Here is a 144179-nt window from a genome sequence, read left to right as displayed (position 1 = left end):
GGCAGCTATATCTAAATATGGTTCGATCTAAACCATATTTGGGTCAGATATCGGGAGGCTTAAAATAACCCACTGTTTTAAATTTCAGCGAAATCGAGGAATAAATAAAGCTTTTATGGGCTTCAGACCCTTTATCGGCAGATCGGTCTATATGACAGCTATATCTAAATATAGTCCGATCTGAACCATATTTAGGTCGGATATTGGGAGGTCTTAACCTACTTACTGTTTCAAATTTCAACGAAATCGGGTAATAAATAAAGCTTTTATGGGCCTCAGACCCCTTATCGGCAGATCGGTCTATATCGCAGCTATATTTAAATATAATCCGATATGTACCACATTCGGGTCGGATGTTGGGAGGCGTAAAACTGCGCACTATTCCAAATTTCAGCAAAATCGTATAAAAAATAAAGCTTTTATGGCCTTCAGACCCTTTATCGGGAGATCGGTCTATATGGCAGCTATATCTAAATATAGTCCGATCTGAACCATATTTGAGTCAGATGTCGGGAGGCTTAAAATAACCAACTGTTTAAAATTTCAGCGAAATCGGGTAATAAATAATGTTTTTATGGGCATTAGACCCTTTATCGGTAAATCGGTCTATATAGCAGCTATATCCCAATATAGTCCGATTTGCCCCGTTCAAGAACTTAACCAGCGTGCATCAAAAAGACGTATCTGTGCCAAATTTCAGCTAAATATCTCAATTTTTGAAGGCTCTAGAGTGATTACAACAGACGGACGGACAGACGCACGGGCACCGTACGACGATCCGAAATATATATACTTTGTAGGATCGGAAATTGATATTTCGATGTGTTGCAAACGGAATGACTAAATGAATAAACGCCCTATCCTACGGTGGTGGGTATAAAAAATTGTGGCTTTCAGGGGCTCAAGAAGTCAAATCGGGATATCGGTTTATATGGGACCTACAGGGTGGCTGATGAATATTGCTACAATGATGAATATTGCTACATTTTTTTTTCGGTGTATGGAATACATTTTTCTTTTATTCATGTTAAATTAAATTATTAAATTATTTATTAAATTATTATTAATTAAATTAATTAATTAATTAATTAAATTAATTATTAAATTATTATTATTAAATAGAAAAAAAGTTATTACATTTTTTTTTGGTAGCGGCTTTCATCAGCCACCCTGTATATCGGTTTATATGGGACCTATATCAGGTTTTTGACCGATTTGGACCATACTCAATACCGTTGTTGGAAGTCACAACAGAATACTGCATGCAAAATTTCAGCCAAATCAGAAAAAAACTTGCGGCTTTCACCTCTCTCAAGTTCTTGACTTGGCACCTCTATCAAGTCCTTTACCGATTTGGACCGTACTCATCACAGTTGTTGAATGTCATACCAGAACAACTCATGTAAAATGTCAGCCAAATCGGATGAAAATTTAGGCTTGCATGGGCTCAAAAAGTCAAATCGGGAGATCGGTTTATAGGGGAGCTATATCAGGTTATAGACCGATATCAGGTTATTGACCGTACTTAAGACAGTTGTTAAACGTCATACATGAATACTATGTACAAAATTTCAGCCAAATCGGATAAAAATTGAGGCTTCCAGGGGCTCAAGAATTCAAATCGAGAGATCGTTTTATATAAGAGCTATACCTGGTTTTTACCGGGAGCTACACCAGGTTTGGCACAATTGTTGGACGTCATAACAGAATACTACGTTCAAAATTTCAGCCAAATCAGAGGCTCACGAAGTCAAATCGGGAGGTCGGTTTATATGGGAGCTATACCAGGTTCTTGACCGATTCGGAACGAAATTTTCACAGTTCTTGGACCTCATAACAGAACACTTCGTGCAAAATGTCAGCCAAATCGGACAAAAATTACGGCAACCAGGAGCCAGGAGGTTAGTATATCCCCATTATATGGTGATGGGTTTAAAAATTATCTGTAGCACGAGTTTTATCCGACTAAGATTGGGCGGCCACCTTGGCGCAGAGGTTAGCATGTCCGCCTATGACACTGAACGCCTGGGTTCGAATCCTGGCGAGACCATCAGAAAAAATGTTCAGCGGTGGCTTTCCCCTCCTAATGCTGGCAACATTTGTGAGGTGCTATGCCATGTTAAACTTCTCTCCAAAGAGGTGTAGCACTGCGGCACACCGTTCGGACTCGGCTATTAAAAGGAGGCCTCTTATCATTATACTTGGATGGGACTGCACTCATTGATAGGTGAGAAGTTCGTCTCTGTTCCTTAGAGTTCATGTTCATGGGCAAAATTTGCATTTGCAGATGCAAAGATTTATGTTTAACCACCACAACAAATATCGCACCCACAAAAATCGACTTCCCCATATAACTTCCTGAGACTCTAGAATATGGAAAAAAAACCCGCTTTGATTTCTTCACTTATCCAGATATAAGCTATGATGGTTTGTAAAATTTTTGCAGAATCCATGGTGCTGGGTGCCCTTAATTTCATATGTCATAGTTTAGTTTTTTATTTCATTTTATGGCAATTAATGGAATCTGTTCTATCTCTTTCAGCGAATTCGTTATAATTTTCCCCCCTAAAACATAGATTTTTCACCTTTATTCTCTTATGCTTATTTTGTATATAATTACCACAAATGTGATTAGAGTTATTGTTAAGATTTGCATGATGCCTGCGGGTGTTTGAGTTCTTTTCTTTTTTTTAACCGCTCACTTTAGTTGTTAGCCTCAGCCCTATTTTAAAAATACTGACAGTATACCGTTTACACTCTGCGGTGCTTGGCTTCGCAATTTTTTCTTTTAAATTATCAAATTAGCACAAGATAAGATATCTTAGATTACACCAGGGTCCAGCATCACCAGTATTATTTTGTAGGAAATATTTACGGCTTTCTTATATTTATTTTATGTGTGTGTTTTGTATTTTTCCCAAAAATCAACAAAAATAATAGAAGTGTAAGATATGGCACATTTGAAATTGCCCTCATCTAATTTTGTTTTAATAACTCATATAAAGGCAAGTGCCAAATTATTTTATTTAGTTGGAGATAACAAATGTAGCGACGTCAATTTTTTGTTAGAAAAAATGGTTTATTTGAAATTGGAGTACCAATCTTATAGATAAAGTTTGTCCCAGGTGTTTGGGGGCCGCCCTACCCCCAAAAGCACTAACCTTTTATCCAAATTCGGGAATAAGTAATTGAATGGAGGCCCCAACCATAAAACAGGTAAAATGCATTAAGTACGGCCGAATCAAACTTTAGATACCCGGAAAAAAAGACGACGTAGATGTATTGGGTTGCCCAAAAAGTAATTGCGGATTTTTCATATAGTCGGCGTTGACAAATTTTTTCACAGCTTGTGACTCAGTAATTGCATTCTTTCTTCTGTCAGTTATCAGCTGTTACTTTTAGCTTTGTCATGAACAAATTCGTCAACATCATCCTTGTTTGTCCCCATGAGCCGACGGAAGACAAGAACGAGCAGGCAAGGGACATTTTCTACGAGAGCTTACAGAAAGAATAGGACCGCTGCCCTTTCCATGATAATAAAATCGTTCTGGGAGATTTTAGTGCGAATATAGAAAAAGGAAAAAATCTTTGGGCCAAAAGTTGGAAAATTTACACTACACGAGATAATCCATTACCCACTCCATGGAAAATATCGTTAAATCCGTACTTGAGTATCAGAAGCCTACTACCAAATACTACTGAAACCAAGAATGCGACATACAGAACCACCCTGCAAACATGTTTTCCGATTAGAAAGTGACCTGTAATGACGGACACAATGACTGGGATGTCTGTTCTAGCCAATCACAGCAAAGCAGTAGAACTCTTCAAGTCTAGATGGGGCCACATAGTTTTGGAATGCTCACAGACCCCCTTTTTGTGACCATCTATCATTCGATGCCCTTCGGTCCTGAAAACTTAGCTTACATGTCGCTAGAGGCATACCCACAGATTCCAGTGTCCCCGGAATGTGTATGGTTGCTCCTAGTCTCGCAAGCTCGTCTGTTTTAGAATTCCCTGGGATATCCCTGTGGCCCGGCACCCAGAACAGGTGAATTTTGAACTGTTCAGCCATCTCATTGAGAGATCTGCGGCAGTCGAGGGCGGTTTTTGTGTTCAGAAATACATTCTCCAGGGATTTAGTGGCTGCCTGGCTGTCTGAGAAGATATTTATGCCAATCGTCGTAATGATATTATATGGGTTGCCCAAAAAGTAATTGGGGATTTTTCATATAGTCGGCGTTAACAAATTTTTTCACAGCTGTGACTCTGTAATTGCATTCTTTCTTCTGTCAGTTATCAGCTGTTACTTTTAGCTTGCTTTAGAAAAAAAGTGTAAAAAAAGTATATTTGATTAAAGTTCATTCTAAGTTTTATTAAAAATGCATTTACTTTCTTTTAAAAAATCCGCAATTACTTTTTGGGCAACCAATATCTTAGCCATACCACCACTTCCTTAATTGCAAGGATCTCTGCTTGATACACACTGCAGTGGGCGCGTAACCTTTTCGATATGACCAGTTCTAGATCTTTAGGTTATACCCCAAAGACCATCTGGTCGTTTAGTTTGGAACCATCCGTATAGAAGTCTATGTAACTTCTGTTACCAGGGACATAGTAGTTCCAATCGGTTCTATCAGGAAAAGTGGTACAGTATTTTTTTTTATCAAAAAGCGGCACAGGAGGGGTGTAGTCCACACTGCCTGGAACATTGGATATTGTATTAAGGATAACGCGGTGAACGTAGCCGCCACATAACCAATGAGAAAGCTCCCTTAACCTCACGGCAGTGGTCGCTACAATTTGGGTAGCCACAATGTCTAGAGGCATAGGATGTAGCACTAAATTCTGTACATCAGATGGTGTCGTCCTCAGAGCGTCTGTGATGCAAAAACAAGCCGTCCTTTGGATCCGGTTAAGTATTGAGCAGTAGTTGGATTTTTGAAGCGCCGTCCACCAGACCACAACACCATATAGCATAATAGGCCTGACAGCTGCAGTATATACCCAATGCATGACACGCGGTCTAAATCCCCAACTTTTCTTTTTTGCCCTTTCCAAAAATTTTGGATTTGAAGTTCAATTTCCTGTCCAGCGCTTTCTGAAAATGGAACATTCTCTCCACCCAAGGAGACAGGTTCTACTGTAGGCAACTTGTATATTCCTTGAAAGCGAGAGAATCATCTATGTAGCCGACTAGGTCGTAAAGGGCTGTTTCAGTGGATTTGCCTTTACTATATGCATGCTACTACCGCGACAGGCAATCTCCAGGGACCTTTGCCCACACAGTGGGAGAAAATCGAAAAAAAACCAGTGAAAAATATGCCATGTGAGAACGGGTATGGATATTTCTTTGAAATTTGGAAAGGGTAGAGCTGAGATTAAGATGTACAGGAGTCAGAATGAAGTCCCGACATTTTACCAAAGAATCAAACATCAAACCGATGGCTTTGATGTATACACATCCTCCTGTAGAGACAAAGAATGACATCTGGTATCAGATAGTGTGCTTGGGGAATGGAAAGAACATTTTTCCCAGACCACTAGCAGGCCGACAATGGCGGCGAATAGGTTACCACAGGACCAATCACTGATCACTGATGATGGTGTAGAATGTTTACCTCCCAGTCAGAAAGAGCTCCTAGGAGCAGTAACCCGACTGAAGAATAACAAGGTAAAAGGAGCCGATAGGTTGACCGCTGAACTATTTAAGGCTGGAGGTGAACCTCAGCAAACTATGCCCGTGCACAAGAAAGAGACATAACAGAATGTGCACACTACAGAGGAATAACTATCCTCGCCATCGAATAAAAGGTACTTTCGATTTACTGTGTGAAAGATTAAAATCTAAAGTCAATTAGATTATAGGGCTCCATTAATTCGACTTCAGACCTGGTAAATCCACCATAGACCAGATATTCACACTGCGCCAAATCCTGTCAAAGACCCGAGAAGGACAGGTCAACACTTACCATCTCTTCATTGACTACCAAGCCACTTTCGACAGCCCCTTAGGTTCAAAGGTATTTCAAGCCATATCTGAGTTTGCATTTGCGGATGGTATCAACTCTCGAAACACCCTGGCAAACAAAGAAAGCTGCAAAATACCACTTTGGAATGGTTTTGGAATGAAACGAAGAAGCAGTTTACGAATAAAATGACCTCTGAACAGACGAAAATTACACAACACAAATCACTGCTACTACCCATCTAACTATATGTTACCGAAGCATGGGTACCTGTGAAAGCAGACGAGGGAGTACTTGGAGTGTTTGAGAGAAATATTCCCTATAGAATGTATGGACCCGTCTGCGCTGATGGATATTATCCGCGCGGTACGACTACTTAAGCATAATTGAACGTATCAATATACAACGATTGTATGAGAAGGTTTTTGAAGGTAAACATTGGGATAGGCCGGTTATGGGTGAAAGATCGGGGTAAAATTGGAAATTTTGCCCATGAACATTCCACTAAAGAACAGGGACAAACTTCTCACATATCAATGAGTGCAGTCCGATTCAAGTTTAAGCTCAATGATAAGGGGCCTCCTTTTAATAGCCGAGTCCGAACGGCGAGCCGCAGTGCGACACCTCTTTGGAGAGAAGTTTTACATGGCATAGAACCTCACAAATGTCGCCAGCATTAGGAGGGGAAGACCACCGGTGAAAATTTTTTCTGGTGGTCTCGCCAGGATTCGAACCCAGGCGTTCAGCGTCATAGGCTCTACGGTGGCCTGTATATAACAGTTAAATCCAAATATGATCAGCAATATCGATCAGTATTGTATGCGGGAAGGATGTGTACGCAAGAACGACGAAGCGTCTAACACATCTCACAGTGCCAAATGTTAGCAAAATCGGGTAGTAAAATCGACTTCTATGGGCCTTAGACCTTAAATCGGTAGATCGATGTATACGCGAGCTATATGAGGGAGGACGGTCTTTATGGAGACTATATCAAAATATTTTCCAATCTAGAGCATTTTCAATACGGTTGTCGAAGGTCCCAAGATCGGGTAATAAATTCGACTAATATGGGCCTTATGCCTTAAATTAGAGCTAGCAACCTAATGATAATCGCAACATTAAATTTTCTAACAATAAACATCGATAGTAGTGATGCACGAATGTCGAGTTTTTACGCAGATACCTGCCATCACGGCCCAAACCTGCGAGGCCCAAGGGTGAATACAATGCGTCTACTAACGCCCCCACATGTGGTAATCCACACATGAGTACCAATTTAATCCCACGTATTTGGACGTGTTCACCTCCTTGGTTAGAAGCGGAGCACTACCTAAAACTCCTACCGATCTATGGGTCACGGCACCCGGTTGAAAACGCAACTCCACGCCGAGCTTATGCTCTACCCGCGATTTGGGTACAAACCACAGCCACCACGTTGCTCCCCACTGGGGCCTCAACATTGTCAGGCTGGCACCAAAGTTCCAGGGGCTCCTGACACCCGTGGTACCAGATTAAAGTCTTCGGTCAGACTTCGTAGCCTTAAAAGACTACTACCAGTTGAACCCCAAACTGTTTCGGACTGGTCACCTGAATGGGAGAAAATCACCTTACGCCGACCTCAGCCAGCATACAAAAGTATGCATCAAACATACAGCCAGACAATATACACAAAACACAAACAGGACACGGCAGCCTTCACGGGCTACGCCACATAAATCAGCAACAACATGGGACTTTACAATCAACGCTGCCACCCTCACGGGTGACCGAACTTAACCACAACAGCTAAGGGAATCAACAATGGGCAAACACCGCTGCATCCACATGGTCAAGGCAGGTGCCAGGCCATGCCATGCGCAGCACCAAATCACACAGTCGCGCCAGCACAGCAACACCTCGTTATGGATAACTAGCGTGCATTCATACCTCGACTAAGTCTAGTCCGCCTCCTAAGAAATACTTCCCGGGAAAAGGTGGCCAGCCTTGCAACAGTCGTCTCGTCCTCAAGGGCCCTAGTGAAATCCCACACCGCCTTGAAAATCCCCATCGCGACTAAATCTCTAATGTCTGCATAGTACGGGCATTCTGTCAGTACATGCCTCCAGTCCTCAGGTCTCCCACAGTCGCACAAATCAGTCGCGGACAGGTTCCTCTGATGCAAAAATGCATTAAAGGAACCATGTCCCGTCAGTATGAAGCCCAGACTTAGGCCGAAGCCAAGTCGGGTGACTTACGAATAAATTCGTAAGTCACCCGACCATTGTCACTGTTCGTCCATCTAGTCCTCCACCTATCATCAAGACGCTCCAAAAGGCTGAGACGCGGCCAAAGGCTGAAAATCATTGCACAAAATATTAGCCCAATCGGATGAAATTGACGCCCTCTATAGACGCAAGATACATTGCGCCTATAGAGGACACTACCCATTGTCGGGTCGCTTATTTTTTTTTCATTTTGCACAAAATTGGACTTTGCCAATAGTATTGATAGGAAACATATCAATCGGCATCCAGACAAAAAATAGAATCGATAGCGCCATCGATATTTTGCCATCTCTACTTTAAATCGTGAGATCGGTCTATATGTGACCTATATAAAGTAATTGTCCGATCTAGACCATTTTCGATACGAATGTCGATGGTTTCAAGACAACTCACTGTACCAAGTTTCAGTGGGTAATAAATACGGCTTCAAAGATGTTATATCAAGACAAGAAATAACTGTGCAAAGTTTCAGTTAAATATCTTAGTTTTTAAAAGCACGATATATATTTTCAAATATATCGTGTTTTCCAATAAGGCATAACTTTTTTTGTAATGAGTCATCTAAATATATCGTTTGAAGTGCAATCAAAATATTTAAGAATGGAACTCGACTAGGCCCTTTCTTGAGATAATACACTCATCAAACTTAGTCATCAGTAAATCGATTGTAACGCTTGTGGTCTGATTTGTGGCACCGTCCTGGTCCATATCTTCCAATTCAGGCCAAAAGTAATCAGTGAGCGTGGTGCGGTATCCATTCACGCTAACCTGGCTATTGGCTTTGTTGACGAAGAAGTATGACCCAATGACGCAGCTGGCATTCAAACCTCACCAAACAGTTATTTTTTGTGGATGAAGTGCTGATTCGTGAATTGACGAACTCATAAAGCCGAAATAAGCTCTTGAAGTAGAGGTCACCGACTCCCAATTTTGGTAGTAAATTTTTATGATTGGCAAACGTTCGTTCAAGTACTTTAACATGATGAAAACGTTTAGTTAACTGAATAAATTGTCAGTGACAGTTCGATGATTAGTTAAGGAGTGCGTTCACAATTTTTTTTTATTCCCTTGTCCGATTTTGATGAAATTTCATATATTCGTTATTTATTTGACGTAATAATCTTTTTAAATTTTTTTAACAATACATTTTTTGAAAATTTTCAAGAAAATAAAAAAGTTTTCTTTTGCATTATTTTGTTTCGTAAGCCATTATGTTTTTATACCCATCACCAAAGGATGGGGGTATATTCATTTTGTCATTCCGTTTGCAACACATCGAAATATCCATTTCCGACCCTATAAAGTATATATATTCTTGTTCAGCGTTAAAATCTAAGACGATCTAGCCATGTCCGTCCGTCTGGCCCTCTGTCTGTTGAAATCAAGCTACAGTCCCATAAAACTAGAGATATTGGGCTGAAACTTTGCACAGATTCTTTTTTTGTTCATAAGTAAGTTCAATTCGAAGATGGGCTATATCGGACTATATCTTGATATAGCCCCCATATAGAACGATCCGCCGATTTAGGGTCTTAGGCCCATAACAGCCACATTTATTATCCGATTTTGCTGAAATTTGGGACAATGAGTTGTGTTAGGCTCTTCGACGCCCTTCTACAATTTGGCCCAGATTGGTTCAGATTTGGATATAGCTGTCATATAGACTGATCCTCCGATTTAGGGTCTTAGGCCCATAAAAGGCGCATTCATAGTCCAATTTTGCCAAAATTTGGGACAGTGAGTTGTGTTAGGTCCTTCGACATTCTTCTTTAATTTGGCTCAGATCGGTTCAGATTTAGATATATCTGCCATATAAACCGATCTCTCGATTAAAGGTTTTTGGCCCATAAGAGGCACATTTATTGTCCGATGTTGCCGAAATTTGGGACAGTGAGTTGTGATAGGCCCTTTAACTTCCCTTTTCAATTTTGACCAGATCGGTCCAGATTTAGATATATCTGCCATATAGACCGATCTCTCGATTTCAGGTCTTGGGCCCATAAAAGGCGCATATTTTTGTGCAATTTTGCCGAAATTTGGGACAGTGAGTTGTGATGGGCTCTTTGACATCCCCCTTTAATTTGGCTCAGATCGGTCCAGATATGGATATAGCTGCCACATAGACCGATCTCTCGATTTAAAGACTTGCCGGCATTTACAATTCGATTTCGCTGAAATTTGACACAGTAACTCATGTTAGGCTTTTCCAAATCCGTGTCGTATATGGTTTAGATCGGTCTATATTTGGATATACAGCGGTCAAAAAAAGTATTCATCATTCAATGTTTTTTTTTTAATAAGTCTACAAAAGACAATTGGAATAAAAACATATTAAACTAATGATGCAGTAGTGCTTGTGTGATATATATGTACACAATTTCATTGTTTTTAAAGAAAAAAATAGTATTTATTGGAACAAAAAGGGCCATTTTACAGCTGAACACAAAAAATTAAACAAAAAAAGTATTCATCATTGCAAAAAAACAAAAAAAATAAATAACATAATTAAAAAAAATTAATACTTTGTTATTCGACCACCGCGTCTTATAACTTCTTTTAAACGGTTTGACATCGATTGGACTAATTTAGCGGTTATATTTTGGTCTATATTAGTCCATTCCTCCATTATCACCTGTTGCATTTGACTCTTGCTCGAAAAATTGCGCGTTCTCAATTTGCGTTCGAGATGTTCCCAAAGATGTTCAATTGGGTTCAAGTCGGGACTTTGAGGAGGAGTTTTAATGACTTTGGGGCAGTTATACAGCATCCACATCTTGGTATTTAAAGCAGAATGTTTGGGGTCATTATCTTGATAATATTGAAAGTTATTACCAAGCCCAAGTTTTACAGCACTATCTTTTAAATTCCTCTTTAAAATGTCAATGTAATACTTATGATCCATTACTCCATTAATAATTTCAAGATTTCCCGCTCCTGAAGCCGCCATACACCCCCAAACCATTAAACCACCTCCACCATGCTTTACAGTAGCAACTGTGTTTCGTTCTTCAAGCTCTGTATTTGGTTTTCTGTACACTATGACCTTTCCATCGCACCCAAAAAGATTAAACTTGCTCTCGTCTGCAAAAATGACTGTTTTCCAAAATGATTCGGGCTGTTTTACATACATTTTTGCGAAGTTTAGCCTTTTCACTCGGTTTATTTTATTTATAAAGGGCTTCTTAGGTGCAGTTCTTCCTCTGTAACTATGCCTTTTGAGTGTATTTCGAATTGTTTGTGTAGTAACTTCCTTCCCTAAATATTCCATAGTGTTTTTACGAAGAATGGTCGCATTTGTCTTCGGAGTTTTCTGAACTTGCCGCACTAGCCAACGCACATCTCCAACTGAAAGTGCTTTTGGTCGACCAGATCTTGGTTTATTGTCAACAGTTTTCGTTTCTGTCCACTTTCTGATGATGGATTGTATAGTAGATCGTGGTCTATTTAATATTTCACTGATAGTTTTTTGAGTTAAACCATTCCTGTGGTGTTTTATTATCAAAACTTTTACCTCATCAGAAACCTCGTTTTGCTTACGACCCATTTTGACAAAAACTATATTTTCAATGAAATTAAATATTTGCTGTCAAGGGCAAAGCCTCCTTTACTAAATAAAACAGAAAACGGGGATTCCCAAATAATATTTGAATTTGAATTTGATGATAGCACATCAATGATGAATACTTTTTTTGTTCTGTTTTTGGTGTTATTATATAAAATTGCATTTTTTGCGCTAATTAAATTTATTTTTTGAATTTATTTTAAAACATATTACGAAAAATAAACTATTGCATAAAACTGCATTATTTGTTTACTTTAAATTTTCTTCAATTACCCAAAATAAGTGAATTTATTATCAATTTTGCTAATGATGAATACTTTTTTTGACCGCTGTAGCTACCAAAAAGACTATTGGTCTTTTTTGTTCTACAAAATTGAACAATGACTTGTACTTATTAGACAATGCAATGTCTGTGCCGGATTTTGGTCCAAATCGGACCATATTTCGATATGCCTGCTATGTGGGTATAAATTATGCACTTTTCACCGAATTATGACGAAAGGTGGTTTACATAGATGCCCGAGGTGGTGGGTATCCAAAGTTCGGCCAGGCCTAACTTAACGCCTTTTTATTTGTTTTAATATCGGAACCATCAAATTCAATAAAACAGAAAACCGTTTCCAGAAATTTCATTCCTAAAAATTTTGAGAACATTTTTTGTTTAATTTTTTTGGTTTTAGAAAATTACCGACCTTTGACAAGTATATTTTCCCTCAACCTTATATGATGGGAAAATTGTCTAACAAGTTGCATTCATCAACTTTACGCTAATCCAAATCTCATTAGGATACATATTTCCTAACTCGAGCTAGAATTTTTCTAAGGTAGGCCTACTTTGGGTATTTTTTACTCATTCGTTGTTAATGGTTAAATTCAAGGTGGTCAAGGCCCTATTGGAAAACCCTTTACTTTGTAGGGTCGGAAACGGATATTTCGATATGCTACAAACGGAATCCTTCGATAGTGGGTATAGCAATAAATAACTAAGGTAGAACGTTGTACTTGTCTCGAGGTCAATTTCCAAACCTTCTATGATGTTTTGACCTTCATTAAAAGAATCGTGTCAAGTCACAAAATAAGGATTAATAAAACTACCATTTAAGAGAAAACTTGTTTGATACGAAGAAAAAAAGTTCCTTTAAAAGATTGGAATCTTTAATTTAAGTTAGTTATCTTTGGCTCAAAATTTCTTCAGTGTCTCCGAAAGGTAAAAGAAATGAAAAGTGATTAACTTTTGCAACCTGTATCTAATGCTGTTTCTCAGATACTGCTCAACAAAACCATTTTGCTTGCATTTGCTTCTTTTGAAGATGTCAATAGATCAACAATTTTTGACTTCTTTCCACTTTTATGCACAGTGGTCTGGGCCGATTCTTACTTCTTCTTACGCCTTTAAGAAGTTTCTACAAAATTTATTGTAACAGCCAATCACAAATGACATCTCTTCTTGGATTCTTATATGGAACAGATATAAATTTGCTAATATCTAACTTATAAATCCTACATCAATAATATTCCACTAGTATCTAACCAAACCATCTTAGAAGAGTTATTGTGATTACAACACTGGATGTCACCACGGCTATGTTAACTGGGTACAACGATATGCTTGAGGCCGATGACGTAGGACGAGGTGTAGTAGTCGAATATTTTATTTTGAGACCACCTAAAGCAGAATTGGCATACATTCGCAAAGAATTGGCACATTCATTGTACAGCGAAAGATTAGTAGGAACTGTAATTAGACCTTCACAATTGGTAAGACCGATTTTAATTTGATCGAAAATAACTGTGGCCTCTGCATTGGCTTCTGGCGGCAATTGACCTTGAATTAATTCTTCGATCTCGACTATAATCGAATTTGAGAATTGATAAGCCTCGTCGACATTGGCTGCTTCGGTGATGAAAAAGTTGTTAAAGTTCTGGAAAAAGAAGGGTACATATTTTTTAGCTAATATTTTTTTGAAAATTTATAAAGAGGACATACAAAAATATCCTTAAATAGACTGTTTTTATTATCTGTTTAAATTCGACATTTAATGGTAGAAAGGCCAAAATTCTGTCTGTCACTTTTATAATTGGTTTTCTAAGTTTTTGCAAATTCCAATATTATATCAATTGATTAGGCCTTACTAAACTTTATTTGTTTCTATTTACCACAAAAATGAACAGCAATAGTATGGAAAATTTCATCCTATGGTTCATTGTGATTCTCTTCAACCGTCAACCTTAGATGTGAGACTTTGCTAGAATTTAAACAAACTGACAGAAAAGTTTGCACTTTGTGACTGTCACCGGGGGCGTTCCTGATTACCTTAAAAAAAGATAAGATATTTAAGATGATACTAACTGGCATTGTCATCAGCATCAGTTTATATAATCAAAAAGTAAAAAAATGTGATCAACAATATGATTTAAAAGTTTTACAGCGTTAAAAGTTTTACATGAATAACAATTGCTTGGTTTTTGTTAAAAATAAAGGTTAAATATATTTTATTATCTTAGATTTTGAAAAGTAATTTTCTTTCAACCGATTCGAAGTTTCAAAATTTTTTCGATTTCGGATAAAACCAGTAAAAACGTATTAAGTTTGTCAGAGCGGCAGATAGGTCTATATATCCAAATATGTCCCGATCTGGACCATTTTTGGTTCGGATATCGACGAGCCTAATAGAACTCAAAAAAATTTTCCGAAAACCGGTAATAAATGCGCTTTTATCGGTCTAAGAACCTAAATGGGCATATCGGTCTGTATGGCAGCTATATGTAAATATGGTCCAATATACACCATATTCGAGTCAGATGTCGAGGCCGCTAGTGCAAATCACTGTTTCAAATTTCAGCAATAGCTTATATATAAAAATCAATTTGTGTTTGTTTGTAGGTTTGTTTGTATGTTTGTGTGTTCCTTATAGACTCAGAAACGGCTGAACCGATTTTCTTCAAATTTTCACAGATGGTGCATAATGATCCCGTGGTGAAAATAGGGTACTACATTTTTTGATATCTGAGGGGGGGCGGACCCTCCCCCTTACCCTAATTTTCAGAAACGCCAGATCTCGGAGATGGGTGGTGCGATTTAAGCTCTCATATAGTACCCTAAAAATAAAAATTTGGTATCCAAATTTCGGATGGGGTACCTAGGGGGGCCGCCCCACCCTAAAACCTACCAAACATAGATATACACCAATCACGACAATATGGGACTCAAATGAAAGGTATTTAGGATAAGAAAACGGATCTGACATCCAATTGTCTGACCAAATGTTAGGGGGACCATCCCAACCCCCAAAACACCCCTAAATCGGGCATATTTACCGACCATGGTAATATGGGACTCAAATGAAAGGTATTTGCGAATAAAATACGAATCTGATATCCACTTATTTACTGACCATGGGAATATGGGGCTTAAATAAAAGGTATTTAAGTGTAGCATTAGAATCTGATATCCAAATATGAGACCAAGTTTTTGGGGGGCCTCCTCTCCCCAAAAACCTCCCCCAAAGGGGACACATTTACGACCATAGCCACATGGGGCTCAAATGAAAGGTCTTTGGGAGTAAAGCACAAATCTGATATCAATATTCGGGAAAAGTGTCTATGGGGCCACCCCACCCCCACAACACCACCCAACCCCCAAAAAACCCCTAAATCGGGCATATTTACCGATCATGGCAATATGAAAGGTATTTGCGAGTAGAAAACGAATCTGATATCCAAATGTGGGACCCCGTTTCTGGGGGTCCACCCCTTCCCCAAAACACCCCCCAAACAGGACTTATTTACTGACCATGGAAATATGGGGCTTAAATAAAAGGTATTTGAGTGTAGAATTAGAATCTGATATCCATATATGAGACCAAGTGTTAGGGGTGCTGCCTCTCACCAAAAACATCCCCCAAAGGGGACAAATTTACGACCATAGCCATATGGGGCTCAAATAAAAGGTCTTTAGGAGTAAAGCACAAATCTGATATCAATATTTGGGAAAAGTGTCTACGGGGCCACCCCACCCCCACAACACCACCCAAATAGTAAGTATTTGCTGACTTTTGGAATATGAGGCTCAAATAACAGGGTTTTTAGAGTGGAACTCGAATCCGATATATATTTTCAAGGCCAACACACTGAGTGGCCGCCCACCGAATTTGATATCCAATTTTGAGGCAAATGGCCATATGGGGTTCAAATAAATGATATATATATATATATGAGAATAGACCACTTTGCTGATATATTATGCGGGCTTAGTGTTTGGGCGACCACCCTAATCTGCAAAACACCCCTTAATCGGGCATACATACCGACCATGTCAATGTTGAACTTAAATGAAAGGTATTGGGGGGTAGAGCAAGAATTGATACCCACTTTCGGGACCAATTTTCTGGGGGTCAACCTCTTTCCCAAAATATGGGGTTAAAATAAATGATATATAGATATATGAGAATAGAGCATGTTGCTGCCATATTTTCCGGGCTTAGTGTTTAGGGACCACCCCAATCCTAAAAACAACCCCTAAATCGGCCATATTTACCGACCATATCAATGTGGAGATTAAATGAAAGGTATTGGGGGGTAGAGCAAGAATTGATACCCACTTTCGGATCAATTTTCTGGGGGTGAACCCCTTTCCCAAAATACACCACAAGCAGCCATTTTTTAGTGACCATCGTAAAATGAGGCTCAAATAAAGGTATTTGGGAGTAGAATACGAATTTCATATCCAAATTTAGGACCATGTACTTAGGGAATTACCCCTTCCCCAAAACACCCCGCAAAGGGTAAGAAATTTTGGACATTCCCAATATGTTGTATTTGAGATTAGAAAACGAATTTGATAACCTATTTTGGGGCCATGTGTTGGGGGGACGCCTCATCCTGTAGACTCCTCTTAAGCCAATGGCAATATGGGGTTTAAATAAATGGTATTTGAGAGAAGAGCACGATGCTGATATTTTTTCAGGGCCAAGTATCTGGGGGACCACCTCTCCCCCGAAAACACCCCTAAATCAGATATCATGAGAGTAGCGAGCTGAAATAAAGTATTTTAAGAATGGAGTACACCTTACATCCAAACTTAAATTCGTAGACCAATAAAGATCATATGGGATTCGGACAGAGGCACTTATATTGTTAAACAATTAGTCAAGCGATATACTTTTTTCCTAGCACGGTATTTCACTAAAAGCTCTTTAATTGTCGAAAATAGATATTCCAAGGAAACTTTTGTTCCATATAAAGTAAAAGAAGGCGCAGCGGAGCGGGCCCGGATCAGCTAGTCGGACAATAAATACTCCTTTTATGGTCTTTAGACCGTAAATCTGAAGATCGGTCTCTATGGCATCAATATCTAAATATAGCCCGATCTGGACCATAATCGGGACAAATGTTGGGAGTCTTAATACAACTTACTATTCCAAATTTCAGTTGTAGTCCGGTAATAAATGCGCCTGTTATAGGCCTAAGACCCAAAATCAGCAGGTCGGTCTATATGATAGCTATATCCAAGTATGTTCCGATCTGGACCATTTTTGGATATCGGTGGGGCTAATGAAACTATAATACACTATGCCAAATTTCAGCGAGGTCGGGTAATAAATGCGCCTTTTACAGCCTTAAGACCCTAAATCGCCAGATCGGTCTATATGGTAGCTACATCCAACTATAGTGCGATGTGACCCCTTTAAGAACTTAACCTGCGTATAGAAGAATACGAGCAAAATTGTGCAAATTTCAACTCAATTTTTAAAGACTGTAGTCTGATTACAACAGACAGACACACGGACATCGTTAAATCGTTTAAGAATTTTACAACGATCCGAAATATATATACTTTGAAGGGTCGGAAATGGATATTTCGATGTGTTACAAATGGAATCACTAAATGAATATACCCCCTATCTTATAGTGATGGGTATAAAAACACAATAAATTTGAGAAAAGTTTTCTTAATTTTTATACCCACCACCATATATACAAATCTAGTCATTCCGTTTGTAACACCTCGAAATATTGATCTGCGACCCCATAAAGTATATATATTCTGGATCGTCTCGACATTTTGAGTCTATCTAGCCTTGTCCGTCCGTCCGTCTGTCGAAATCACGATAGCGGTCAAGCACATAAAGCTAGTTGCTTAAAATTGTGCACAGATACTTCTTATTGATGTAGGTTGTTGGGGATTATGGGCCTTATCGGTTCAGATTTGGATATAGCCCCCATATAAGCCGATCAGCCGATTTGATTTCTTGAGCCCTTATAAGACTCAATTTTCACCCGATTTGCCTAAAATTTGGAGCAAAGACTTGTGTTATGATTTCAACATCAATGCCAAGTATGATCGGTCTATAAACGGATATAGCCCCCATATAAACCCGGATTTGACTTCTTGAGCCCCTAAAAGCCTCAATTTTCATCCGATTTGGGTAAAATTTGAAACAAAGACTTGAATTATGACTTTCAATATCCATAAACGGTCTATAAACAGATATAGCCGATCCCCGGATTTGACTTCTTGAGCCCTTAGAAGCCTCAATTTTCATCCGGTTAATATGGTTATACGTATGTATGATCCAATTCGGTCTACATTTCTATTTGGCAAAAATTTTGAACAAAAACTTTTGTCATGTCTTCCAGTATCCATGCCAAGTATGATCCGAATCGCTATATAAACAAATATAGCCCCCATGTAAACCGATCCACGGATTTGACTTCTTGAGCCCTAAGAAGCCTCAATTTTCATCCGACTTGGCTGAAATTTGATACAAAGACTTAAATGAATTATTAATTGGTCCCCCAATTTGACTTCTTCAGCCCCTAGTATCCTAAATTTTAATCCGATTTGGCTAAACTTTGGAACAACGACTGACTTCCAACATCCATGGCAAATATGATTCGAATCGGTCTGTAAACAGATATAGCCCCCATATAAAGCGATTCCCCGATTTGATTTCTAGAGCCCTTAGAAGCCTCAATTTTCATCCGTTTTGACTGAAGTTAAGAACAAAAACTTGTGTCTTGACTTTCAACATTCAATCCACCAACATGCCAACCAGGATTTGACTTCTTGAACCCCTAAAAGCCTCAATTTTTCATCAAATTTGGCTAAAATTTGAAACAAGGACTTCAGTTATGACTTCCAACGTCCATGCCAAGTATGACCCCAATCGGTCTATAAACAAATATAGCCCCCTTATAAACCGATTCCCCAATTTGACTTCTTCAGCCCCTAAAATCCTAAATTTTCATCCGATTTGGCTAAAATTTGGAACAAAAACTTGCGTTATGACTTCCAACATCCATGCCAGGTATGATCCGAATAGGTCTATAAATAGATATAGCCCACATATACACCGATCCCTGGATTTGACTTCTGCAGCCCTTAGGTGCCTCAATTTTCATCCGATTTGGCTGAAGTTTGGAACAAGGACTTGTGTTATGACTTTCAATATTAATGCCAAGTATGATCCGAATCGGTCTATAAACAGATATTGCCCCCATATAAACCGATCCCCGTATTTGACTTCTTCAGCCCTTAAAAACGTCAATTTTCACCTGATTTGGCAGAAATTTGGCCCAAACCCCTATATTATGACTTACAACGTCAGTGCCAAGATTTTCCGAATAGGTCAATATGGTGATATTGACAACCCTAAATACCGATATCCTCATATGACTTCTTGAGACCAAAATAATTCAAATACAAATTCGGCTAATAAGGGTAAATTTTTTGCGGAATCCATGATGGTGGGTACCCAAGATTCGACCCGGCCGAACTTAGCACGCTTTTACTTGTTGGGGGCCCTGAACGCGCTTTTGGGTAATGACGTTGTAATGGCCTGAATTCCCGTGCACAGCGATGTTCTGACGAATGAGAGATCGAATGGATATGCCAGTAAGGGTTGCACCACGCCAGGCAGACCTGTGGCCAGTCTTGCACACGTGCCTTTTATCGAACTACCGAACATAGTAGATAGGATGGCCAGCGCGGAGGTGGTGGCGAGGTGAGAGTCTATGGATAGATGTTGCATTTCCAAAACATTCTGGTCAGCTGTTGACCTGAAAAGGACAAGGGAATTACTGTGCTATAGGACATATGGCCACGCGCAAGGGGGTAGCTCACAACGACTACTGCAAACGCTGTCTTGATGGGGATGAACAGGAAACGACCGAACTCCCGGTCTACCCATTCCCGGTTCTACAGGGTTACAGACTTTCCCTCCAAGGGAGGCGGTTTTTCTCCAATCTCAGAGAACTCGCCGGTGTATATCTGCGCAGTCTCCTCAGATGCGTGGATAATGGATAAGACTGATCTGGGCATTCTCCTCAGATGCGTGGATAAGACTGGTTTGTTTCGATGAGGGACGTGATGAGATCTTAATGACGCTGCTATGCGTTGACGCGGACTACCAATGCTTGGCCCGGCACGGGATAGCTGTGAGCACCACACAGCCCGTAACATTGAGGTTCGGTCTGCGTAGAATTCATTGCACTCCCGAGAAGCTTAACTGCGAGCTACTGGGCACGTCCCGGGTTGCGGATAGTGGAATGCTCCATGCGGAGTAGATGCAAAGGCAGTCGCGGACAATCACCGGTATCGAGCGGAGAGTCTCAGTGCGAGTCGGGGCGGCAGCAGCTCTTGCACTAATACTGAGTGCCCATGATGCTTGATCTTGTTCCCGTGGCGATTGGTCATTTGGACCGGAACGAGCTTTCTCATATACAGGAGCTTGTCGAGGATAGCCAACTCCACATGAAAATGTGGCTACAACAACAACCAATCTTTGGCACTCGGGTAGTGAAATCTTGAGTGAGTATGGGCCGACACTACGGGGAAGCACTCGTGAGTGTGGGCCGACACTTCAGGGAAGCACTCGTGTGGTGGCGCCATGGAAAGACGCATGCAACCTATTTTATTCCCATATTTCCTATATTTTCTTTTCATATCTTGTCATCTCCCTGTCTCCAACAAATTGTATACGGTTTTTACTCATTTAACAAATTACAAACTTTTATTTAAGAAATAAAGTGCATTGGGAAAGTAACAAGCCACACAATATCATATACTAGGTACTTTTATTTTATTTTACACACTTAAGTAAGAAATTAACTTATTGTGGAATATAAAATGAACCAACTTCTTCTGTAAAGATAGAATTTTTGCAAAAACCATACACAAGATTATACAGTAGGGTGGGGTGAAAAAAAATCATTAACATTTTGAACTATTTCTACAAATTCCAAACAATTTTCAAAAAGTAATAATTTTATAAAATCATTCTAACATTTTTTGATCTCTTGAAGGCTTTATGATGACTTTCTATCCTATATTTTCTATCTCTCTTGTTAAAATGTAGCTTTCATAAACAAACCTTTGATTTTTGATTCGTTTTTTTTTAACAGTTTGAAAAACATTTTAAATTAATTATCTCTTAGATCAACTCAAATATTTATGCAGCCGTTTTCAGCATTTCCGCATTCCACTTCAACCCAGTGCAGTCATACAAGTTAAGATTGCATGCGTTGCATGCATGACTGCCATCTCAGTTGAAAGCGGAAGAAAACAACATTACCAACTTTTATTCTGCGTAATAATTTATAAATTCTGCGAGTTACAGAGAAATACTGATGCAAGAAATATAAGGGGAAAAGTTTTTGGTTTTTTTCATTATTTCTCATGTTCAATTAAAGATATGCTTTTAATCATCACAGCATTTAAACGCTCATTTGGCACTTTTCTGGTTCTTTAAGTGAGGTATTCTCAAAAAGAAAAACAGTTCCTGAGTAATTAGAGTCCAACTGTCCTGATAATGAAGTCTAGCGAAGAGTACTTAAATGGTGTCAGGAATTCATCAGAATTTCTATTCCAACCTGTTTGTAATAGGTCATAAAGTGTTGGCTGCGTTTTAGGGACATACATACCGGCAGCGATTTAAAAAAAAACCAATTGGAAAGTTAAGTGCATGCTATTTATTTCTACAAAATTTCGGAAAAATAGGGTTCGTAATGTGGGCTTAAGAGCGTAAACATCTGTTATGAGTACATAGTACACTCACTTTATAGGAAAGCTGTAATCTTTATCTTTATCTTTATCTTTATCTTTATCTTTATCTTTATCTTTATCTTTATCTTTATCTTTATCTTTATCTTTATCTTTATCTTTATCTTTATCTTTATCTTTATCTTTATCTTTATCTTTATCTTTATCTTTATCTTTATCTTTATCTTTATCTTTATCTTTATCTTTATCTTTATCTTTATCTTTATCTTTATCTTTATCTTTATCTTTATCTTTATCTTTATCTTTATCTTTATCTTTATCTTTATCTTTATCTTTATCTTTATCTTTATCTTTATCTTTATCTTTATCTTAATCTTTATCTTTATCTTTATCTTTATCTTTATCTTTATCTTTATCTTTATCTTTATCTTTATCTTTATCTTTATCTTTATCTATATCTATATCTTTATCTTTATCTTTATCTTTATCTTTATCTTTATCTTTATCTTTATCTTTATCTTTATCTTTATCTTTATCTTTATCTTTATCTTTATCTTTATCTTTATCTTTATCTTTATCTTTATCTTTATCTTTATCTTTATCTTTATCTTTATCTTTATCTTTATCTTTATCTTTATCTTTATCTTTATCTTTATCTTTATCTTTATCTTTATCTTTATCTTTATCTTTATCTTTATCTTTATCTTTATCTTTATCTTTATCTTTATCTTTATCTTTATCTTTATCTTTATCTTTATCTTTATCTTTATCTTTATCTTTATCTTTATCTTTATCTTTATCTTTATCTTTATCTTTATCTTTATCTTTATCTTTATCTTTATCTTTATCTTTATCTTTATCTTTATCTTTATCTTTATCTTTATCTTTATCTTTATCTTTATCTTTATCTTTATCTTTATCTTTATCTTTATCTTTATCTTTATCTTTATCTTTATCTTTATCTTTATCTTTATCTTTATCTTTATCTTTATCTTTATCTTTATCTTTATCTTTATCTTTATCTTTATCTTTATCTTTATCTTTATCTTTATCTTTATCTTTATCTTTATCTTTATCTTTATCTTTATCTTTATCTTTATCTTTATCTTTATCTTTATCTTTATCTTTATCTTTATCTTTATCTTTATCTTTATCTTTATCTAACCAAACCTTACCTAAACCTACCTATACCTAACCCTAAAATTTCCTTAACCAAACCAAAATCTAACCAAAACATAACCGTACCCTAAACCTAACCTAAACTAACCTAAATCCAACCTAAACCTTACCTAACCCTTACCTAAACTTACGCTTAATATAAGCTTAACTGAACCTGAACCCGTCCCTAACCTAATCATTACCTAACCTAACCTAAACCTAACTTAAATCTAACCTCGCCTAAACCTAACCTAAAATAAGCCTTACCTATCCTAACCCTTAGCTTAACCCAAACTTCACCTAACCTAAACTAAACCTTACCCAATCTAAACCTTAACCTAAATCTATACCTTAACCTTAACCTAAACCTTAAACCTAAACCTTAAACCTAAACCTAAACCTAAGCCTAAACCCAAACCTAAACCTTAAACCTAAACCTAAACCTAAACCTAAACCTAAACCTAAACCTAAACCTAAACCTAAACCTAAACCTAAACCTAAACCTAAACCTAAACCTAAACCTAAACCTAAACCTAAACCTAAACCTAAACCTAAACCTAAACCTAAACCTAAACCTAAACCTAAACCTAAACCTAAACCTAAACCTAAACCTAAACCTAAACCTAAACCTAAACCTAAACCTAAACCTAAACCTAAACCTAAACCTAAACCTAAACCTAAACCTAAACCTAAACCTAAACCTAAACCTAAACCTAAACCTAAACCTAAACCTAAACCTAAACCTAAACCTAAACCTAAACCTAAACCTAAACCTAAACCTAAACCTAAACCTAAACCTAAACCTAAACCTAAACCTAAACCTAAACCTAAACCTAAACCTAAACCTAAACCTAAACCTAAACCTAAACCTAAACCTAAACCTAAACCTAAACCTAAACCTAAACCTAAACCTAAACCTAAACCTAAACCTAAACCTAAACCTAAACCTAAACCTAAACCTAAACCTAAACCTAAACCTAAACCTAAACCTAAACCTAAACCTAAACCTAAACCTTAACCTTAACCTTCCCATGCGTATGTGAATATTCGGTAAGAAGTGGGGGTTCCCCCCACGATACTTACGGATACTTTATAAGCACAATTCTAAACCGTCAAAAAAGTAAGAAGAAGATCAAAGACTGAAATGTGTGGAATCACAAGAGCCCTAAGTCCTTCAGTGTAGATTCCACACGATATTAAGCCTATTAAGGTACACCTTTGGAAGGCCGCAGAAGGTTTCAAACTACTTGCACTGAAAACACTACAGGAAAAATTCTTTAGGATACATTACCAACAGGAAAATCAGATAACGGATTCTGGGTTTGCGGCCGATGAAACCTCGATCTTCAAAGTTGGTATAAGAGACTGGCCGAAGTTGGGATCACAGGATCGCCGTGGTCGTTGCAACCTAAAATCTAGAGTACATTCGAAATTATTGCTTACATGCGAAGGGAACTTGGCATGCCAAAGGAAGACAGATACGGCTCTTTTACAGATGTCTAAGGAAGGCGACGGTGAAAGCGGGGAACGACGAGTTGCCCAAAAAACGGATCGCTGGTAAATTCAGAACAAGCTTCTTAGTAGAATGGATGATTTCTGCGATGACTGCCGGAATGAGGCGTGAACTGATGCTGTGGTTTATAGGGAAGCGAAGGCCCTGTGGCCGAGTATTTTGTGAAACAGGACATTGCTTATCCTGGGGATAACAATACATGACTAAAGACTGATGTAAGTGGCCAGGTCTTTAACGTCGAAATGGACACAGGGGGTGGCAGTCTTCCGCAGGATGTATAAGGAGGAGCAGGAGTTAGGGATGATCGAACAGCTTTTGTGCCATTGTACGAGTATCATTACCATACTCTTATCAATGAGAGTTACTTCCCAATCCACTTGGTTCCCTACTTTTTATACCCACCACTGAAAGACGGAGTACTGTCTGTTGAAATAAAGCTTCTGTCTCCAACAGGTAAAAAGGCATTATGTTCGGCCAGGCCGAACTTACGATAACCACCACCTCAGGTATATATACATTATTAACATTTGGACAAAATCCTTTGGAAATGCCCCATTTATGAACCCTTAGCAGCTATATCGATGCATGGTCCAATTTTTGCCAATCGTAACACGGACGTCAAGGGAATTATATGGGCTTGCAATCTTAAATATGGAGATCGGTATATATGGCAGTTACATCTAAATATGATTCGATCAGCATAATATTCGGGAAGGTGTGAAAGGGTCTACTAAATTTCAGCAAAAGCAGGTAATAAATACGGAATTTATGGGTAAAAGATCTTAAACCGGGAGATCAGATCAGCATCATATTCGGGAAGATGTGAAGAGGGCTAAAATATTTCACCTACTAATATGACAGCTATCTGCAACATATTTGCACTTATGCAGAATAGTTGCGGCAAGTGATAGCATGTGTTGGACATGTGGAGCATTTCCTATGTCATTGTCCGGCTTTTGCGGCTAACAGACACTGGCGCTTAGGTGGCGGCACAATACCAGATTTGAACCTACTTAAGGGCGTTGAATGGAGAATAATTAGGTTCATCCAGGTTACTTTTTAGTATGCAGAGACACAACAAACCGAGTACTGGCTTAGGTGTATTGTCCATAGTGGCATGGGGCGAATAATTATTCGCACTCTCTTTTCAACCAAACCTGACCCCACCTAGTCCTTCTTTGAGATTAGTGTACCTATGGTAATGTTGCAAACAGAATGATAAAATAACAAGTAAGCGTGCTAAGTTCGGCCGGGCCGAATCTTATATACCCCCCTACCCATGGATCGCATTAGTTGAGTTCCCTGCGCTGTATCTCTTTTTAGCCAAACAAAGAATAATGAATAAGAACTGTTATGCTATTGGAGCTATATCAAGCTGTAGTCCGATTCGGACCATAAATGAATTGAATGCTGAACATTGTAGAAGCCATTGTGTAATATTTCTGCCCATTCGAACAATAATTGCGTCTTGTAGGGGCTCAGGAAGCAAAAAAGGTCATTTCAGACCATTTTGTACACGGGAGAAGACGTGGTACAAAATTTCTGCCAAGTCGGATAAGAATTGCGCCCTATAGTGGCTCAAGAAGTCAAGATCCCAGATCGGTTTATATGGCAGCTATACCAGTTTGTAGACCGATTTCAACCATACTCAGCACTTGTGTTGGAAGTGAAACCAAAACACCATGTGCAAAATTTCAGCCAAATCGAACGATAATTGCGCCCTCTAGAAGCTCAAGCCAAAACTTAGCACTTTTGTTGAAAGTGATACCAAAACACCATGTGCAAAATTTCAGCCAAATCGGACGATAATTGCGCCCTCTAGAAGCTCAAGAAGTCAAGATCCCAGATCGGTTTGTATGACAGCTATATCAAATGATGTACCGATTTGCGCCATACTTAGCACAGTGGCTGGATGTCATAACAAAACACCTCGCGCAATTCAGCCAAATCGGATAAGAATTGTGCCCCCTAGCGGCTGAAGAATTCAAGATCAAAGACAAAGACACTTTTGTTGGAAGTTATACCAAAACACCATGTGCAAAATTTCATCCAAATCGAACGATAATTGCGCCCTCTAGAAGCTCAAGCCAAAACTTAGCACTTTTGTTGAAAGTGATACCAAAACACCATGTGCAAAATTTCAGCCAAATCGGATAATAATTGCGCCCTCTAGAGGCTCAAGAAGTCCAAAACCCAAGATTGGTTTATATGGCAGCTATATCAGGTTATGAACCGACTAGGACCATACTTCGCACAGTTATTGGAAGTGATACCAAAACACTACGTACAAATTTACACCCCTCCCCATGGATCGCATTTGTCGAATTCTCCCCGCGGCATCTCTTTTTAGGCAAATAAAGAATAATGAATAAGAACTGTTACGTTGTTGGAGCTATATCAAGCTGTAGTCAGATTCGGACCATAAAGGAATTGAATGCTGAACATTGTAGAAGCCATTGTGTAATATTTCTGCCCATTCGAACAATAATTGCGTCTTGTAGGGGCTCAGGAAGCAAAAAAGGTCGTTTCAGACCATTTTGTACACGGGAGAAGACGTGGTACAAAATTTCTGCCAAGTCGGATAAGAATTGCGCCCTATAGTGGCTCAAGAAGTCAAGATCGAAGATCCGTTTATATAGCAGCTATATCAGGTTGTAGACCAATTTCAACCATACTTAGCACTTCTGTTGAAAGTGATACCAAAACACCATGTGCAAAATTTCAACCAAATCGGACAATAATTGCGCCCTCTAGAAGCTCAAGAAGTCAAAACCCAAGATCGGTTTATATGGCAGCTATATCAGGTTATGAACCGATTTGAACCATGCTTAGCACAGTTGTTGGAAGTCATAACAAAACACCTCGCGCAAAATTTCAGACAAATCGGAAAAGAATTGCGCCCTTTAGCGGCTCAAGAAGTCAAGATCCAAGGTCCGTTTATGTGGCAGCTATACCAGGTTGTAAACTAATTTCAACCATACTTAGCACTTTTATTGAAAGTGATACCAAAACACCATGTGCAAAATTTCAGCCAAATCGGACGATAATTGCGCCCTCTAGAAGCTCAAGAAGTCAAAACCCAAGATTGGTTTATATGACAGCTATATCAGGTTATGAACCAATTAGGACCATACTTCGCACAGTTGTTGGAAGTGATACCAAAACACTACATACAAATTTACAGCCAAATAGCATAAGAATTGCGCCCTCTAGCGGCTCAAGAAGTCAAGACCCAAGATCGGTTTATATGGCAGCTATATCAGGTTACAGACCGATTTGAACCAAACTTAACACAGTTGTTGGAAGTGATATCAAAACACTACTTGCTAGGTTTAAGTCAAATCGAACGATAATTGCGCCCTCTAGGGGCTCCCAAAGTCAAGACCCAAGATCGGTTTATATTGCTATATCGAAACATGGACCGATATGCTCATTTACAATCCCAATCGACCTAAACTAATAAAAAGTAGTTGTGCAAAATTTTAAGCGCCTAGCTTAACTCTTTCGAAAGTTTGCATGCTTTCGACATACCGACGGACAGACGGACGGACATGGCTATGGTTGCCCAAAAAGTAATTGCGGATAGTCGGCGTTGACCAATTTTTTCACAGCTTGTGAATCTGTAATTGCATTCTTTCTTCTGTCAGTTATCAGCTGTTACTTTTAGCTTGCTTTAGAAAAAAAGTGCAAAAAAAGTATATTTGATTAAAGTTCATTCTAAGTTCTTTTAAAAATGCATTTACTTTCTTTTGAAAAATCCGCAATTACTTTTTGGGCAACACAATAGTTCGACCTAAAATGTCTGACGATCAAGAATATATATACTTTATGGGGTCTTAGACGCATACTTCGAGGTGTTACAAACAGAATGACGAAATTAGTATACCCCCATCCTATGGTTGAGGGTATAATAACACCCCCATCTTTGGTGAATTCAAATTCTATTTTGAGACATTCGACCAACAACGTTTGGAGCATGTTTGTTACTTCTTCAAACTTTATTTATATTTCATTAAAAATTCTTACAAATATGGTGTGTTCAAATAATATTTAATTTTGTTTTTATCAGCATTCAGTGCGGTGAAATAATTGTCCATAAGAAATTCCTCTATCCCTTGTCCTGTGTTTCCCAAATTAAACAACAGCAGTGGATGCTGCTGCTGCTGCAGCATTAGCAGCAGCTTGAGCTCTGGCAGTGGCTTCATTCTCAATGGCTTTCAATTCGGTTTTTGATTTTTGCAGTTGTAATGCTGAACAACGTATTTGCATCCAGGGCAAGGTTCCGGTGGTGCCGCAATTATTAAATCCCTCTTCGGCATTGCTCATGGAATCGAGAACACGTTGGCGTAAATCTTCGGGCAGATCTGGATTAACAAGTAGTTTTTCAGCTTCTGATTGCAGGACAATAGTTTGAAAGAATTGTCCTGGTGGTATGCCACCAAAAGCGCTCTTCATGCCAAAATTCATACCAAAGTTTAATTGGCCCTAGGAAAAAAGAATGAAAATAAAAGAACCGCGTAATCCAAAATCCAAATTTTTTGGATTTTTTTTCTGCCCATTTTACCTGTGAAAGTCCCAAGGCACATGCTAAAACAACAACACAAATAAATTTCATTTTTTTTTTCGTTTAATTCAATCAAACTCTTAACAAAAATAAGTACTAATGGGGTTCGTTGAAGATTCGTTACTAATGTCTTGTGAGCCTTTCAAACATTACTTTTATAGACGGAGCATTCTAACGCATCTTCTATTCGTCATTGGCCAAAAAGGCACAATGCACACAGCATCTTATCTTTCTATGTTATCCGAGGTTATGAACCACATAACCACATGCTGATTGTCGAAGTTTTGGCCCAGAATGCACATTTTTTATGATGTTGTTTTGTGTTCTTTGCTGCAAATAATTATTTTTATCAAAAGTAGGGGATTAACTCCCTATCTGGAGAATATTTATGATTTTGCTATCTCCCGCCTCACGCATTATTTGCCCTGACTTAGCAACATGACGTCAATTGTATGACAAATTTGTGTCAAATGAATGAATATAGAGGAGAACAAGTAAAAAGACATTAAATTCGGCCCGGCCGAAAATGGGATACCCACCACCTCAGGTGTATGTATATAAGCCACATTTCAACACAATACGAAAACAAATAAAAGCGTGGTAAGTTCGGCCAGGCCGAATCATATATACTCTCCACCATGGATCGCATTTGTCGAGTTCTTTTCCCGGCATATCTTCTTAGGCAAAACAAGTAAAAGCGTGCTAAGTTCGGCCGGGCCGAATCTTACATACCCTCCACCATGGATCGCATTTGCCGAGTTCTTTTCCCGGCATCTCTTCTTAGGCAAAAAAGGATATAACAAAAGATTTGCTCTGCTATTATTATATTATAACATGTTGGAGACCTGTGTAAAATGTCGGCCAATTCCAATAAGAATTGCGCCCTATGGGGGGCTCAAGAAGTAAAATAGAGAGATCGATTTATATGGTGGCTGTATGAGGCTATAGACCGATTCAGACCATAATAAACACGTATGTTGGTGGTCATGAGAGGATCAGTCGAACAAAATTTCAAGCAAATCGGATAATAATTGCGACCTCTAGAGGCTCAAGAAGTCAAGATCCCAGATCGGTTTATATGGCCACTATATCAGGTTATGAACCGATTTGAGCCTTATTTGGCACAGTTGTTGAAAGTCATAATAAAATACATCATGCAAAATTTCAGCCAAATCGGATAAGAATTGCGCCCTCTAGAAGCTCAAGAAGTCAAATCCCCAGATCCGTTTATATGACAGCTATATCAGGTTATGGACCGATTTGAACCAGACACAGTTATTGGATATCATAACAAAAGACGTCGTGCAAAATTTCATCCCAATCGGATTAGAATTGCACACTCTAGAGGCTCAAGAAATCAAGACCCAAAATCGGTTTATATGGCAGCTATATCAAAACATGGACTGATATGGCCCATTTACAATACCAACCGACCTACACTACTTAGAAGTATTTGTGCAAAATTTCAAGCGGCTAGCTTTACTCCTTCGGAAGTTATCGGGTAATAAATAAAGCTTTCATGGGCTTCAGACCCTTCATCGGCAGATCAGTCAATATGACGGCTATATCTAAATATATTCCGATCTTAGCCATAATTGAGTCATACGTCGGGAAGCTTTAAACTACACACTGTTTCAAATTTCAGCGAAATCGGATAAAAAATTATGCATTTATGCATTAGACCCTTTATCGGCAGATCTGTATATATAGCAGCTATATCCAAATATGGACCGATTTGGCCCGTTCAAAAACTTAACCAGCGTGCATCAAAAAGACGAAGGCTGTAGAGCGATTACAACAGACGAAGGACAGACGGACAGACACACTGACATCGTTAAATCGTCTTAGAATTTTACGACGATCCGAAATATATATACTTTGTAGGATCGGAAATTGATATTTCGATGTGTTGCAAATGGAATGCAAATTGCAAATTTTACCCATGAACATTCCACTAAGGAACAGGGGCAAACTTCTCACATATCAATTCGTGCAGTTTGATTCAAATTTAAGCTCAATGATAAGGGGCCTCCTTTTTATTTGGAGAGAAGTTTTACACGACATAGTACCTCACTAATGTTGCCAGCATTAGGAGGGCAAAACCACCGCTGAAAATGTTTTCTGATGGTCTCGCCAGGATTCGAACCCAGGCTTTCAGCTTCATAGGCGGACATGTTAACTTCTGCGCTATGGTGGCCTCCAAAATGGAATGCAAATGGAATGACTAAATGAATATACTCCCTATCCTACGGTGGTGGGTATAAAAAGTAACCTCGAACAAGTAAAAGTGTGCTAAGTTCGGCCGGGCGAATCTTGGGAACCCACCACCATGGAATCTGCTAAAATATGGGAGCTATAGACCGATTCGTACCGTACTTGTCACAGTTGTTGAGAGTTATAACAGAACACTATGTGCAAAATTTCGGACAAATCGAACAAAAATGGCGGGGCTCAAGGAGCTCAAGAAGTCCGATAGGGAGGTCTTTTTATATGGGAGCTACATCAGGTTATAGACCGATTTAGAACGTATTTGTGCACAGTTGTTAAAAGTTGTAACAGAACACTTTGTGCAAAATTTCAGCCAAATCGGATGAATATGCGGCTTCTAGGAGCTCAAGAAGTCAAATCGGGAGATCGGTTTATATGGGAGCTATGTCAGGTTCTTAACCGATTTAGATGGTACTCGGCACAGTTAACAGAACACTATTTGCAAAATTTCAGCCAAATCGGAAAAAAATTGTGGCTTCCAGGGGCTCAAGGAATCAAATCGGGAGATCGGTATTTATGGGAGCTATATCCAAATCTGAACCGATATGGCCCATTTGCAATCCCCAACGACCTAAATCAATATTAAGTATCTGTTAAAAAATTTATGCTGCTAGCTTAACGCGTACGACCGCTATCGTGATTTCGACAGATGGACGGACATGGCTAGATCAACTCAGGATGTGGTGACGATCAAGAATATATATACTTTATGGGGTCCTAGATCAATATTTCTAGGTGTGACTAACGGAATGACTAGATTAGTATAACCCCAACCTATGGTGTTGGGTATAAAAAGAAAATCTAAGTTTGGAATTCCGTGCTACTTACAAAATCCTTGATTGTTTTTCATGTCACGCCCCTGAGTTGCCGGTACCTGTTAGACGCGAAAACCGGACAATAACAGGAAATGCTCAAACGTCTCATCATCTTCCCCGCATGCCCTACATATGCTATCACTTGCCGCACCGATTTTGCATAATAGATCTCGTAGTCCTGTGTCCCGTTATGATACCGAAAGCTATACTGACCACCTTCTTGCTTTCTTTCTGTAATAGGCTCGTCTTCTCACGATCTGGATCTCCCCAAAGGGACAGTAAACAGGCTATAAGCGCAATAACAACAACGACGGTAAGATTACGAACAGTTTTGGAAAGTAAGAAGAAGATTAACGCCTTCTTTGAGGATGACACGATCCACATCGTTTGGATGCCGGCATTCGTTTAGTGTCATTGGCGGATAAGCTAACCTCTGCGCTACGGTGGCCTCCCATGTTAGTAGGTGTAAAAATTGAAGGCGCCCATGTTTGTAGGGCATTTCTGCCAAGTTAACTATAGTACTTTTTCATGGATTTAAACCCAGGCGTTTAACGTCATTAGTAGACATTTCGAAAAGGATGAGTATTCTTTCCTAGTATGTTTATGTAATATTACTACATGACTACACATTTCCCCTAGGGAATTTACTTCGTTATCTTTGGCTAAAAGTTCTACACTGGTGACATCTGGCGGTGAGTTTTAAGAACTAAGCTATAAGTGAAGACACTTTTTATGTATTGTTGCCACAAACCAATTGTAATACAAATACCACAAATACGATACAAGACGAAATGCACTAATTTGCCATTTCAGCTTTGCATTGTGAACAAACTTAACAAAAACAAGAAAATTAAATTCCTGAAAATTCAGTAAAGACGAGTATGCACCTCTGGCGAAATTTTCGTTACCATTTGAAATACATTGACATAGCCTAAACGAAATTTCCATTACCGATGCCGTTAACAAAAATTTCCTTTGCAGGTACGCAGATCAAATGAAATTTCCTTTGCGTTACAGGGTGACATAATAGGCATTGCAGAATTTTTTCTCGCAAATAAGCCTAGACTTGGAGGTTTCACCCGAACAAATGTCAAAACGCACTATAAAAAATAGTGACGAAGACTGTAGCTAACGTTAGGTCTAGATGGAGAGCTAGAGAGCTTGTTGATGCCCTACACTGAACTGAACTTTTTACCATTGGTCTAATTTTGTTGTAATATACTCCAATTGTAAATAAAGGCCATGTGTTAATTGACCTTCCTTAATTGCATACAATATGTAAATATAGTGTATATCAATTGAGCCTTTTGGATGCCATTGGTAATTAAATATGAACCCCATCGTTTGGTTATATTATTGTTACAAGTTGTGGTCAACAGGTGTCGTTGGTCAAAAGGATCCTAATATTGCTTTTATCAATTTTCCTTAAAATGGATATTTAAAGCGTAATCTTGCATTAGTGTCCCTTAAATAAATATATTTATCGATTAAATTAATCAGCACATGTGCTGGATTTGTATATTTATCCTTTTTATAGAATATGGGATAGTGGATTCATCCCAGTGAATACAATGAATACAATTTAAATTCCTTATCTTTACGTATTACTTATATTGTCTTAAGCTACTATTAGACAATAAGATATGAGCTGTTACTTTCTGTATTCGTAAGACATGTCTTATGTACGTCGAATACGAATGGAGCGTGCTGTAATCGGCATGTATTCCCATATGTATTGCACTTTTTTTCTTCTTTATTTTTTATTCTCTCCAAAGAGGTGTCGTACTGCCGCACGCCGTTCGAACTCGGCTTTAAAAAGAAGGAACCTCATCATTGAGCTCAAACTTGAATCGGACTGCACTCATTGATATGTGAAGAGCAATGTGCCATAACGATAGACACAAAAGAAATTCTGGGAAGTGATTTGCAGTTTTCAAAATTAGTTATTGTTGATGATGTTGTAGCCACATTTGTATGTGGAGGTATGATTCTCTTCAAGCTCGTTCCGGTCACCGATCGCCGCGGGAACGTTATTGCCATTTGTTATTTAAAGACGTCAATAGATCGCCTTGTCACACCGACTATCACAGGCACTCAGTATTTAAGCAAGAGCTGTTGCCGCCCGACCTCCCACTTAGGGAGAGTCCCTTCGATGCCGCTGATTGTCCGCGACTTCATTTGCAGCTACTCCATATACAAAGCCTTTCACTAATCGCAACCTGTGGACTCGCCCGGTAGCTCACAGCTGAGCTTCTCGTATTGACGATGAACACCAAACAAATTGGAGCTCAGAGTTTCAACTGATGTGGTGCTTATAATTATCGTGTGCCGCGTCGAAATCAGTATGTGTATATGGCGGCCCTCATGGGCTCTAGTACAGTGACGTTTAAGTGCATGGAGGAGTTGTGTGAAATCCCTGAATAGACCTCAGTTTCACGACTAAGTGATAACATGGATTAGCGGATACGACAGCGCCGTACTGGCGCTTACTCCTACTCTCTTCTTGCAATTACGTGTTATCACATATGTCTCACTTTTTTCACAACATTTACTTTCTGACGGCCACCTTTTCATGGTGGGCTACCCAATTAAGCTTCATTATTTACAATAAATTGTAATAAATGCCACAGAGAAGGATAACTTGAGAATATCAGTTTGCTAAACGTTAATTTTTGGTTTTGAAATTTCTTCAAACTTTTATCACCTGACACGAAACGTAAAATTTATTTTTTACATCGTTTGTATGCGTTTTCATAAAGCAAAACAAAACAGCTGACAAGTTTTCCTAAAGTAACGGTATGTTTACGAGAGCATAACCAGGCCTTTAAGCACATATCGTGTGATAACAGCTTTAAGTGTATATATTTGTAATTGATATGGCAACTCTTTCCTTATCCGTTATCTGACTACGGTTATTTCGATTAGTAATTAATGATAAATACATAATTAATTTTTTCTTGGGGTTATGTTTCAATGTTAAAAATCTCAAATAATAGTATTTTCAAGTTGTACCCTCATCTCTATCGACTTTGCAAACAAATAGATACAATTTCATAATCCCCACAGCTTCCGCACAATATTTGTGCAAAAACAAAAAATTTCTTTACACACTCATCATGACCATGGCCACGTAATCCATGTTGCTGCCACCGTTATGACGACATTCATGCGTTGCTGCAGTTGTTATAGTATATATTTGCCCCCACCAATTTCAATTGATATTCTAAGCATCATCAGTTAGACATCCCTCACCCTCCAAATTGTTAGCACTGCTCTGATATCTTCCCTATCGCCTGTATGTCTGGTGGTCTATTTTTTTTTTTTATTACATAGTACATTCTATGATTTTTGTTTTTTTTTTTTATTACTCATTATTGTTGTATTTGTTTTGTCGTTGGCCCCAATCATCATCGTCGGTAGCCGTTGACCAAAAACCACCCCCACAATAGCCTTCAACTTGACATTTTGACATTTGCAAGTACTCGGTAAAATCAAGAGAGAGAGAGAGTAAGAGTAGTCATTATTCGCACTAACATAACGGCGTTAAGAATTTAACTTCAATTCAAAATTGTCTATTGTCTTTTGTTCTATGAATTATAAATAATTATTCAACAGCAAAAAATTAATTTCATAAATTATTTGCAAACATTACCCAGATTTGTAATAACTGAAACAGTTTTTTTCCCGCCGATGTCTTTGGCCTGCTTAAAGTCCAATTCCGCCTTGCCTTGTTATAGCTTACGCCGTTGTTATTGTCTGGCATTGGCTATGTGGTCACAAGCAGCGAATTATCGACCGAGTTGCGAGAAAAATTAAATTGTGTAAACGTCGTTTGAGAGAGCTTGCAAAAAAGCAGCCCCCTAAAAGAAAAACCACTAAACGAAGCAAGAAAAAATTAACAATTAGCAATAAAAACCTCATACGAACAAGAATATCGATGAAAAATTTGCACAATAATTAAAATTTAAGATATTTGAAATCAAAAAACTGTGAAACAAAACCAAGCCACTCTACATCAAAGTCAATTTTTTTCGTCTTCGTCCTCTTCTATCTAAGCAGCAAGGCAAGTAAGCAGTAGCAACCAACCCACAAGAAAATCCAGAAAAGCTGAAGGTGATTGATTTTTTTTTCTCGTCGTCCGTGCAGTGAGTGTGTATATATTGGCAGCAGCCGTTGTAGTTAGTTGTTGGGGAGAAAGCAGCACTTAGAGAGGAGAAAGGCAAACCAGCAAGTAGCCCAAGTTGTCGTGTGAAGTGAAAAAAACTCTTCATTCAGTAAGCAGCCACAGCTCGCTCAACTCTCCCCCAAAGGCCAGTTTCCTTTAATTAAAAAAGATAATACTACAACTACGACGAGGTTGAGCCACTAAAATAGTAAAATGGCTTTTGCCGGATTTAAGAAACAGATTAATAAGGCCAATCAGTATGTGACGGAAAAGATGGGTGGTGCCGAGGGCACCAAGCTAGATTTGGATTTCATGGAGATGGAGCGGAAAACAGACGTAACCGTCGAACTGGTCGAGGAATTGCAGATTAAGACGAAGGAGTTCTTGCAGCCAAATCCCACGGCCAGAGCCAAGATGGCAGCCGTCAAGGGCATCTCAAAACTATCGGGACAGGCCAAATCGAATACGTATCCTCAGCCTGAAGGTCTTTTGGCTGATTGTATGTTGACTTATGGCAAAAAGTTGGGTGAAGAGAGTAGTGTTTTTGCGCAGGCGCTAGTTGAGTTTGGCGAAGCGCTGCGCCAAATGGCCGATGTCAAGTATTCACTGGATGACAATATAAAGCAGAACTTTTTGGAGCCACTGCATCATATGCAAATGAAAGATTTGAAAGAGGTAATGCACCATCGAAAGAAGCTGCAGGGACGGCGACTGGACTTCGATTGCAAACGTCGCCGGCAGGCCAAAGATGATGAAATTCGTAGTTCCGAGGAAAAGTTCGCCGAGTCGTTGCACCTTGCCCAAATGGGTATGTTTAATTTGCTCGAAAACGATACCGAGCAAGTATCGCAACTGGTGACTTTTGCTGAGGCTCTCTACGAATTTCACTCGCAATGCGCAGATATTTTGCGCGGTCTGCAGGAGACCTTGCAAGAAAAGCGTGAAGAAGCCGAGGCACGTCCCAAACCGGAGTTTGTGCCCAAAACTTTGCTCGATTTAAATTTGGACGGCACGGGCAATGACACGGAGAGCTCGGGCACACCAGCCCACCATAGGGCGGCTGGTGCTTCTCCGCTGCCATCGCCCATGCGTTCGCCTGCAAAATCGATGGCAACCACACCGTCGCGACAACAGATGCAGCCCTATTGCCAGGCTTTGTATGATTTCGATCCACAAAATCCCGGTGAATTGGGCTTTAAAGAACATGAGATAATCACGCTTCTGAGTCGCGTCGACGATAATTGGTTTGAAGGTTCACTCAACGGTCGCACAGGCTACTTTCCACAATCCTATGTGCAGGTGGTGGTGCCACTGCCAAATGGCAATTAAAGGACCTCCCCACCCTTTTACCAAATACCATCACAACCACCACCACCACCTCCAACCCATACACCAATGATTAGAATGACAATGACAATGTCTACAAAGATACCAACACAACAACCCAATAAGGAGGCTGCATGCACATGTCCTGTTGTGTGTATGTAGGAACCACGACGACGACAATGATGATGATAAAGATGATGACAATGAAGTAAAGGCGGCGTGCGTTTAGAAAATATTTAACCATGATTATGAAATGAAAAAAAGAACATCTCGAAGAAGTAAGTTTTATATAAGAGCCTACTACTACTCTACTATATTGTATTGTATTATGATGATGTGTATGAATGAATGAATGAATTTTTTGGTGTCTATGAAATGAAACAAAACCGTAACAGTAACAGAATTGGCAAACAATAACTAATTTATTAAAGAATTAATTACAATTAATTATATATACATATATATATTATAAACAGCATTAATTACAATTAAATTTTACAATTTAAATGTTAATTATAAAAATTTATCAGCAAAACAAGAACATGGCGAAAGCAAAAACTAAAACAAATAACCGAAAAAACAACAATGCTAACAAATGCAAATTTAAAAGAAAAAAATCTGAAAAAAATGCAAAACACAAAACAAATAACAAAATTTAGTCAAAACATTTTTAAAATGAAATGCTTCAATTTTTTCAAAAACAAAAACCCAAGGAAAACAAACAAAAGTGAAATTTTTTAAATTTTTGTTTTCGTTTTTCTTTCCCTATCACGTATTTTTTATGTTTTGCTATAATCTCAGAAATTTGTTTTGTTTTCTTTAATAAGCCATATGCATATATGCTAAAGAAAAGCATTTGTTTTTCATGAAATTCTTTTCACCTAATTTTTTTTCGTCTCTCTACTTGTTTACAAAAATAAATAATCAGTCTTTAAATTCTCCTAAGAGGTATTTGTTAATTTTTTTGATATTTTTGTTCTTGTTATTTAATTTTTTTTTATTCATAATTTAAAAACTATTGTTCATAGTATTTTTTTAAATTTTATTCATTCATACATATTTTATAAATTAATCATTTTTACCATTTTATTGAATAGCCTACATTCGTGTGAAGGAATATCTAAGTAATTTCATAAAAAAAATTTTATATGTATTTGAAATATTTGATTTGGTAAAAACAATCCATTTATTAAGGACAATGCACCCAAAGCGAAGATTGCAATGTGACATATGTATGTGCTGTTGTATTTCGGACGTGTTGTGATATCGATAACTGCAATATCGTGATATCGATAACTACAATTTTGCTCTGAATATCCACGGCGCTATTGTGATTTGCACTCGAATAAAACAGCGCTATTTATAAATGTTCTCTTTTTTCCCTTGCAGATCATAGGCTTACATATAGCGATCGTAGGTTATCCAGTCTTCCACTTCGTGAGGTTTCGGGACTTCATGGTAGAGTTGGCAAAACTCTCGATAATAACAACATTCTTTATTTTCGATAGTTTAACTATAAATATGGATAGTCTCGATACTATCGTTAATTTCCCATCACCTATATTTCAAACGAAAATAAGAAGGAAAAATTAGGAGATTGATTTAATAGAAGCAATATCAATGCACAGACCAAATAAAACCAAGCTAAATAAAGTCAGTGGAAAGTCATAAGAGAAATGATTGTACAAAATGTTAGCCCAATTGGATGAAAATTGCGCCCTCTATAGGCGCAATGTATCTTAAAGGATACATTCAGCTTCGGATTGCTTCTTTTTATTTAGTTTTGCAAAAAATTAACTTTTGCGATAGTATTCATATCAATCGATATTGCCAAAAATTAAATATCGATAGTGACATCTATACTCTGTCAGCTCTACTTCATGGATATGTAAGGCATGTTTCGCATAAGTTTGTCGAACTTGTTTATATTGAAGAAAAGCTTCGTTGGCCATACCAAGTTTCAGCAATGGGTTAATTTTAAATGAGTAACTAATTTACCATTCTGTTGAGGCCAACGTTTAACGCTGACAGGTAGAGAGTAGCCGTTGTTTCTGGGTTTTAAAGCAGGAAAATATCAATTACTTGATTCAAATATCGCTGAGATGAAGAACCTTGAATTATTTCCATCTTAGTCAGGATTATTGGTGGTGGGGTTATCTATCAACCTTAACTGGGCCATTCTATAAATTCTCAGTAGTCAGATCAATAAATCTTTAAGGTTATTGGAAGTGTTGGGTACGTGCAACAACACACCGATAGAATAATGTCTCGATGGTGCCTTGTTTAATGTAGGACAGATGTGAAATTTATATGGCATGAGTGCCCGGATATCACTTTGCCTTTGTGTGGTACTCAGTTTGAGGGGACCAACGCTTGAACATCTCGCTCTAGATCATGTAGATCGAACCTAATGTCCAACCAATTGCTACGTATGTAGTCAACAAGTGTCTTTGTCAGCAACCCAAGTGCTGCCGGCAAGCGACTTGAGGACCCTGTCTCTACTTCTGACCTTATCATTAATTGCATTAGCACAGGCTGTAGATTTATAAAGGCTGTCAAATGAGACAGTAAGTTGTTGTTGTAGCAGTGTGGTGTACACTGAGGCGGCAGCCCTTGCCGATGAAGGATTTTATCGGCTCAGTCCGGTACGTTCAAACGGCTGTCATGGCGGCAAGTATTTTGGGATAGTTGGTGGTCGGGTTCGTGACGCTATCGATATTCACATCCTACTGCCGTCGTATTTCCACTGAAGTCCCTGAAGTGAACTATGGCTAAAGATTTAGTGGCGGATTTCTTCAAACTTCTTGTAGCGAAATAAACGGCAAGATTGGATATGTAGACGTTCATGCCTTCACAGATATCATGATATCATGGGGGGGGACCTGAAGTCATGATCGAACAATCGTCCACATGTGATATGTTCTCGATGCCCCCGAGAGAGGGTGAATAGATGGCATGTAGAGCTTAAGCAGTGCCGAAGATATCACCACGCCCTAACGAGATCGACTTCTTGTCACAAAACTCTACAAACGACTGGCGACTACATAGATTTAGGCCCAGCTGGAGGAACGTGCTGTTGATTTTCTCAGAGAAGAGAGATCGGTCTGTACGTCTCTCTTTTACTCGGATTCTTTCCAGACTTAAAAAGCGGGATCATTCTGCCCATTTTCCAGACATAGGTAACTATGAGATTGTTTGGAGACTGGTTGACCTGTGTCATGTACTCGACTCTTAATATGTCAAGGTTCTTCATCATAGATGGGCAGCATACACACCGCACATAAATTCCTATGACCGCGGGCATAGAAAAAACGAACAGACACACAGGAACAGTGTTGCTTCGTTCGGCTGAGGAACTATATTATTCTCCCCAAAAGTTATGTTGCATTGCGGCCCGCCGTTCGGACTCGGCTATAAAAACCGAGGCCCCTTATCATTGAACTTAAACTAAAATCGGACAACACTCATTGATATGTAAGAAGTTTGCCCCTGTTGCTTAAAGGAATGTTCATGGGCAAATTTGCATCTCTCCGGATAAGTTACTATTACGTTACCAAAAGACAGAGGTCCTGTCCCGCCAGGAGTTCGAAAGTGACCTAACAGTAGACCACAACTTGCCTATGACTAAGTTACACTGTCTCAAGGGCTAAAGCCATAAATTTCGTTTATGTTCGTCGACCATTTCGTCAAGATTCATTTCCCTGATCTTAGAGTCAGCAGGATCGGATCAGCATATCCCATCAAGCTCGTCTTCGAGTACCATTGCCTGAAGCGGGAAGTTGAGCACCACTTTGGGTATTAAATGTCTCGGAATTTCTTCTCAGCAATACGTACATTTGTTGTTGTAGTAGTGTGTTGTACACTGAGGCGGCAGCCTTTGCCGATGAAAGACTCCATCGGACCATTCCGGTACGTACAATCGGCTGCAACCTACATTTGTGTTAGGTGGCAGTTCACTGAAGATGCTATTGGTGGACTTTGTAAAGCCGTCCCAATGGGCTTTCTTCCCATTGGTATATGTTCGGCTTTCAGAGGTTATGAAATCAGATGGTTGTTGTTGTTTTAATAGCGATATATTCTCATATGGAGGTGCCGATCCTCGCCAAGTACCTGTTGGTGAGCATGTTCTTTACGGCCTATAAGACCAACCACCGCGGGAACATTAAGGCCATTGGTTATTTAAAGGCACCTATAACTCGCCTTGTCGTTTAAAGTATCATAGACACTCAGTATTTACAAGAGCCAGAACCAACCAGCCACTCACTGAGACTCCACTCGTTATCGGATGGTCAGTCCATTATGAGAATTATGGGGAGGTAGTCCGATGCTAATGAAATGACCGCTTGCCACTAAGCTGCATTTACTCGAACATGTGATGCAATGGAGATATCTAACAAGCTTCTGCAATCGCCCGTAATTCTCATTCACATTGCAAAACGTCGAGCTGTCAATCTGAGCTGTCAAAACTTTGCCTCTTTGGTCGTTACCTAGGGGACAATGCCATAAAAAGTTATGAGTTTTTTAGACCCCTAGTACAGTGATTGTGGCCAGACACAGTCTTCTGATTTAGGGTCAATAATCTTGGAGACAACTGCTTACCGGCGGTATATACACATTATATAACTCTATCTCGGCAGTGTCAGACCTGGGACCCAATTACCGCTTAAGTTATTGAGTGTGCTTTTGTATCGAATAAAGCTTCATCTCGTATTTAATTGGTTTTATACCACTTTAAATTTTTTACAAATTATAATCGATTTAAAAATTTTCGTTCTTAAATTTCAAAAATCCTCGGTCAATATAGAAATGCATAATTCACAATAGGAAGATGCATAATTCACAATAGGAACGATTTTACTCGTTCACATATGCGGTAATTCGCCCCTGATTGCAACCCCTATACATTCTATGTAGTGGGTTTTTGTAGCCACATTTTTCATGTGGAGGCGGCGATCCTCGTCAAGCTCCTCTAGGAGAGCAAACTCGTTCTGGTCCAAAGGACCGATCTAAGCGGGAGTAGTGGCCATTGGTTATTTAAAAGCGCCAATAACTCGCCTTGTCATATCGATCATCATAGGCAGTCAGTATTTGTGCAAGAGCCGGTGCCGCGCGGTCTCTCACTGAGACTCTCCGCTCAATACCCCTGATTGTCCGCAACTACCGTTGCAGCTACTCGGTATGGAGCATGCCATTATCTGCAACCTGTGGACGCGGTAGCTCGCAGCTAAGCTTCTCGTGACAGCAATGAACACAGATCGGACCTCAATGTCCCAGCCTGTGTGGCGCTATCCCGTGCCGGGATATAGTGGATGCTAGCACCAGGCACAGACGAGGTGGGTCTATACAGCTCGAAATGGTGTATTAAGGACGCCAGTCCCCAGCTTTGGACCTCGTTCTTCTCAGCCTCCGGATAATTGCGGTTTTTACGAAAAAAAAATTGGGACTTGGCCACCCTGCAGTGTACAGCATCAGCCCATCAGACAGGGTGTATCGTACCAAGGACTTGCCACCGAATGAGTTAACTGATTCAGTAGCTTGATTAGCGATCAATTCATGGCTAGCTCGTCAGCCGCATTATCTGGTACCTTATAATGGACCGCAACCTAGTAAAGCCTTAAAGCCACCACCAGGATCTTTGCGTAACAAGGTATTTTCTGGGGGGAGGCTTAACACTCGCCCGCATTTCTACATTTCTGCCCATGATTCGAGGATGTTGTTGTCATCTTGAGCTTGATTAGCGATCAATTCTTGGCTAGCTCGTCAGCCGCATTATCTGGTACCTTATAATGGACCGCAACCCAGTAACGCCTTATAGCCTCCACCAGGATCTTTGCGTAACGAGGTATTTTCTGGGGGAGGCTTAACACTCGCCCGCATTTCTACGTTTGTGGCCATGATTCGAGGATGTTATAGGCATCTTCTACATTTTCTCGGACTCGTAAGGTTCGACACCAGAGCCTTTAACGCCGACAGACTCTACACATAACGTCAGTTCGTCGCCCTCTACGAAAATATAACATTACCACTATTTCCCTTCATCGACAAACTATTGGGTTGCCCAAAAAGTAATTGCGGATTTTTTTAAAAGAAAGTAAAGTTTTGAAAAATTTTGTCAACGCCGACTATATGAAAAATCCGCAATTACTTTTTGGGCAACCCAATATTTTATGTTTTTTGTAAGCGAGTGTAAGTTCAAAATTCAAATTTTCTCAAGAACATTTCTTCTGCACAGGTCATTGCTGCCTTGTTTAAGTTGTAGTTCAGTGATAAGGAATTTTATTTTCTATCACACCGAGTGTCATCTCTTCCTAGAGAACCTTTGAAAGTCGCCAGTATTAGAGAAGAAGTAGCCAATCCTAAATTTGTTCTCACTAGGCTTGTATCGACCCACTCAGCCACCCACTATAACTCGCATTCATGAGACTTGTCGTTAACCAAAAGACTAGTATTTGAATTAAAAAGATTTAAAAACCTTATTAGATCAATTTTTGTCGCTTTTATCAGTAAAGTGTAAATCAGTTTTGACACCATGGTGTTAAATTTGGTTTTTTTCCAAAGCCTAATATAAATGTTTGGGTGTTTTATCTTTACCAAGTGGATAAAACATTAAATTGTAGTAGTTTTTTTTATTGTTGTTTTCTGTTGTTGTTGTGAATTTACTTTTTTTCCTTTCTTTTTCCATATCACTTCACTAACGCATGTTTTTTGCCGTGCTGTGGGCAAAGCTATGATTTTCGGCGAATTGGTAACAAACAAAATGACATACAACATAAACAAATGAAAAATATAAAACAAAAAGAGAGTGCCTGCAAAAATAATTGATTATTGATTACACATTTCATTTTAGATAGCCGCCTATAATTTCGTTCAGCATTTAAACAAAACCAAAAAAAAAAACTTAACCTCCCCACTCTTCGAGTTTGTGTTTTGATGGATAATATGCCATGCCATATTACTGCAACTCTTAATAAAGCCAATTGAAAATGATAACAATATTGTAAAAAAAAAACCTTTATGTGTTTCAAAGTCTTGATCTCTGTTTTTCGATATCTTCCTCTTCAAGTGTCCAGTTTTTTATGTAAATTTTAATTGTCTCCAAACCACAAACTAAAACAATATGAATTTCCAAAACAATTTGTAAACATATTTTAAAAAGAAGGAAAACAAAAGCAAAAGCAAAAAAAAAACGAAAAAAAACATACATATTTTTTTATAATATTTAAATGTCCTCTGAACTTTATATACATACAACAAGTGACAAGAAAACCACACCACAAAGGAAAATATCCTTTTTTTGAATGTTTAATTATTATGTGTATTTTTGAACTCATTGTTATATAATTACTTTATAAACAAGCAGTTACACCCTAAGAAATCCCCTTCTCAAAACGTAACAAAAAATTGGAAAAAATATGTAAAACTTGTCTACCTTAAACACCTCAAATACGAGCACTCGCTTGCTAATACCCTATATGATTGTTTAATTTTGCTGTGTTGATTCTTTGTCAAAATTTCCCATGGATTTCTTTATGCTGGTGACTGTCTTCATCACTCACTCGACCATTGCATCATTATAAATAAATCAATGGATTCTTTTGGTCATATAGTCATCATATTAATATATATGACAATATTCTTTGATATAAATATAGACATTTTCCTTAATATAAATATTTTCTTATGCTCTCAATATGAATGGAAACATTTCTACGCATTAAATTCTTAACTCAAATGTCACACAAAAATTATAAAACATGCAAATTTCAACAACAAAAATGTGTAAAATCCAACAAAACTAAGAAAATTCGAACAAAAATTTGAAAATTGTAAAAAAAGTTGTAAAATATTTCTCCAAAGACATTTCGATGACATTTTAGAAAAAAATCTATTAAATCCTGGTTATGCTCTCATAAAAGTAATGTAAATGTAGAACAAATGTATCGTAAATGTAAAGAGGCAAAAATGCAAATTGCAAATTTTGTCCATGAACATTCCACTAAGGAACAGGGGCAAACTTCTCACACATCAATGAGTGCAGTCAGATTTAAGTTTAAGCTCAAGTCCGAACGGCGTGCCACAGTGCGACACCTCTTTGGAGAGAAGTTTAACATGGCAAATTACCTCACAAATGTTGCCAACATTAGGAGGAGAAAACCACCGTTGAACATTTTTTCTGATGGTCTCACCCGGATTCGAACCTATGCGTTCAGCGTCATAGGCGAGCATGCTAACCTCTGCGCCACGGTGGCAATTATGCTTATTACCAAATGTAGCATTTGACATTTCAAACAAAACATTTTTTTTAACAAAAAAAGACTCGAACGGCGTGCCACAGTGCGACACCTCTTTGGAGAGAAGTTTAACATGGCAAATTACCTCACAAATGTTGCCAACATTAGGAGGAGAAAACCACCGTTTAACATTTTTTCTGATGGTCTCGCCAGGATTCGAACCTAGGCGTTCAGCGTCATAGGCGAGCATGCTAACCTCTGCGCTACGATGGCAGTTATGCTTATTACCAAACGTAGAATTTGACAATTCAAACAAAACATATTTTTTTAACAAAAAAAGACTTGAAGGTGCAAGAGATCTGACGTCGAAGAACTTCAGGCAAAACTCAAGGGCAGGTTGTTGTTGTTTTTGTTGTAGCAGTTTATTGTGTTCTATCTTTCGTCTGCTTGATTCTGTTGAGTGTCAAGACCCAGGAACTCTGCGACTAAGGGCAGGTTGGAGAAGACGGCCCTCCACACAGTGATGCTTGAAGTTAAGACGTCTCTCCTACAGAAGGAGTAAGCAATGACGGCCTTCTCGAATATTGAGAGGCCATTTAACAACGAGGAGATGGGTGATGGGACAGTCACCGCCCTGAGCCGCACGGGGAGACAGAAAACGGACAAGATTCCCTTCTATGGATGAGGTGGGGAGGAAGGTTTTAGGAGACAGGGACTGGATTGGGGTTATACTACGACACACACAACATTTCAGGGAGGGCAATGTGCCATAACGATAGACGCAAAAGAGGTTTTGGGAAGGGATTTACAGTTTTCGAAATCCGTTGTGTTTGATGATGTTGCAGCCACATTTGTATGTGAAGGTAGCGTGGATAAAGTTATCCACGACGAGGTTGAAGTTATCTACAACTCGAAGGAAGTTATCAAGAACGTGGACAAACGTGTTCACGACACGGATAAAATCATACACAGCGTGGATAAATTTATCCACGATGCGGATAAATTTATCCACCACGTGGATAAAATTACTTACAATATGTACCGTTTTATACTCAAATGTGAATAATTTTATCCACGACAATGGAAAGAGATTATTTACAAGGTAGATTAAATTGAAATTATCCACAAGGCGGATAAAGATAATAAAGTTATCTACGATAACTTTAACCACACATGAATAAAATTACCACAGCTTGGATAAAAATATCCAAACGTGGATAATATTATCCAAACGTGGATAAAATTATCCAGAGAGTGATTACTGCCTGTATAGACCAGGGTTAAGTTGTAGGTCGCAGTTATATCATCGCTGTTCTGGGTTCTTGTCTTGATATTAATCTTATCCTTGATGTCCTGATCGCCGCTCTTGTGGTCATTAGAAGACGCTAAGAGCTATTGGGACACCCTTGGGGGGAAATGCTATGGAGTACGGATAGGTACTTAGAAAGATTTTATTTTTCTTAGTAAAAACGTTTGATATAATTTTGGAAAGAATATAAGAAATTAGCTGGGGGACTTCACATATATCAAAGGCGTTGGCGCACGTTATGGCCATTGGGTATTAAAAGGCACCAAAATAGATCGCCCTGTCACATTGAGTATCACAGGCACTCAGTATTTTAAGCAAGAGCCGTTGCCGCCCGGCCTCTCACGGAGGCTCTCCCTTCGATACCGTTGAGTGTCCGTGATTGCCGTTGCAGTCATCATTCCATGAATCTACCCGAAACGCCATTTGATCCAAGATTTCTCTTCTATTGCTTTCTCCCTTTAGACCATGAAGATCCAAATCGAAGTCACTGGCAGCTGGGCTAATAGGAGATGACCATATGACCATCATTCTATATCTGCAACCTGTGGTCACGCCCGATAGCTCGCAGCTAAGCTTCTCGTAACAGCAATAAACACCACACAGATCGGACCTCAATGTTCCTGCCTGTGTGGTGCTTATAGCTATCCCGTGGCGGGATTTGTATCGTGCCGTGCCGGCGGCTGTTAGTTGCAAAAGCCGGGCATTGGAATGGGAAATGTTACAACGTACCATCTTGTTGCCCACATGCCCTAACTACGCTGTCGCTTGCCGCATCTATTTTGCCTTAGTGCGCCCGTAGCCCTATGTGACCCGTAATGTTGTTGTTGTAGCCACATATTTCTATGTGGAGGAGGTGATTCTCGTCAAGCTCCTATATATGAGCAAGCTTGTTGCCGTCCAAAGGACCGATAGCTGCGGGAACGTTTTGGCCATTGGTTATTAAAAGGCGTCAATAACTCGCATTGTCATAGTGAGTACACCTGGCACTCAGTATTTAGCAAGAGCCGGTGTTTGTCTGGCCTCTCACTGAAACTCTCCACTCGATACCGCTGACTGCAACTGCAGCTACTCCGTATACGGTGTAGTCCAGTTTCGCAACCTGATAACGGTGCCATAATGATACTGAACGTCATACTGACGACCTTCCTGCTTTTTCTCAATAAGAGATTTGTTTTCTCACGATCCGGATCCCCCTTATAAGGATTTCGTTGTTGTTGCTTTTAATGTTGTAACCACATTTTCATGTGGAGGTGGCGATCCTCGTCAAGCTCTTATATATGAGCACGCTCGTTCCGGTCCAAAGAACCGATCGCCGCGGCAACAGGGCGTCCATTGGTTATTAGAAGGCGTCAATAACTCGCATTGTCATATTGAGTACACCTGACACTCAGTATTTGTGCAAGAGTGGGTGCCGCCCGGCCTCTCACTGAGACTCTCCGCTCGATACCGCTGAGTGTTCGCGACTGCCGTTGCAGCTACTCCATATAGAGCGTTCTACTATCCGCAACTTGTGGACGCGCCCGGCAGCTCCCAGCTAAACTTCTCTTGATAACGATGAACACCACATAAATCAGAGCTCGATGTTGTTGTTGTAGCAGTGTTTTGTTGTGAACAACATAGTGTAGCAGTGTGTTGCCAATGAAGGAATCCATTGGGTCAATCCGGTACGTACAACCGGCTGCCATGTGATTGAGAGCTCAAAGTTCCATCCTGTGAGGTTGTCATAGTTACCCCGTGTCGGGCTCATAGTTATCCCCATCCCGGGCTCATAGCTATCCCCATAATCTTCTTGCAGTGACATTAAAGTGCTTGACAGTCTCCAACTCCACTTCCTCATCACAAACCAATCTGCAGATGTCTACCTTTCTGGGTCCCCTTAGGATTCTTATCAGCGGTCCAAGGTTGTTGTAGCAGTGTGTTATAATCTTCATCCGGTCACTCTTGTGTGTACAACCGGCTGCCATGGGATTTCATACTCGCGGTCACCATAGAGAGCGTCCACCCTACCAAGAATCCCGCAAAGGGGAAAATTTGCAGATTCCGTAGCACTATCTGCGCTTAACAGCATTCCAGCACCCAGTGATGATGGCCCAGAACCACAGGGGACTGACAGCCTATTCCATGGTTTAAAGAAACTTCTTGCATCTTTTGACCAATTTCGGCCTCATATGGCCCTCCGCCGGAAGTTTCAGCGTGCCTGACTACCCACGGATATCGTTTTAGTCCAATGGGGCACCGACCATATTGCTCTAGACCTAACTAATAAACAGCCGCACATAATTCCTTAGGCATAGGAAAAACGAACATAACCACCACCTCCTGTGAGTTCGTACAGGTGACGCATAGTTGTCATTCTACAAAGATACTTCACTTTGTTAGAACCACCGCTGGTCTAGACCAAAGATGGCCAAAAACACACAACCGCGCATAAATTCCTATGCCCGCGGCTGAACAGTACAGTGAAAGCTACTTCGTGTGCCTTCGTTCGGTCGACGCATTATTGTTATTTTACACTTGGTTGATTGTTCGAGTTTTTTGATCATCAAACACACTTTAGTATTTTAGTATACCCATCACTATTCTAGACCCATCCGTGTATACAGAAGGTCCCTGAAGGTTGGGGTATCTGCAGCCCACACATCTCATTTCTGGAATATGAGGCAGAACAGAAGAAAGCCCAATGTTTGAGGACCGCCATGTTTTTAATTCCTTCAGTCGAAGGGCAATCTTCGTTGTAACACACCCAACATAATGGCCTAAGATCGACCATGGTTTTCAACACCTATCTAGGGGCACTACTCCGTTCTACATAGAACAGCTTTACGCTGTACCTTCTGGATCATTCTGTGGGATGTTTGATTCTATACATTCTGAGTCGATTCAATTTTATGATGTGGAGAAAAACCTGTGTTTCTTTATTAAGCAAAAGGTCTGGAGCCCCGGCAGAGTCTTTCTTAGCGAGAATTCCCGCTAGTCTGCCAATTTAGGCCCTTTAGTTGACTCAAATGTTGAGAAAACTTTAAATACACAGGGGTAAAGGTGTTCACTAATATTTATCTGCCAATAAGGGCAGAAGTACGCATTATCCTGTGTTCAGGGCGACACAAGTCATCTGAGTTCTGCTGACAAGCGACTTAACTTCGACCTTTTCTTCTTTCTCCTCAGTTTGTTACAAATGGCAGTGACATGGTTGGGGAAACAGTTGGGTAGAATAGATAGTGGTTGGGAAGGATCCCGAGTGATGTTTTTCATCATGAGGGAACATTAACAAAAAAATCCTCTATACATTTGACTTGTATAATTCCCCAAGAATCTTCCTAAAGGTTTAAGGTTGAAAGAAGATGGACTAAAAAACTCCCAGGTTAAAACACGAATACAAGTCGAGCTTATTGTGACCTGTTATGGCAATAGCAATTTCCATTATGACATGTTATATCTGTAGATTACGGAAAAATGTCTCGCTTTTTCTGCAGAGCTCCATGACCCTTTCCGTAGGTTATAATTCTGGACCAACAATTCTCAAGGGTTTGCATTTGCTGTTGGTGGAAAAAATAAAAAAAAAAATAATTGTGAGTAATTAACCGACAAATTTTGCCACATATTTATGGGGGAAAATAAAAATAGAAAATAGGAGCCTGTGGGTTTTGAGAGTAAATAAAGCAACCGCTGCAATGTGTGGTTACCTTTCTTTAGATAACAATAGCACACATGTAAGTGCAAGCTATGGAGTTTAAGCTGGACTGGCTATTCATAAAGAACTTTTTCCTATTTAAACTGATGATGATGTGCTAGTTAAAGTAATTCTGAAAAGTGTTACTAGTTTTTCAGGGATTTCAAAATCAGACAAGATTTAATATAGTTTTGAACTTATTGAGGTGTCGAAAGCTGCTTTGTTATAGCAAATATAATGGTGTTATTGATTTTTTTCTTTGATCTTCTCTAGGATATGTTTTGATTCTACATAATGCTTGAAAATATTTTATATGCCATGGAAAGGCATATAAAATATATGCATTTTGTCTTTATACCTTACAGCTCCACGCCAAAAAGGAGAAGAGCTAGACCCATTGATAAGTATACCGATCGGCTTAGAATCACTTCCTGATTCGATTTAGCTATGCCCGTCTGTCTGTCCATGTATTCTTGTGATCAAGTTACAGGTCTCATTTATTGTCCGATTGTCATGAAATTTTGCACAAGTCTCTTTTTTGGCCCAAGGACGAACGATATTGATTTTGAATTGAATCGGTTCATATTTAGATATAGCTCCCATATATATCTTTCATCCGATATGGACTTTTAACACTGTAGAAGCCACAATTTTGGCCTCATCTTTACAATATTTGGCATAAGGTTCTTTATTTGACGTCTTCATATGTGTGCAAAATTTAATAAAAATCGGTTCAGTTTTGGATATAGCTCCCATATATATCTTTCATCCGATATGGACTTCTAAGGCTGTAGAAGCCACAATTTTGTTTCGATTTTTACAATATTTGGCATGAGGTTCTTTTTTTGACGTCTTCATATGTGTGCAAAATTTTATAAAAATCGGTTCAGATTTAGATATAGCTCACATATATACCTATTGTCCGATATGGAGTTTTAAGGCTGTAGCAGCCACAATTTTGGTCCGATGAGGATGTTTTATTCAACGTCCTCATATGTGTGCAAAATTTCGTCAAAATCGGTCAAGATTTAGATAAAGCTCTCATATATAACTTTCATCCGATATGGAATTTTATGGCTTTAGCGGTCACAATTTTGGTCCGATCTTTACAAAATTTTTCACGATATGTTTTCTTTAAAGTCTGAATACAACTGCAAAATTTAATAAAAATCGGTTCAGATTTAGATATAGCTCCCATATATAACTTTCATCCGATATGGAATTTTATGGCTTTAGCAGCCACAATTTTGGTCCGATCTTTAAAAAATTTTGCATGGGATGCTCTATTTGACGTCTTCATATTTGTGCAAAATTTCATAAAAATCGGTTCAGATTTAGATATACCTCTCCTATATATATCTTTCATCCGATTTGACTTTTAAGGGTGTAGAAGCAACTATTTTAGTCCGATCTTAACATGATGTAGTTCGAGGTGTTTTATTTGACGTCTTCATATGTGTGCAAAATTTCATTAAATTCGGTTTAGATTTAGGTCCCCGATATATCTTTCATCCGAAGCAGACTTTGGCCTGTAGAAACCACAAGTTTCGTCCGATTTTGCATGAGATGTTTTATTTGACGTTTAAATACGTGCGCAAAATTTCACTGAAATCGCCGATATGGACTTTTAAGGCAGTAAAAGCCACAGTTTTGGCCACATCTCTTCAATGTGGGGCGTGAGATGTTCTATTTAACGTCCCAGTATGTGGCATCAAAATTGGCACAGGTTTCGATATAACGCCCATATAATCTTCTATCCGATATGGCCTTTTAAGGGTGTGGGAATCCAAATTGATTGTCCTATCGGATAATCGTACAAGGTTCTATTCGATATTTCAATAGGTATCCAAATTAAAGTCTTGACTAGATTTCGAGATAAGTTCTACATATAAAAAGTACTACGTACACCAGGTGGTGTAGGGTATTATATAGACGGCTCCGCCCGACTTTTGCCTTTCCTTACTGGTTTTTCTTCTACGTTGGGCTGGAATTGACTCCTTCGGCCTAATGTAGCTACTGATAGCAGGGTTTTTATGCATATTGCATTCTTAGCCAGAGTAGCACTACAGCACTTTTGGTAGTACCAATGATCCCTTCTGGTACTCAAGCATGGACTCTGGCTTTTTGTAGAGTAGAAACTTCCTATAGAGTGGAAGTTTTTTATAGAGTGAAAATTTCATTAGATTTTGTCAATTATATCAGCGAGACAATAGCTATTTTTATAATTTATAATATTATCGTATTGATATTATTATTGTATTTAGTCAATAAATATTTATTTACATAGATCATGATCTACCATCAATCTCTATAAACAGAGCTTTGTATTGAAGTTGATGGGTTCATAGTAAATAATCGAATTTTTAAATGAAAAAATATTCACATTTGCCTGGTGTGATGTTTTGGTTTTAAAGAATTTGGTCATTTACTAAAACAAATGAATCTACCACCACCTTCAACAGTGGAATCATGGATAGTTCTCTTATACTCAAGCATGAGCCATGAATATTTTAAAAATACACTTGTAATTAATGAAATGATTTAAATTAAATTTATTAATAATTGTAACAAAAATGTTTAATAATGCTTAAATTTCTTTAATAGTATGCTGTTATCATGTATTCACCTTGTGAGAAGGGCTAAAAGCTTATGGAAATAACAATTTCAAAATGTTGATGGTAATTGGTATTTCTAACATATAAACACCTAAAAGGAATTCTTTATACTTAATATTATATTCTGAATGTTTTATTAGTATTAATAAACTGAAATATAATTGTTCAAACTTTTAACATAATATATTTGTTGTTTTAGAAAACTTAAGTAGCTACAAATTAAAATTAATGGCCAAAAAATTGTAATTATTTACAAATGTTTAGCGTTTTTGGTTTATCTATTCTATAGTTTGTCGTTTTTTTTTTTTTTTGATTTTAATCTAAATTTCATTGATAAGTCTTTTTCACATACCGCTTTAAAATTATGGTCTTTTGTTTTTGTTTATATTTTCCTTATACTATATACATTTTAATCATTAAATGCAAAAACCACCAACAATTTTATCGCCTATGAGTGGTTTCCCTCGCCTACATTGCAAACAAATGGGAATTTTTATGTCATGTAAGACTCATTTGGAAACAAACGACTTTTGCCCTTTGTACATCAATCAATGCCTATTTAAGGAGGTATTAGTATGTATTGCTATATAAGTAAATTAATGAAAAATGGATCTTTCATTCAAAGCAGATTTTTACAATGACCACAATTTGATTAAATTGACCGCAGGTGTACCCCAGGGCTCTGTTCTTTCTCCTTCTCTTTTTCTTATTTTCGTCCACGATCTGGTCTCTGTTCTTTCTCCTTCTCTTTTTCTTATTTTCGTCCACGATCTGTTGGGTCAGACATCGAATCCGATCTACTCATTTGCGAATGACATTAATCTCTGACTAATGACAGTAATCTCTGTCATTCGTACTCATTCAACCATAGGCCGAGTCTTGGAAAGATTGAGGACAAAAGGTGGATTATAAATGATATACTCAGCCAGGATTTTCCGACCTTTTCTGGGTGGGGTCGAATGAATCGAGCAGATTTTAATGCACGAAAAACTCAGTGTTTCTTTTTTATTGCAATGACCAAAATTTGATTAAATTGACCGCAGTTGTACCCCAGGGCTCTGTTCTTTCTCCTTCTGTTTTTCTTATTATCATCAACAATCTGTTGGGTCAGACATCGAATCCGATCTGCTCATATGCGGATGACAGTAATCTCTGACTAATGACAGAAATCTCTGTCATTCGTACTCATTCAACCATAGGCCGAGTCTTGGAAAGATTGAGGACAAAAAGTGGATTATAAATGATATACTCAGCCAGGATTTTCCGACCTTTTCTGGGTGGGGTCGAATGAATCGAGTAGATTTTAATGCACGGAAGACCCAGAGTTTTTTTTTTTCATTGCAATGACCAAAATTTGATTAAATTGACCGCGGGTGTACCCCAGGGCTCTGTTCTTTCTCCTTCTGTTTTTTTAATTTTCATCAACGATCTGTTGGGTCAAACAACGAATTCGATCAACTCATTTGCGAATGACAGTAATCTCTCACTGATGACAGAAATCTCTGTCATTCGTACTCATTCAACCATAGGCCGAGTCTTGGAAAGATTGAGGACAAAAGGTGGATTATAAATGATATACTCAGCCAGGATTTTCCGACCTTTTCTGGGTGGGGTCGAAGAAATCGAGTAGATTTTATTGCATGGAAGACTCAGTGTTTTTTTTTTTTTTTTTTTGTTGCAATGACCACAATTTTCTCCTTTTGTTATTTTTCTTTTTTTTTTCTTATTTTCATCAACGATCTGTTGGGTCAGACATCGAATCGGATCTACTCATTTGCGGATGACAGTAATTTCTGTCATTCGTACTCATTCGATCTTGGAGAGATTGAGGACAAAAGTTGGATTATAAATTATGCACTCTGCCAGGATTTTCTGATCATTTCTGAGTAGGGTCGTATGAATCGAGTAGATTTTAATGCATGGAAGACTCAGTGCTGCTTGTTGTCACACAAACGATTCGCTGATCCATTACGATCATCTTTGTCCATTAACGGTATAGATGTTGAGCGAACAGAAGCTCTTGTTGTTCTGGGCATGAGAATACAAAGTGATGTCCTTTATGCTAAACATGTATTTGAAGTGTCGAAAGAAGCATTTAAGTGTTTAGACTTCCTTAAACGGTCTAAGAATTACTTCACTCCGTCTGATCTTTTTAACATATACACCACTATCATAAGGCCGAAAATGGAGTACTAACTCACATGTATGGGCTGGAGCTTCAAAATCATCCCTGTAGCTGGACCGTGTACAAAAGAGAGCGATGGCGTTGGATTGGGTACAGTAGGGTATGCAACTCTATTGCCTCCCTTGAACAACGTCGTAATGTGGGTTGTTTGACGATGTTCTATCGGTGGTTGTTGTTGTTGTTGCAGCAGTGTATTATAAACTGAGGCGGCAGCCCTTGGAAGAAGAACTCGATTTGGGTCAATCCGGTACGTACAAACGGCTGCCATGGAATTGTGTTCTATCGGTACTTTCATGGTGTGTGTTTGTCTGATATTCATCTTCTTTTTCCTGATGAAAAGATATTTGTCAGGGATAATTGATTCGCCCGAACCGTTCGTATGTGGAATCGACTTCCGGCTAATGTTTTTCCCACATTAGCAGTGTCAATAAACACTACATCTTTTTCGCCCCCCTTCCAATTCCTAATTTCCTTTCGCCAATGCAATGCACTGCATCCATAGGGGACATCCCTTGCGTGGTTAATAGAAAAAAAATTTAATTGAAACTGCTTCAATCACGAAAATGATTATATACAATTAAAAAATTGCATATTCAATTAAAAAATGATTGAAATTTTTGAAGTTTTCAATTGACCCATTAAAAAATGATTGAATTTTGAAATTTTCAATTGATCCAATTAAAAAGTTATTGAAATGTTTGAAGTTTTCAATTGGCCCATAAAAAAAATGATTGCATTTTGAAATTTTCAATTAATTTTTTAATTGACCCCATTAAAAAGTTATTGAAATTTTTTTAAAATTCTAATTTTTTTATATATTTGGTACACAGAAGTTTACCTCCTGGAACATGAGCTTGGGGTGCGTTGTAAGGGCAAATATCCGTGCGCTCCCGTATAAAAAAAGTTTCCCCGCGGGGGTTCTTCAAAATATTTCGGGTGTCGGGTAGCCGTACCGTACAGATTTGTTGTTGTTGTCGTAGCAATGTGTGCTGCACTGAGGCGGCAGTCCTTGCCCGATGAAGTACTCCATAGGGTTAATTCGGCACCTAGAACCGGCTGGCATGGTTTTGCTATTGAGTTGTCGAAATGTGGGACGTATGGGTCTTTGAAATTTCCTTTCTTTATATTGTAGGGGGCAAAATAGCCTTTTATTGAATATATTTAAGCAACATATTTGAAAAAAATTATTGAATAAATTATTTTATTACGATTTTTCAGATTCAATTAAAAAATAGCCGAATCAATTTTTTAATTGAAAATGACAAATATAGACTAATCTGATTTAAAGTCTTGGGCCCATAAAAGGTGCATTTATTGTCCGATTACGTTGAAATTTGAGACAGTGAGTTGAGTTAGGCCCTTCGTCATCTCTCTTTAATTTGGCACAGATTGGTCCAGATTTGGATATAGCAGACATATAGACCGATCTCTCGATTTAAGGTTTTGGGCCTATAAAAGGCGCATTTATTGTCCTATTTCGCCGAAATTTGGAACAGGTTGTTAAGATAGGCCCTTCGACGTCTTTCTGCAATGTGGCCCAGATCGGTCCAGTTTTGGATATAGCTGCCATATAGATTGATCTCTCGATTTAATGTCTTGGACCCATAAAAGGCGCATTAATTGTCCGATGTTTTTATTTTTAGTTAATATTTTTTTTCTTTTTTTTTAATTTTTACAAAATATTTTATAATTTTTTTAAATTTTCTTTTATTCCAGCCTCCATCACTAGGCCCCAATATTGCCATACATAAGAAGAGATATCTAATTAAACTTCTTCATATCACATACACATACAATAGAATAAATTGTTTTACGTTGGTAGTCCAACCCTAAAAATTTTAAGTTTTATTTTTAATTTTGTTTAGTTATTACCCTAAGCTGCATAAATCCAAACAATTCCTTTGTTGCTACTAGTAACTGCTTGTTTACAAAGCAAAATATAAATGTTTTTATAATGTAATGCAAAAACAAAAGAAAAAAACCTAAAAAGAATCAAAATTCTCTAAAAACTGCTCTTCTATTACTCTCCTTCTCTGTCTCTTTATATATTATTATTATTATAAATAAATGTGTGTTGTTTAATTTTGTTATTTATTATTATTCTAATTATAACTATTATTATGTATTATTAATTATTATTACAATTATATTAAATTATACAATATATGGAATTATTAAGGCTAAAATTAATGATTAAAAATTAATAAGTTAAAAAAGAAAATAACATGAAATAAATTATTATTAATAAACTAAATTATATACATGTATATTTATTAATAAAACAAACAAACAAACAAAAAAGAGAAAAACAGCAAACTTATATTTATTATTATTTTGATTATAATATGAAAAAAAAAACAAAAGCAAACTAAACGAATATTAACCATAAAACTCTTTGGTGCTATAAGAAGAGTTTTGTTTTTTTAGGAAAAATCAATCCCCATAGGAAAGAACAACAAATAGTCAAGTAAAAGCAGGCTCCTAGATGATGAACATGACGATGAAGATTATACAACATTAAAAATCAACCAAAAACAAAAACAACAATAACTTATTTATTATCATAACTTTAAAAAAAAAAAACTTAACAAACAAAGTTAAGACAAAAAAAGACAAGATAACAAGACAAAAACAACAACTATCTCTAATGAAGAAAATAGAGAAAAAGTATAAAATATATATATAACCTCCTCTCTACTCCTTCTACCTACCCTCCTACTAATAAAAATAAAAACTACAACATTTAGTAAAAAACAATAATAAAAAAATTCCAAAACCCCCAAAAACTGTCTCATGTTGGAATATTAATTATATATATATATTATACAACCACTAAACTTATATATATATAAAAAAAATAACTAACATAAAACAATAATATTTATAAAATAAACTATAAAAAAAACAACCTAAAAAAAGTTTGGAAATATGTATGGAAAATAAAACGAGATATTAAACAGAGTTTCGCTAAGGAAAATCCTTAATCTATTAAGCCTATACAAGCCGTGGAAGAAGAAGAACCCTAACAAGAATATACTCCGTATGTAAAATTACAAAAACCGATTTAAAAACAAAAATTGAAAAAAAAAAACACAACACAAAAGTATGTATGATTTATGAAAATATTTTTTTTTTTTGGGATTTAAAAACAAATGAACTCAAAACAATAATAATTGTAATTTTCAAAAAACAAAAAAGTAACAAAACTACCACAGTTATATTTATTAATAATACTAAAAATAAAAATGAAAGATTATATTATTACAAAGTATGACAATTTGCTTTAAAGTTTATAAAAGGCAAAATAAGGTAGTAGTCGCAGTAAATATATATTTTTTTTACATTTTTCTCAATAACACTGTGGAGCCAAATTCAACTTTTCCTAAAACGGAAAGAAAACAAACAAATAAAATTGCCTTAAGTTCGACCGAAGCCAACTTTGGTATCCACCACCATGGATATACAGTGTCGTGCAAAACAAAAGCAACGCTTTTAATATTTGAAATTTACTTAGTATTGTTAAACGTGTACTTAACACATTTACTTTACTTTATTTTAATTGGCTATGACAGAATATTTGTTCCACTAGCCGAACGTAGAATAGGTTCCCGGTTTGCGTGTACCACCGTATTTGCCTTCAAAAGGTTTCTCTGCTGGAGCTTCTCAATAACACTGTGGAGCCAAATTCAACTTTTCCTAAAACGGAAAGAAAACAAACAAATTAAATTGCCTTAAGTTCGACCGAAGCGAACTTTGCTATCCACCACCATGGATATACAGTGTCGCGCAAAACAAAAGCAACGCTTTAGATATTTGAAATTAACTTAGTATTGTTAAACGTGTACTTAACACATTTACTTTACTTTACTTTAATTGGCTATGACAGAATATTTGTTCCACTAGCCGAGCGTAGAATAGGTTCCTGGTTTGCGTGAACCACCGTGTTTGCCTTCAAAAGACTTCTTTGCTGGAGCTTCTCTATAACACTGTGGAGCCAAATTCAACTTTTCCTAAAACGGGAAGAAAACAAGCAAATAAAATTACATTAAGTTCGACCGAAGCCAACTTTGGTATCCACCACCATGGATATACAGTGTCGTGCAAAACAAAAGCAACACTTTTAATATTTGAAATTAACTTAGTATTGTTAAAAATGCAAATTTTGTCCATGAACCTTCCACTAAGGAATAGCGGCTGACTTCTCACATATCAATGAGTGCAGTCCGATTCAAGTTTAAGCTCAATGATATGGGCCGAGTTCAAACGGCGTGCCCCAGTGCGACAACTCTTTGGAGAGGATTTTTTAATATGGCATAGTACCTCACAAATATTACCAGCATTAGGGAGGAAAACCACCGCTGAAAAATGTTTCTTTTTCTGATGGTCTCGCCAGGATTCGGTCCCGCCCAACCCCTGCGCTACGATGGCTTCCAAAAAATCATGAGCCGCGATAAAAAGATTGAATTTCGTCCAATTTTATTCAATCTTTGGGACCAAAATTTTAAGACTCGTATTAATAACAGTAGAATATTTGCCAGAATCTTATTTTATGGCATTATAATAGCAAAATTTATGAGTTTAAGGCAAATGTAAAGCAAAAAAAATGTTATGGCCGTATATTGAAGTAGAAAACACAGACGACATAACAATGTATCCGAGAAGAAGTAATTGTACATTCACAAAATGTCCTATTGCAATATAAAAACAAGTAAAAAGGCGTTAAGTTCGACCGGGCCAAACTTTAGATACCCACCCCCTCAGATATATACGTAAACCAACTTTCGTTAAAATCCATTGAAAAATGCTTACCTTATGCCCCATAGCAGCTATATCGAAATATGTTCCAATTTGGACCAAATACTAATAAGTACAAAACCATTGTTCAATTGTGTATAACAAAATATTGGTCTTTTTAGTAGCTATATCTTAAAATAAATCGATCTGAACGTATGTCGAAAAGCCTAACATAAGTCACTGTGTTAAATTTCAGTGAAATCGGATTATAAATACGCCTTTTATGGGGCCTTTTATAGGCTTAAAACCTTTAATCGGGAGATCGGTCTATATGGCAGCTATATCCAAATCTGGACCGATCTGGGCCATATTGCAGAAAGATGTCGAAGGGCCTTACACAACTGACTGTCCCAAATTTCGGCGACATCGAACAATAAATGCGCCTTTTATGGGCCAAGACTTTAAATCGAGATATCGGTCTATATGACAGCTATATCTAAATCTGAACCGATTTGGGCCAAGTTGCAGAAAAATGTCGAAGGGCCTAACACAACTCACTTTGCCTAATTTCAGCAAAATCGGATAATAAATGTGGCTTTCATGGGCCTAAGACCCCAAAACCGCGAATCGGTCTGTATGACAGCTATATCCAAGTCTGGGCCGATTTGGGCCAAATTAAAGAAGAATGTCGAAGAGCCTAACACATCTCACTCTCCCAAATTTCAGCAAAATCGGATAATAAATGTGGCTTTTATGGGCCCAAGACTCTAAATCGGCGGATCGGTCTTTATGGGGGATATATCAAGATATGGTCCAATATAGCCCATCTTCGAACTTGACCTGCTTATGGACAAAAAAAAGAATTGGTGCAAAGTTTCAGCTCAATATCTCTATTTTTAAAGACTGTAGTGTGATTTCAATAGACAAACGGACGGAAATATCTAGATCGTCTTAGATTTTTGCGCTGATCAAGAATATATTGGGTTGCCCAAAAAGTTTGCGGATTTTTCATATAGTCGGCGTTGACAAATTTTTTCACAGCTTGTGACTCTGTAATTGCATTCTTTCTTCTGTCAGTTATCAGCTGTTAATTTTAGCTTGGTTTAGAAAAAAAGTGGAAAAAAGTATATTTGATTAAAGTTCATTCTAAGTTTTATTAAAAATGCATTTACTTTCTTTTAAAAAATCTGCAATTTTGGGCAACCCAATATATACTTTATAGGGTCGGAAATGAATATTTCAATGTGTTGTAAACGGCAATGATAAAATGAATATACCCCCATTCTTCGGTGGTGGGTATACAAATTTCGAGAATCGCACCACTGACATTCTTCTTATTGAAGCCTCAAAAAAGGTTCATTTGAGAGTTCTATAAAGAAATCTGTCAAACAACACACACAACACGCTGTTGCTGACTTTTTAATGTTTTTGCCATACTATTCTTTGAATAGAAAGCATTAAACAATGGTCTAAAGCCGGACAACATCCTGCAATAGAATCTCAATAAGATGTTAAGACCGAAAAAAAATCCTGCAATGGAATCTCAATGACATCTGTCAAATAAACCTACTTCAAAACTACTCGAAGTCTTCTGAGTACCAGTGTTAACGTTTAATTCTTTAATAGAATAGTCGTACTATGTTGTGGCTCCCGCATCGCTCCAACTGACGTCTCTACATTTCTCTCATCTTGCTGCTAAATAAACGTTTCACATCACTCTTTTTCTTTCTATACCTCATCACTTGGTGCGTTGCTTTGGACTGCATGGTAGCTGCTGGTTACTTGGGTTACTTTGTGGAGGCCATTGGTACTAAAGTACGGATTGAACTGGAATGGACAAGATGTACTTCCATCGGGTCAGTCGAGTAGAGTATGCCACCTACCTCTGTCACAAGATATATTCATTTCCACGTAGAGGCAGTTGTCCAACAACAAAATATTGAGTACACTATCTTTCAAAATCAGTGATTAATGCAACCCTGATTTTAAGTATGTAACTAGTTCGCACCATTTGTCGTTGTTTGTGTGCGTTATGGTTCTTAACTAGAATGCCCACACACACAACCAAAACTCATTGACAGATAGTGCACTTCGCGAGAAAAAATTGTACTCAGCTGCTTACGGCACACTACTTGTTAATTGTGTCATGATCTGTCAGATGCAGGGCGTTTCTCGTTACGCTTTGACAACTAACAAGTAAAAGCGTGCTAAGTTCGGCCAGGCCGAATCTTACATACCCTCCACCATGGATCGCATTTGCCGAGTTCTTCTCCCGGCATCTCTCCTTAGGCAAAAAAGGATATAAGAAAAGATTTGCTCTGCTGTTATTATATTACTACATGTTGGAGACCTGTATAAAATATCAGCCAATTCGAATAAGAATTGCGCCCTTTGGGGGCTCAAGAAGTAAAATAGAGAGATCGATTTATATGGGAGCTGTATCGGGCTATAGACCGATTCAGATCATAATAAACACGAATGTTGATGGTCATGGGAGGATTCGTAGTACATAATTTCAGGCAAATCGGATAATAATTGCGATCTCTAGAGGCTCAAGAAGTCAAGATCCCAGATCGGTTTATATGGCAGTAATATCTGGTTATGAACCGATTTGTACTACACTTGGCACAGTTGTTGGATATCATAACAAAACACGTCGTGCAAAATTTCATTCCAATCGGATAAGAATTGCGCACTCTAGAGGCTCAAGAAGCCAAGAAGCCAAGACCCAAGATCGGTTTATATGGCAGCTATATCAGGTTATGGACCGATTTGAACCACACTTGGCATAGTTATTGGATATCATAACAAAACACGTCGTACAAAATTTCATCCTAATCGGATAAGAATTGCGCACTCTAGAGCCTCAAGAAGTCAAGACCCAAGATCGGTTTATATGGCAGCTATATCAAAACATGGACCGATATGACCCATTTACAATACCAACCGACCTACACTAATAAGAAGTATTTGTGCAAAATTTCAAGCGGCTAGCTATACTCCTTCGGAAGTTAGCGTGCTTTCGACAGACCGACGGACGGACGGACGGACAGACGGACGGACATGGCTAGATCGACATAAAATGTCGCGACGATCAAGAATATATATAATTTATGGGGTCTCAGACGAATATTTCGAGTAGTTACAAACAGAATGACGATATTAGTATACCCCCCATCTTATGGTGGAGGGTATAAAAAGGTAATGATCCAAATCGATATGCGATCCTCAGAAAGTTGGATGAATGCCTTCCATCTATCATAAATTGATCATTTATTTTTTTTTTTTTTTTTTTTTTGTGGGTGAAGGATGAAAAATGTCTGTGAGGTATTTACCTTACTTAATCAGCCCTGTGGAGGCCACAGTGGCGCAGAGGTTAACATGTACGCCTAAGACGCCTGGGTTAAAATCCCGGCATGAACATCAACAAATTTTTCAGCGGTGGGTATGCCCTTATGCTGGCTAGATATCCTGCCATGTTAAAATTTCTCTACCAAGTGATGTCGCTATGCGGCACACCGTTCGAACTCGACATAAAATGGAGGCCCTTATCATTGAGCTTTAACTTTTATCGGACTGCACTCATTGATATGAGAGAAGTATCCCCTGTTCCGTAATGGAATGTTCATGGAAAATTTAGTAAACTTTTTAGTGTAAACTTTTCTACTAAGTGATGTCGTACTGCGGCAAGCCGTCTGGACTCGCTGTTCCTTGATAGAATGTTCATGTACAAATTTTCAATTGTCCTTTTTGCGTGGGAGCTGCCCTCAACCTTATTGGGGCAGGTCCCAAAATTCAGTCGCCTCGTCCTTCGCAACATGATGGCATATGCCATGCTTCAAGCGTACAATGTCGTAATATGTCAAAGTCACCGCAAAAAAGGTCAAGCAATTACTAGTAATCCTTTTCCGTGTGCGATAAATAATTAGCAACATACACAGATTCACGTTCTTGTGTGTTTCCAACTGCGAAAATTATCCCATCGTTTGACTTTTAGTCTATTTACTACCCGAATGATGTTTATTTTATAAAAAGGAAACAAAAACAAACAAGAATTCGCTGAGATTAAACTTAACGCTGTCACCATGCATATGCAATTAAAAAAGAAAAGGGCAGCATCCTTGAAGATAATGTGTGTGTGTGTGTGTAGAGTAAATGTTTTCTATATACCCATGCACACATGCACAAAAATTCTGTTTCATATACATACATATATCATGGTCATGTATGTATGTAATAGAAACATACATGTGTATGTATAAGTAAACATTATTTCATTCATTGCCAATGTCAGTGAGTAAGAGATTCTACGCAAAATAAGCCAAGGACTACAGAGAAGGCAAATAAACAGCGGCTACACACACGAGTGATGGAGTGTTGAACGATGAATGAAAACGCCCACCAGAACATAGTATCGGCAAAATATGTGTGTAAGTTTTATAGGATTGTGTATGTTCCACAAAAGAACATTGAACGGAAGATTTGGCCCACTTTTTCCCAATTATACAAAGGAGATGACATGGTGAATATTTCAAGTGTAGTTATTTGGTAACATAAAATGATAGAAAAATACTTCTTGTACCGGTACGCATTTGTATGATACTATTTTATTAAAAATACCTTCCTAATATACTACCTAACACTAAATGCAAACTCGCATTTTGCGTTGTATTGCATACAACAGTTATCTTTGCTGAGATGTTCGTCGCCTTCACATTGTCCTTTACTTCGTTAAGAGCATCTTCACCATCTATGGCGCCTACATCATTACATTTGACGGTTGACCTATCTTCATCATTTTCGACGTCAAAATTGTCTTCAACCAATCTTTACACCGTAGGATAGGGGGTATATTCGTTAAGTCATTCCGTTTGCAACACATTGAAAAACCAATTTCCGACCCTATGAAGTATATATATATATATATATATATATATATATATATATATATATATATATATATATATATATATATATATATATATATATATATATATATATATATATATATATATAATATATATATATATATATATATATATATATATATATCGGATCGTCGTTAAATTCTAAAACGATTTAACGATGTCCGTTTGTCTGTCCGTCCGTCTGTTGTAATCACTCTAGAGCCTTCATAAATTGAGATATTGAGCTGAAATTTGGCACAGATACGTCTTTTTGATGCACGCTGGTTAAGTTCTTGAACGTGCCAAATCGGACCATAATTGGATATAGCTGCTATATAGGCCGATTTTCCGATAAAGAGTCTAATGCCTATAAATGCTTTATTTTTTATCCGATTTCGCTGAAATTTTAATCAATTAGTAGCTTAAAGCTTCCCGACATCTGATCCAAATATGATTCAGATCGGACTATATTTCGATATAATTGCCATATATACCGATCTGCCGATAAAGGTTCTAAAGCCCATAAAAGCTTTATTTATTACTCGATTTCGCTGAAATTTGAAATACTGGGTCACTCTAAGCCTCCTGGCATCTTACCTAAATATGGTTCAGTTCCGACTTTATTTAGATATAGCTGCCACATGGGGTCTGAATCCCATTAAATCTTTATTTTTAACAGATTTCGCTGAAATTTTAAATAGAGTGTACTTTTATGCCTCCCAACATTGGACCCAAATATGGTTTAGATCGGACCATATTTAGATATAGCTGTCATATAGACCGATCTGCCGATAAAGGGTCTCAAGCCCCTTAAAGCTTTATTTATTACTCTATTTCGCTACGATTTGCAACAGAAAGTAATTTTAGGACTCGCGATGTCTGACCTAATGATATAGCTGCCACATAGACCGATCTCCCGATAAAGCGTCTGAATCCCATTAAATCTTTACTTTTTAACCGATTTCTGGCACGTCGCTACTGATTGCAGGGTTGCTCTATACGCCGCATTCTTGGTTTCAGAAGCGTCTCGACACTCATGGGTTTCTTGGAGGAGGCTTCCCGTAACCAAGTACGGATTTCGCGGCATTTTTCATGGAGTGGGCAATAGTTTGTCACTGCGCCATTATATCATCGGAACAAGGAGTGCTTTCACCAAGCAGTTAGGTCATTCCAGTGGAGTATGCCGCTGTCATCTGTTGTGTTTGCAGCTTTTCAATGTCCAGCATCCGTGCAGTGTCAGATCGTAGTTTCCTCATCATGTTCAAACGGGTGTGAACCTTTGTTGCAACAAGGTAGTGATCCGAATCTATATTCGCTCCACGGATCGATCTTATATCTAACACGCTGGATGAATGCCTTCCATTTATCACAACGTGATCAATTTGGTCCCACGTGTTTTGATCGGGTGACAGCCAGCTACTAACTACCATGTTTTTTTTGCCGCGGCGAAATCTATCAGCTTCAACCCATTAGTGGAGTCTAAACTTTCCGACTGTTGGACCAAAGATGTCTCCCTTCCCTATCTTTGCATTAAAATCTCCCAGAACGTGCAAAATTTCATTCAAATTGGACGAGAATTGCGCCCTCTAGAGGCTCAAGAAGTTAAGTCCCAAGATCGGTTTATATGGCAGCTATATCAAAACATGGACCGATTTGAACCATACTTAGCGCAGTTGTTGGAAGTGATACCAAAACACTACATGATACCAAAACAGTCAAATCGGACGCGAATTGCGCCCTCTAGATGCTCAAGAAGTCAAGAACCAAAATCGGTTTATATGGCAGCTATGTCAAAACATAGACCGATTTGGCCCATTTAAAATCCCCACCGACCTACACTAATAATAATTTCAAGCGGCTAGCTTTCCTCCTTCGAAAGTAAGCGCGCTTTCGATAGACGGGCGGACGGACATGACTAGATTGACTTAAAGTGACATGACGATCAAGAATATATATACTTTACAGGGTCTCAGAGGCATATTTCGAGGTGTTACAAACAGAATGACGAAATTGGTATAACGCCATCCTATGGTGGAGGTTATACAAATTGTATGTCGGCTGATCGCTTGGCTTAATCAGTGAATCCTGGTTTGATTACTACATATAAAATATTTAAACCTATTTTATTTTTAGGAGACACAGGCTGTTCTTTGGAACCGTACGTAATGACGCCATTTAGATCAACAGAAGAAGGTACTCCATAAACTCAACTTTGTACATGCGCAAGCCAGAAATTGTGCAGAGCGTACTATAGGAGTCTGTTCCTTAAGAAGAGATTTAGGTGCACGACAGCTGCATTATAGTCCAATGGCAAGAAGGGTAATAACGGTTTGTGCGGCTTTACATAACATCTGCATTCATTGGAAAACCGCATTTTCCGAAATAAATGTTCAAAATGACACACGATAACATGAAGATTTTTCCAAAACAAACCAAATTGCTGACAACTCTACTGCGGAAAACAGTAAAAGGCGAATATTGCTATCATTGGATATTTGAACAGCAATGCAACTAAAGTAAGACTTCAGTATTTAATTAAATATTTGGTATTAAAATGATAAAAAAACTGCACTTTTTAAAACATAAGATCATAAAAAGCTTCTTACTAAGTAAATTAAATTTAAATCCAGGTAAGATCGGTCATATAATGGAAAACAAGTAAAGAGGCATTAAGTTCGGCCGAGCCGAACTTTGGAAACCCACCCTCGGGAATATATGAAAAACCTCTTTCGGCACAATCCGGTGAAAATTGGATAACTTATGCACCCAAATTCGACACGGATATTGAGTGGGCTAATAAATATAAGTCGCTGTTGAATTTTGTATTTCAAATTTCATCAAAATCGGGTAATAAATAAAGCTTTTATAAGCTTCAGACCCTTTATCGGCTAAACGGTCTATATGACAGCTATATCTAAATACAGTCCGATCTTAACCATATTTGAGTAGGATAGCGGGTGGCCTAAAACAACTTACTGTTTCAAATTTCAGCGAAATCGGAAAAAAACTTTTATTCGCTTCAGAACCTTTATCGGCATATCGGTCTGTATGGCAGCTATATCTAAATATAGTCCGATCCGAACCATATTTGGGACGTATGTCGAAAGAACTAAGACTAGCCACTGTTTCAAATTCAAAATCGTGTAATAAATAGAGATTTTATGGGCTTCAGACCCTTTATCGGCAGATTGATCTATATTGCAGCTATATCTAAATATAGTTCGATGTGAACCACATTTAGGTCTTATGTAAGGAGGCGTAAAACTACTCAATGTTTCAAATTTCAGCGAAATCGGTTAAAAATAAAGCTTTTATGGGCTTTAGAACCTTTATCTGCAGATCGGTCTATATAGCAGCTATACCTAAATATAGTCCGATGTGATTCATATTTAGGTCAGATAACAGGAGGCTTAAGATAAACCTCTGATTCAAATTTCACCGAAATTGCGTAATAAATAAAGCTTTTATGGGCTTTAGACCCTTTATCTGCAGATCGGTCTATATAGCAGCTATACCTTAATATAGTCCGATGTGATTCATATTTAGGTCAAATAACAGGAGGCTTAAGATAAACCTCTGATTCAAATTTCACCGAAATTGCGTTATAAATATATATATATATATATATATATATATATATATATATATATATATATATATATATATATATATATATATATATATATATATATATATATATATATATATATATATATATATATATATATATATATATATATATATATATATATATATATATATATATATATATATATATATATATATATATATATATATATATATATATATATATATATAGAGCGATCCGCCGATTTAGGGTCTTAGGCCCATAAAAGCCACATTTATTATCCGATTTTGCTGAAATTTGAGACAGTGAGTTGTGTTGGGCCACTCGACATCCCACTTCAATTTATCCCAGATCGCTTCAGATTTAGATTTAGCTGCTGTATACACCGATCTCTCGATATAAGGTTTTGGGCCCATAAAAGGCGCATTTATTGCCCGATATCGCCGAAATTTGGGACAGTGAGTTAAGTTAGACCCCTCGACATATTTCTGCAATGTGGCACAGATCGGACCAGATTTGAATATAGCTGCCATATAGACCGAACTCTCGGTTTAAGGTTTTAGACCCATAAAATGTGTATTTGTTGTCCGATATCGCCGAAATTTGGGACTGTGAGTTAAATTAAGCCCCTCGACATATATCTGCAATTTGGCCTAGATCGCTCAAGATTTGGATATAGCTGCCATATAGACCGATCTCTCCATTAAAGGTTTTGGGCCATAAAATGCGCATTTATTGTTCGATTTCTCCGAAATTCGGGACAGTGAGTTGTGTTAGGCTTTTCGAAATTTTCGGGGGTCAAGGCGGATTTAATAAGGTGGTCTCACGCGAGCAGCTGTTAACAGCCGGCCAGGTTTGACAGTAATAAGATGTCAGATTATTGTTTGCATTCTCTTTGTTGTTATAATCTTTCTCGCATATTCTCTGCTCATGTACGGACACGTATACACACACGCACACAAATTTGTTTGCGTGTGTTGGCAAAACGACGATCAGCTTGATGGCGGATTGTATATTTTGATTTGTGGTTATTGTACAAATGAGACCACATTTAATTGTTTTGCCATACTCATTCTCCTGCATTTTAATTGGCAATTTTTAATGTAATACAAAATTTCTTAATGTAATACAATAGTTGACTATAACACGTTTCTACTAATTATATTTTATCTATTGCGAATTGGCAATGATAACAGTTTTGTCGACATCAGCTTTTGCCTTTATTACCGTGTTATCGTCTCAAAGTGTCAAATTGGAATGAAATATGCCGTATGAACACAGCTGAAATGTCATGAAAAGCATTGCCCTCTATCATCTCAGTGTACACTTCTAGATGAACACACTGTTATACGGCAATCAGTAAACAAAGCACAGATGTATTTATCGGGACGATAATCAGTCGGTAACCGGCACCCAACTGCCTGTTAGAGTTTACCGTTAGGAAACCCGGCCTTACCGACTCAAATTTCTTTATGTAACGTGTTAACTTAAACCACACATCTCTACTAAATATATTTTACCCTCTATTGTGAATTGTTTATGATAAAAGTTTTATCGACATAAGCTTTTGCCTTTATGACGGTATTATCGTCTCAGTGTGTCAAATTGGAATGACGTATGCTGCCATATGAACACAGCCAAAATGTCATGACAAACATCTCGTGTACACTTCGAGATCTGCTTTTCATCACGACAAAAACCGTGGTATTTATCATGACGAAACACATTTTCATCATCTCGAAAACAACGAAAAAAATCTTTTTTCCTACCTTTCACCCCGCAACAGCTTTCCCTTCTCAAAAACAAATCGGAACGAGAAAGAAACCGCCTGAATTTGAGGAAAAACGTCCAAATGTATAAAAACCAAAAAAATTAAACTACAGGTCACAAGGTGCTGCATCCTTGAGACAACAAAGGTCTTTTTGCCACAAAAAGACACGGTTAATAATTAATAGATAGTATACTGAATAGACTACCCAGAGTGGACGTTGGTCGGCAGCAGCAGTGAAAGAGCTAGGTAATTTTTCTTCCTTTAGCTCCAACGGTGTTGTCGCTGGAAAAAGTAACCGGAAGAGGAGTCCGTGGTATTGAATTAAATAAAATCGTTTCGGAATTGATGGGTAACCAAATTGGCGATGAGAGCTTTGTAAGCACCGTTGAAGAATTGCAGAAACAACTGAACGAGCAGGAAAGTATATAACTACCAGTGTGGTAGTTATATACTGGTAACTATACTCGTAATCTTATAATCAAGACATTTCATTTGATACCCATATTGCATAGGTTGGGGTTTGGCATCCTAGGGAGGTCCACGGGCCCGAGCGCCAAAAACGGACTTCTTATTCGGATTCCTGGGGTCAAAATTAGGGGGTTTGCAAAAATATTAAATTTTTTTGCTACCTACCCCGTAAAATACAGTTCAGCCAAATGCGCCATATATGAGCTCTTTTTTTATAGAGAGATCGATGTATAATCTAACTATTGCTCTCGCCATGTTTCGAAATCTGGGCTATCGTAAAGCTGGCAAACTATCGATATAAGCTACATTCCATATTTTCGATATTTCTAATAATAAATGTCGACTGTATCGATACTATCGTTAATTTCGCACCACCTATATATCAAACGAAAATTAGAAGTAATAAATCGATTTATATAGAAGCAATATCAATGTACCGACCGAATAAAACCAAATTTAATAGAGTCAGTTGAAAGTAATGAGAGAAATCATTGTACAAAATTTTAGCCCAATCGGATGAAAATTGCGCCCTCTATAGTCGCAATATATCTTAAAGGATACATTCAGTGCCGCATAGCATATTGTTGTTCAATTTTACAAAAAAATTAACTTTGCCGATAGAATGGATAGGAAATATAACAATCGATATTCAGACAAAAAATAAAATATCGATAGTCCCATAGATATTTTGCCAGCTCTAGGCTCTCGTTGACTTTTGGATTTTTTAGTCACTAAAAGTCGACTTTGACCTATCGATTGTTTTTCATAAAAACTCGATTAATCGATTAGTCGAAAGTCGATTTTGAGATCCCTATCACAGTGTACTTCGAGATCTGACTAAGTGGAACCAGTCCGAACCGTACGGTCTATTTCTGATTTTTTTCTAAATATTAATATTCCTAAATTCCTTTAGGCCAGCAAATAGGCTAAAATCAAAACACCAAAATTATAGTTTACTTATACGGAAAAAGCACAAATTTTTATAAGCATATTGTTGTTAGCTAAGCTACGCTAAATACCCAAAAGGAAGAGTGTTGTGAGTGGTGTGTAAATCATAAAATAAGAAAGTGACGGAATTTTTCCAAAAATAAGTTCATTCGGTTCGGTGGTTTGTTGCTTGTGCTGTGATTCACATTAAAAAAATCAAACTAAACACAAATAGTCCGTTTTTTTTTTTGGGGCGGCATACATTTCTCGCAAATAAGTCAATTTTAGAGGGGTGTACGTTTCACTGTGTCAGCAAAGAAGATATCGCAAGAAAAAGCAGTGTCGTAAAAATGTTCAGTTTTTTGAAACGCGAAAAGAACAACCAGGAGGTGGTGGAGAATGTCATCGGCGAGTTGAAGAAAATTTACAAAAGCAAATTGTTGCCCCTGGAGGAGCACTATCAGTTCCATGACTTTCATTCGCCCAAACTGGAGGATCCTGATTTCGATGCCAAGCCCATGATTCTGTTGGTGGGCCAGTATTCAACAGGTAAAACCACTTTCATTCGCTACCTGCTGGAACGTGATTTCCCCGGCATTCGCATTGGACCCGAGCCAACAACAGATCGTTTCATTGCCGTCATGCATGACGACAAGGAGGGTGTGATTCCCGGCAATGCTTTGGTAGTTGACCCCAAGAAACAGTTCCGTCCCTTGAGCAAATATGGCAATGCGTTCCTGAATCGTTTCCAATGCTCCTCGGTCAACTCTCCCGTGTTGCAGGCCATATCCATTGTGGACACTCCCGGTATTTTGTCCGGCGAGAAACAACGCATTGATCGTGGCTACGACTTCACTGGTGTCCTTGAATGGTTCGCCGAACGTGTTGATCGTATCATTCTCTTGTTTGATGCCCATAAATTGGATATTTCCGATGAATTCCGTCGCTCCATTGAGGCCCTTAAAGGCCACGATGACAAGATTCGCATTATCCTCAACAAAGCCGATATGGTGGATCATCAACAGCTGATGCGTGTCTATGGTGCTCTTATGTGGTCTTTGGGCAAGGTATTACAAACACCCGAAGTGGCACGTGTCTATATTGGCTCATTCTGGGATCAACCTTTGCGTTTTGATGCCAATCGCCGTCTATTCGAAGATGAAGAGCAGGATCTCTTCCGTGACTTGCAATCACTGCCTCGCAATGCCGCTCTGCGTAAACTTAATGACTTGATCAAACGTGCTCGCTTGGCCAAAGTGCATGCCTTTATCATTTCGGAATTGCGCAAAGATATGCCCTCTGTTTTTGGCAAAGATAGCAAGAAGAAAGATTTGATAAAGAATTTGGGCCAAGTATATGATCGCATACAGCGTGAACATTCTATCTCTCCGGGTGATTTTCCTGATATTAAGAAAATGCAAGATGTCCTACAGCATCAAGATTTCACCAAGTTCCATTCACTAAAACCACATCTCTTGGATATTGTGGACAATATGTTGGCCAAGGATATTGCCAAGTTGATTGAAATGATTCCACAAGAGGAGATGCATTTGGTGTCAGAGCCCATGGTTAAAGGTAAGTGTGGAAGAAAGCGTTGCCTATATTTAGGGCTTTGGAAAATGGGGTAGTATTCAATCCAATGCAAGATTTGAACACTGCAAGATTAAGGCTGAAGATAGTTGCCATGGTATAAATGCAAGGAGGTAGGTAGAAGGAATTGTTAACGTTCGTCTGATCGCAGGTTGGTTTTAGGTGGATGGTGTTGGTGAGTGGATGATTCAAGCAAGTGAAGTTTACGGGCAGTTTTTTTAAAACTCTTTTTGCCATCCAAAATTCGAAAAATTTGCCGGATTTTGGCCGGATTTAAGATTTTTCCTTCTCCATATGTCCAACAGTGGAAAAGCCAAACGTATTTTAATTTAAACACTCTTTGCCATCCAAAGTTGGACAAATTTGCCGACCTTTGGCCGGATTTAAGATTATCTCCTCCTCCATATGTTCAACAGTGGGAAAAAGGCAAAATATTTTAATTAAAACTCCCTTTGCAATCCAGATGTAAAATTTGTAAAAAATCGAATGGAATGGACCTAAGAGTTATACTATAGTTTTGACTGACCCTTGGAGGCCTATTTCTCAAGACCCAGGTCCGTTCCCTGGGAATATTTAATATCGTTCGAATCAACCCGCCAAGCTGTACAATATACCTTTGCGTTTTGATGCCAATCACCATCTATTCGAAGATGTCATTTTCAGAGGAATCGGTGAGCGGCCAGTAAACTGTACTTGGACCGTGGGGTTTTCAAAACTATTCCGAATGCCGAGCAGAGTGTTCCTTAAACGTGATTTATTCAAAAATGGATTATTACATAAACGAACGGCTCTTTGCAATGTTGTCAAGTGAGAAGATTAGAAATAAAAGAGAAAATTGGGAGAGAATTTTTATCGCATTGTGAATGAACAAAAACTATTGTGAATGAACAAAAACATATTCTGAATGAACAATGAAAGTAATTTAGCTAGTTTTCAAATGATTTTGGAAGTCTTTTTTTCTTTCAAACATAAATACTAGTCGTCTGTGGATTAGAAGTATAATGCTCCAGGAACTAAAATAGAGGAGTAGGCAAGCATAAGAGTGTAAGCCAGATGATTAAACATTTATATAAATGTTAGTTGATAGTTAATATAATTTTTTGTAGTTCTTGTAGGCAAAATTGCGCGTGGAGTAAATGATCTTCGTCAAGCCCGTTCCGGTCCATAGGACTGATTGCATTGCTTATTTAAAGTCATCAATAATTCGCCTTGTCATATTAAGTATCACAGGCACTCAGCATTTAAGTAAGAGGCTCTCCACTTGATAAAGCTGATTGTCCACTATGCTTTTGACGCGCCCAGTGGCTGTCATAGTTATGATGAAAAGCTGAGCTTCTCATATTATCAGTGAAAACCACACTAAACGGAGCTCAGAGTTTCAGCCTGTATGGTGCTCATAGTTGTCCCGTGCCGGGGGTACATACTTATTCTAGTTCTCGCTTGCATTCAACTTGCATATCTAGTCAGTTGTAATCGTTATAAAATTTGTTGTTTATTTCCAATTTAAAATCCAAATCATTCTGCTGTGCAAATCTTGCTATTGGTTTGAATGCTACCTTTTAGAAATATTTTCCTTTCTTACAAAATGTAAAATAACAACTTTAGCTTGCTGTTGTTGTGTGTATAATTTACACCTTTAGAAAAAATTTACACATTTGGCACATTTTTTCTCTTAATCTGTGACATGTTCTGATGAGTCATCATATACACGAGAATTGTTAGATTTAATATAGGCAATTGATTAGGTGCCTTGAAATATTTCCATGGATGAATAGTATATATTTATGCATATACCTATTGTAAATTTATTAAATGATTATGAAGAAGAAATACTGGACATAGTTTTAGACACTGATATAGATTTGAAACATGTTTTGTGATAGGTAAAGTTGAGCTTCAATCCGACAAGTTACTGTGAGACAATTGCTTCTCATATATAATCTTAACACATAGGTTTATTTTTGGTATATAACCATATAATAGCCTGTTTGTTTATGTTTAAAAACGCCCACACGAATGAAAGACAATCATTTTCATCCAGATTTGTCTATAAAAACGGTTTTTGGTTGTAAGCCCTCTTTATATTGACACATACTTTTATGTACCGTTATATGCTCGACTTGCAGTTTAAGCGAAATCTTAAGTTACACGAAAGCTTCACTTTGAGATCGATAAATAGGTCTAAAGAAACAAGAGACAACTTATCTGGTAACAGTGAATCCTTTATTTCTCTCTCTCTCTTTCACTTCGATTCTAGTTGAGTTAAGCCGGTGGGCCCATACTAATGTTGTGATGTTGAAATGTTCAGTTATCTCAGTTTATCAAAGATGGAAAGCTTTCTCTCTTTCTCCCTCTCTTCAATTTAGGTTTAGCTAAGCCATGGCTCACTAAAATCATATTGAAATGTTCAGCCATCGCAATTTGAGATGTCAGAAAATCTTGATATTCTCTTTCACAAACAGGAATATCTGTGTGTATGAGCCAGGGTTCACTAAATAAGGTGACGTCACTTGCCCAGCTGATGGAATTTTCCCAGTCCCAGAGTTATATGCCAATACCACTACAACGTCAAATGCTTTGTTTAGATTTTAAAATTTTTTCACATTTGGTTCCTTTTTTCTCATTTTAAGTTATAATACACACGTTTATAATCATAAATCTTTTGATCTTGTGGTTGCTACACATGATAATGCAAATAAAAACTAGAATATCAATTAGGAAGTATCCAATAACTTGAAAACCTAGGGGGAATTTGCGACATCTTCCCCATAGGGTTGTATCATTGATTTCGTTGTTGTTGGGCAAGTGACTTAACCTTTTTAATTCAACCATGAGTAGAACAGCAATGCCCTCTACTTACCAATAGAAAAACCAAGATTTCTTACATGCCTAGTTGGACCAAACCGGTCGTTGATTTTTAGCTGGAAAATTTTGAGATTGAAAGAATTTTGTTTTTTAAATTATGCTCTTTTATCAAAACTGAAGATATTTCGATTAAAAAAATGTGGATGTATATATTCATAGAAAAATATATAGATTTTGTATATACAAAAAAAATTGTGTTTGTTTGTTTGCTTGTTTGTGGGTTTGTAAATTTATTTGTTCCGTATAGACTCAAAAACGGCTGAACCGATTTCTTTTAAATTTTCACAGATTGTGGGGGTGGTCCGGAAGAAGCAATAGGCTATATAATTTTTTGATATCTCAAGGGTACCACCCAAAAATAAAAGTGGACCGATTGGGGCAATATGGGACTCAAATTAAAGGTATACGGGAGTAGAATACAAAAGTACCTAGGGGGCTGTCCCGACCCAAAACCCCTTCAAATAGGCCTATTGGACGATAATGACAATATAGGACTCGAATGAAAGGTATTCGGAAGTAGATTACGAATATAGTCAAGAAGGAGGAATAGGCAATATAATTTTTTTGATATTGGAAGGGGGCGGACCCTCCCACGTTACCCCAAAAGCACCACCCAAAATCAAGGATGACCGATCGGGACAACATGAGTATCAAATGAAAGATATTAGAGAGTAGAATACGAATATGGTATTAAAAGTTGAGTCCAAGGAACCCAGGGGCCACTCCAACCCCAAAAGATCCCCAAACAAACATATTAGACGTACATTTAAATATGGGACTCAAATGAAAGGTATGATTACGAATATGACATAAAAAAATGATGCCTAAGTATTTGCGGGTCGCCCAACCCCCAAAAGGCCCCCAAATGGGAATTTTACTCCATTTTATATAAGACTCAAATTAAAGGTATTTGAGAGTTGAAATATGAAATAAAACTTTGTGTCCAAGAATCTAGGTGGCGCTATATCTCCAAAAATCGACTCCAATAAACTATTTGACCAATTAAAACAATGGGGGATCAAATGATAGATATTTTTTAGTAGAGTGCGTCATTCAAATATGTGCTCAAGTGGCAGATGGAGTGTGGCGCACAACCCTAGTCATCCTTCACCAAATTGCTGTTTAGACCAATCATGACAATATGGGGTTAAATGTGTGATTTAATTAATGTGCAGGGACCCAAATAAATGTAGGCCGCCATACACCAAAAATTATGACGTTCAGCGTGATAGGAGGAGCAGCAGACCTTAGCGCTAGGATTGCAACCATTTTAAGCTCATCGATAGATAAGACCAAATGACATGCTGCTGGGCAACACTTGTTCAAAAGTTTTACATGGTTTAATAGTAAGAAGTATCGCCACCGCACCAAATATATTGACTGGCAAATTAGTTCTTTACCACAGAAATTTGGCAAATTTGGTTTAATTTGGCAATTGTGATTTGATTTAAAAAAGACTTAATGACAACCATTTATCAATGTTATAGGCGTTAAGCCATTCCAGGCGAGTAGTAGCACTCACATTTAAGTTAGCGCCATCTACCGGCCTTTTTTAAATGGATTTAGTTGATCCAATTGAAAACAATTGTATCAGTAAATGGCGCTTATTTGAAGAAACCAACACGAACAGAAAGAGGGCAGAGTGGTCAAAATTGGTCATACAGCATTTATCTTCGTTATGACTTCGTTGCGGTTGTTAGCGGTATTATTTTTTAACAAACTCCAAGACGGGCCTTGATAATAATTTTCAAAAACACCAGATGTCGGAGATGTGTAGGACGATTTAAACGAAATTTTGTTGACATACTTACAAATTCCAAATGCAAATGCAAATGTTGCCCATGAACATTCCACTAAGAAACAGGGGCAAACTTCTCACCTATCAATGAGTGCAGTCCGATTCAAGTTTAAGCTCAATGATAAGGGGCCTCCTTTTTATAGCCGAGTCCGAATGACGTACCGCAGTGCGACACCTCTTTGGAGAGAAGTTTTACATGGCATAGCACTTCACAAATGTTGCCAGCATTAGGAGTAGTTGGCGCACTTACATTGACCTAAAATCAAAAATTTGGTATCAGAATCTGAAGTGGAGTACTCAGGAGGGCCGCCCACCCCCAAAACACACAAAACGGATTTATAGACTAATTACTTCAGTATGGGTATCAAATTAAAGGTATTTAAGAGTAGAAAACGAAGCTGAAATCCAATTGTGGAAGTAAGTGTTTCGTGGGTCAGCCCACCCCTTCAAATCGGACATATATACCGACCATGGCGGTATGGATCTTAAATGAAAGGTATTTGGGAGTATAGCACGAAATTGACTTCCACTTTTGAGACCAAATCTCTGGGGATCGACCACACCCTTAAACAGGACTTTTAATTATTGGAGTTTAAATAACGGGTATTTGAGAGTAGAAAATCCACAGGAAAATTTCAACTGAAACATGGTAGACATTTCCAAATTAGGAGTACTTTTCTCCAACATAGCATTATCGGGCACAGCAGAGCGGGTCGGGCTCAGCTAGTATTAAAATAAATTTGTGTTTGTTTGTGGTTTTATAAATTTGTATGTTCTGTATAGACTCAAAAACGGCTGGAGAGATTTTCTTAAAGTTTTCACAGATTGTGTAGTTGGTTCGGAAGAAGAAATAAGCTATATTGTTTTTTATATCGGAAAGGGGGTGGACCCTACCCCTTGCTATCAAAACGCCACCCAAAATCAAAAGTGGGCCGATCGAGACAATTTGGGACTCAAATGATAAGTATTTGGGAGAATGATACGAAAATGATATTAAAAATCGGTTCTAAGTACATAGGGGTCCTCCCCGATCATAAAACTCCATAAATAGGCATATTGTACGATCATGTCAATATGGAATTCAAAAGAAAGATATTCTGGAGTAGATTAAATATGGCATTACGGCGACCCCCAAACCCCCCAAATGGAAAAATTAGCCAATCATGGCTATATGGGGTTCAAATGAAAGGTATTTTGGAGTAGATTACGAATACGAAATTAAAATTTATGTTCAAATATCTGATGTTTGTTGTTGTTGTAGCAGTGTGTTGTACACTGAGGTGGCAGTCTTTGCCGGTGAAGGATCTCAATGGGTCAATTCGGTACGTACAACCGGCTGCCATGGGATTGTCCAAATATCTGATGGCGAGGCAGAGCGGGCCAAATTCAGCTAGTATTCATATAAAAGATGTATTCCTACTAAATTCTCACATTAATTATAGAAAAATTTAATATCTCCCAAGAAAAGTTTAGAGTTTTTTTATTCGAAGAAATACTGTTAAAATGTGCTCTCATTTGATCAAAGGTTTCATATGTTCTTCTGCAAATTGGGTTTGGTAAAATTTGGCGAAATTTTATACAAGGGGCCAAAATGACCGGTAAGTCAATCTAGGTATACCACAAAGTAATCTCCGTAAAAAAAAATTAAATAAAGGAATGCGTTAAAGGAAAACTGTACACCACTTTAAAAAAAGACTACAAAATTTTCGAAAAAAATTTTTTTTCTTCGAAGAAAATTTTGATTGAATTTCAAAAATCGGCTAAAATTACCCATTGGCCTTTCTAGTGTTAAAGACGAAGAGAATGTAAAAATTGCATGATATTTAAAGTGTGGAGAGAAGACGGATGTGCCTAAAAAAAGGAATTTTCGCTTACTTATTTTTGGTCTGAAATGCTCAATTTGTTTGCCCATAAGTCAATCTATGTGCTCAAATTGATGCAATTTTTTGTAGTATAGTTAAATTCTGTATTCCTATGAGCAAAAACCCCATATCTATACAATATTGGATACACTTGATTTTCAACCCTTGTAAGTTTGTAAATAAGTGTGATTAAAAACTAACATTCTCTTTTCTACCTTTGTGGATGCTAACATTATTTTCAAATAATTGTTATTTTATTATTTGCTCTTTGTACCAATGCTTAGGTAATTGACCCAGTTAGTTGTATGTGTTTGTGTGTCTGTCGGTATATGTTACCAGCAAACTTCTAATCTAAAAGCATTTGTAATTAAAATTATAATAGAGTCAACTTAAAACCTAATGATATGACCTCTAAATATTTTATACAAAAAATTATGCAATGAGCAAGCAAAAGTTGTATAACTCATTTATCTGAGTTTGCTTCGTGCGGTAAAGGAAAATGCGGGTATACAACTTTAAAGTAGAAAAATTAGATTGATAGAAAGCGTGATCATAACAAGCCACTAACTATAATTCTTCCTTACTCAAAACTGTATTATCAGTCCGACTACTGGCTGCTATATAAGCCAAATTTAAGCTGGTTGTGACATGGGAGTTCTTCTTCTGCCATTGATGGGTCTGTCAGTAGGGCTTGAAAAATCGCATTCTCTAGCCTTCAGGTGAATAGGCTATTTATTACTTGAGCTAAAACATTTAACTGTACAGCTTTATACGCTCTTCGATTCGAAGGATCTGTTTTGCGCCGATCTGGCCTAGTGACATAAGTATTTTGCCATTTGCGTGATCGTTTAGAATAGTCTTAAGTTAAGTTCGGCCGTGCCGAACTTTAGATACCCACAACCTCGGCTATATATGTAAACCACCTTTCGTCATAATCCGTTGAAAAGTACATAATTTATGCCCCCATAGCAGCTATTTCGAAATATGGTCCGATTTGGAACAAATTCGGCACGAACATTGAGTGGTCTAATAAGTACAAATCATTGTTCAATTTTGCAGAATAAAATATTTGGTCTTTTGGTAGCTATATCCAAATATAGTCCGATCTGAACCATATACCTCACGGATGTCCAAAGGCTAACATAAGTCACTATGTCAAATTTCAGCGAAATCAGGTTATAAATGCACCTTTTATGGGGCCAAGACTTTAAATCGAGCGATCGGTCTATATGACGGCTATATCCAAATCTGAATCGATCAAAGCCAAATTAAAGAGGGATGTCAAAGTAACTAACACAACTCACTGTTCCAATTTTCGGCGAAATCGGAGAATAAATGCGTCTTTTATGGGCCCAAAACCTTAAATCGAGTGATCGTTCTATATGACAGTTATATGTAATTCTTGACTGATCTGGATCAAATTAAAGAAGGATGTCGGAGGGCCCAACACAACTCACTATCCCAAATTTCGGCGACATCGGACAATAAATGCGCCTTTTATGGGCCCAAGACCTTAAATCGAGAGATCGGTCTATATGGCTGCTATATTCAAATCCGCACCGATCTAGGCCAAATTGAAGAAAGATGCCGAGTACCCTCACACAACTCACTGTCTCAAATTTCAGCAAAATCGGAAAATAAATGTGGCTTTAATGGACCTAAGACCTTAAATCGACGGATCGGTTTACATGGGTTCTATATCAAGATATAGTCCCATATATCCCATCTTCAAACTTAACCTGCCTATAGACATAAAAAGAATCTGTGCAAAGTATCAGCTCTATATCTCTTTCTGGCTTCATGTATCGTGCTTTGGTATATTGTATTTGAATCGTATTAATAGCGAAAATGGATCTATGATACAATTACAACATTAACCACGCTCGACAACCTTGTCTATTAGCTGTACTTTTTCCCAATGCATGTATTTTTGTGTAATGACAGACATTCTTTCTGTGACAAATTACACTTCTTCCGTACTACACATGATTTTGTGCATCTGTTGAAAGTTGTATTGATGGCTTCGAACGCTAAGACAATGGCAATGGCTCTCGGCGCTGCTGCGTGTGCCCAGGTTCGAATCCCAGCCGGGATCTGCCAAATTTTTTAAATATGATTGAAAAGTCTTCTAAACAAAGACGAAACGCGTCCCATAGTAGTTGGTGTGCGTTGCTATCTTTGACTTTCCTTTTCCATTTGCATCTCCGATCATTGAACTCGTCTCGAAAGAGAAGCAAACAATAATTTCAGAGAAATGTTGACTAGAGACAAACTTTCAGAATGGCAGGGTATTGAACAAGATCAATTAATAATACATCTTAAAAAAAAAACGAATTTTTTGGCACAAAAATCGATGTAGTAAATACATGACTATATCACTACATTAAGCAAAAAACAAACCTGTTTTCCAAGATCGCACTGTTGACCTTAATAATTATGTGACCTTCAAGGAAAAAAAAAACGTCAAAACGATACGGGATTTAAAGCAAACACTGTCAAGCGTCAAAAACGCAAAATTTTGGCCAAAAAATCGTCAATTTGACTTCAAATCGTTACGTCTGGCAGCTCTGTTGGTATGATACATTCCAAATGTTCTTAAGTGAGTTGGGGTAAAAAATACTTAAACTGTATCGAGCATACAACCCCAACTTGGAAAGTTATTTGTTTTGCTCTTCTCAACTAGGACAAATCACAACTCTCATATAAAAAATTTGATTCAAGGGCCACCCACCCCGAAAAATCCCCAAAATATATGTCCATCGACACAAACTAGACTCTTCTCTAATTCGATGGTGTCTCGATGATATCGCATTAGGTTTAAAGCAACATTCTGGGAAATCAAAATAAGAAAAATGTTCATAACTCATATCAAATTTAAATTGTTGTATGGAAAGATATTCGAATATATTTTGAATAAACACATACATATATGTATATCTTTTGGATATTGCCTAATTATGTTGTTGGCTCAGGTCCAAAATGTCCCAGGTGGTAGTATTTTGTTTGGTTCATAAAATAAATAAATAAAAATAATATCACTTTCGTCTTCAAACAAAAACCACCACTTATGTTGATATAAACTATTCTTTAGCAGATGTTGAAAAGAAATTCTCTTTATTGAAGGCTACTTTAAAAGATAAATACACTTTCTTAATTTTCGCTAAACATTTTATATTCATTCAAATTCATTCAAACATTCAAAAAGGTCAAAACAATGTTTGTGACCTCAAAACTACAATTTTACATCTTCTAGGTCACATTTTTGTTGTTTTCTTATTTGAATCCCCTTTGAATTGTTAGAATGATTTATTGCGATTTGTAAATCTTTCGGTTTCCATGTGATAGCACAAATATGTCACAGACGATTAACTCATCTTTGTAAGAGCCAACGGTATTCGACTCGATAACGATTTTTTTTTGCATTTGTATTTCTCATATGCCTGACTATTTGTTTGACGAAGTGAAAAATAAGTCATGTATTTTAATGTCATGCCCAAGGCAGAGGTGAAAAAGAGGGTTTAAGTTTGCATTATTGATGGGCTTTCTTAGGGGCACCAAAAAACTTGATATGGGTAATGAACTTTTTTTTCAACATATTTTTATTATGAAGAATTGGATGTGGCATATTCGATTTTTTGTCACTTTTACCCTCCTTATGATCTAATGACCAAAAATAGCTTTTCATATTAAAATATGCCCTAAGCTCTCCATAGCCGGCAACCAATCCTTGTGTGTTATTAGTGGGGGAAAATTTTCAGAAAATCCGCAAATCATTGCTTTTTAAGACCATGTATTTTCTATAAAAAAATCACTAAGGCCCTAACAAATACAAGGCCTTGCAATTTTCCCTGTCTACCTCTACACATTTATATATTTGTAAAGAGAATCGATACTTATTTTTAGCAATTAATGCATGGAGACAGACAGACAGGCAGAACATCATCAATGCGTTCGGTTGTTCATACAACAGTTCAATAAAAAACTGAAACCTGAACAATTGGAAAAAAGTTTTGTTTGATGACGAACTTGAAATCGTCATATTTAGTGACGGCTTCAGTTTGGTATTTCATTTGATTGCCGAGCGTGTGATTAGATATGGGTTTTGATGAGTTGGTACATGTGCCATTTAGAACTTTAAGGCAAGTTTGAGGTAATGTTTAAAATTATAATGAAAACATGAATTAATTGCTAAATTTTAGCCAAATATTTTTTTTAAAATTTGTTTCCACAAAAGGTATCAAAGGAAATTAAATTTTAATAATTTTGTCATAAAGCAACACTCTAGACAAATTCTTCAAAACAAGTAAAAAGGCAATAAGTTCGGCCGGGCCGTATTGAAGAAGGATATCGAAGGGCGCAACAAAACTCACAGTCCCCAATTTTAGCAAAATCGGATAATAAATGTGGCTTTTATGGACCTAAGACCATAAATCGGCGGATCGGTCTATATAGGGGGGCTATATCAAGATAACGTCCAATATAGCCCATCTTCGAACTTAGCCTGCCTATGGGCAAAAAAAATAATCTGTGCAAAGTTTTAGCTCAATATCCCTATTTTTAAAGTCTGTAGCGTGATTTTAACAGACAGACGGATGAACATGGCTAGATCGTCTTAGATTTTTATGGACAAAAAGGAATCTGTGCAAAATTTCAGCTCAATATCTCTATTTTTACATGCTGTAGCGTGATTTCGACAAACAGTAGGATGGGTGTATATTCATTTTGTCATTCATACATCGATATCTCCATATCCGACCCTATATAGTATATATTCTTGATCGTCGCAAAAAGACGATCTAGTCATGTCCGTCCGTCTGTTTGTTGAAATCACGGTACAGTCTTTAAAAATAGAGATATCGAGCTGAAACTTTCACAGATTCTTTTTTTGTCCAAGGCAGGTTCGGTTCGATGAATGGCTATATTGGACTATATCCTGATATAGCCCCCATATAGACCGATCTGCCGATTTGAGGTCTTAGGCCCATAAAAGCCACATTTATTATCCGATTTTGCTGAAATTCGGATCACTTTATTATGATAGGCCTCTCGACACCTTTGTTCAATGAGGACCAGATCGGTTCAGATTTGGATATAGCTGTCATATAGTCCCATCTCTCGATTTAAGGTTTTCGGCCCATAAAATGCGAATCTATTGTTTGATTTCACCGAAATTTGGGACAGTGAATTGTGTTAGGCCCTTCGACATCCTTCTTCAATTTGGCTCACTATCGGTCCAGGTTTGAATATAGCTGTCGTATAGACCGATCTCTCGATTTAAAGTATTGGGCCCATAAGAGGCACATTTATTGTTTAATTTCGCTGAAATTTGGGACAGTGAGATGTATTAGGTCCTTCGACACCTTTATCCAATTTGGTTCAAATCGGTCGTGATTTGGCTATAGCTGCTATATATACCGATCTGCCGATTTAAGGTTTTGGGCCCATAAATGGCGCATTTATTGTCCAATTTCGTTGAAACTTGGAACAGTGAGTTGTGTTAAGCCCTTCGACATCCTTTTTATACCCACCACCATGGGATGGGGGTATACTTATTAAGTCATTCCGTTTGTAACACCTCGAAATATTCGTTCCCCATTAAGTATACATATATTCTTCATCCGTTCATCCGTCCGTCCGTCCTTCATCCGTCCGTCCGTCCTTCATCCGTCGGTCTGTCTGTCGAAATCACGATGACGGCTGAACGCGTAAAGCTGGCCGCTTGAAATTTTGCACAGATACTTAATATTGATGTTGGTCGTTGGGGATTGTAAATGGGCCTTATCGGTTCAGATTTAGATATAGCTTCCATTTAAATCGATCTGACGATTTGGCTTCTTGAGCCCTTAAAGCCGCAATTGTTATCCGATTTGGCTGAAATTTTGCACATAGTGTTCTGTTTTGTTAGTGTTCTGTCGATTTCACTTCTTGAGCCCCTGGAAGTCGCAATTTTTGTCCGATTAGACTGAAATTTTGCTAGTTGTTCTGTTATGACTTCTAACAAGTATGCCAAGTACGGTCCGAATCGGTATATAACCTGATATAGCTCCCATACAAACCGATCTCCCGATTTGACTTCTTGAGTCTTTACAAGCAGCAATTTTTGTCCGATTTGGCTGGAATTTTGCATGCGGTGTTTCGTTATGACTTCCAACAACTGTGCTTAGTAAGATCCAAATCGGCCCATAACCTGATATAGCTCCCATATAAACCGATCTCCCGATTTGAATTCTTAAGCCCTTACAAGCAATGTTTGTCCGATTTGGCTGAAATTTTGCATGCGGTGTTCCGTTATGGCTTCGTAAACTGTGCTTAATAAGATTCAAATTGGTATTTAACCTGATATAGCTCCCATATAAACCGATCTCCCGATTTGACTTCTTGAGCCCTTACAAGCCTCAATTTTTGTCCGATTTGGCTGCAATTTTGCATGCGGTGTTCCGTTATGACTTCCAACAACTGTGCCAGAAATTTTGCGAATAGTGTTCTGTTATGACTTTCAACAAATGTGGCAAGTTCGGTCCAAAGCGGTCTATAGCGAAATATAGCTCTCATATAAACCCTTCTCCCGATTTGACATCTTTAGCCCCTGGAAGCCGCAATTTTTGCCCGACTTAGCTAAAAAATTTTCCACATTGTGTTCTGTTGTGACTTCCAACAACTGTGCCAAGTACGGTCCAAATCGGTCTACAACCTGGTATAGTTCCCACATAAACCGGGTTCTCGATTATCCTTGTTCGGTTCCTAGAATTTAATTTTTGCTGGTTTCACTGAAGTTTGGTATGTGGAACAAAATTATGCCCTTCAACTAAATTAATTTTATATAACTTTTTAGCAGAATCCATTGTGGTGGGTTTCCAAGAATCGGCCCGGTCGAACCATATTTCGATATAGTTGCTATAGGTGCATAAATTATGCATTTTTCACCGGATTATGACGAAAGGTGATAGCCGAGATGGTGGGTATCCAAAGTTCGGCCCGGCTGAACTTAATGCCTTTTACTTGTTTTCTCCATCACTAAATGATCTCTTGCTTTGCTCGTGGCATTATTGATTTATAGAGTTTAAATTAGTTACAATTTTATAACCCCTACTGCAAATAACCAAATAGGGCAGCACCTTGTAACTTCTTTATAAAGTTGCATAATTTTTATTTTTTGAATATCAAGTGTGCACTTGAAATCATTGGTCATTGCTGGGTTTAAAAAAAAACCAAAATACTTCAAATTTGTTAACACTTCACATAGTTAGAGGGTTGGAATTAGGTTAGGTGAGTCATTTCGCATACACCCCACAACTAAGCATATCAAACCCACTAACAAACAAAGCCATCTTCGTCATCACCGCCATTGCCACCACAAACCACTTTACCAACACTCTGAATCCAAAAACTATACCATTTCCACATGAAAGCATTTCATTGCATTCCATTTACTACGGTCGTGGTGGTAGAATGGAAATCGAAAGGTAATACAAACCATTGCCGTTGTGTTAAGCTGAATATAAAGGCAAACAAACCATGACTTAAAATAATACACGCCACAATTTTGAAAAAAAAAAAAAAATATTCATATATATATATATAAAACACAAAAATAAGCAAAAACCAACAAATGATTGTTTCTAGGGTAAGCAATACATTTTAGCTGAAACCAAAAAATTATAGGAAAGAAATGCTGTTTTTATTTGGTACCAGTGATTCATTGCCATTAGGGGAGTTATAGTTTTAGTTAATTAGATGTTGATTCCCAAAATTTTTTTTAAAGGAAATTTGTCGAAAGGGCTATTAAGAGCCAATATTTATTATTTTTTTTTTAGGTAACTAGACGAACCGGGCCCGCTCCGCTGCGCCTTCTTTAACTTTGTAATATCTTTTTAGGGTGGGGACACTTCTCCCCGAATGCGGTTTTCGGAATCGTGCCATTGTAGACTATGACGCTAAAAGCTTTCGAATCCTGGCGAGAACATCGGACAAAGCTGTGTTTATCCCCTCTTAATGTTGGCGACATTTGCCAGGTACAATGCCTTGCACAGTCATTTAAAAAATGTTTGCCAAAGAGGTGTCGCACTGCGGGACGCTGTTCGGACTCGGCTTTAAAAAAAGTTCCCTTATCATTGAGTTTAAACTTGAATCGGAAAGCACTCATTGATGTGTGAGAATTTGCCCCTTCTCGGTTCCTGGTGGTAATGTTCTTCCTTAGGGTAATGTTCTCATTAGGGGAGGGATGGCACCTCAGACATTTCGACTCAAATATGGATATCAAATTAGTGTTGCACTTCCAAATGGAATTAATTTGAGCCCCATATTGCCATGGCCATGGTACATATGAACCGTTTGGAGGGTGTTTTGGGGCTGGGGCGGCCACCTGCACTTTGCGCTGAAAATAGATATCAAATTCGTTTTTTATTCCCTACGGAAATGAAGTTCACTTTGGGAGGTGCTTTAGGGCGTACCCCAAAACACTTGGCTCCAAAATTATGCATCAAATTTGTTTTCTACTCTGAAATATCTTTCATTTGATAACCCATTTGATGTATCTTTAGGAGGAAAAGCGCCACCTAGACTTCATTTGAGTCCCATATAGCCATGGTCGGCTAATATGCCCATTTGGGGGTGGGCGACCTCCCATTACTTGGACCTAATGTTTTATGCCATATTTGTAATCTACTGCCTAATACTTTTCATTTGAGTCCCATATTCACATGAACTTAAAATATTTTTTTTTTGAGGAGTTTTGGGGTTGGGGGGGGGGGGGGAAGGGTCACGCTGGACCCAAATTTTAATACCATATTCGTTTCCTGGTCTCCAATACCTTTCATTTGAGACCCTTATTGTGCCCATCAGACCTCTTTCGGATAAGGGTGGCGTTTTTGGGGTAAGGGGGAGATTCGCCTCCACCCGTTTTCTAAAAATTATACAGACTATGTTTCCTTGCAGACAAACGCAAAAAATCTATAAAAATTTTAGGAAAATCGGTTCAGCCAAGTATCATATAGTCATAATGGGTCCAATAGTGTTTTCGAGCGGTGGCGTGACCCCCTATACTTGGATCTGATTTTTTATGCCAGATTCGAAATCCACTCCCGAATACCTTTCATTTGAGCCCCATATTGAAATGAACGTCCAATATGTCTGTTTGGAGGAGTTTTGGGGTTGGGGCGGCCCGATGGGTACTAAGACACAAATTTTAGTACCATATTCGTATTCTACTGTCCAATACCTATCATTTGATACCTATATTGTCCCGATCGGTCCACTTTTGATTTTGGGTTGTGATTTTGGCATAAGGAGGAGGGTCCGTCCCCCTTCCGATACCGAAAAATTAAAAAACCTATGTTTCCTTCCGGACCAACTTTGCTGCTAGGAGTATTGGAATAATTGATGTTTTGATTATATTGATAACTAGCTGAACCGGGCCCGCTCCGCTGCGTCTTCTTTAACTCTAATGTCTTTTTAGGGTGGGGACTAAAAAAAAACCTATGTTTCCGTCCAGACCAACCTACACAATATGCAAAAATTTCGAGAAAATCGGTTCTGCTGTTTTTCAGCCTATACGGAACAAACAAACCGAGTCCCATATATCTGTGATTGGCTAATGTGCCCATTTTGGGCGTTTTTTGGAAGTGGGGTGATCCCCTATACTTCGTCATGAATTTGTATGCCAGATTCGTTATCAATTCCCGCATGCTTTTCATTTGATACCCATATTGTCCTTATCGGTCCACTTTTGATTTTGGGCGGTGCTTTTGGGGTAACGGTGGAGGGTCCGCCCCTTCCGTTATCAATAAATTATAAAGCCCATTCCTACTTCCTGACCATATTCATTATCTACTCCCGAATACCTTTTATTTGAGTCCCATATTTAAATTAACGTCCAATATGTCTGTTTGGAGGAGTTTTGGGGTTGGACTAGGACTCAAATTTTGGTACCATATTCGTATTCTACTCTTCAATACCTATCATTTGATACCTATATGGTCCCGATAGGACATTTTGGCATAAAGGGGAGGGTCCCTCCCCCTTCCGATACCGAAAAATTATATAGCCTATATTTCCTTCCAGACCAACACAATATGCGAAAAATTCGAGAAAATCGGTTCTGCCGTTTTTCAGTCTTACGAAACAAACAAATCGTGTCCCATATATCCGTGATTGGCTAATGTGCCCATTTTGGGCGTTTTTTGGAGGTGGGGTGACCCCCTATACTTCGTCATGAATTTGTATGCCCGATTCGTTATCAATTCCCGCATGCATTTCATTTGATACCCATATTGTCCTTATCGGTCCACTTTAGATTTTGGGTGGTGATTTTGGGGTAACGGTGGAGGGTCCGCCCCCTTCCGTTATCAATAAACTATAAAGCCTTTTCCTAATTCCTAACCATTTTCGTAATAATTTTCCCGAATAACTTTCATTTGAGTCCCATATTGTCATGATCGTCAAATAAACTTATTTTAAGGGGCTGGGGCAGCCCCCCAGGTACTTGAACCTAACTTTTATTATGAAATTCGTACTCTACTCTTGAATACTCGTACTCTACTCTTGAATTTGAATCCCATATTGTCCCGATCGGTCCACTTTTATTTTTTGGTAGTACTTTTGGGGTAAGGGGAGGGTCCGCCCCCCTCCCGATATCAAAAAATTATATAGCCTATGTTTGTTTCCAGAGCAATCTACACAGTCTGTGAAAATTTCAAGGGAATCGGTTCAGCCGTTTCTAAGTCTATACGGAACAAACAAATAAACCGACAAACAAACCTATGGTAATTTTGGATTTTGGGAAATTTTTGGTTAAAAATTTATTGAATATTTGAATCCCTAATATAAACATTGTATTAATTTCTTGTGTCTTCCTAAATGAAAGTTTAGCATTGTTTTTGTTTTATTCCATTTTCCAACATCATCTTTGTCGTTTATGGTTTTGTCTGCTGTGGTGTGGTTGGTCTGTGGGTTTTCTAGTTTTTCTTCAAACCTCAATGGGAAAATGTGGCAAACTTTCGTGTGGTCTTGGCAAGGAAAACGAGACATGATGGTATATTGGTGTGAGTAGGGATCTAGGTTTTCAAGCTATATTTTACATTTGGTTTTTTTTCTGTTTATATGTAATAATCACACCTTGATTTTTTCCATTTAACAATACCGCAAACGAAAGTTGACGTGGGATGTTTCTTCGTACTTCGTTTTTTGATTCAAAGAAAGGTGAATGTGGGACAAATCGCATGTTCCGGTAACAGCTGCATTCGCTTCAACCAAATTACCCGGGAAAATAAAAGGAAACGACCAACAAATACAGTGTGGCCTCTTATGAATATTTAATGAAAATGACCTTAAACTTAGCCATTTTCAGCCAGCTTTCAATGGCCACAACTAGTTGTTGCCTATGACATGAGATTTGGGTTTGTTGTTTACGTTCTACGAATTTTGTAATTAACGTCTATTATAGATGAAATGAGTATTTTTACATGGCACGTATTGATTGACAAAGTATGCCTACCTATTAATTGAAATCAATGCGACGATGTTGTAATTGTTTTTTTTTCGTGGTATGAATATTAATAGTGGTAGGAAGGCAAATCGATAACGGAATTAATATGTTCTTACAATGTGTTAAGTTCGATAATGTGTTAAGTATGATAGTTGCAAGGAATCAGTACCGATAGAATTCACCGAAAATTGAATAAAATGGAAAAAATTGTAACAAATTTTCTATACGAAGAAATCCTTTCAAGAGTGTATAATTTCAGGTCGAAAGAAGGTTTGTAATAACCCATAGCCATACTGGTCTACAGTTTAATTATTTTGCGGACATTTTAACAAAGTCTATTTCTATTTCGGTTCGTAATCTGGTATAACCATCATATAAACCGATCTTGGATCTTGACTTCTTAAGCCAATAGAGCGTAATTCTCATCCGATTTGGCTGAAATTTTGCATGAGGTATTTTGTTATGACTTCCAATAACTGTGCTATGGTGCAAATCGGTACATAACCTGATATAGCTGCTATATAAACCTATCTGGGATCTTAACTTCTTGAGCCTCCAGAGGGCGCAATTCTCATCCGATTTAATATGGTCTGAATCGATCAGTAGCTAGATACAGCTTCCATATAAACCTATCTCCCGATTTTGCTTCTTGAGCCCCTACAAGGCGCAATTCTTATCCGAATGAACTGAAATATTACGCAATGACTTCAGCATTCATTTATGGTGCGATTCGGACTATAACTTGATATAGCTCCAATAGCATAACAGCTCTTATTCAATATTCTTTGATTGCCTAAAAAGAAATACCGCGTATAGAACTCGGCAAATGCGATCCATGGTGGAGGGTATATAAGATTCGGCCCGATTCGAACTTTGTACGCTATTACTTGTTATATATAAGATATTGTTAAAAAAAATCTTGGCTGACACTGCTGACTTCGAATTTGGTAATGGATACACTGATGATGCCGAAGGTTCTCGAACTTTAATAGCAGCAAAAACCACAAATGGTTTTTATTATTCCAGGTTAAAATTCCGTATTTCTAAAGAATATATTCCTTCAATTTGCAATTATCCCTATTCATAGAACCACGATGACTTCTTATAATTCTCGGAATTGTCCTTTGACCTCTATTGTTTCTCGAGAATTGGTCTAAGAAATATTTATTTGTAATACACTCTGTGCTCAATGAATGAGTCTCATACTCTCTCTACCCTGTCCAAGTGTAATTAACATTCGATCCAGTTGGTAACATTAACTCGTCGTCTCTACAATTGTATATTTAAACAACAAGAACGTTGCCTTTGAAGTACTCGTATCATAAAAAAAAACTTGACTAAGTGTGTCATTTATACAATGTTATTGTTTTTGTATTAAGCTCTTTTTTTTTCTATTTCAAACGTAGCATCATCAACATTTGCACAGTAATTACGTGTACTTGGAGGAGTACAAACATATTGCTCCTCTCTGCCCTCTCTTGGCTTAGCAATGTAGGGCCATCACATAATAATAATACTCATAATATTCTGCTTATCAATAGTCTTTATCAGTTCCAGTTTCAGTTCTTATTTATGGAATGGTATGGTAAGAGAGAGAAAGAAGGAAACAGACGGGCTATGCCGCCTCAAGTAATATCAGACTCTAAATATATATGTTTGCCTTTATTTATTTAAAAAGAGTTACATAATAATTTTTCTTCCACACACTTGTCGTGCTGCGGTAAGAACAGTAAAAATTGCGAAAGGCGATTCTATACTTAGTTGTCTTTAAAAAGTTATCAGCAATGATGTTTTATTTAGTCTCTTGGTCTTATCAGTGTTAGATATTTGTGAGGAAGGCTATTCATAAGTACGTGATACGGATGAGTGAGTCTCTTTTAATGAAGTCCAAATAAAATTGACATATTTTGTAAGGTCTAGAGAGAGAAAGGGAGAGAGCAAGAGAAGAAACGGCTGAGTTTAATGTACTCTCCATCTTCAGGAGCTTCAACGATAATCAGTTACTTCTTTTTTTTATATGTAGGGACAGCCCTAAGGAGATAAATAGAATTTAAAATGCTTACGGTCTTATTCACAAAACTTTATGAAGCCTTAAAATAGGTCTATTTTTCAGTTTTATAAAGGAAATCTGTCAAACAAAGTCTTTTTTCAAATCTACCTGTTTCACTGACTTTTTTTAACTCAAATGAGTCCAGTCAGTCAAAGCAACATCTGTTTCTCCTTTATGTAATCAGCTGGTTTTGACACAAGGGCGAACGGTAGTCACTCATTTTCAGTGACAAAGTAAGTGAAACAGACAGTAAGTTTTATTAAAAAGGCCGTTAATTTTTTAATAAAATCAAATCGAGTCGAATTCAACCACAGGCATTACAGATACCCTGTAGATGCTCAGGTAGTCAAAATTCTTGATTGGTTTGTATGGGATCTGTTCCAAAATTAAACTGGTGTTATGAGAGTTTAGACAGATTAATAGCCCGCTTGGCGATGTCGAACGGTTGCTTTTCGTTCGTCTGGGCTTCTTTTTCCGGTCTATATTCGTCTATATAGCTGGTTTAAGGTATTTATTTTTGTTGAGCTATTATCTCTTTTGACTTTGATAACTCTGTTTATACATCGAAATTCTTCCCTTTTGCTCGAATTCCATTGTAAACAAACTCTTGAGTGACGCGAAAAATTCGTTTCGAGATAGACAAATAGGCTATAAGAGTGGTGCTCAATAAGTCAAGTCGGCAGATTGAATTAAAACAAGTAAAAAGGCGTTGGATACCCACCACCTCGCGTATATATGTAAACCACCTTTCATCAAAATCCGGTGAAAATTGCATACCTTATGTCCCATAGCAGTTATATCGAAACATGTTCCAATTTGGACCAAATACTAATAGGTACAAGTCATTGTTCAATTGTGTATGACAAAACATTGGTCTTTTAGTAGTTATATCTAAAAATAAACCAATCTGAACCATATACAAAATTGATGTCGAAAATCCTAACATAAGTCACTGTGTCAAATTTCAGTTAAATCGGATATTAAATGAGCCTTTTTTGGGGCCAAGATTTCAAATCGATATATCGGTGTATATGGCAGCTATATGCAAATCTTGATCGATCTAGACCAAATTGCAGAAATATGTGGAGGGGCTTAACTTAACTCTCTCTCCCAAATTTCGGCAACATTGGATAATAAATGCGCCTGTTATGGACTCAAAACATTAAATTGAGAAATCGGTCTATATGGCAGCTATATTCAAATCTGGTCGGATCTGAGTGAAATTGAAGAAGGATATCGAAGGGCCTACCACAACTCACTGTCCCTAATTTCGTCGACATCGGACAATAAATGCGCTTTTTATGAACTGAAAACTGAGAGATCGGTTTATATGGCAGCTATATCCAAATCTAGACCGATTTGTGCCATATTGCAGAAGTATGTCAAGGGGCTTTACTTAACTCACTGTCCCAAATTTAGGCGACATCGGACAATAAATGCGCCTTTTATGGGCCCAAAACCTTAAATCGAGGGATCGATCTATATGGCAGCTACATTTCCTAAGACAACTTACTGTTCCAAATTTCAGCAAAATCGGATAATTAATGTGCCTTTTATGGGCCTAAGACCCTGATTCGGCCGATCGGTCTATATGGGGGCTATATCAAGATTTTCAAACTTAACCTGCTTACGGACAAAAAAAGGATCTGTGCAAAGTTTCAGCTCAATATCTCTATTTTTGAAGACTGTAGCGTGATTTAGACAGACAGACGGACGGACATGTCTAGATCGTCTTAGATTTTTACGCTGATCAAGAATATACAATATATACTTTATAGGGTCGGAAATGGATATTTCGATGTATTGCAAACGGAATGACAAAATGAATATACCCCCATCCTTCGGTGGTGGGTATAAAAATTGGCGTAAATTTTCCATAGAAACAAATTTTGGCCAAATTTAGTATGAAAAAAGTTTTGACGAAATTTTTTCCAATAAATAGAGAAAAAAAGATCTATAAATTTTTCTAGGAAGAAATGTTGATGAAATTATTTTTAGAAGGAAATTTTGATTAAATTTAAAAAAGTGAGGAAATTTTCCATAGAAAAAAGTTGAAGTAAATTTTCCCTAGAAAAAATGTTGGCCAAATTTTCTATACGAAAAAATGAGACAAAATTTTCTAAAGCAAAAAAAACTGGCTAAATGTTTTTATGAAAGAATTTCGACACAATAAAAAATGTAGGCAATACAAAAATATAAAACAATTTCAACGAAATTGTAGGAAACAATTTGAATGAAATTTTTTCTAGGAAAAACTTTCGATAAATTTTGGTGAAACTTTCTTTAGAAGCAAATTTTTAACAAAATTTCTCTAGGACCAAGTTTTCAATACGAAAAATTTTTTACAATTACATTTTCTATAGAAATTTGCATGAAATTTCGATGAATTTTTCTTAAGGAAAATATTTTGATGAACTCTTCTTTCCTTTCGATGAACTTTTTTTCTTTTGAAAAAAATTTGAAAAATTTTTTATAGAACAAATGTTGAAACATTTTTCGATAGGAAAAAGTGTCGACTAAATAAGAAAAACAGAAAATATTTTTAAGAAAAAAATTTGACAAATTTTTCTGCGTTAAACTGCTGACAAAATTTACTCCCAAAGAACATTTTTAATAAAGAAAATTTTCAATAATTTTTAATAAAAAAAATTATCTTTTCTTGCAAATTGCAAATTTTGGCAATGACCATTCCACTAAGGAACAGGGGCAAACTCTCAGATGTCAATGAGAACAATCCGATTCATATTTTAAGCTCTATGATAAGGGACCTCCTTTTTATAACCAAGTCTGAACGGCGTGCCGCAGTGCGACACCTCTTTGGAGAGAAGTTTTACATGGAGTAGTACCTCAAAAATTTTTGCTTATAGTCTCACCAGGATTCGAACCCAGGCGTTCAGCGTCATAGGCGGACATGCTAACCTAGGCGCTACAGTGGGCACCTTTTCTTACCATAAAAATTCGACAATTTAAAATTATGAAACAATTTCAATGAAATTTTTCTAAGGAAACAATTTGAATGAAATTTTTTCTATGAATTTTGGACAAAATTTTCTTTTGGAACAAATCTTGATGTGATTTTCTTTAGAGGAAATTTTTAAAAAAATTTCTTTAGAAAGAAAATCCGAGATAAAATTTCACAAAAAACATTTTCACCAAATTTGCTATACGAAGAAGTTTTGCAAAATTTTTGCTTGAAAAATTTTTAGACAATTTTTTTAAAGAAATATCGACACAATTCTTCTTTAGAAAGCCTACAACCCCAACTTGTCACCCAAGTTTGTTACCAACACAGCTACCGTTTAAGTTTTCGTACAATAAAGTTTTTCAATACAAAAATAAAATCTAAAACAAGAACTTTGCTTTTTTTATACCCCCTCCCTCTTTCTCTCTTAAGACTTGTAGTTAGTAGCTGATTAATTTCATACATTTTATTGCACATGACATTTTTACAAATTAAGATTAAATAATACCTGTTTTTTCCACTCAGTTTACCTAAACGCCACGATTTAAGTTTATCTAACAAAAAAAATCGCAACCAATTTCCGTTGGCAAAAAGTCAATAAAACATCCGTTGCGAATGTACACACAGATAGAAGTTAACCCAAAAAAAAACCCAATTAAACCATAGATAACCGTGCCTGTCTCAATGCTAAAGAAATTATCTAACAAAAATTATTCATTCCATTTTAAATTGTACTCGTATTAGTTGCTCATATCTCTCCGAAAAATGTGCAAAATACAAATTGCCTAGAAATTGCACATACATATGTGTATAGATGTGTGCATACATGTCCCCATCTATAACTGAGTTGCATAGACTTAGTACATGTTCAGGCATACACACAGACGTGAGAAGCTATTGTTAAAGTCCGCCCCATGCTACCACTTAAAGTTCAATCTAGCCAGCCGTCTGTATACAAACATAAACGCCACACTAGATGACTGTTCTAATAGCTTCGAAAGTGTCTGGTGCTTGGTTTATTGTAAATTATTCACAACAAATTAAAACTGTCATCGCATAAGTAACTAATCTCGGTTCAAGATACAAGAGTCTCTCATTTGCTCTCCTCCCTCCAACTCTTGCAATCTCTTTGTACTCACACCCAAAAAGAAATAGATTACCTTTTTTTTTTGTCATTTGCGTATCGCTGTCATTGTCCAGCCAGAGAGGATGTTGTTGTTGTATCGACCTTTAGAGAAGAGAATAAATAGATGCCAAGTCAAAAAAAAAGTGCAAAAACAACATAAGCTTTTATCAGTGTGTTGTTGTTTCTTTTAATGGAAATTGGCGCGAAACTTGTGCCTGCTTCAAGTGCAAGTGGGAATAAATAATCATCATGAGTTTTTTTTTTCATTTCATTTTATTTCTTTTCACTCTTAAAGTAGTCTAATGCCGCCTTCATATGTAGAGGAGCTTTCTTTCTTTTTTGCAGCTTTAGCTTGAGGTCTGCCTTAATTTACTAATACAACATTTATTCGTTTGTACCTATAGACTAGTGATGTATAGTCGCAATTAGTAACGGGTATTTGAATTTAAATTTATTTGAATTTAATGAGAGGGCAAGTAATGAATGAAGATGCTTTCGTCGCATGAAATAATTATTGAATTTACAAAAGTATTGTTGTGGTTAATAATAGAAGCCAATAGGGATTTAAGTGTTCAAACACTGGCTCAACTGAATATTTTTTGTGGATATACGAGTCTGTCTGTCCGTCCATCTGTTGTAATCACTCTAGAGCCTTCAAAAATTGAGATATTGAGGTTAAATTTGGCACAGATAATTTTTTTTATGCACGTTGGTTAGGCTCATGAAAGGGCCAAATCGGACCATATTTGAATATAGCTGGTATATAGACCGATTTTCCGATAAAGCGTCTAATGCCCAAAAAAACTTTATATTTCATCCGATTTTGCTGAAATGTGAGTGCGGAAACGGTGAATAGTTTAAGGCTTTAGATATAGTTGCCATATAGACCGATCTCCCGATAAAGGCTCTGAAGACCATAAAGGCTTTATTTATTACCCGATTTCGCTGAAATTTGCAACAATGGGTTATTTTAAGCCTCCCGACATCTGACCTAAATATGGATTAGATCGTCCATAATTACATAAAGCTGCCATATAGACCGATCTCCCGATTAAGGATCTGAAGCCATTAAAAGCTTTATTTAGTAGTAGGGGAAGAGGGAGTAGTGTTTATTGATATCAGTCTTAAATTTCTGAACGTCAATGTCGGTGGGAAAGATATTAGCCGGAAGTCGATTTCACATACGAATGGTTCGGGCGAAAAATGAATTATCTCGGTAATGCATGGATCGGTCGACTGGCCAATCAATTAACGTCAGGAATAAGAAGACGAATATCCCTGGAACACACATCATGAAAATAACGATAGAGCAATACAACGCTACCCACATTCCGACGATGTTCAAGAGATGCAATAGAGTTGGATACCCTACTGTCCCCAATCAACACATCGCTCTTCGTTGAACCCGGTCAAATAGCTCCAAGGATGATTTTGAAGCTTCTGCCCATATATGAGAGTTATATTCCATCCTCGACCTGATGTAGGTAGTATAGATATTGAGAAGATCAGAAGAGACGAAATATTTCTTGTACCGCTTAAGAAAGCCCAAACATTTGAATGCTTCTTTCGACACTTCGAATACGTGTTTTGGCCAGCGGACATGCCCAGAACATAAGAGCATCTGATTGTTCAATATCTATACCGTCGATAGATATCGACGATTGAAGTGGGTCAGTGAATCGCTTGTAAGACAAGAAACAGCACTGCGTCTTCGGTGCGTTAAAGTCTACTCTGTTCATTCTACCCCACTCGGAAATGGCCAACAAATCCTGGGAGAGCGTCTAATCCATAATCCGCCTCCTGTCCATAATTTCTTGAGGACTGGGCCTATGGTCGAATAAATATTATTTGCCCAAAAAGTAATTGCGGATTTTTTTAAAAGAAAGTAAATACATTTTTAATAAAACTTAGAATGAACTTTAATCAAATATACTTTTTTTACACTTTTTTTCTAAAGCAAACTAAAAATAACAGCTGATAACTGACAGAAGAAAGAATGCAATTACAGAGTCACAAGCTGTGAAAAAATTTGTCAACGCCGACTATATGAAAGATCCGCAATTACTTTTTGGGCAACCCAATATGAATGACACAGACTACTGTCATCGGCAAATGAGTAGACTGGATTCGAAGTCTGACCCAATAGATCGTCAATGAAAATAAGAAAAAGGAAAGGGGAAAGGGCAGAGCCTTGTGCCATACCTGCGGTCAATATATACTCATCTGATGAGAACCCATCTACAACAACTCGTATAGTGCGATCTCTGAGAAAGCTCGATATAAATTGAACGAAGTTATTACCGACTCCAAAAGCGACAAGCTTTGATAAAAGTGCTCCGTGCCAGACCCTATCAAATGCCTTGGATATATCCAGAGCCACGACCTTACACTCACCAATCAGGTGGATAGAGAAACTCCATCGTTCCGACAAAAATGCCATTAGGTCTCCCGTAGAGCAATTTCTGCGGAACCCATACTGTTGGTCGCTAAGTATGATATTGGACTCCAAATATCTGACAAAATGGTGGTTAACCATAACCATAACCTTGGTGAGCGCCGAGCATATCGCAATTGGCCGGTAATTCGCAGGGTTGTTCGTCCCACCTTTTTTTGGGGATGGGCTGAACGTTTACAACCTTCCAACGCACTGGGAAAACTCCCGCACGTTAAGCAAGGTTGAAAATGTTGCGTAGTGGACGAGCAAGCGTCGAAGAACACTTACAAAGACAACACCGTCGAGATCCGAAAAATGCATTACTTTACAAAGCCATACCTCAAGTTACATACAGCGGTCAAAAAAAGTATTCATCATTCAATGTTTTTTTTTTAATAAGTCTACAAAAGACAATTGGAATAAAAACATATTAAACTAATGATGCAGTAGTGCTTGTGTGATATATATGTACACAATTTCATTGTTTTTAAAGAAAAAAAATAGTATTTATTGGAACAAAAAGGGCCATTTTACAGCTGAACACAAAAAATTAAACAAAAAAAGTATTCATCATTGCAAAAAAACAAAAAAATAAATAACATAATTTAAAAAAATTAATACTTTGTTATTCGACCACCGCGTCTTATAACTTATTTTAAACAGTTTGACATCGATTGGACTAATTTAGCGGTTATATTTTGGTCTATATTAGTCCATTCCTCCATTATCACCTGTTGCATTTGACTCTTGCTCGAAAAATTGCGCGTTCTCAATTTGCGTTCGAGATGTTCCCAAAGATGTTCAATTGGGTTCAAGTCGGGACTTTGTGGAGGAGTTTTAATGACTTTGGGGCAGTTATACAGCATCCACATCTTGGTATTTAAAGCAGAATGTTTGGGGTCATTATCTTGATAATATTGAAAGTTATTACCAAGCCCAAGTTTTACAGCACTATCTTTTAAATTCCTCTTTAAAATGTCAATGTAATACTTATGATCCATTACTCCATTAATAATTTCAAGATTTCCCGCTCCTGAAGCCGCCATACACCCCCAAACCATTAAACCACCTCCACCATGTTTTACAGTAGCAACTGTGTTTCGTTCTTCAAGCTCTGTATTTGGTTTTCTGTACACTATGACCTTTCCATCGCACCCAAAAAGATTAAACTTGCTCTCGTCTGCAAAAATGACTGTTTTCGAAAATGATTCGGGCTGTTTTACATACATTTTTCCGAAGTTTAGCCTTTTCACTCGGTTTATTTTATTTATAAAGGGCTTCTTACGTGCAGTTCTTCCTCTGTAACTATGCCTTTTGAGTGTATTTCGAATTGTTTGTGTAGTAACTTCCTTCCCTAAATATTCCATAGTGTTTTTACGAAGAATGGTCGCATTTGTCTTCGGAGTTTTCTGAACTTGCCGCACTAGCCAACGCACATCTCCAACTGAAAGTGCTTTTGGTCGACCAGATCTTGGTTTATTGTCAACAGTTTTCGTTTCTGTCCACTTTCTGATGATGGATTGTATAGTAGATCGTGGTCTATTTAATATTTCACTGATAGTTTTTTGAGTTAAACCATTCCTGTGGTGTTTTATTATCAAAACTTTTACCTCATCAGAAACCTCGTTTTGCTTACGACCCATTTTGACAAAAACTATATTTTCAATGAAATTAAATATTTGCTGTCAAGGGCAAAGCCTCCTTTACTAAATAAAACAGAAAAGGGGGATTCCCAAATAATATTTGAATTTGACTTTGATGATAGCACATCAATGATGAATACTTTTTTTGTTCTGTTTTTGGTGTTATTATATAAAATTGCATTTTTTGCGCTAATTAAATTTATTTTTTGAATTTATTTTAAAACATATTACGAAAAATAAACTATTGCATAAAACTGCATTATTTGTTTACTTTAAATTTTCTTCAATTACCTAAAATAAGTGAATTTATTATCAATTTTGCTAATGATGAATACTTTTTTTGACCGCTGTAAGTACCTTACAGAATTGCACGCAATTTGCTAGATTGAAGTGAATGAACTTAGTTAATTTCTGTTTCTTTAAATTACAAGGGAAGTGAGTTTACAGTAATTACATGCATAAGTTTAAGTAATTACTTTCATCAAACTGTGAAATGATAATTTGTACATCCGAAGCAGTGAGTGCACTATTGTACAAATCTAAAGCTTCTTGAGAAGTTCTAAGAACATGGAAGATAGAACCTTTCACCACATTTTAGGTCTGAAATCCGACTCAAAAAATTTTTGTCCACAGTAGCGACTTAAAAAAATAGGAATCGAATGCACAGCAACCACATAACTGGTGATCCATGCTCCCTACTATTCCACTTACCGTGGCGCTTCAGCATAATCTGATATTAGAATCACTGAACCGGTTTATTGCAGTAAATACTTTCTAAAAGGTTTTCAAAAAGTGTTACCTAAAGGGTGATTTTTTTGAGGTTAGGATTTTCATGCATTAGTATTTGACAGATCACGTGGGATTTCATACCGAACACTGATTTTGGTAATAAAATTCAATGATTTGCAAGCGTTGCTCGTTAGTAAGTCTATTCATGATGAAATGTCAAAGCATACTGAGCATCTTTCTCTTTGACACCATGTCTGAAATCCCACGTGATCTGTCAAATACTAATGCATGAAAATCCTAACCTCAAAAAAATCACCCTTTATTTCTCCATCACTAACAGTGCATAAGAAAACCTTCAATGCATATGATTGTTTGATTTATATAGTCCAGCATTATCATGTAGATTTATGAATAGATTATCTATCCTTCTTCATGAAATTCATTCAAGTCTTACAGTTCAAACCACTACAATTAGTAACAGCTCGCACAGGAAGAAAACGCTTAAGATAGTCATACATCCAGCGATGATAACCACCACCACCAATATCGAGAGAGAGAAAGAACACACGCCACATACGACAAACATATATAGTCAGTCTAATAAAGATTTAGTTTGCACATCGTTGTCAAACACACGTTCCACATTTGTCTACAGATATAAACGTTATTACTTTTTATTATGTGAATTATTATTTAAATTTGCAATTTCACTTAATGTTGGAGAAGAATTTTTTTCACAAAAAAATGAAACGGAGAACAAAAACTGAATAGAACACAAACTATTCATTCACATTACGAGTACTTATGTTACTTGACTACAGGAAATTTTAGATTAAGAAGATGAAGATTTCGATGTTCTCAAGAGCGTGTTAGAATTTTGCAAGGAACGCTCTACTCACTTTCCCCAATAAATCCAAAAACAAATTTTTATTTGGTGTTTTTTTTTTCTTTTGTTCTATGGTTGCCAGCTGAATGCCTTAATTTTACGTAATGTCTTTGGAATGTTTTGCTCTAAGATATACTACTTATATAGTTAGTTGTATAGATATGTTTGAATGTTTGATATATAATGCATATATTCACGCGTTTATTATTTGTTCATTAGTATGTTTACATTTATCATTACTATGCATTGTAGAAGAAAAAGATCTTCCTAATGTGTGTTTATGGGAAATGTTATTTCCAAATTCATACATGAATGATGTATGGCACATGATGCTTTTACAAATTCTTTGATAAACACATTACTAGAATTATTTTTAATTTGTTAGCAATGTGGATATAATTGATTGTAGTTGCCATTTAATTTTTTGTTGTTAAAAAAAAATATTCAAGGGAGTAAAGTATCACCGAAACGATTTTGTAATCAATAAAGAATTAAACATAGAGCCACGTTTACAACTGACGTCAATATAAAATGATTTGTAATAACTTGATAAACTTGGGTGGATATACTGTATTCGGATCTGATAGAGAACGTCGTGGAGGTGGTGTTGCAATATATGCAAGGAACACGTTAAAAGCCAAATTCCGATTAAAATCGAATCCGGAGGATCAAACGTGGAGCTTTTATCTAACTTGAAAAAAATCTTGATTGGTTGTATCTACCGTCCAAACAATGCAATAGATTTGAATCAAATTCATAACGTCTAAGAGGCCATAACATTGGGATATAATGATGTTATAATAGCTGGGGACTTTAATTCCAGTATTCATATAGAATCTAAATTGACGGACAATATGTTAGAACTGGGTCTCTCCTCTACCAATTCTAGAAACTCCGTTCATTTTTCGTCAGCTGTTAATACCCTTTTGGATATGTTCTTTGTGAATAATATTTCTAATATTTCGCTCTATGACCAAATATCTGCCCCTTGTTTCTCAAGACAAGATTTGATTAATCTGGCTTACAATTTCACTGTGTCAAAGACAATGGAGAAGGTTTCGTTCCGTGGCTTCAAAAATGTTGACTATTCTGCCTTAGATGAAATGATTCAGGAAGTCTATTGGAATGGGATATATGATCTTATATCTATCGATGAGAAATGTAATGAATCAGGAAGTCTATTGGAATGGAATATATGATCTTATATCTATCGATGAGAAATGTAGCTTACTTCAAGATAACATTGGACGTATCTATGATGCAGCAGTCCCCATTTGGACTAAGATGAAGAAATCGGATACTAAGCCTTGGTTTTATTACAATATTAGGAATTTTATTCGTTACCGGAACCTAGCCTACTCCAGGTGGAAACGTTTTAAAACGCCTGAACATCATGGGAAATTTCGCACGACATGCAATAAAGTTAATGCACTCATTTGTGATGCAAAATTACGATTTTACTCATGCAAATATTTTACGACGTTAGGCAGGAAAGGCAAGTGGAGGGTTTCTTGAGGCAATTTCTAATCACCATGGTGATATAAATGAATTGAATGAAACTTTTGTTAATATTCCCACCTACAGATATAGACTCGAGTTTTTACCAAGACACTAATAGGTGATGCACTCATTAGTGATGCAAAATTACGATATTATTCTGTGTTAGACGCGAACGGCAAGTGGAGGGCTATAAATGATATCGGGATTGGAAAATACAAGGCAATTTCTAATTTTCATGGTGATATAAATGAATTGAATGATACTTTTGTTTATATTCCGACTTTAGATATTGACTCGACATTTTACTAAGCCACTAAAAGTCTTTCGGAAAGCACAAATGTTGATTGCAGTTTTGAGTTTATATGTGTATCGCACCACGAAGTTTTACATTGTCTTAGATCAGTCAAGTCAAATGCTATTGGTCCCGATAACATTGACCCAAGATTCTATTGAATATTAGTTCCTTACCTTCTATCATATTTAACTCATCTGTCTAATTCAATTCTAATCACCAGTGCATATATAATATCAATCCCTAAATCGAATAATGATTTCCATCCGATTTCTATATTATGTTTCCTCTCGAAAATTTTCGAGAAGATTTTGCATAAACAAATGTCCGTATATCTCCACCATGAATCTTTGTTGTCCGATAGACAAGCCGGGTTTCGTGCCCATCATAGTTGCGTTAGGGCATTAGTTGAAGTTTCGGAATCATTTAGAAGCGAAATTGATAATGACAATGTTAGAGGCCACCGTAACGCAGAGGTTAGCAAGTCCGCCTATGACGCTGAACGCCTGGATTCAAATCCTGGCGAGACCATCAGAAAACATTTTCAACGGGGTTTTCCTCTCTTAATGCTGGCAGCATTTGTGAGGTACTATGCCATGTAAAACTTCTCTCCAAAGAGGTGTCGCACTGCGGCACGCCGCTCGGACTCGGCTATAAAAAGGAAGCCCCTTATCATTGAGCTTAAAAACTTGAATTGGACTGCACTCATTATGTCTGGTATTGTGTCCCTCACCCAAGTGCCTTTTATTTTTGTTGGTTTTAAAACTTGGAATAAATTCAGTTGGAATAAATTCAATTATTTGCAAAATTTCATTATTGGATTCTTTTTCTATAGCATCACTTCGTCGACATTCCTAGATTGATGAACATTACAATACACAATATAAGGAAAATTGCTTTCGATGTATTTTAAATTCAATACAGTTGTCCAAAAATATTTTAACAAAATTATTAAAAACACATAAATTAATTAATAATGGCTCAAATGTGTATATGAATGAGTAAATAGGCCTCAATGTTTATTTGAAAAAAAAAACAGGCCAATGTTTCTGAGTTCATTATTAATAATTTACGCTTGTCTATGAGGTACATAGCCAACAAATTTCCAAAACGTTTGGCAGACAGTTAAGCATGCGACAAAATTATTTTGACATTGAATTTTTCTTATGTTTTTAAATAATTTTCGTTTTTTTGTTATAAATAGTTGCCACTGGTTGAAGGGAATGTCTAGAAAAATTTTAATTACATATCAGCAAAAGTTGAAAATACATCAGAGACGAATATAATTTGTGAACAAATAAATAAATCCACAATTTTATCTATAAAAAAATTATTACTCATATTGTGCCGCCTTTTTGATAGCATTAAAGTATTTGCTTTAAACAATTTTTGTTTTGCGGAAATTATATTTTTTAATAAATGAATAGTTTGTTGTACACATACACACCCTTCCCAATAGATTGATGACATAGCTTTCTTGAGAGTCTTTCATAATTTAAAGGAAACTCATTCAAACATTATAAATATTGGGCTTATCGGACAAATAAAGTCAAAAAAGCGTCAGTCATTTAGAGATAACATCTTCTCTACGGAAAAAATGAAACATTACTCATAAAATTCAATGTTAGGTTTTTAGGAACATTAAGTTGACCAAAAAATCGACATATGCCACTGTGTGTAGATTTGTATTTACACATTTGATTGAATATTTTCCTAAATGATCATTATTTGTACATTTAAACAAATATCATGAAATTTAAACGGCCTTATTCACAAAACTTAATGTAGATTTGAAATATGTTCTTAATACAACTGTCAAATAACCCCATTTTAAGGCTTCATAAAGTTTTGTGAGTAAGGCCAGAAGTCCTTAGAAAAAATATGTAAATAATATACATATAATAGCTGGGTAGGGCCCGCTCCGCTGCGCCTTCTCTAACTCTCTTATATTATTTGAGCCCTATACTGGTACGGTCAGCAAAGTCCTGTTTGGGGGTACTGTCACGGCCTTTCAGATATTTAGCCCCAATGTGGATATCATATTGGTGCTCTACTCCCAAATACACATCATTTGGTTTGTATTTCCATTTAGTGGGCTTTGGAGGTGGCGCGGCCCCCTACGTATCCCAACGTAAATAAGGATACCAAATATCTTTTTTTGAAAGAAAATTTTAAATTGCCCCAACCATCTCCAAGATCTGGAGTTTTTGAAAATAAGGTAAGAGGGGAGTCCGCCCATTATAGTTTGGATGTTAGATCTAACAACCAAACCCTTTGCCCCGAAAGTGGATATCAGATTCATACTCTATTCGCAAAAATCACATTTGAGTTACATATTGTTATAGTCGGTATATATGTGTGGTTTAGGGGGAGTTTAGATGAGGCGTCCCTGAAACAATTGGTCATAAAACAGATATCAGATTTGAGCCCCTTATTGTCATAATCCACAAGTATGTCCACGTAAGGAATATCTAGGGTGGGAAGGCCAACCACGCACTTTGCCCTGAAAGTGCATCGTGCTCTACTCTCACATTTCTTTTATTTGAGCTCTAATAGCCATTGGTTTAGGGGGGTTAATGAGGTGAGACGACCCTCAAACACTTGGCCTTAAAATTGGATATCAAATTCGTTTTCTACCACCAAATACCTATTATTTATTGCCATAGTATGAAAAAATGGCCATTTTAAAGGGAATTTAGGGAGCGGACCCTGAAATAATATCAGCCTCATGTTAGAGCACGATTTAGTTTGGCCCTATAATGTCAAGTATTTTGAAGGTGGTTATCAAGATATTTAGGGCAACGGGTCAAGTTCAGATCCACACTAATTAATTTTTTGTTTGTTTTGGTTATTTACATTCGAAATCATATTTCAAAGCTACCACTTGAGATGCTACATTTTTAAAGATCCGTAGGTCAAAGGTCCACGTCCTTAGATTTGAGTACAATATATTCTCGGTCGTCCTACATGACAGTTTGGTGTTGTTTTTATTGGGAAAAGAGGGTGGCTACCTCCGACGCTAAGACCAAAAAAACAAATTATTTCAGTCCTTTATTGTCGCGATATACATGTCCTGCTGAAAGGTAGGTCGGCTAGATGTAACCCAAATTCTTTAATCCTTATATTAACATTACATTTGAACTCTTCTGCAATAGACCTTAATTTAGTGAGTGGGCCGGTCCCAGACTCTATCCCAAATATGTATACCAGATTCGTAGTGAAATCCCAAAGACCTTTCATTTGATACCCATTTTGTGACCTTGGAGGTTCATGCTCGATTAAGGACTAATTGGGGTTGGGGAAGCCCCGTAGACACCTTGGACCAAATTTATATGACAGACGAGTACTCAACTTCCAAACACCTTCCATTTGATATCCATATTGTCTCAGTTGGTAAATAATCCCAGTTGGAGAGTTTTGGGGGGGTGGAGAGCCGCTTCAGATACCAAGGAATACATTTTTATATCATATTCTTACTCTTCTTTTAAATACCTTTCATTTGATACCCATATTGGCCAAAGCGGTGAAAGAGTGCTGTTGGGGGGTTTCTTTGAACACTTTCTTTCCTGGAACACTTTGAACGAAATTTGTATACCATGTTCGTACCCTACTCTTAAATACCATCCGTTTGATAGCCATATTGTCCCAATCGGTAAACATGTCCGTGCGGGAGGGTTTTGGGGGGTGGCGAGGACCCCCAGACACAAAGGAAAAAAAATTATATCAGATTCTTACTCTACTTGTAAATACCTTTCATTTGATGCCCATATTGCCCAACGCGATGAAAGAGTCCTCTTGGGGGGTTTTTTGAGAGTGGAGGACACCCCCCGTACACTTTGGGCGAAATTTGTATATGAAGTTCGTACTCTACTCTTAAAAACCTTTCATTTGATACCCATATTGTCCCAATCATTAAACATGTCCGTCCGGGTGGGTTTTGGGATGGGGCGTCCCCCCAGGTTATTTGACCCAAAAATTTTATACCAATTTCGTGTTTTTGGGGTTCCATAAGATAGCATACAAATTAAATCGGTGCACGCATCTTCGAGATCTGGCGTTTTTGAAAATTGGGGTAGGGGGTGGGTCCGACATGTTGAAGCGAAATGTTACACGTTTGCAATAAAAGCAAAACTTGGGTTGCCCAAAAAGTAATTGCGGATTTTTCATATAGTCGGCGTTGACAAATTTTTTCACAGCTTCTGACTCTGTAATTGCATTCTTTCTTCTGTCACTTATCAGCTGTTACTTTTAGCTTGCTTTAGAAAAAAAGTGCAAAAAAAGTATATTTGATTAAAGTTCATTCTAAGTTCTATTAAAAATGCATTTACTTTCTTTTAAAAAATCCGCAATTACTTTTTGGGCAACCCAATATTTTGTTTGTCGTAAAAATTTCCCAAACGTTTTATTTTTTTGCGTGCACCTCTGAAAATCTTCTCTGATGTTCCTGCCAGCATTCGAACCCTGGTGTTTGGCGTCGATGGCGGACATGCTAACCTCTGCGCTACTGTGACCTCCTCTTGTGGGTAGTGTTCCATATCAATTCACATCTGCATCTCGTATAATCTTCTGCAGCGGTATATTTAAGAGATCATACGATAAGTTGCTTCCCTGTCTGGAACCTTGTTTAGTATTGAATGGCTGGGAGAGAATCTTTGCTATTCTTGGGTAGGAACATGTAGAAGTCATCCTGCCAAGGCGTTTCAGTTTTGCAGGGATGCCAAACTCAGACATGGCTTAGAATACTTTTGAACCTCTGAAAATCTTCTCTGATGTTCCTGCCAGCATTCGAACCCAGGTGTTTGGCGTCGATGGCGGACATGCTAACCTCTGCGCTACTGTGACCTCCTCTTGTGGGTAGTGTTCCATATCAATTCACACCTGCATCTCGTATAATCTTCTGCAGCGGGATATTTAAGAGATCATACGATAAGTTGCTTCCCTGTCTGAAACCTTGTTTAGTATTGAATGGCTGGGAGAGAATCTTTCCTATTCTTTGGTAGGAACATGTAGAAGTCATCCTGCAAAGGCGTTTCAGTTTTGCAGGGATGCCAAACTAAGACATGGCTTAAAATACTTTTGAACGTATAAGGCTGTCGAAAACGGCTTTGTGGTCAACGAAAATATGGGAGGTGTTGGTTTGTCCTTTTTGGGTTTTTTTCCAGAATTTGGCGCAGTGTAAGTATCTGGTCTATGGTGGATTTACCTGGTCTAAGGCCACCACTAATAGGTCCAAATTATGTTTTTATATGCGATGAGGAGGGGAGTTATTCCTCAGTAAATGGCACATACTGTCTTGTCACCTTTCTTGTGTATGGAACATTGTACGATGAGGTTCCAATCGGGTACGCGTTCTTCAAGAAAGGTCCTGCCGACGAGCTGATGCATAAGCCTTATCAGCGTTTCACCTTCGGTCTTAAAGAGTACAGCCGGCAACCCATTGGCTTCTGCTGCCTTATTGTTTTTCAGCAGGGTTACTGTTACGTACTCATGACCACCTTCACCGGATACCACACTCATAGATAAAAGTTTGCTGAAATATCAAACACTGTCTGCTGAGTATTAGTAGTTAATTTTGCTGCTATTGTACTAGTAGTTCTGCTATTACAGCGGTAGTACTGCAATTTCAGAGTAGCAGGCTTACTGCTGAAAGTCTGTTGCTTGTTGAAAATGACTTCTGCTTAATTATGAAAGGGATCTTAGAAGAAAAAATGGAACACATGTAAATGTGTGTCTCAGTGGGTTATAATCACCACTGAATGTATACTTTCCATAACCTTTCTTCTTTAAATTTAGATACAAAAGGCCATGCCAGTCATGTGCACATTAGTAGAGCAATAACCAAAAAAGTGCGAGCTAGCACAGCCACAATTCGAAACGTATACCAATGGATGGATCAGGTAGCTTCATTGCAGTAATATTCCTCAAATTAAAATCATCTCTTCCAACAATATTTCTAAAAAATACCTAAAGTAATCAAAACAAATAACAGGCAAACATAAAAAGTAGCATACAATTTTGATTTTAGCAGATTTGTGTACTCCGAACAGCAGATTTTGGTATTTGATATAGCAGTAAGAAATTTTTGCTAAAAGAGCAGCCCTATGTTTGCTGAAACAGCAGTAATGTCTGCTTTCCCATTTTCAGCAGACAAAAACTGCTGTTTTAGCAAACATTTTTGCTGTTTTGAGTAACAAATTTGGTAGAGTGCAGCAGCTGGCACGGTGTTCGTTTCATGCCCTTTTCTTTGTATTCTTATTCTTATTGTATTCTTTATCACCGCAGGAGGATGTGTCTGTACCAAAGCCATCGGTTTGATGGCATTGATAAAATTTTTAATATCATTCTGGATCCTGAATATCTTAATTCACTCAAACTGTCGTTTGCCATTGCACTGCTATACTATCGGGAATAGAGAGTCTTAACTATTCAATAGTTCAGCTGGCAACCCTAAAAATCTGCTGAAAATTAAGCAAAATTTTTGCTCATGTTTATTGAAAGTATTGTTTGATCGTTTATACAAGGGCGGGTTATTTTCCCGGAAGACACCATCGGTAAGTCCACGTTCACAATTGTGATGAGAGAGGAACCATGTTTGACCTGAACTTCGCCAAGTTTAAACCACTCAGAACCGTTACTTGGTATCTCTAATCCCCAAACTTAGCTTTCAAGGTGTAATTCATACCTTCTATTTCTTCACCTATAGGTTCAAAGTGTCTTGCTAATTATTTTGTGTGGTATATCTCTTACTTTTCTATATTATTTATATTCCTTCCACGTACCGCTTTTCAATGTTGAAAAAGTAAGTTCAATTAGAAAATTGTTAAGTTTTCATTCATGGTATTTCATTTGGTATTCTCAAACTGCTTTAATGACTATCGCAACAAAGTTGACGACATTGTTTATTTATAACACACTTACGAGCACATATGTGTGTGTGTGTGTGTGTGGTCTAATATATAAATACATAGTGGTTTGTTATCATCACCTTCTACATTACATACTCGTATGTACATATTTGTACATTCGCTTTAATGTAAAATTTAACCCCACAAAAATTTATAAAACATTTATTTTATAAGGCAGTGAAATAAGAGTCATAAAGATTGCAAAGTATTGTGTGACTAGAAAAGTACTCAGGACATTTCTAAGGATCTACATCCAAAAAATTAGTCTGCTGATATCAGCATACACTGTCTGCTGATATTAAATAAAAAATTTTAAACTTTTGAATAAATCCATTCAAAATTTTTGAACTTCTAAACGACAGTGGAGGCATTTACTATATATTAATAAAAACAAGTAAAAAGGCGTTAAGTTCAGCCGGGCCGAACTTTCGATACCCAACACCTCAGGTATATATGTAAACCAGCTATCGTCATAATCCAGTGAAAAATGGATAATTTAATTAAATTTTTTTAATTTAACATAGCAGCTTTATCGAAATAGGATTCGATTTGGGCCAAATTCGATACGGATATTGACTGGTCTAATAAGTACAAGTCACATTGTTCAATTTTGTAGAACAAAATATTAGTATTTTTGGTAGCCATATCCAAATATAGACCGATCTGAACCATATACAACACAGATGTCGAAAAGCCTAACATAAGTCACTGTGTCAAATTTGAGCGAAATAGGATTATCAATGTGCCTTTTATGGGCCCAAAACCTTAAATCGAGAGATCGGTTTATATGGCAGCTTTATCCATATCTGAACCGATATGTTCCATATTGCAGAAAGATGCTCTAAATTTCGGCGACATCGGACAATAAATGCGCCCTTTAGGGGCCAAAAACCTTAAATCGAGAGATCGGTCTATATGGCCAAATTGAAGAAGGATGTCGAAGGGCCAAACACAACTAACTGTACTAAATTTTAGCAAAATCAGATAATAAATGCTCCTTTAATGGGCCCAAGACCTTAAATCGAGAGATCGGTCTATATGGCCAAATTGAAGAAGGATGTCGAAGGGCCTAACACAACTCACTGTCTCAAATTTCAGCATAATCGGATAATAAATGTGGCTTTAATGAGCCTAAGACCCTAAATCGTCCGATCGGTCCATATGGAGGCTACATCAAGATATAGTCCGATGTAACCCATCTTCGAACTTAACCTGCTTATGGACAAAAAAATAATCTGTGCAAAGTTTCAGCTCAATACCTCTATTTTTAGAGACTGTAGCTTGATTTCAACAGACAGACGGACGGACATGGCTAGATCGTCTTAGATTTTTACGCTGATCAAGAATACCTATACTTTATAGGATCCGAAATGGATATTTCGATGTGTTGCAAACGGAATAACAAATTTAATATACCCCATCTTTCGGTGGTGGGTATAAAAATTGACAATTTTAGGCTTACATTTGTTTGTTTAAAAGCATAAATATATGAAAGTGGTAGTTATTTTGTCTGCTGTTATTTAAATTCGATCAAAAATTTGCAAATTGTACAAAGTTGAAAAAATTTTGAGGTATATGCGTGTAAAGTTGAGAAACATGATGGAATATAAAATTTTTTGAAATATTTGCGACATTCTTAAGCTTTTTTAAATTTGAAAACAGCAGAAAATGCTTGCTGTTTTATCAGCTTTCTGCTGTTTCAGCAAATATTTTTGCTGTTTTCACTAACAAATTTTTATAAGTGTATGTTTACTTTTTAGTAGAAAAATTGTAAGGACCTACCTAAAAACGCGTTCACAAAATCCACCCCGCTCGTTGGCAATATTTTCAACAACGCCTGTATATGATAATGACACCATTGATGATGAATTGACAACGTCTTTTTTCCATCAGTGTTCTGAAGCTTGTAGAATCAGGTAGAGTTAGAGGACAATGACTATTATCATTATGCCTGCTTCAATTATTATGACTGCAACTGTATTTTACACGTTGTCAATATTTTCAACAACGCCTGTATATAATAATGACACCATTGCTGATGAATTGGCAACGTCTCTTTTCCATCAGTGCTCTGAAGCTTGTAGAATCAGGTAGAGTTAAAGGACAATGACTATTATCATTATGTCTGCTGCAATTATTATGACTGCTACTGTATTTTACTTCACTAATCTACTGTTTCTGCTCTTGAATATAGTTCTCTTTCAAACATCAACTAACTTTTCTCTTTGAGTGTTCCTTCAAACATACGAGTAAAATTGTAAGTAGCTACAACTAATTTTACTATCGATTTTCTACTTGAAATAAAGTGAAATAAATGTCGTTACACTTTTGAAACAATACGCCCTTCGAATTAGTGGAAAATATCTCAGATTGAGCTAATGTCATCAGACCTTACATTCAAATTCATATAAACATTGTGGTTTTATATTGGAGTCCTAAAACCAAAACAATATTCGGGTGAATAAGTGATAAAATTGTGTTGAGGTGCTGGTGGTGTTTTGTTTTTTTGAATACCCGCATTTTGTTACAAAGTGAATGAACTTTTGTGAAAGCACACATGCATGCAGTGATTGTTTTTCTTTTTTTTTGGCAGCTTGTCTGTATTTGTAAATTATCTTTAAATGTTTGCGCCTAATTTTATAAATTAAAAGTTCAGTGACGATATGTTGTTGTTATGCGAATGATTGTCTTCGATGCTAATGAGAGAATGAACATTTCAAATTACATTGACATTGAAATTTTGTTGGCTAAAAAACGCTTTTTTCGTCTTTGCCTACTTATTTGCCCGCATACGATTGTATGTGTTGCTATTAAAGACTTCCGAACGTACTTCCTTTTGCTTTCGGTTGTCATTACAACATATTTTTTAGTTGCACAGTGGGGTCTTTAAGATCAAGGATTTTTTTTGTTTCTATGTAAAACATTTTCTGGGGAAATGCTGCTTTGTTGTTTGGTTAACAAGGCGTCTAGGGTTCCATTGTATGCCAGAATACCATTATCATAAAGCTCATGCGCTGTTTGCTGAAGTTGAGTAGTTACAGAACTACCGTAAGCTCTAGTGCATGTATGTGTGTCGTGTACTAAAACATGTATGCAAAAATTTTTACTTTCTAATTCGTTCGCATACCAGTAGCAGAGAGCGGGAGAGTGCGTGAGAGCGAGCAAATTGTTGAGAGTTCGGTAATTGAGAGTTTGTAAATTTTTAGTGGAGATTTTTTTCCCAGCAAAAATTAGCAGTATCGAACAGCTGTTTTATGAAAACCAACTGTTCAATTCAAATAAACAGTAAAGAGAGAAAGAAGAAGAGAAGTGACCTAGTGAAGGAATGTCGGGAAAGAAGAAAATTATACCAAAACATCTGCTGAGACTGTCGTTGGACCCATTACAATTACTTCTCCTCTAATTTAAGAATGTCTCACAACGGACCTTTTTATGCCATTTAGATGCCACTATGAACGGTTTGATTTTGACTGGATTTACGCCTCTTAGTTTCTCTAGTGCCTGAAAGAAGTAAGATCAAAGTACCCAGATAAAGGGTACTTCAACCTTACGACATAAAGCCGGGCTTTGGCAAAGGAAATTAGATCTATGTTTCAGGGATTTTGTAAATAGCACGGAATTCCTGGCTTAAATTTTCTTTTTCGAGGTAAATGCAAATTTTGCCCATGAACATTCCATTAAGGAACAGGGGCAAACTTTTTATTATTTAGAGCTCACCGCTTTTTTTCCAGCGATGAAAGCATCTTTGCTACCGACACTAAGAAAATATTTTTTCCTACTCTAGCAAGAATGTGTGCCTACACAGAGACAAGTAATCGTTCTCACGTAACCTCACCATCTACTGCTGTCAAACACCTTAAATCTAGAACTCGCGTCAGTGATAGCCTTCAGTGATGCCTGACTGTAGCTGAATATACAGATGTTCTTTCGTCTGATATCCATAGCTTGAATAATCTCCGCTGCACTTGCAATTGCATAAACTGCCAAAACTGCCTCTAGCACAACATTGACCTAATGACAACTATACGTCAGCACTGGCCGTACAATCAATACATCATTCTAGGTTTCATACCCCATCTATTCACCATCTGCGAGTTTCTGACACGAGTACGAAACGCAAGCGTTTTACTCCTAGATTTAATTTTAAGTTTTCAAATTTAATTTAAGTTTAATTTACTATCCAAAACTATACCAAAGAATTTGGCTGATCCTGATAAATTCAAACCTACACCCTGCAGAGAGATTAACCTAAACTCGGGAATTCTCTCATTCGGTAAAAACGATATTAACTCCGTATTCTTAGGGGCCAACGCCTGGGTTCGACTCATGGTGAGAGCATCAGACAAAAATTTTCATCGGTGGTTATACCCTCCTAATGCTGGCCACATTTGTGAGGTACTATGCCATGTTAAAACTTCTCCCCAAAGAGGAGTCGTACTGCGGCACGCCGTTAGGACTCGGCTATAAAAAGGAGGCCCCTTATCATTGAGCTTATAATTTAAATCGGACAACACTTAGTGATATATCAGAAGTTCCCCAGTTCTTTAGTGGAATGTTCTTGATCAAATTTGCATTCTTGGAGCTAACGCTCATTATAGGATGTTAAATATTCGAGAGCTATGTACGCCCAGTACTTCCAATAGCGTAGACCAAAAACAAAAAACGTTGCCAGAATAACTATGTCATCCGGGTAAGATCATAGCCTGACCCCCTTTGTCGAAAGTTCCTCAAGAATCTGTGTTACCGGATCCATAAGGTCCGCAAAATTAACCCATTATCGGGCTATTTCCTTGTGGCAGCGTTACTTCCCATCTGGACTATGGGTTTGCAATCGAGTAAGTGCCTCTCCAACAAATAAATAGAGTAAAGTGTAGAGAAAACGCCCGTCCTCCATCTGGCTTCCTTAAGTTACTCGTATAAGGGAAAGGCTTGGTCATTTACTTCCGCGATTTTGAGGTATCCTGCATGCGCGATAATTTCTCAATCAATTTGACATAATCCTCCCTTTTGAATCATATTAATTCCTTCTTGTGAATTCTCAAGTTATCTTTAATACCCCGTCTGACATCCTTTCTTCGTGCCCTAAGGTTTCCTTTCCACAACCTCTTGTCCTCATTCTACCTTAGCAGATAATCCGATATTTAAGTTGATGTCATATCAATTTCCTGAACCCAAAATAATTTTTATGTGCCATTTTCACATTACATTAGGTAAGTGGCAGTCCTGTACAAACTCACTTAGACATTTTTAATTCCATTGTGATACCACAGTAGCGACAGACCAAGGCCCCTAGTTGGAATCGAAACCCACAAGCCTAGCACTAGCAATCCGACCACGCTACTTACCGGGGCGCCCAGGTCCATTAGGTAGCGCTCCTAGGATTTCGAAATTTTTCGGGGTTTGGTTTATTCTCTTGTTTTCATCTCTAGCATGCAAGATAATTAATGCTATTCTAATATAGTACTCAACTCCAAACGCTCTATTACAGAGATAATGCTATTCTAAATCCCTACTCTTCATTACCGTTACCTTTGGTTGTAAGACAGTGTATAATGCTACTCTAACTCAGTGCTCCTTCAACTATTGTATGTTTTATTGTACGAGAATGTTAATGATATTCAAACTACAAGAGGCATATGGAAATTAAGCATTTATAAACGCTGGCCAAATGAGAATCAATATAACAACGTAAAGGTATTATTGTCATTACACACATAATATTCCACGCAGAACTAACACAAACTCTGTTGCAAATGAAATAATATTCTAATTCAGTATTCTTCCAACTACCATATGTTGTATTTCAAGAGAGATAATGCTATTCTATCTCATTATTGTCTTGGTTACTCTTCTACAATATGTTCTGTGTAAGAACTCTGTGCTTTTACAACTATTCTGACATATAGTGTTAATGATATTCAAACTACCAATGGCATATGCAAGCCACCCATTCACACACACGATGGCTGAGTGAGAAGCAACAACAACATAAGGCTATATTAAAAGAAAGCACATATCGAAACATGAGGTGTCATCGATTCTTCTACATCACCCAACACCCTGAGACTATTTACATACATAGACACATATGTATGTAAGCTTTGAGAATCTAAGTGAGTACGAGTTCAAACAACATTTCGTTTGTCACATTGGTTGTGCACTTGGTGGCAATGAGTAGAAAGAACACTTCATATGTTATTCATAGAATTAATCCTTAATGCCGATTATTGATTTAGAAATTCGACCTTTCATTATTTTATACTTGTTAGAATTATAATATCCAGCTTTGCTTACTTTGTAAGTTCTTCAAAAGGCTGTTTACTCACACGATGGAGATTTTATGTTATGCTATAACAAAAAAGTAACATTTACTTGGTTTTCTTTTTTTTATTTTATTGGCCAGCTGACAACTTGAAAGCAATACAAGAAGAAATAACAACAACATCAAGTTCTATTGTTGGTCATTATTGTTGTTATTTTAGTGGTATATATTGCTTCTTTGGTTCTCTTTTGCTTAAAGTGGGGTATTTTGTTGCATGCGCTTTGTCGACATTGTTGTCGGCATCGTATGCCGCCTTTCTTGGTGTGCTTTTCTTTTATTTAATTATTTTGTTATTGTTAATACGTTCATTGACCTTTTTCGGCAATGAACTTAGTTTGCTGAGTTTGACATAATTTCAATGGGAACTTAACAACATATAGCCAGCCAACCGCGCATACATACAAACATACACACACACATATTCAACATGACATGACAGCAATGTGTCCATACCGGGTTATTGTTATGGTCCGTCGTGGCCGGCTATTTGTTACAACGGTATTGCTTAAGCCTAAGTTTTTTTTTTTTAACAAAACTACTTTTTATTTGGCCTACGTTTCTTGTGCGCAGTCATTTTAATGTTTTTATTTTTATTTTTAAAGAAAGGTAACACTAAAAGTGTTCAACAAATTCATGAGAAGACAAGGAAATAATAAATTTTCAAATTTAAACCCAGATTGCCACAATACCCAAATTTTATAGGAATTTTCTGTGAAAATCATTTCCCCCGCAAACCAATTTGGAAGAAATTTTCCATGAAAATCAAATTTTGACGAAATTTTTGTAGAATTTACAAGTTTTCATGAATAGTTTGCATGTAATGAATATCGCTCACAAAGACCTTTGTTGGTACCTTAAGGTATGGTTGTTAATATGTAGAAAATTTTAGATAAATACAAGTAAAAGCGTGCAAAGTTCGGCCGGGCCGAATCTTATATACCCTCCACCATAGATCGCATTTGTCGAGTTCTTTTCCCCGATATCTCTTTTTAGGAAAAAAAAGGATAAAAGAAAACAATATTGGAACTATATCAAGTTATGGTCCGGTTCGGACCATAATTGAATTGAATGTTGGACACCATAGTAGAAGTCTTTGTGTAAAAGTAAGAATTGCGCCCTTTAGGGGCTCAAGAAGTGATCTGTTTATATGGGAGCTGTATCAAGCTATGGACCGATTCGGACCATGTTTGATACGTATGTTGAAGGTCATGGGAGAAGCTGTTGTACAAAATTTCAGCCAAATAGGATAATAATTACGCCCTCTGGAGGCTCAAGAAGTCAAGATCCCAGATCGGTTTATATGTCGGCTATATCAGATTATGGATCGATTTGAACCATATTTGGTACAGTTATTAGAGGTCATAACAAAACACGTCCTGCGAATTTTCAGCCAAAAAGGATAAGGAGTCATAATAAAACTCCTCATTCAAAATTTCATCCAAAAAGGATAAGAATTGTGCCCTCTAGTGGCTAAAGAAGTCAAGATCCAAGATCGGTTTATATAACAGCTATATCAGTTTATAGGCCAATTTGAACCATATTAAGCACAGTTGTTGAAAGTCATTATAAAACTCCTCATGCAAAATTTCAGCCAAATAGGATAATAATTGCGCCCTCTAGTGGCTCAAGCAGTCAAGATCCCAGATCGGTTTATATGGCAGTTATATTAGGTTATGGATTGATTTAAACCATGTTTGGTACAGTTATTAGAGGTCATAACAAAACACGTCATGCGAAATTTCAGCCAAATCGGATAAGAATTGCGCCCTCTAGTGGCTATAGAAGTCAAGATTCCAGATAGGTTTATATGGACATGGCTAGATCGACTTAAAATGTCACGACGATCAAGAATATATATACATTATGAGGTCTTAGACGAATATTTCGAGGAGTTAAACCCATTTTAAGGTTTCATGAAGTTTTGTGAATAAGGCCGTAAATTCCCGGAAAATTTTTTTCTTTTGGGTTGAAAAGAAGGGTTGTTTCTTTTGGGTTGAAAAGAAGGAGGGCACTGGAGAAAAAGTATAGAACCCTTCCCACATAAAATGACGAACCTTTCACCTTGTCGTTGGTATCCAAAGTTAACAACATAATTGCCTAAATGATTTCTCACCTTGTTAGTTAGGTGAGTCTTTCGTAGAATGTGTTGGTGTGTTAGCTCTTTAAGTCTAAATTATTATATAATTTATTTACGCGAATTTTATCATCAAAATTGTGTTGTTGTAGCTGCTGGTTGATGGTTGGCAGGTTATCTGATTAGACGAGCGTTTCCTAATATCTCGGTGTTACCATGCTTATCAACATCATGGGGCTGCCGTTTGGCCCATTTAAGTATTTGTTCTGTTCATTCACTTCATGAGTGGAGGAGTAGCTAATACGTCCGTCCGTCTGTCCCTGTGACTGCCGCGCAAAGACGTTTTGTCCACATCAAGCCAAAGCGAATCAGACCAAACTGCCAATGAAAGAGCAAAGAAAAAAAAAAACTATTTCCCAGTTTAGTTAATAATTTATATCACATGTTTAGCATTAAATTGCTAAATGGCTTTGAAGGTATGTTGTTGATGGCAGCAGTGACTGTTGCCGTAGTTTAGAACGGGCGTAGACCAATATGAGCAAACAGACAGCTATATATTGCTGTTGTTGTTGTTGTCGTCGTCGTCGTAGATGTTTCTTCACATTTGTGTAGATTTTGCAATTTCCTTTTCTTATTTCCATTATTTTGTTCTACTTGTTGTGGATTTGCTGTTGCGTTCCCATTTTTTTTTCTAGGGTTGGTGTTACTTTTTTTTCTCTTACATGTAACCCAATTTTAGTTTTTGTCCATTGTTGTCTATTTCATCCAAGCCATTGTGCAGTGACTTATTTTTGACGTTGAATTTTTTCTTCAGTAACTCTTTAACCATAACGATTTTTTTTTCATTTTCAAAATTTTTCTAGAAATTGTTTCTTCCACACCTACTCCTTCTCCTTCTGCTTCTGCTTCGAAACAACAACAGTCTCTTGAGGTTGTTGAGACTCCAGTGACGTTAAACGCAAGCCAACGATTTCATGAATTATTAGAAAGGTTGAAGACTTGCGCTCTCGCTAAATTTCAAAAATGTAAAAAGTAAGAAAAGTTTGTTCTTAAATATTAGAATAGTTTTGTTCATTTCGTTTTAGAACCTCTAGCACAAACAGAAACAATTTTGTGTACTTTATTACATGTGCTTTTTTAGATTCAAGACACTTTTTGTTTAGTAATCAACAAATGTTGATTTAGCCGTTTTTTATGTTTTTAGTTTACTTTCATTTGCTGATTTCATGAATTTGTTTTTCATTACGAAGTGCGATTTTGGGGGAAAACATTTAAAAGTGTTCTGGAAAAAATTTTAGTTACATTTTCTTCAAAAGCAACATTTTAAAGAATTTTCTTAAAGGCAAAATTTTAATAAAAACCTCAAGGCAACATTTTTATAAACCTTACTAAAGACGAAATTTGCTTTTTTAACAAGTTTTCAAATAAATTTTTTCTGTTGAAAAAATTGTAATGAAATTTCTATCTAAAGAAAAGTTTTCTAAGTTTCATGGAAATTTTGTCTTAAGTTAAAACAAATTTTTCTAAAGACAAGACTTTTTTACTAAAGTTAATTTACATTACACATTTTCTTAAGATAATTTTACTTTAAACATTTTCAAAAGACAAAATTTTCATAATAATTTTTCTAATTGCTTCTAAGGACAAAATTTATACGTCCCTAAAGTTTATGGAAACTTTGTTTGATTTGATATAGTGAAGACAAAAATTTCTACGAAATTTTCTCTAAATACAAAGATATCTGTAAAGATGAAATTCGTAGTTTTTTCTTTAAGCTAAACATATTAAACATTTTTTTTTTTTGTCTTAAAAAATATTGTTTTCTAAAAACAAAAAAACCAAACCAAATTTTTTTAAATATTTTCCCAAAAGAAAAATTTTAAAATATTTTTCTAAAAGAGTTTTTCTAAGAACAATATTTTCTATCAATTCTCTCCTATGTCTCTCAAAATTTCAAGGTCTCGACTCACTCCATTTTGTGTGAAACAAACTAACCGTTTTCTTAATTTTACAGCAACTTTGTCTTTAGAACAATTTTTTCTACAGACAAAATTTCTACGAGATTTCCTCCAAAGATAATTTCATTTCAAATTTTTTTTCCAAAAACAAAATTTTAATATTTATTTTTTTTAAATTCCTATACATTTTCTAAAGTAAAACAAGTAAAAGCGTGCTAAGTTCGGCCGGGCCGACCCTTGGGAAACCACCACCATGGATTCGGTTTATATCAGGTTATAGATCGATTTAGACCGTACTTGGCACAGTTTTTGGAAGTCATAACAGAACACCACATGCAAAATTTCAGTCAAATCGAACAAAAATTGCAGCTTGTAAGGGCTTAAGAAGTCAAATCGAGAGATCGGTTTATATAAAAGCTATATCTAAATCAGAACCGATATTTTTCCCCATTTTTTTCAAAGACAGGAAATTCTATGAAATTTTTCTTCTAAGGAAAGATTTTTTCTGTATTTCATGAAAAATTTGTCTTAAGAAATATATTTGTCTTAGTTATATATAAGGTATATATTCTTGATCGTCATGATATGACGGACGTCGGGTCTGTCGAAAACACACTTACTTTCGAATGAGTAAAGATAGGTGCTTGAAATTTTGCACAAATACGTCTTATTGGTGAAGGTCGGTTGGGATGGTAAATAGGCCAAATCGGTCTATAACCTAATATAGCTGCCATATAAACCGATCTCGCTTGAGCCTTTAGAGGGCGCAATTCTTATCAAATATGGGTAAAATTTTGCACATATCGTATTGGTATGACTTCCAATAATAACACAGAGTATGGTCTAAATCAGTTCATAACCTGATGTAGCTGCCATATACCTTTTAACTTCCGAGCCTCTGCAAATGCAAATTTGCCCATGAACATTCCATGATGAAACTGGGACAAACTGCTCACAAATCAATGAGTGGTGCCCGATTAAATTTTAAACTCAATGATAGAGGACCTCCTTTTTAAAGCCGAGTCCGAACGGAGTGTCGCAGAGCGACACCTCTTTGGGGAGAAGTTTTTACATGGCAAAGTAACTCACAAGTGTCGCCAGCATTAGGAGGGGATAAATACGGCTGAAAATTTTTTTTTCTGATGTACCAGCCAGGATTCGAACCCAGGCTTTCAGCGTCATAGGCGGACATGCTTACCTCTGCGCTACGGTGGCCTTCGGTCGCAATTATTACTCGATTTGACTGACATTTTTGAGGTGGTATTTTTTTATGACTTCTAACAGTCATAACAAGAAGGTTTCATATCGGTTAATATTTTGATGTAGATCATATACATGTATTTGAAAAAGCCATTGAAAGAACTTGATTTTAAAACCCAAAAAAAAGCTTTTTAATCCGAAAACCGCTTTTAAAACCGGAAAATCCGGTTTGGCAAACCAAAATTTTGGTAGTAAATACCAAAAATCTGGTTTTTAAGATAGAAAATCGGGCTTTTGATTACGAAGCTGGTTCATTTAACCGATAAAACGATAAGACGATGTTTTCAAAATGAAATCGTGGGTTTCGCTCTTTTTTTATAAACGGAAAATCTGTTTTAAAGCAAAACAAAAAAAAAAAAACACAACCAAAAACAAGTAAAAAGGCATTAAGTTCGGCCGGGCCGAACTTTGGATATCTAATTGTTAGAAATTTTGCAACAAATTACTCTTTTGGTACAAGACCTTTCGATCTTTACATAATTTTGGCCAAAATGTTTCATTTGAAGTCTCAAAAGGTGTACAAAATTTCATCATACATCTTTAGTTCATATACTCAAACTATTGGTTAAAATTAGTAGTGGGTACACTACGTGGTGTAGTCGGCTCCTCTCGACTTTTGACTTTCTTCACTTGTTATACCCACTATCGAAGGGTGGTAGTAAATAAATTTTGTCATTCCGTTCGTATTGCGCATCGAAACATTCGTTTTCGACCCTATAAAGTGTCCGTCCGTCTGTCCGACTGCCTGTTGAAATCGCGTTACAGTCTTCAAAAATGAAAATTTTCAGCTGAAACATTGCTCCGATTCTTTTTTGTCCACTGGCAGGTTTAGTTCCAGGATGAACTTTATCGGGCTATATAGCCCCCATACAAACCGATTTCCCGAAAGCCCTTCGATACTCTTATGAAATATGTTTAAATGGGACTATATTTAGATATAGCTGCCAGATAGTTAACTATCTCCCGATTTAGAGTCTTAGGCCCTTACAGCCTCAATTATAACCCGATTTCGCTTAAATTTTCCCTAATGAGTTGTGTTAAGATCGCCGATATCCGTACTGAATATGTTCCAAATCGGTCTATAACTCAATATAGCCCCCATATAGACTCATATCCCGATTTTAGGTTTTTGGCGCACAAAATTAGCATTTATTACCCGATTTTGCTGAAATTCGGCATACCCCCAATATTGGTGCCGACTATGATCCAGATCGGACTATATCTTAATATAACCCGCTTTAATTGCTCAATTTAGCTGAAATTTGATATATTGAGCTGTGTTTTGATCTTTGAATACCGTGCAGAATATGGTTTAGATCGGAACATTTTTGGGTGTGTCCCCCATATAGACTGATCTCCCGAATAAAGGTCTTTCTCCCATATTATTACCCGATTTAGCTGAAATTTGGTACAGTGAGTTATGTTAAACCTACACATCCTCCCCGAATATCGCGCAATCAGGATCATATTTGGATACAGCTGACACATATATCGATATCAGTTCCGATTTTAGAACTGATCATATTTCGATATAGCTACTATGGGTTCATAACTTCACCGAATTTTGGCAAAATGTGGTTTTTATTTTTTTCCTTTTTTTTATGAATTTCTTTATTAAATTTTAATTTTTTTTACAAGAATATTTTTATACCCTCCACCATAAGATGGGGGGTATACTAATTTCGTCATTCTGTTTGTAACTACTCGAAATATTCGTCTGAGACCCCATAAAGTATATATATTCTTGATCGTCGTGAAATTTTATGTCGATCTAGCCATGTCCGTCCGTCTGTCCGTCCGTCCGTCCGTCCGTCTGTCTGTCGAAAGCACGCTAACTTCCGAAGGAGTAAAGCTAGCCGCTTGAAATTTTGCACAAATACTTCTTATTAGTGTAGGTCGGTTGGTATTGTAAATGGGCCATATCGGTCCATGTTTTGATATAGCTGCCATATAAACCGATCTTGGGTCTTGACTTCTTGAGCCTCTAGAGTGCGCAATTCTTATCCGATTGGGATGAAATTTTGCACGACGTGTTTTGTTATGACATCCAACAACTGTGATAAGTATGGTTCAAATCGGTCCATAACCTGATATAGCTGCCATATAAACCGATCTTGGGTCTTGACTTCTTGAGCCTCTAGAGTGCGCAATTCTTATCCAATTGGAATGAAATTTTGCACGACGTGTTTTGTTATGACATCCAACAACTGTGCCAAGTATGGTTTAAATCGGTCCATAACCTGATACAGCTGCCATATAAACCGATCTTGGGTCTTGACTTCTTGAGCCTCTAGAGGTCGCAATTCTTATCCGATTGGAATGAAATTATGCACGACGTGTTTTGTTACGATATCCAACAACTGTGCCAAGTATGGTTCAAATCGGTCCATAACCTGATATAGCTGTCATATAAACCGATCTTGGGTCTTGACTTCTTGAGCCTCTAGAGGGCGCAATTATTATCCAATTTGAATGAATTTTGGCACGTAGTATTTTGTTATGATGTCCAACAACTGTGCCAAATATGGTTCAAATCGGTTCATAACCTGATATAGCTGCCATATAAACCGATCTGGGATCTTGACTTCTTGAGCCTCTAGAGGTCGCAATTATTATCCGATTTGCCTGAAATTTTGTACGACGGATTCTCTCATGACCATTAATATACGTGTTTATTATGGTCTGAATCGGTTTATAGCCTGATATAGCTCCCATATAAATCGATCTCTCTATTTAACTTCTTTTCTTATATCCTTTTTTTGCCTAAGAAGAGATGCCGGGAAAAGAACTCGACATATGCGATCCATGGTGGAGGGTATATAAGATTCGGCCCGGCCGAACTTAGCACGCTTTTACTTGTTTTATAAATTATTTCTGAGTGGCTATACATTAACCCATAAAAAACAACATAAAAAATTTCAAAAATCGTACAGCAATAAAAGCTTTTCGTGTATTTGCATATTTGCGTGTACATCGCAACATAATCTTTACGTTTGTTGCTGCGTCCATTCTATTTTGCACAACCTTTCAATTAGTAACAATTAAATATTTATTTGTGGCTCGATATCGCTGAATGCACCCTGCGCCAAAGATCACTCACTCACAGCTCTCGCACATGATGCAGACGCAGTCAGTGGTGGCGCAAGTGGCAACAGTTGGCTTACTTTTATTCGCCTTGTGGCTAGGTTGAATTAGTTTTCACGTTTTTTTTTCTCGTTTTCGTTTTTCATTGAGTTTTGCTTACTTCAAATGTCTTGAGAATAGGCGCAATTTCATTTGGAATCATTGGAAACTGTAACGTGGTGGACAACACAGCAACACAAGGCACTCGAAACATTTTTTTCAAGTGTAGTGGGCTCTGCTCCATGGAAAGCATGAAAATGCTTGGGTGAATCTCATTGGGCCTCTCGTTAAATTATTTTGAATGACCACTTTTATGTGAGTCGATTGGAAGTTTGGCTTTGGATTACAAGCGAATTGCTTTGTACTCAAGCCACTTGGAAACATTGAACTCTGTTACAGAAAATCGTTGGTTTATCTGCGCTATTTCTGTGTTGAACATTGAAACTTACTTCTTCATTACAGTTCTAAGTAGTTGATATCAATAACTAGTCATTGTGAATTTATTCATTCGTTCATATGACTAATAATTGTTTCAAAGAAAAAATAATTTTTTGGGGTCAATTGAGTCATTTAAGAGTAGGTTTGTTTTAGAAAGAACTTGCCGAATGGTTCAAAAATTCTTGCAATAACCACGAGAAATGGGGTATACCTGTATAATACAATTACAATAAAGGCTATTTTGCTAAAAAATACTAAGAAACAAGAAAGATGGAAACAAAAAATTCATATAACTTTGTACTGTAAAAGATTCTAAATAAGAAATTTATAAACTTGATAAAAAATATTGAAAAACAAAATTTTGAGGACATTTTTATAAAAGAAAATTTTGAGGACATTTTTATAAAAGAAAATTTTGAAGACATTTTTATAAAAGAAAATTTTGAGGACATTTTTATAAAAGAAAATTTTGAGGACATTTTTATAAAAGAAAATTTTGAGGACATTTTTATAAAAGAAAATTTTGAAGACATTTTTATAAAAGAAAATTTTGAGGACATTTTTATAAAAGAAAATTTTGAGGACATTTTTATAAAAGAAAATTTTTAGGAAATTTTTATAAAAAAAATTTTGAGGACATTTTTATAAAAAAAAATTTTGAGGACATTTTTATAAAAGAAAATTTTGAGGACATTTTTATAAAAAAAAATTGTTTTAGGACATTTTCTGTAGATAACAAAATTATTGGAAAAACACAACTTCGGCGGCTTCCAGGGGCTGAAGAAGTCAAATCGAGAGACCGATTTGGAACATAATTTGCACACTATGTGTAAAATTTTAGCCAAATCGCATGAAAATTGAAGCTTCCAGGGGCTCAAGAAATCAAATCGGGACATCGGTTTATATGGGAACTATATCAGGTTCTTGACCGATGGAAGTCATAACAGAACACTATGTACGAAATTTCTAAGAAGTCAAATCGGGAGGTCGGTTTATATGGGAGCTATATCCAAATCCGAACCGATATCGCCCATTTACGATCCCCAATGGCCTACGTAAATATTGAGTGTCTGTACAAAATTTGAGGCGGCTAGCTTTACTCGTTCGACATCTATCGTGATTTCGACAGACGGACGGACGGACATGGAAAATATGTACTTTATGGGATCCTAGATCCATATATCGAGGTGTTACAAACGCAATGACTAGATTAGTACACCCCCATCCTATGTTGTGGGCTAAAACGGTGCCCCAAAACGGCCCATTTTTCAGAGTAAATGGCCCACTGTGACCAACTGAGAAATAGTGGGCTTAAACCGTTTACAGGAAATATAAAAGGGACTACACTATTTCCGAAACTATTCAATATGGAGCCCTAAGTATTAAAGAAACCAACATATTGGGCATTTTTGGCAAAATTTGTTCATTTTTCCATATCATGCCTCATTTTTCAGAGTAAATGGCCAACTGGGCTAAAAGCGTTTACAGGAAATATATTGGGGATTACGATTTTTCTGAATCTATTCAATTTAGAGTCCTAAGTATTAAAGAAACCAAGATATTGGCCAATTTTTGGCAAAATTTTATAATTTTTCCATATGATTCCCTATTTTTCAGAGTAAATGGCCCACTGTGGCCAACTAGTGGGCTAAAACGGTTTACAGGTAAAGCTAAGCGCTTGGAATTTTGGGAAGGACTTTTAATTAGTGTAGGTCGGTTGGAATTTTAAATGACTTCTTTGATTTCTTTAGCTTTTGAAAGTGTGCAATTCTCGTCCGATTTGGCTGTAATTTTGCACGTGGTGTTTTGACATCACTTCCAACATCTTTTCTAAGTATGGTTCAAATCGGTTCATAACCTGATATAACTGCCATATAAACCGATCTTGCTTCTTGACTTCTTCAGCCGAAAGAGGGCTCAATTCTCATCCTATTAGGCTGAAATTTAGCATGAAGTATTTTGTTATGACTTCCAAGCAACATCTGTGCGAAGTATGGTCCAAATCTGTTCAAAACCTGATATAGCTGCCACATTAACCGATCTTGGATCTGGGATCTTGACCTCTTCAGCCGCTAGAGCGCGCAATTCTCATCCTATTAGGCTGAAATTTTGCATGAGATGTTGTGTTATGACTTCCAACAACTGTGCTAAGTGTGGCACAAATCGGTTTAAAACCTGGTATAGCTGCTATATAAACCGATATTGGATCTTGACTTCTTCAACCGCTAGAGGGCGCAATTCTCATCCGATTTGGCTGAAATTTTGCATCAGGTGTTGTGTTATGACTTCTAACAACTGTGCTAAGTGTGGCACAAATCGGTTCAAAACCTGGTATAGCTGCTATATAAACCGATCTTGGATCTTGACCTCTTCAACTGCTAGAGGGCGCAATTCTCATCCGATTTGGTAGAAATTTTGCATGAATCTGTGCTAAGTATGGCACAAATCGATACATAACCTGATATAGCTGCTATATAAACCGATCTTGGATCTTGACTTTTTGAGCCTCTAGAGGGCGCAATTCTCATCCCATTAGGCTGAAATTTTGCATGAGGTGTTGTGTTATGACTTCCAACAACTGTGATAAGTATGTCACAAATCGGTACATAACCTGATATAGCTGCCATATAAACCGATCTTGGATCTTGACCTCTTCAGCTGCTAGAGGGCGCAATTCTCATCCGATTTGTTGAAATTTTGCATGAAGTATTTTGTTACGACTTCCAACAACTGTGCTAAGAGTGGCACAAATCGGTTCAAAACCTGGTATAGCTGCCATATAAACCAATCTTGGATCTTGACTTCTTCAGACGCTAGAGGGCGCAATTCTGATCCATGGTGGAGGGTATATAAGATTCGGCCCAGCTGAACTTAGCACGCTCGACTTGTTTAAGCTTATGCTGATATAAATTGACTTATTATGTGTTAACTTGGTAAGGTTCGACCCAGGCAAACATAGCTGGTTTTGTTGTTGGTGTCTTATTTACTTTCTTCAATTTTGTTGCTCATAGTTTATTAAAAACTAACTTAAAGTAAAGCAATAAAACTTATCTAATTTTTTCTGTTGACAATTTTTTACTTGCAGGTGGTGCCTTTGAGGGTGTTATCGATGATAATGTTTCACCCTTCGGTTATATGAAAGGTGAAGGCATTGATGCCGGTTACGGGGAGCACGATTGGATTTGCCAGAGAGATAAGGAGCGCACAGATAACATTTTCAATACACTAGGACCAGTAGATGGCAAAATTTCAGGTCAAGGTAAGGCAAAAAAAATGCAAAAAAATTTTTTTTAATAAAAATTCTAAAATAAATAATTTTTTTTTTACAGCTGCCAAACAAGAACTTATCAAATCGAAATTACCCAATTCAGTGCTTAGTAAAATCTGGAAACTTTCGGATGTGGATGGTGATGGCTTCCTAGATTCCGATGAATTCGCCTTGGCATTGCATTTAATCAATGTCAAATTGGAGGGCAATGAATTGCCCAATGTGTTGCCTGATCACTTAGTGCCACCCTCAAAACGTTGCTAATGTTTTACACCAAACCAGAGGCGGCGGCCTAAAACAAAAAAATAAGGATAATGAGGGTGTATTGTTGTAGTATCACCTTCCTTACACCTATACCTACTACATCCGCAAACAAAACACATACACACACACACACGCAACTTTTTCATGTTATTTTGTTTTGTCGTTCTTTTTTCATTTTAATGGCATGTATAAATGCACAAATCCTTATGTCGCTCCTTTGAATGAACACAGGCATGCATTTGTTTTCCACCAAGGAGCATAAAAAGAAAGTCGAAACGAAAAGAAACCCTAAAATGCTTTAGCGTTTTATAACACGTTTTTTGTTTGTAAACAAAAAAAAAACACTTTGTCAAATACAAAACTAGGCGAATATTAAAAAAATAATAAAATTATGTAATAGTGTACATAAAATCATAATCCCAATGCCTAGTTGAGGACAATCTTGGATGGATTATGTTGATATATATATATATTTTTTTTTTAAATAATTTTTGTGTTCCTCTTTTAAGAAAGTTTCACTTAGTTTGTGTGCATTTTTAGGGAAAAAACCAATAAAACAATAATTTATAATATTTGAAAAAAAAAAACCAAGAATTATATGCAAAATAGCAACTGTTCAACAGCAAGTTTACAAAACATTTTGAGAATCTTTATTGAAAAAAAAATGATTGTGTGAAAATTTAAATAAAAGTATACAAGTGTAATAAACGTTTGGGCATTTTTTTGTAAAAATAATACTAAAAAATCAAATAATTTACCGTGTAATATTTATTAGTAATTTTTTTTTGTGTGAAGAAAAGTAAATCGCTTGAAGAAGAAGAAAAATAAAAGAAAAAAAATTCAAAATTGTTTTATTTAATATTTATTACAATTAATATTATGGAAAACAAAAACAAGGAACACTCTTCTCGTATAAACATAGTTGAAAACTGCTAATTATTAAATATTATGTAGTATGTGCAATTTATTTTCCCTCCTCCCACACCACCACCTCACTCACTGTTCTATGTTTAAAAAACATTTTTGCAAGATTCTGCTTTCTTTCTCTACTTTTTTTTACACTCAACACCTTTGTCATATCACATTGTTTACTTTGTTTTATTATTCGCTCTATTCTTTCTTATAAATTAATTACTTGAGAGAATGCAGATACAGTTTGATGTATTTTTCTTATATTAATTTTAGTGAAATACTTATTTAAAAAAATTTTATGATCAGCCAGAAATACTATTATAAACAAAACGAATTAAGTGTACTACAATTTTTTCAAAAATATATATTTTTTGTAAAATAAAACATTTATAATGTATAAGGATTTTATTTTGCAACTGGGTTTGGAGTAGAGCTGGCACTATCGATATTTTATTTTTTGCCGAAATATCGATTAAAAATTTTTTTATCGATACTATAGGCAAAGTTAAATTTTTTGCAAAATTGAACACAAATAATCGATCCGACACTGAATGTATCCTATAAGTTACTTTGCACCTGTAGAGGGCGCAATATTCATCCCATTGGGCTAAAATTTTGTACCGTGATTTCTTTCATGACTTCCAATTGATTTTTATACCCACCACCGTAGGAAAGAGGGTATATTCATTTAGTCATTCCGTTTGCATTACATCGAAATATTAATTTCCGAGCCTACAAAGTATATATTGGGTTGCCCAAAAAGTAATTGCGGATTTTTTAAAAGAAAGTAAATGCATTTTTAATAAAACTTAGAATGAACTTTAATCAAATATACTTTTTTCACACTATTTTTCTAAAGCAATCTAAAAGTAACAGCTGATAACTGACAGAATAAAGAATGCAATTACAGAGTCACAAGCTGTGAAAAAATTTGTCAACGCCGACTATATGAAAAATCCGCAATTACTTTTTGGGCAACCCAATATATTTTGGATCGTCGTAAAATTCTAAGACGATTTAACGATGTCCGTCTGTCCGTCCGTCTGTTGTAATCACTCCTTTTAAAATTGAGATATTGAGCTGAAATTTGGCACAAATACGTTTTTTTGATGCACCTGGTTAAGTTCTTGAATGGGCCAAATCGAACCATATTTGGATATAGCTCATATATAGACCGATTTTCCGATAAAGGGTCTAATGCCCATAAAAACGTTTTTTTTTCATCCGATTCTACTGAAATTTGAAACAGTGAGTAGTTTAAGGCTTCCCGACAACTGACCTAAATATGGTTCAGATCTCCCGATAAAGGGTCTGAAGCCCATAAAAGCATTATTTTTTAACCGATCTCGCTAAAATTTGAAACAGAGAGAAGTTTCAGACCTCTCAACTTCGAACCTTAATATGGTTCAGAACGAACTATATTTAGATATAGCTATCATATAGACCGATCTCCCGATAAAGGGTCTGAAAACCATAAAAGCTCTATTTATTACCCGATTTCACTGAACAGTGAGTTATTTTTAGTGACAGTGAGTTATTTTTAGTGACAGTGAGTTATTTTTAGCTTCCTGACACCCGATCTAAATTTGGTTCTGATTGGACTATATTAAGATATAGCTGCCGTATAAATCGTTCTGCCGATAAGAGGACTGAAGCCCATTAAAGCTTTATTTATTACCCGATTTCGCTGAAATTTGAAACAAACAAGTTTTTCTGAGCTTCACGATATACGACCTTAATATGGTTCAGATCGGTTTATAATTGGATATATCTGCCAAAAAGACCAATATTTTGTTTTACAAAATTGAATAGTGACATGTATATTAGACCACTCAATGCCCGTGCTGAATTTGGGTGCATAAGTTATCCAATTTTCACCGGATTGTGACGAAAGGGGATTAACATATATACCCGAGGTTATGGGTATCGAAAGTTCGGCCCGGCCCGCCCGTCCTTCCTTCCTTCCATATTAATCAATGAAATATAGGTGATGGGAAATTAAGTGTATTATCGATATTTATTATTAGAAATATCGAATGTCGCGATTATCGATAATTTGCCAGCTCTGGTTTAGAGTGATAGCTTGCAATTTTTGACCACGAACATTCCATTGCGGAGCAGAGAGAAAACTTCTCAGTTCTTTACGATCCATGTTAAATCTCAGGTGCTCGATCAGAAATCTGTCTAACTCATGCAAGTTTCCTATCGTCCTCTCGATTATCCTGCGATGGTATGATTTGCAGTTGTTTTCTATTCATTCTTCCATCATCTTAAGACTCATAGCTGCAGTGGCTGTTTCATAGCTTAACTTCATGCACAGAAAAAGAAATAGCAAGTAAAAAGGTGTTAAGTTCGGCCGGGCCGAACTTTGGATACCCACCACGCCGGGTATATATGTAAACCACCTTTCATCAAAATCCTGTGTGAAAATTGAATACCTTATGTCCCATAGCAGTTATATCGAAATATTGGGTTGCCCAGAAAGTAATTGCGGATTTTTTAAAAGAAAGTAAATGCATTTTTAATAAAACTTTGAAAAAACTTTAATCAAATATACTTTTTTTACAGTTTTTTTCTAAAGCAAGCTAAAAGTAACAGCTGATAACTGACAGAAGAAAGAACGCAATTACAGAGTCACAAGCTATGAAAAAATTTGTCAACGCCGACTATATGAAAAATCCGCAATTACTTTTTAGGCAACCCAATATGTTCCGATTTGGACAAATACTAACAAGTACAAGTCATTGTTCAATTGTGTATAACAAAATATTGGTCTTTCTAGTAGATTTACCTAAAAATAAACCGATCTGAACCATATACGACACGAATGTCGAAAAACCTAATATAAGTCACTGTGTCAAATTTAAGTAAAATCGGATTATTTATGCGCCTTTTATGGGGCCAAGACTTTAAATCGAGATATCGCTCTATATGGCAGCTATATCCAAATCTGCACCGATTTGGACCAAGTTGCAGTAAAATGTCGAAGAGTCTAAAACAACGCACTGTTCCAAATTTCGGCGAAATCGGACAATAAATGCGCCTTTTACGGACCCAAAAGCTTTAATCGAGAGATCAGTCTATATGGCAGCTATATTCAAATCGGGACCGATCTAGGCCAAATTGGAGAGGGAAGTCGAAGAGCCTAACACAACCGATTGTCTCAAATTGCAGCGACATCGGAAAATAAATGTGCCTTTTATGGCCCCGAAACCTAAAACTGAGAGATCTTAGGCCCATAAAAGTCACATTTATCATCCGATTTTGATGAAATTTGGGACAGTGAGTTATGTTAGGCCCTTTGATAACCTTCTTCAATTTTGCCCAGATCGGTTCAGATTTGGATATAGCTGCAATATAGACCGATCCACCGATTTAGGGTCTTAGGCCCATAAAACCCACATTTATCGTCCGATTTTGCTGAAATTTTGAACAGTGAGTTGTGTTAAGCCCTTCGATATTCTTCTTTAATTTGGCTCAGATCGGTTCAGATTTGGATATAGCTGCCATATAGACCGATTTCTCAATTTAAGGTTTTTGGACCAATAAAAGGCGCACATATTGTCCGATGTCGCCGAAATTTCAGACAGTGAGTTAAGTTAAGCTCCTCCACATATATCTGCAATTTGGCCTAGATTGATCAAGATTTGCATATAGCTGCTATATAGACCGATCTCTCGATTTAACGTTTTGGGCCCATAAAGATCTGATGTCGCCGAAATTTCAGACAGTGAGTTAAGTTAAGCTCCTCCACATATATCTGCAATTTGGCCTAGATTGATCAAGATTTGCATATAGCTGCTATATAGACCGATCTCTCGATTTAAGGTTTTGGGCCCATAAAGATCTCATTTATTGTCCGATGTCGTCGAAATTTGGGACAGTGAGTTGTGTTAAGCCCTTCGATATTTTTCTTTAATTTGGCTTAGATCGTCCAGATTTTGATATAGCTGCCATATTAACCGATATTTGGGGCAGTGGGTTAAGTCCTTCGACGTATATTTGCAATTTGGCCTAGATCCATCAAGATTTGCATATAGCTATAGACCGATCTCTCGATTTAAGGTTTTGGGCCCATAAAAAGCTCATTTATTGTCCGATGTCGCCGAAATTTGGGACAGTGAGTTAAGTTAAGCCCCTCGATATATATCTGCAATTTGCCCTAGATTGATCAAGATTTGCATATAGCTGCCATATAAACCGATCTCTCGATTTAAGGTTTTGGGCCCATAAAAGGCGCATTTATTGCCCGATTTCGCCGAAATTTGGGACAGTGAGTTGTGCTAGTCTCTTTAACATTTTTCTGAAACTTAGCCTAATTCGGTCCAGATTTGGATATAGACCGATATCTCAATTTAAAGTTTTGGCCCTATAAAAGACGCATTTATAATCCCATTTCACTGTACTTTGACACAGTGGCTTATGTTAGGCTTCTCGACATCGGTGTCATATTTGGTTCAGATCGGTTTATTTTTATACCCTCCACCATAGGATGGGGGTATACTAATTTCGTCATTCTGTTTGTAACTACTGGAAATATTCGTCTGAGACCCCATAAAGTATATGTATATATTCTTGATCGTCGTGGCATTTTATGTCGATATAGCCATGTCCGTCCGTCTGTCTGCCGAAAGCAGGCTAACTTTCGAAGGTGTAAAGCTAGCCGCTTGAAATTTTGCACAAATACTTCTTATTAGTGTAGGTCGGTTGGGATTGTTAATAGGCCATATCGGTCCATGTTTTGATATAGCTGCCATATACACCGATCTTGGGTCATAACTTCTTGAACCTCCGATTGGAAAGAAATTTTGCCAGATGTATTTTGTTATGACTTCCAACAACTGTGCTAAGTTAGGTTCAAATCGGTCTAAAACCTGATATAACTGCAATATAAACCTATCGTGAATCTTGACTTCTTGAGCCACAAGACGGCGCAATTCTTATCCGATTTGTATAAAATTTTACACGAAGTATTATGTTATGATATCCAACAACTGTGCCAAGTATGGTTCCAACTGGTCCATAGCCTGATATAGCTGTCATATAAACCGATCTTGGAACTTGACATCTTGACCTTCTAGAAACAAGTTTTCGCTGAAGTGTAGCAAACTCAAGTTCAAGATATGAACTGGCGAGGATGTGCAATGATCAAAGGTCATGCAAATTAATATTGCGAGGTGCTAAAAATGGTATGATTAAATAAATATATTTTAGTGGTGGTTGGTCTTAAAAGGTTCTTAGGGACCTTATCGCGTACGAAAGGGATAAGGGATGACCATGAGTGTCTTTGAGTTCTGGAATGGTAATTCATCAAATGCTACTTACTTTATTGGAGGTTTTGTGTACTTATTTTGCAACGATTTCGATTCGCAGTGCTAAAATTTAGATTGAGTGCTTTATCTTGTTGTGCGAATACACCTATTACTCTTAACGGGTACCGTAGACACAAACCCATGTTATTGCTTTGGGACTCAATGGCAATATAAACATTGAACTTAACAAGTAAAAAGGCGTTAAGTTCGGCCGGACCGAACTTTGAATACCCACCACCTCGGGTATATATGTAAAACCACCTTTCATCAAAATTCGGTGAAAATTTCATACCTTATACTCATATACCTCATACCGATCTGAACTATATACGACACGGATGTCGAAAAGCCGAACATAAGTCGCTGTGTCAAATTTCAGTGAAATCGGATTATAAATGCGCCTTTTATGGGGCTAAGACTTTAAATCGAGATATCGGTCTACATGGCAGCTATATCCAAATCTGAAACGATTTGGGCCAAGATACATAAACATGTCGAAAAGCCTAACACAAAGCACTGTCCCAAATTTCGGCGAAATCGGACAATAAATGCCTCTTTTGTGGGCCCTAAACCTTAAATCGAGAGATCGGTCTATATGGCAGCTATATGAAAATCTGGACTGATCTGGGCAAAATTTAAGAAGGACGTCGAAGACCTAACCAAACTCACTGTGTCAAATTTCAGCGACATCGGACAATAAATGCGTCTTTTATGGCCCCAAAACCTAAAACCTAGATATCGGTCTATATGGCAGCTATATCCAAATCTGGACCGATCTGTGCGATATTGCAGAAGTATGTCAAGGGGCTTAACTTAACTCACTGTTCCAAATTTCGGCGACATCGGACAATAAATGAGCATTTTATGGGCCCAAAACCATAAATCAAGAAATCGGTCTATATGGCACCTATATCTAAATCTGAACCGATCTGGACCAAATTGAAGAAATATGTCAAAGGGCCTAACACAACTTACTGTCCCAAATTTCAGCAAAATTGGATAATGAATGTGGCTTTTATGGGCCTTACACCATAAATCGGAGGATCGATATATATGGCAGCTATATCCAAATCTGAGCCAAATTAACGAAGGATGTCGACGGGCCTTACACAATTCACTGTCCCGAATTTCATCAAAATCGCATAATAAATGTGGCTTTTGTGGGCCTAAGACCCTTAACCGGAGGATCGGTCTATATGGCAGCTATATCCAAATCTGAACCGATCTGGGCCAATTTAACGAAGGAAGTCGAAGGGCTTAAGACAACTCACAGTGTCAAATTTCAGCAAAATCGGATAATAAATGTGGCTTTTATTGGCCTAAGACCCTAAATAGGCGGATCGGTGTATATGGGGGCTATATCTAGATATAGTCCGATATAGCCCATCTTCGAACTTAACCAGCTTATGGACAAAAAAAGAATCTGGGCAAAGTTTCAGCTCAATATCTTTACTTTTGAAGACTGTAGCGTGACAGACAGACGGACGGACATGTCTAGATCGTCTTAGATTTTTACGCTGATCAAGAATATATATACTTTATAGGGTCGGAAACGGAATGACAAAATGAATATACCCCCATCCTTCGGTGGTGGGTATAAAAAATAAAAATAAAATCACATTTAGAAATTAATTTAAATTAATTATTTTTATTTTTTTATACACTCCACCATAGGATGGGGGTATACTAATTTCGTCATTCTGTTTGTAACTACTCGAAATATTTGTCTGAGAACCCATAAAGTATATATATTCTTGATTGTCGCGACATTTTATGTCGATCTAGCCATGTCCGTTCGTCTGTCATTCTGTCTCTCGAAAGCATGCTAACTTTCGAAGGAGTAAAGCTAGCCGCTTGAAATTTTGCACAAATACTTCTTATTAGTGTAGGTCGGTTGGGATTGTAAATGGGCCATATCGGTCCATGTTTTGATATAGCTCCCATATAAACCTATCTTGGGTCTTGACTTCTTGAGCCTCTAGAGGGCGCAATTTTTATCCGATTGTAATGAAATTTTGCACGACGTGTTTTGCTATGACATCCAACAACTGCGCCATGTATGGTTCAAATCGGTTCTTAACCTGATACAACTGCCATATAAACCGATCTTGGGTCTTGACTTCTTGAGCCTCTAGAGGGCGCAATTCTTATCCGATTTGAATGAAATTTTGCACGCAGTATTTTGTTATGATATCCAACTGTGCCAAGTATGGTTCAAATCGGTCCATAACCTGATATAGCTGTCATATAAACAATTCTCATCCGATTTGGCTGAAATTTTGCATGACGTATTTTATTATGACTTTCAACAACTGTGCTAAATAAGGTTCAAATTGGTTCATAACCTGATATAGCTGCCATATAAACCGATCTGAAATCTTGACTCCTTGGGCCTCTAGAGATCGCAATTATTATCCGATTTGCCTGAAATTTTCTACGACGGATCCTTTCATGACCATCAACATACGTGTTTATTATGGTATGAATCGGTCTATAGCCTTATACAGCTCCCATATAAATCGATCTCTCTATTTTATTTCTTGAGCCTCTAGAGGGCGCAATTCTTATTCGAATTGGCTGACATTTTACACAGGTCTCCAAAAAAAAAATTAATTTTTTCTTTTATCCTTTTTTGCCTAAGAAGAGATGCCGGGAATAGAACTCGACAAATGCGAACCATGGTGGAGGGTATATAAGATTCGGCCCGCCCGAACTTAGCACGCTTTTAGTTGTTTTTAATTAATTTTTTTTTAAATACTAACAGCAGTTGCGAGGCTTACAATTTACCTTTGAATATGGTAACAGTGGGAAATTAAGTAAAATAAGTAAAAAATGTGTTGGTACAACTTAAAGCTTTTACTATTATTTCCAAGCTATTGCCCGTTGTGCATTTCATTTGGCTATCGTGAGTGAGATTAATTGTGATCTTCAGAGAATTAACTCAAACTAGTTTTGAGATTGCAAATGCAATCGATTTTTTAGGGAGAAGATTTTAATTAGCATTAAGGAAATATTTATTATTATTTTAAATTAGGGTATACCGAAAGAAATTTGTCTTGTAAAAATATTCGAATGTTTTAAGAAAACTTTAAATGAGAAATCGAAGGATCGGTTTAACATTGGTGGTGGAACCATATTCTGATCGGAGACCACTGTAGCGCAGAGGTTAGCATGTCCGCCTATGACGCTGAACGCCTAGGTTCGAATCCTAGTGAGATCGTCAGAAAAAATTTTCAGTGGTGGTTTTCCCCTCCTAATGCTGGCAACATTTGTGCCATGTAAAACTTCTCTCCAAAGAGGTGTCGCATTGCGGCACGCCGTTCGGACTCGGCTATAAAAGGGAGGCCTCTTATCATTGAACTTAAACTTGAATCGGACTGCACTCATTGATATATGAGAAGTTTGCCCCTGTTCCTTAGTGGAATGTTCATGGGCAAAATTTTCAATTTGCATTACCATATTCTGATTGAAGAATAACAAGCCAGCAGGTGCAGAACGGTTTTCAACTTTTCTTTTTCTTGGACTATTTAAGACCAATACATCACCTTGTTGCGAAATCTGGTTAGCAAAACGCATTGAAATCTGACGATTCAGATCTAAGAATAATAGTTTCGGAGCATAAAGAAGAGACAAGACAGTGTTTGTCTCTCTCTCCGGTCTTTTCCAGGATTTGGCGTAGGGTGAAAATCTTGTTTGTGGTGGATTTGAAAATCAACTTTAATAAGGAACAGGGGCAAACTTATCTGCGTGGTGGATTTACTAGGTTTAAAAGGCGTGAAATTAGGTCTGATTATCTCGTTGGATTTAAATTTAAATCGATCACAAATAACGATATAACCCAGGAAAAAGTTTGCTACCAAAGATGTTGAATAAATTTCGTTGGGGAGTGCAAATAAATGAGCCATATAGGTTCAGAATATAGCTCCCACTTAACCGATCCCCAGATTTGACTTTTTGAGACCCTAGACCCGCAAGTTTTGTCCGATTTGGATGAAATTTTGCCCCAAGTATTTTGTTATTTATTGAATTTGATTTTATTCGGTATGCACTGATATTGCTTCTATATAAAACCAGTAAGGAAGTGCAAAAGTCAGGTGGTGCCGACTGTGTAATACCCTACACCTACCCTATAAGTACAATGTGGGAGCTATTTCCAATTCTGAATCAATTTTGATGGACCTCGGCGAGTAAATACGTTCAAACTGCAATAACTTCGGTTGACAAATGACAATATTGTTGCATTACCCAAAATCTAATTTTGAACCGAATTCGGGCAAACTTCTCAGATAATATGGTAGTCGTTGAGGAAAGCGATGTGCCAAATTTTGACAAGATTAGTCAAACAATGCGTTTGCAGTGGCTTTTGAGTTGAAAATCTGGCGATATACATATATGACAGCTATATCTAAATCTGGGCCGATTTCTATGAAATTCAGCAGTAACATCGAGAGTCATACGAAATTCCTTCCTGCCAAATTACGAGAGAATCGGTTGAAAAATGAGCACTTTTTTGCAATATTTCTCAAAATTGGACGAACATTTATATGGGAGTTATACCTAATTTGAACCGATTCCGAGCAAACTTGTCAGATACTGTGGCAGTCGTCGATGAAGGCGTTTGGCAAAATGGGTCAATAAATGCGTTTGCTGTGACTATAGAAGTTAAAATCATGCGATATATATATATGAGAGCTATATCTAAATCTGCACCGATTTCCATGGTGAGAGTCAATAGAAAAATCTTCCAGCCAAATTTTGAGAGAATCGGTTAACAAAAGACAATTTTATTGCAATGTTACTGCAAATCGGACGAACATATATATGGGAGCTATATCTAAATCTGAACCGATTTCGAGCAAACTTTATAGACATTGTGTTAGTCGTCGAGGAAATCGTTGTACAAAGTTTTGTCAAGATTGGTTAATAAATGCGCTTGCAGTGGATCTAGGAGTGAAAATCGGGCGATGTATATATATGAGAGCTATATCTAAATCTGAACCGATTTCAATGAAATTCACCAATAATATCGACAGTCATAAGAATGCTTCCTGTGAAATTTCAAGAGAATCGCTTAACAAATGACAATTTTATTGAATTATTGCTGAAAATCGGACGAACATATATATAGGAGCTATATCCAAATCTGAACCGATATTTTTCAATTTCAATAACCCTTGTCTCTAGGCTGAAAAACATACCTGTCCCAAATTTTAAGACGATCGGATGAAAACTGCGACCTGTAATATTTACACAAATTAACATGGACAAGCGGACAGACAGAGAGACGGACATAGCTAAATCGAATCAGAAAGCAATTCTGAGTCGATCGGTATACTTACCAATGGGTCTTTCTCTCTTCCTTCTGGGTGTTACAAACAAATGCAATAAGTTATAATACCATGTACCACAGTAGTGGTGTAGGGTAAAACAATCCCTGGGCTTTACGGATTTAGCCATGTCCGTCCGTCTGTCTGTCCGCCCGTTTGTCGAAAGCACTATAACTTTTGTAGCAGTAAAGCTAAATGCTTGAAATTTTGCATAAATCTTTCTTATTAGTGCAGGTCGGTTGGGATTGTAAATGGGCTGAATCGGTCCATGTTTTGGTATAACTGTCATATATACCGATATCGGATCTTGACCTCTTGAGCCGCTAGAGGGCGTACTTCTTATCCGAATTGGCTGAAAATTTGCACCAAGTGTTTTATATTGCCTTCCACCAACTGTGTCAAGTGTGGTCCAAATCGGTTCATAAGCTGATATAGCTCTTATATAAAGCAATCTCGGATCTTGACTTCTTGAGCCTCCAGAGGACGCTATTATTATTCGCTTTGACTGAAATTGTGCATTAAGTGTTTTGGTTTGACCATCAACAGTTGTGCCAAGTATGGTTCAACTCGGTTCATAACCTGATATAGCTTCCATATAAACCGATTTCGGATATTGACTTCTTAAGCCACTAGAGGGCGCATTATTATCCAATTTGGCCGAAATTTTGCCCGAATTGTTTTGTTATTTATTGAGTTTTAGTCCTCATTTTTGTTTGAAATATAGGTGATGAGAAATTAATGATAGTATCGATAATACCGATATTGATTGATGAAAAAATTGAAAAAATCGATTGTTGTGATTATCGATAGTTTGCCAGCTCTAGGGTAAGTAGCTAATCTTTGCCACTTGTAGCCAAATCAGACAAAAATTGTGAGGTCAAATCGGGAGATCGGTTTATATGGGAGCTATATCAGGTTTTTGACCCATTTAGACCGAACTTGGCACAATTGTTGGGAGTCATAAAAGAACATTATTTTTTTTAGCCAAATCGATTGAATTTTAGCCAAATCGGATGAAAATTGTGGCTTCCATGGACTCAAGAAGTCAAATTTGGAGATCGGTTTATATGCAAGCTATTTCAGGTTCTTGACCGATTTAGACCGTACTCGTCACAGTTATTGGCAATCATAACAGAACACTATGTGCAAAATTCAGTTAAAAAGGACAAAAATTGCGGCTTCCAGGGGCTCAAGAAGTCTAATCGGGAGATCGGTTTATATGGGAGCTATATCCACATCTGAACCGATATGGCCCATTTGCAGTCCCCAACGACCTACATCGATATAAAGTATCTATGGAAAATTTCAAGCGGATAGCACTACGCGTTCGACGTTTCAAGACGATGAAGAATATATGTTATTTATGGGGTCCTAGATCAATATTTCGAGGTGTTTCAAGCATGACTAGATTAGTATAATGAGTGACCGACTAGATTAGTATACCCCCATTCTATGGTGGTGGGTATAAAAATCAGGAGATCGATTTATATAGAAGCAATATCAATGCACAGAGCGAATAAAACCTAATTTAATAAAGTCAGCTGGTCATGAAAGAAATCATTGTACAAAATGTTAGCCCAATGGGATGAAAATAGCGCCCTCTATAGACGCAATACATCTTACGCGATACATTTAGTGTTTTATCGCTCAGTTTTGTTAAATTTTGGAAAAATATTGAAGTTTCCCGATAGTTATCGATTATCGATATTCATACAAGAAATAAAAGATCGATAATACCATTGGTATTTTTGCCAGCTCTATGGCATAAACTTCGACAACAAGGA

The 144179-nt window shown here is 37.1% G+C and overlaps 5 protein-coding genes across 8 annotated transcripts in view; 2 read left to right on the top strand and 3 right to left on the bottom strand.

Moving 5' to 3' along the window:
• LOC106091689 (uncharacterized) overlaps nucleotides 1-2719 on the bottom strand; it is a 4399-nt gene extending 1680 nt beyond the window's left edge. The window contains exon 1 of the mRNA XM_013258300.2: nucleotides 2621-2719. Within this exon, the coding sequence (XP_013113754.2) occupies nucleotides 2621-2656 (36 nt within the window). The 5' untranslated portion in view covers nucleotides 2657-2719. The remainder of the gene's footprint in view (nucleotides 1-2620) is intronic.
• A 10506-nt stretch (nucleotides 2720-13225) lies between these two features.
• Nucleotides 13226-14037, bottom strand: LOC106091690 (uncharacterized). The gene is made up of 2 exons (XM_013258301.2): nucleotides 13953-14037; nucleotides 13226-13717 (listed from the first exon to the last, which is right to left on the bottom strand). Exons 1-2 carry the CDS (start codon nucleotides 13998-14000, stop codon nucleotides 13322-13324), a joined length of 444 nt encoding a protein of 147 aa, XP_013113755.2. The 5' UTR covers nucleotides 14001-14037; the 3' UTR covers nucleotides 13226-13321.
• A 14466-nt stretch (nucleotides 14038-28503) lies between these two features.
• On the bottom strand, nucleotides 28504-29096 carry LOC106091688 (uncharacterized). The gene is made up of 2 exons (XM_013258299.2): nucleotides 29034-29096; nucleotides 28504-28954 (listed from the first exon to the last, which is right to left on the bottom strand). The coding sequence occupies exons 1-2, from the start codon at nucleotides 29082-29084 to the stop codon at nucleotides 28604-28606; spliced, it is 402 nt and encodes a 133-aa protein (XP_013113753.1). The 5' UTR covers nucleotides 29085-29096; the 3' UTR covers nucleotides 28504-28603.
• Nucleotides 29097-35878: 6782 nt separating this feature from the next.
• LOC106087747 (endophilin-A) lies at nucleotides 35879-58894 on the top strand. Of its 4 annotated transcripts, none has more exons than XM_059362127.1 (2): nucleotides 35879-37885; nucleotides 57334-58894. In XM_059362127.1, exon 1 carries the CDS (start codon nucleotides 36495-36497, stop codon nucleotides 37608-37610), a length of 1116 nt encoding a protein of 371 aa, XP_059218110.1. In that variant the 5' UTR covers nucleotides 35879-36494; the 3' UTR covers nucleotides 37611-37885; nucleotides 57334-58894. The 4 variants fall into 4 exon arrangements, with proteins under 4 accessions (XP_059218110.1, XP_059218111.1, XP_059218112.1 ...); XM_059362128.1 differs by having other exon boundaries at nucleotides 53422-58894; XM_059362129.1 differs by lacking the exon at nucleotides 57334-58894 and adding an exon at nucleotides 44455-44894.
• A 13013-nt stretch (nucleotides 58895-71907) lies between these two features.
• Nucleotides 71908-131323, top strand: LOC106087748 (EH domain-containing protein 3). The gene is made up of 3 exons (XM_013252890.2): nucleotides 71908-73588; nucleotides 130398-130571; nucleotides 130642-131323. Exons 1-3 carry the CDS (start codon nucleotides 72364-72366, stop codon nucleotides 130842-130844), a joined length of 1602 nt encoding a protein of 533 aa, XP_013108344.1. The 5' UTR covers nucleotides 71908-72363; the 3' UTR covers nucleotides 130845-131323.
• Nucleotides 131324-144179: the final 12856 nt, after the last annotated feature.

The sequence above is a fragment of the Stomoxys calcitrans genome, chromosome 2 (assembly GCF_963082655.1).
Source record: "Stomoxys calcitrans chromosome 2, idStoCalc2.1, whole genome shotgun sequence".
Taxonomy (NCBI): domain Eukaryota; kingdom Metazoa; phylum Arthropoda; class Insecta; order Diptera; family Muscidae; genus Stomoxys; species Stomoxys calcitrans.
The sequence above is the reverse complement of the archived record's forward strand: the minus strand, read 5'-3'. Positions and strand labels throughout refer to the sequence as shown.

Coding starts and splice junctions, on each gene's coding strand:
- LOC106087748 (XM_013252890.2), top strand. CDS start 72,364: ATGTTCAGTTTTTTGAAACGCGAAAAGAACAACCAGGAGGTGGTGGAG. Junction 73,589..130,397: donor GTCAGAGCCCATGGTTAAAG/GTAAGTGTGGAA, acceptor TTTTACTTGCAG/GTGGTGCCTTTGAGGGTGTT. Junction 130,572..130,641: donor TGGCAAAATTTCAGGTCAAG/GTAAGGCAAAAA, acceptor TTTTTTTTACAG/CTGCCAAACAAGAACTTATC.
- LOC106091688 (XM_013258299.2), bottom strand. CDS start 29,084: ATGAAATTTATTTGTGTTGTTGTTTTAGCATGTGCCTTGGGACTTTCA. Junction 28,955..29,033: donor GTGCCTTGGGACTTTCACAG/GTAAAATGGGCA, acceptor CTTTTTTCCTAG/GGCCAATTAAACTTTGGTAT.
- LOC106087747 (XM_059362127.1), top strand. CDS start 36,495: ATGGCTTTTGCCGGATTTAAGAAACAGATTAATAAGGCCAATCAGTAT.
- LOC106091690 (XM_013258301.2), bottom strand. CDS start 14,000: ATGAACCATAGGATGAAATTTTCCATACTATTGCTGTTCATTTTTGTG. Junction 13,718..13,952: donor TATTGCTGTTCATTTTTGTG/GTAAATAGAAAC, acceptor TTCTTTTTCCAG/AACTTTAACAACTTTTTCAT.